Raw genomic sequence first — 144179 nt, 5'->3', positions numbered from 1 at the left:
CGACGTCGGCATTCAATTGCCGTCCACTGTCACTGATGGCAACACGGAGAGCGCCGTGACGGAGTATGACGTGATGCAACAAAAACGAAGAGACATCTATTGCAGAGGCAGATGGAAGTGCCGCCGTTTCCATGTAGCGAGTAAGGTAATCTACGCATACTCTAATCCAGCGGTAGCCAAATGTCATCTTTGAGAGCGGGCCAAGCAAGTAGGTGCCGACTTTTTCAAAGAGTAACGTCAGTGGCCTAACTGGTTGCAAATAGCCTGCTGGAGCCGTCGTCGTTTGCTTGTGGCGCTGGCAAACAGTACAGCTGGCGACATACTGTTTTGTTGTTTTTCAGAGGTTGTGCCGCAAAAATCTGTCGATTGCAAGGTGTCCGGACGTGATATCGTCGTGCATGGAAGGAAGGACAGCAGGGCTCAGGTTTTCGGGCACAACTAGAAGCAATGGAGCACCAGCAGCCAAGTAATTTTTTTTTTTTTGCACAGCAAATCATTACGAAAAGTAAACGGTGTTCTTCATGCTGGCTGACTCGTAGCCCGTAGGGGCTTCAAGGTAGGGTCGCAATGTTGCTCGCTCTCGAAGGTACTCGGGTCTGGAAAGTCGGAAGAGATGGAAACTAGGTAGCCATCGCAGTCATGCGGCAGTCATAGTGTGCGGCAAAGGAAGACGGGATAGGCAGTCAGCATCCGTGTGACAGCGTCCACTCTTGTAGTTACCGGAAAAGCTGTACTCTTGAAGGAGGAAAGCCCAGTGGGCCAACCCGCCTGATGGTTGACGCAGCCCAACGAGCCAAAAGAGTGAATGATGATCAGTGACTATCGAGAATGCGCGGCCATGTAGATATGGACGGAACTTCTTAGTGGTGAAGACGACTGCTAGACACTCGAGTTCAGTAACGGTGTAGTTTATCTCTGCTTTTGAAAGTGCACGAATAACGTAGGCAATGAAATGCTCACGGCCACCGCGGAGCTGAACAAGCACAGCGCCAACACCCACACCGCTGGCGTCAGTATGCAGCTCATTTGACAGCTCTGGATCAAAATGCCGTAGAACCAGTCCAGAAGTCAGCAAACATTTCAGCTGTTGAAACGCCGACTCGCAGTCAGCAGTTCACAAGTATGAGGTGTCTTTGCGAATGAGTGACGTGAGGGGAGAGGGAAGTTGTGCGAAATTCTTGATCAAGCGCCGGAAATATGAGAAAAGGCCCAGAAAGATTCGCAGATCTTTCACCGCGTGTGGCTGTTGGAAGTCGCGAACCGCTACTATCTTTTCAGGGTCTGGTCGTATGCCGTCTTTGTCGACCACAAAGCCTAGTACGAGGGCTTGACGCTCACCGAAATGACATTTCTTCGAGTTTCATATACGGCCAGCTTGCTGGATACAGTCAAGAGCGACCGACAGGCGCTGATTGTGCTCGTGAAATTTCCGGCCGTAGATAATTACGTCATCTAAATAGCACATGCAAATTTCCCATTTCGGTCCGCGGAGCACGGTATCCATGAATCACTCGAATGTCGCTGGAGGGTTGCATAAGCCAATGGGCATTACCTTGAACCCAAAGACACCGTCAGGTGTCACGAAGGGTGTCTTCTTGTCTGAGGGGTGCATGGGAATTTGCCAATATCTCGTCCGTAAATCAGCAGAAGAGAAATACGACGCGGAGTGGAGGCAGTCCATGACGTCGTCTATTCGCGGTAGAGGGTACACGTCTTTCTTTGTGACGGTGTTTAGGCGGCGATAGTCCACACAGAATCTCCATGAGCTATTTTTACTAGGGTCACAGGAGCAGCCCAAGGGCTACATGATTCCTGAATCACTCCTTTCTGTAACATTTCTTCGACCTGATCGGCAATGACTTTTCTCTCTGAAGGTGAAACGCGGTAGGGCTTGTTACGAATTGGCGTTGCTTGCCCTGTATGGATTCGGTGTTGCATACGAGACGCCGGTGGTGTATGGGACGCTCGTTGGCCTTGAGCAAAATCAATGTGGCGGAGCGAGAGAGCATTCCTTCAAGCAGACACTGCTCACTAGAAGACAGCGACTTGTTATTCATGCGCTCAAAGTCAGTAGAGTTATCGTGGTTGGAATCGGGGTTGGATTTCTTTTCGGCAGTTTACATTTCGACCGTTCCGACGCTGGCAGTGGCTTGTTCGTCAATACTTCCCAGTTCCCAGTCCTAGCGGCAATGTTATGGCTTGGGTTAGAACGTTCACTGTCAACAAACGAATACAACCATCAGTGGTGACAGCGAGGGCACGAGGGACTATCACATTTTTCTTGAGCGCAATGTTATAATCGGGCTCGGCTAAACCACAACAAGAACCTGTACGAGGGCCAGAATTACTGACAGGTGCTAACATTTCCGTCTCAGGGGGCAAACAGTCATCTTGCGACACGGCGAGAACGTCGGCAGCATCACTATATATCTGTCATACAAGTTAGCACGTCGCGGCGAAGAGAAATGGCGCCACTTCCACAAACCCAAGTTTCACCCCCCCCCCATTCACGCAAGAAATGAATTCATAAGATATATATATATATATATAGGTATATATATATACATATATGTAAATATATATATACATCGCCACTTTAATTGAAAAATAGGCAGCACTTCTTTTTATCATGGTCATAAACAGCCGCAGCTACGCTGAATCTAAGTCGTCCTGGAAAACGCCCACTTCTATGTGGAAACAAATGTATAAGTGTTTAAGTCTGTATTTCAGGTTGTTTCTGCAGCTCGCACTATCCAACACAAGTTTCACAAGCGGGAATACTCACGCAGGTAAATCGTAGCAAGTGCCTGAGGCTCCCTCGCCGCCTTCACGGCTTGTATACGGGGTTGCTTCGTCCAAGAAGGCAAACGCGGGAGGCGTGTGTCCACCGTTACCTTGTTCAGTCATGCCTGATGCTGACGCTCCGGAGCACTAGCGTCTTTCTGAGACAGAACGTAGCTGAATGAACACGCATGCGCTGTCTGTGCCAAGGATGATAGAACCAGTAAAACGTCGGGCATTTGGGCAACTAGAATGAAATCGAAAAACCCATCTGGAAAAAAGAGAAGATAGAGTGCGCCACTATGTCGACATTAAATTGCTAATACTCGAACACGAAAAGAGGCGCCCCAGTGACCCGTGCTGGATTGTCACAGAATCATAAAAGCAAGTTTAGGTAAATTCCTAGCCCAGCCGGAAACTGTGAGCAATAACATGTGTTTAACAGTTTCCTTGTTTCAGGAGAAGTGCTAAGGCTTCCCCGGGAGATATTGGCGGTCGTGGCGCAAGTAGTGAATACATAGAATGAGCCAAAGCCAACACGACGTTTTTTAGGAGGGTGAATCAGAAAGTCTTTTCCCCTATATTTTAGGCCAAATTACGCCGGTGAACGCGAAGACAACATGTGTGAAGTCAACATTGGCTTTATTACTGGGCGTGTAGCTATTCGAGCGGCAATTGATTTCAAGGCACGTATAAGTGACGCCAGTGCTCTCTGCTAGCACAAGATTGCTCCTGCTCGCTTCAGTGTCTTTTGGATTGTGCATAGAGCCTTCACCTAATTCTACAGGACGGTTTCTTGCAAAAATGCCTCATCCCTAAAATCTTTTCCACCCAACCATGTTCGAGGAACATAAGCGTAAGCGCCCCGAGGCCGCTTGCAGTCATGCGGCTCAGTCACCACAGACCCTTCTGGCCACCCTGGAATGAAAATAATTTACCGAACGTAAATGATAGGTGCTCGGAACCGACAACGACGGTGCTCCAATATAATAAAAGATTGCATTTACAGCAACCACCATGTAGTTGCTGCTGCACATGTGACCAGCTGGCACCACGTTACAGCGGTCACCGTTTTCGCTCCAGAAAGCAATATGGCTTGTGGCTGCCGGAATTTCCTTCTTCTAGTACAACAGGCCCTGCCGTCAAGTTGCATCATCATCCACGAGGCGCTGCTGCGTGAATTGCAAAAGCCCTGCGCAAGGAATGGACGTTTCTCATGTGTTTGCGTCACCACATTATTCCACTAGGCAATCATAATCTCTCCTGAACGGAATCGCAAAATCTAGATGTCTGAACTGCGTAGACAGGACCACATTTCTCAACGATATCGTGTGGTACATGTTTAATGCTTGACATGCTCAGCTACCGTAGGAAGGTAAACTTCAAAGTACGTGCATGCCTATCGCGGACAAGAGAAGAAATTTCTTGCGGCAACCAGAGCTGATGGAGCATCGAAGTTCACTACACGCGGGAATTCTGTACGTCAGCCTCAAGAAGTGAATCTACAGGAATATTTAGTGAGCGATATTCTATGAGGCCAATTTGCGGTAAGAACCAAACGATTGCCTCAGTAAATGCCCTCTCTGTTGAGACAGCTTTCAGATTTCCCTCAAAAGACGACCTTGCTCGGGTCGTATAGCAAGGTGCTCTATATTCACGTTCATTGATCGTAAAAAAGCAAAAGCAACGAAATACATCAGTAATAAACATTGTACTTCCAGTAAACTTTGTTGTTACTGGCTCATTGCCGCCTTTCACCTGCTTGTCCAATGATGGGCCTTTCCATGAAGAGCTTAGCTTTCGGACAAAGCATGCGTTCTCTCGAGTATCTAAACGCAAGTTAGGTTTTCCTTTCTTTTGCAACTTCGTGTGCCTCAATAGGGTCGCTTTATTTAGATTCATGTTTTTCCGCTAAATTTACTATATTGAAAATTTAAGCAAGATTCCTCCGCAAAGCTGCAACTTTGAACTTGAAAGTATTTGGAGCCGTGCACGTGCGTACGCGGCGATGCACGTAAAAGTTATCTTCGCTAACGATTTGTTTTTTCCGTGGTAGCAAATCTTGATCGGAAGCAGACCACAATGCTGTGCCTGCTTACGTTTAAAGGTAAGTAAAAGAAAAGGAAATTACGCCCATCCAGTACACATGCTGGCGTTGTGTGCGGACAGATGTGTGCAGGATGAAGTCTAAGACTCAAATTACAGGTGTAAGGCAGCCTTCTTTTTTTCATGGTTTATTCTTGTGCTTGTCGCCTAATGGAAACTGCACAGCGCATGCGTGCGAAGCGACGTGAAGCACGCACCTATTGGGTAACACATCTGCAGCCACAATCAATAACAAAGTCCGGGGTAGTTCGCCTAAAAAGCTTCAGTCTAATAACAAAAAGACCACAATTTGATGGGCTCACCTTGAACTGTCTTTCGATGTGGTTTAGGCTTCATGAAGGCCTACTCGGCTTGTGCTTAATGTTTTGCCCTGGACATAAGAGACGCCTTAGTGATGCTTCTGTGTTTATCCGTGTCCCACGCTACGAATCAATAACACGTGCCGCGCCGTGGACACTGAAGCTTGCTATCCTAGGAAGTGATAACGCCATAGCCGTAAATTATCTTTCATACTCAGCACCAGTGAAGTGAGCTCATACACAAAATGATGAAATAAGTAAACAAGTTTTGACATACTTCTTGGCGAATGCCCAAAGTCTCACATCTGGCTGGTTCGGCTGACCGAGGACGCTGCGAAGACTCAAGGTCCGACCGCCAGCTAAGGAAGGGAGGCTCCGATGGGGTTAGCATCCCGGCCACCGGTGTCCCTTGGCCGAAGCCAAGACTTTTAATAAAGATTTCTCTCTCTCTCTCTCTATCACCATGATTCAATTCCAGGGTGTACGATCGATTGCTTAAAAGACTTAGTTGATTTTTGCACAAGTAAGCCAGTTGAAAACGCTGCAAATTGAGTGTGCTGGAGGCAAGAGAAGTGTTCTTCGAAGATTAGAGAAGCTGTAATAGATCTTAAGGAAAAGATCAATGTCATTGAATGTTTACCATATAGCTACACTCATGCTCGAAGTGTTTACCAAGAGTATATGCGTGATCTTCTAGGCCCCTGCCTCAGTCATTCATCAGGTTCTACGGATGAGTTTCCTGCCATTGTAAACTTGTTAGCCCATACTAGGCTTGCATCTATTCTGTGCAGGACCTTATGCTTGAGAGAAACTGCCCTAGATTTTTCTATAGCTTGTCCTTCCGTCGATCTATCCTTTGACTTACCTTCTTGAATTCGACACAGTTTTGCGTGTTTGGGTATCGATGAAGTGTGCCCCATGCTTTGAGTTGCTTTTCTCACCTATCTTCTCTGTCCTCATTTCCTGACGCTTGCACGTATTCTATGCCGTCAGTAATAAAAGTACTAAAGTATGGTATTGCGTCGTCTATGCTAAGTTTGCTGAACTAATGACGAATAAGGCATGCTGATTTTTTTAAATACAACTAATTATCCGAAGCAAGCTTCAACATAGGAATATGCCGAGGACAGGCGTTTTGCTGCAATTAAGTAGACGTTAGTGTGAAGTGGTCGTTGCTTAAAAAAATTTATAAAATTTCTTTTCATGTAGGGAAGAAGCCCAGACGTGCCAAACGCCCAATCAACAGAACAATAATAATTATGTGATGCATTACAATAGATGGCCTCCTATTTATTAACCACTCACCGTAGATTACAAGGACTTGTTCCATGCACTTACTTTTGGCATCGCACCGAGAGTCTCGCTACAAATCGTTGAGCATTCACCACCAGCATTTACTCACCAGCCATAAAAAGATTATTGCTAACACACATTTATATTGAAGGTAAATAGAAGGAATTGTAACCAATATATCATTTCGAATTACTTGTACTGACGCTGATTAGAAGGGCTTTTAAGTTTTGGATTATAAGTAACAGACTTGTCTGCACAAGTATTGCCATACCAGCCAATGAGGCAATGCCGTCGTCATGGTATCTTCAGATAGCCGATCACCGGAAGTTTCTTTGGTCAGAGTTTCAATGCCTCTCCTGGACTCAAGAATACCTTAAGGTTGTATTCAAATAACAGTTTAATAAGATCATGAAAGTTTTAGTTAGCGCTCACGTTTTGCAATACATTACCCGCTGCGCTATAATAGTTCAAAAAAAGAAAAGTGTTCCACGTGTCACAGTAGAATTCAAGTTTGTGTTTTCTACCCTTTCTCTTCACCGATAATTATTTGTTTTTTGTTTTTAGGCGATCAAGTGAACGATACCGGTTACTCGGCACCAACGACTCAAAAGTTGTGTGCCCGCTTAGTGCCCGCGCTCGCAGGCTGTTCGTGGGTGTTTCTGGATTCACCTGGAGATGGGAGGTGATGTAGCCCGACGGTCCCGGAGTCGCCCAGCTTTCTAATAGAATGGACGAAGATTATTTAAGCAGTGCCGCAGATGGCTAGCTATGCAGTGGCCGGGCAATTGACGTTGGTCTTTGTCCTCACCAGGGGATTATGCTCGCCTTATATTGCGATATTTTCTCTTGTGCTTTGTTCCTCTTTAATTTCAAAGGGAGAAAACAAAAACTAAAGAGAAAAGATACGAAAATATCGCGCTATAGGGCAAGCACCGTTGCATAGTGCAGTAAAACTGGATGTGCGAGCGTGTCAGTGGTGATAATTATCCGATGGCAACTTCAGTTATGCTTCGGTCACGGGATCCACTCCTCGTGTTTCGTTTGATACAGATAGTACATCGGCATGTAAACTAATGCGAGCTTACACAGGTAAAATCCACCTGGATAAGAGGTTTTTGCATTGGAGCTGTTACCGCCTCGCTGGTTTAATCTTGACGTTCGCAGCTTCGTCGAGCTGGGGGAGAGATTGCTGAGAGAGAGTGAAAGCAGATGATAACAGATAGTTTCGCGCAGCATAGCGATGAGGCGAGGGTGGGTGGAGTGTACCGAGGGAGAAGCAGCTGCGCCACGGGGACTCAGCTGGCACGACGTCATTGCTCTCAGATTTAATGAAAACAAAAGAAAAAAAAACATGCGCTTGTTTGGTTCGACGCTTCGCCGTGCTCTCTTATGGGTTGCAGAATGAAGTGTTTTTCCTTTCTTTACATCACTATTGTCATCGCTTCGGCGGATTTCAAAAAGCTACCATGCACACGACGTCGGAGCTAGCATGCATCAGAGATGAGGGACGGCGGTGCAGCGTCAGGCATACGACACCCACGCATATGGCGTCTCAACAAATCGCTTTTGTGGCGGCAGGTACCTGAAACGGCCCGCCATCCGAACCGAAACCTCCCAGAGAGGAAACGGCATCAATTTTTCTGTAGCCTTAGCTTCCCTCAGCTTCGCAGGTCTGTGATGTTTGTGATAGCAGTCACGCACAATTTTCTTTTACTGTAGAAGAAAGTTCCACTAAGTTCCACTAAGTCGCAGTTTATTCGTCGAGATTTCCACGTTGAAGTGACGGTGAAAAAACACAGTAGCATGAACCACGAGTCCCGAAACCAATTCTTTATTGAACGAAACTATGGCTACAAAACAAGTTACACTCGGGAATAATGATATCACCGAGCACACGCCTCAACCATTGGAAAATTGATTTGCGGCTCAGGCGAGCCGGTTATTTACAAATGTTTAGTCAAAGATTCCAGACTAGTCGCAAAGGCTCAAGCGCCTTACAATATGTAAAACACTATGCTTGTCACGCATGCAATCTGATTACACAAGGTTCCACTATAACATAGACAGCAGACAAAATCAGTGAGGATGACCCAAAAGGTTCTGATACAATCAAGCGAGTCGTGCGCGGAGCGATAAGTTAACACTTGTGGGCGGTGAACCGCGCTCACCTCAAGAAGATAAAAGGAGAACGAAGACCGAAAGAACACGTAGTAAAGAAAATTAAAGCAACGAAATCACAGTGGGTACGTTAGCTACGGCAAAACCGCTTACTGGCGCGGAAGTTCGACTGCTTACGGGCATGTTACGAGCTTACGGACCATGCGCACATTCGCTGATTTTCGTGTAGAGTGCGGAATTACGTAGCTATTCCCTCAATCCACCTTGGATTGTAAGGGTGCAAATCCAATCACGGTAACCATCCCGGTATTGGACGAAGAGTCGTCGAAGATTGTAGTGTTGTCTGACCGTCCTTGGCTGGTGCTTCATGGGTAGGTGGGCAAGCTGTCGTGATGCTGCGAAAGAAGGATGATTCTGCGACGCAAGGCTGTCTAGCACCTCTTGTGTTCAACGTACGGGCTTATTCCAATCGTCCATGTTAGGTTACCTCCAGCTGCTCGGATTTGGGGTCCTTGCCATGTAGTCATAACAGTCATCGACTATGCTGTTAAGTATTGATTCATGGCGGAGTAGTCGAGTCCTCTGTCCACTAAAGCGGCTACTGCGTGGCGACAGCATCGGTGTTGTTGGTTCATAGTCTGTTAGTTCATTTTGAGGTGTATGATCATGGCTCCATGGCGCTGACCCACTGTTCCGTGGCTTCGTCAGGCATCCTTTCGGCGGCGTCGTTCTTCTTCGGAGCTTCATCGAAATTGCAGCACGTCGTTTCTTCGTAGTGGAGTGTGATCTTCCGTTGGCGGCGGAGGACCTTCGGTCCTTCAATGAACAGAAACCGCACCTCCGTAGGTTGCTGTGTATAGTTTAGCAGATACGGGCTCACATATCGGCCACGTATTGCCCCAGTGTACCCTCGGCGCTGCACTGCGAGGCCGTGCCTTGATAACGGCGGTCGAGAAAGTAGTCGGGGTCTCCGTTCAGTTGCACCCAAACTTTCAGCAATTTCATGGAGCCGTTCGTCTTTCTGTGCACGCAAAGTCTGTAAAAACATTTTGTAGGATCTCGGGTATAAGCAACTGCCGTGTCTCGCTTCTTCACTATTTACGCAGAGCGAGAAGTCACCAAGTGCGGGCGCGAAGAGAGACGCAGACGCCGGAAGACGTTGACGTAGGCCATCACTGCAGACTTGAGCTGCTGCAGTTAAGTAAAGGTGAATGGCTGCTGGAACACCTCTCAGACGACGCCAACAATTAAGGCTACTTGATGCCGCGTCGAAGAGAACATCTTAAGTACTTCTTCGCGTTCAACTCTTCTGGTGGTTTTTCGGAGTTCTTCGAAGCCTAGCGCCTGAATTTTTCACCTAGGTGACAACGCTAGGCAACAATGTCGCCGAGTGCGCTTTTCCAATGTCATTTCCATGGCCGTTGCTTCCGTTAGGAATTTCATAATGGTCTTGGCCGGTTTACGTATGCATCCGGCGTAAGCCACTTTCTTCAAAACCACAGATGAGGAAAAACGCTTTAATCTCTCGCATGTGCTAGTGGACGTGCCTCAATTAAGAGCTGATTTCTGCCCTGAAGATCACAGTGTTCTCATTGAATTTCAGGCCGCTGCTTAAGCATGACGCTCGTGAATGTCTGTGGATCTGTTGTAATGTTCTAATAATGAAATGGCGTAAAAAATGTAAGCTGCCAAACCGCAGCTTTTCACAGTTTCAATTGATAAATATACCAGTTCTTGAGTAGACCTCCGGCCAGCTTTTAAGATCTCCAAACAGTGACCCGCGAATGATCGGTGGCTTCCTATGTTTTTGCAGGAAACGTCGCTGAAGGTGACACGGACACTCACTGTGGCAGTTGTCTCGGCCACGATCTTCCTAGTCTTCTGGGGCATATGTCCGTGCTCGGGCGGTAGCCATATATGTCCGTGCTCGGGCGGTAGCTTGCCCGTCCATGACGACGTCAATGATTTTTTCATTGCTGGTGGGGTTTACTCGGTCTCCACGAAGCACCTCTACGATATGTCATGCTGTTGAGACGGTGAACACCGAAGAACCGTGGGTCATGTAATACTATTGGGCGAACCGGAACCAACAAAGCAAGATACATTTCGGCACAAAGATAGTGCCGGTAACTGAGTTCGATAGACGAAGAAATGATTTGCGATTAAGGAGCGTCGGCTATTCTCACATTATTTGTAGAAGATTCCATCGTAATCGCTGGTGCTCGCGTGTCTTCCAGAATACACAACTGTATCAGCGTTGTGTGTGTAATTTTATTAGAAAAGGCTCGACTACAAGATAGGAAAAAGATAGAATCGACGAGAATATTGCAGAATGTTCTGGTACATGCTGGTGCCTCATTCCCTGAGCTGTAACTTAACATTTGTTATTCTGTGAAACGCGTTCACAGGAAAAAGATATAGAAGGACGCGGGTCAATAAATAACTAAGAACTGTATTTCAATAGTCCTGTCATTGCTCGAATGGATTTGTTTGTCACGTCAGGCTAAGAAATTTCACTTCTTTAACTAGAGTGGAGCGCAAGTCAAAAGAAGCGCTTTAAAACTGACACAGGTTCCATCACAATACAACAATTATTAACATATTAGTAGTTCAACGTATATACTTAAGCTCCAAATGATTTGAGTTATTACAGTATCACTGTTGTCATCAGCATGATTACGAACGAAAATCTTCGGTATATGAATACAAGAGCCAAAGAGAACTGAAACATTACGTCCATTGAACAGTTTGTAAGGGAAATACATTTTGTCATGCCTGTGTCTATACATTGTAAGAGCTGTCTCTAAGAGGCAGCAAGGCCTGACCTCAGTTATTAGCGGACACTAGCATTTAGTTGACAACACAGTGCCTCCTTTTTAAATGGTTCCTCATGTGAGGTCATTCAAGTCAAATCATTAAAATAATGGTTAGAAAAACCTTGTTTACTAGTACACTCGCAAAACGCTTGAACGAAACTAAACGAAGTGTCAAGAATCTTGCGCGAGCATTCAACCTTCTAGTTACACCAAACATGAACTTGCAGCCCTTTAGCGTTTGTCTGGAAATGAGTTCGATAAAGCTACGTTAGTGAACAACATAGTTTCGCAAACAGTGAGCTCTAGCCAGGACCTGCAGTATACTTAATCATTGAAGCACCCCAAATTCTGCTGGAGGCGACATATTGTCATGCAATTTCGACAAAACGACCGGCATCGTTTCCGTTTTGCTTTTCACTCAGCAGTTTTAAACGCCAAAGAAGCCCGTCTCTCAACACGATGCGTTGTGTTAATTTCTCACCCCTGTTGGAGAATGTCAGCGGTATCTGACTGCACGCCTCCATAGTCGCGTTCCTATGCAAAACCCGTGGACGATTTACTTCACTTGCGCACTGGTCACGCTATTACGACTGCCTACTCGTATGCGTAACGAGATGCGCAATCAGTTGAGATGCATCTCTAAACAACCCTCCACACAATTTGCACCTAATATTCTGACAGAGATGTGCGCCGAGGTTTTCTCTCTTTGTGGAACGAAATCCACACTGCTTGCACTCGCACGCCATTTTACCTTCGTGAATTCTTCTGTGGTGTCTGCTGAGATTTGAGCTGCTCTTAAAGAAGAGATTACACATTTCGCAAACAAAAGGTCTGTCGTTACTATGTGATTTGAGATGGCTTAAGATCCGCTTTGTTTTTGAATGGTTTAGTATATATTTGGCAGATATGGGGTTTCACACCTGAGTGAATCCTTTGATGCTTACAGAAAGTGGAACTATCCGCGAATGATTTCTCACATATTTCACATTTGTATGGTTTCTCGCCGGTATGCGTGCGGTAATGTGCAGATAGATTGCCAGCCCTTCTGAAAAATTTACAAGTTTCCCATTTGTGTTTTGACTTTTGACAGACGATTGATAACTTGCTCCGACACCGCAGAAGTCTTGCTGTTCCATTCCGCCAGTTCCTGTAGCATTCCTGCAAGGATACGGGCAAATTAGCTGAAAATAACTGAGTCTTGTTACGGGACGACAAAACCACATTTTGACCAATTCAGTGTTTGGCAAAAAAAAATCGCACGTTAATGGTAAGGCGACTCGCTCAATGTTAGCACTAAGTTGCTGCATTGATATTTAGCGCTCGATTTGGGCACTAGATTGGCAGAAATAGAACAGTGGTGCTTTCGGTGACCTGTGATGCTAAACTTGAAATTAGGAACTTTCCTCGTTTGAGTGGCAACCATAACAGAAGCCTTGCATTATCTAATACATCTTGTATATTCTACATGAAACAGGTGCAGGAGGTTAGAAATATCTCTCAGTGATGGTAAGTTAAAAACTATCCGGTCTGAGTATTGAAAATACAACTCCGTCTTCAATACGCTCACAAGGAGTATTCAGGCAAAAGTCGATAAGCGTGCTTTCGGTAGTGTGACATTTGGCATTGAGAAAGACTGTGTTGCGTCGGCTAAAATACGTCTCCGTTTTATTGCGCTGCTCTTATTGACCCATTCTTGCGGCGAGCGTCGGTGGCGTAGCAGAGCGAACGATCACAGCAGCGAAAGCTGAAAGAGTGAACGCGGAGTGGCAGAAGAGGCGAGCCTTGAATGGTCGAGATGATGATGATGATATGTGGTGTTTAATGGCGCAAGGGCCAGGTTTGGCCAAAGAGCGCCATGACAAGTGGTGATGTTGACGATGTATTTTGGAGATGTGACTTGGCTGTAAAGTGGCCTAAAAATTGTCGCTGTAAAGTGCGTAAAATCTACGTGCTATAAAATTATGGCGATGACTAATGACGAATACTATGAACACTAGAATGTATTGGGAAAAATGATGCAATGTACAAAATATGTGAGATCCTAAAATTTTCTAAGGGCACTACTGCCTCGCCAAAACCCTTGAACCCAAGGGACGAGAGGCATGTGCTATACGAAACAACTATCACAGCGCAATCCTCTATAGAGAGGAGGCGCTATGAACGCATGGCCTAGTGACATGTAATACAACATCTGTCAGAAAACTTAGGACAGTGCTGGTGTCAAAGAGCGGTTCTGCACCGAGTAACATAACAGGATGAAGGGGGATGTGCTGCCGGTATGCTAGGGGAAAATGCTTCTTTCTTTCATATTCGGCTTCCCGACACTCCAGCAGGACGTGGAGGACGGTCAGCCTTTCCCCGCATCTACCACAGGTTGGAGGCTCGTTTCCAGTAAGTAAAAAGTTGTGCGTGCCAAATGTGTGTCCTATTCTTAGACGACAGAATAGGACATCTGTCCGGCGTGATTTTGTTACAGGAGGCCAGAAACCTAATTTTGGCTTTATTACATGCAACTTATTATTTGTTTCCAGGTCCCACAATCGTTGCCAGTAGTTTCGCAGTTTCCTTCTTAAGAAGGGTTTCAGGTCTGTGACAGGGACCGCAGCGGTAGAATTAACAGTGTGTGATGCAATTGATGTGGCCATCTGGTCCGCTAGAACATTACCCTGGATGCCCCTATGGCCAGGCACCCAGCATATAATCACATGCTGGTTTGATACATATGCTTTACATAAGACGGAATAGAGTTCAATTATTATAGGATTGTTGTGCTTACAGAACGACAACAAAGACTTCACAACACTAAGGGAGTCCGTATATATAACTGATTTTTCGAGTTTTGATTTCCTTATATGCTTCACGGTCGACAATATTGCGTAGGCCTCAGCCGTGAAGATACTAGTTTCCGGATGCAGTAAATCGGATTCCGAGAAGGATGGACCGACGGCTGCATATGACACCCCCTCGCGTGACTTCGATGCGTCTGTGTAGAACTCAGTGCAGGAGTATTTGTACTGGAGTTCGCGGAAATGCATTTGGATTTCAATCTCTGGAGCATGCTTTGTGACTTCCACGAAAGATATATCACATTGTATGAGCTGCCACTCCCAAGGAGGTAGCAGCTTGGTTGGATGCATTAGGGGAAGCTCGAGGAGTGGAACGTGCATTTCTTCACTAAGCTCCCTCACACGCAGTGAGAAAGGCTGTCTTACGGAGGGACGATTGCGAAAGAGTGTAGCATATGTCACGTCATTAACGGTATTAAAACAGGGATGTTCAGGATTTGAGTGGACTTTCAGTAAATATGTTTGGCTGATGTACGTTCTCAAGATATGAAGCGACCCCTCATTCGATTCTGCATATAAACTTTGTACGGGACTCGTTCTGAAAGCTCCTGTGGCTAAACGGATACGTAGATGGTGGACCGGATCTAGCATCTTTAGCGCGCTCGGACTGCAGAATGGTAGATCACGGCACCATAATCTAATCGTGAACGGATCAGGCTCTTATAGAGATTAATTAAGCACTTCCTGTCACTACCCCGCGATGTATGGGATAGAAGTTTCATTAAGTTCATTGTTTTCAGACATTTTTCTTTAATATTGCTACGGCACAATATGTGCGATCACGAAAGGCCAGCAGTGTGAAGACGACGACGACGATTAGATGCTAGCGCGGGCTGTTGCCTCTTGGCCTAGCGCAGCGTATTTTCCTTGTAAATATATTTGTACATAGCTTTTCTTCTGCGTCATCCTACGTAACATATCTGGTGGAGGTGGACGTTCCCTGTACCTCGTCACGGAGCTTCGCAGTGGACGGTACGTCGAGCCTAGCTTCATGGCTCCCGGCGATGACAATTCGACTCAGCCGCCTCCGACCCCTCCTGCCACTTCGACGACCTACATCTCTCTCCCTGCTCCTCGTGATCCTGGCGTATTCTCGGGCAAAGATGGGGACGACGTCGACGACTGGATCAGCCTGTACGAACACGTCAGCCGCAATAACCGGCGGGACCCTACTATCATGCTCGCCAACGTAGTCTTTTACTTCGGTGGCACACCTCGAGTTTGGTTTCGGACGCACGAAGAGGAGCTCACCAGTTGGGATTCGTTCAAGCAAAAGCTCCGAGACTTGTTCGGCAACCCCTACGGTCACAAACTTGTCACGCAGAAGGCGCTTTCCGGCCGTGTGCAGACGTCAACAGAGCCCTATGTCACGTACATTCAGGACGTCCTGGCTCTGTGCCGCAAAGTTGATGCACACATGCCTGAGTCAGACAAGGTATCCCACATCCTCAAAGGCATTGCCGATGACGCCTTCAACTTGCTCGTGTTCAACAACGTCGCGACGGTGGATGCTGTTATCAAAGAGTGCCGCCGCCTGGAACTCGCTAAAAGCAGACGTATCGATCAGCAGTTTGCCCGTTTGCCCAACACCCCAGCGACTTCTTCCTGTGCCGACGCTCCTCGTCCCAACAACACCGGCGATATTACCAAGATCGTTCGGCGTGAGATTGAGGCTGCCTATCCGGCTGCCTTCGACTCCAGCCCCACCAACGCACCGGCAGTCACGGTTTCCCTGATCCAGGCAGTTGTCCGCCAGGAGTTCGAAAACATGGGCCTTCACACCATCTGCTCGGCCCATCACCCTGATACCCATCCGGCTTCTTCGATTCCGCCCCGTCCCGCATCGTCTTACCCACCACGTTTCCGCAACCCAGCTGAATGGCACACTGCTGACGACAAGCCCATTTGTTTTCACTGCCGTCGCATCGGGCACATTTCTCGGCACTGTCGAAGTCGCTGGACTTCCCCGACCCGGTCTGCTTATACTGCCTATTCTCGCCCCTCGGGTGGCCCTTCTCGTCCTTATGCCGCACGCTCCGATAATGCCGCCACTGACTCTCCTGCGCCGAACCGCCCCTATTCTCGTTCACCTTCGCCCCAACGACGACAATCTCGCTCTCCCCAGCCCCGTCGCTCCTATTCGCCGACTCCCTTCGGGCGCCGCTCCCAGCCGGAAAACTAGACGATGCAGCGCCTCGAGGTGACGCTGCATTGCTCCCTACGCCGCCAAATCCTCTTCTGACTTTGCCCACTCATCTGAACCTTCTTGACGTGCACGTCGACGGTGTTTCCGTGTCTGCTCTCATAGACACTGGGGCGCATTTGTCCGTAATGAGCGCTGACCTTCGTAACCGGCTCAAGAAAATTATCACGCCCGCCACGACGCCTGTTGTCCGTGTCGCCGATGGCGGAACAGCCCCCGTAATTGGCATGTGTGCCGCCCGCGTCTCCTTCGCCGATCGCTCAACAGTCGTGCTATTCACGGTCATCGCCCACTGTCCCCACGACATCATCCTCGGCTTAGACTTCCTCTCCGCACATTCTGCTCTCATCGATTGTTCCGCCAGTACTCTCCGCCTTGACCTGCCTGTTCTGGATCCCGCTGAACCACACTCCAGTCGCCTCAGTTCCGCCGACTTCGTTCGCTTGCCACCTTCGGCACTGACCTACGTTGACCTAGTGTCATCCCCACCAGTCCCCGACGGTCACTACATCGCGGCTCCTATGCCAGACGTCCTCCTTACACACGGGATCACGGTACCCCATACAGTTTTATCTATTACGGCGAATTGCGTCTGCCTGCCAGTGGTCAACTTTGGCTTGACGACACAAGTGCTGCCACGTGGGATGTCCTTGGCCCAGCTTTGTTCGTTCGAGGATCACTCAGTAGCATCCATTGCAGTAGACGACACTTCATCCGATACTCCTCTACCATCGCAGTCGCCAAATTGTCCCATCGCTGACTTACGGAAAATGATTGCCCCCGACTTGCCCTCCGAGCACGCTCGTGAACTCTACCGCGTTCTGTTTTCCTACCACGATATTTTTGACTTTAACGATCGTCCTTTAGCCCAAACTACAGCTGTCAAACATCGCATTAATACCGGCGATGCCCCTCCTGTTCATCGCCGCCCGTATCGAGTGTCACCAGCTGAGCGTCAAGTTATTCACGCAGAAGTTCGCAAAATGCTTCCCAAGAACATTATTGAACCGTCATGTAGTCCTTGGGCGTCACCGGTTGTGCTGGTAAAAAAGAAGGATGGCTCATGGCGCTTTTGCGTGGATTATCGGCACCTTAACAGGGTTACCAAAAAGGACGTGTACCCCGCACCTCCACCAGATATGTTACGTAGGATGACGCAGACGAAAAGCTATGTACAAATATATTTACAAGGAAAATACGCTGCGCTAGGCCAAGAGGCAACAGCCCGCGCTAGCATCTAATCGTCGTCGTCGTCTTCACACTGCTGGCCTTTCGTGATCGCACATATTGTGCGATCACGAAACTTCATACCACTGACTCTTCTGATCACTGACTACTTCATACCATCCTCAAACCAATGGCCTGACAGAGCGGTTAAACCGTACTCTTACCGATATGCTGGCCAAGTACGTTTCCAAGGACCACCACGACTGGGACATTGCCCTTCCTTACGTAACATTTGCGTACAATTCTTCCCGGCACGACACCGCCGGATTTTCTCCCTTTTATCTCCTGTACGGTCGCGAACCTACCTTGCCCCTAGACACGACACTTCCTCCTGCTGCGGTCTCAACAAGCGAGTATGCGCGCGACGCCATCGCCCTCGCCGACCATGCACGCCAGCTTGCCCGTGCTCGACTTACGGCCTCACAGACCACTCAGCAGTGTCACTACAACGCCCGCCATCGTGACGTACAGTTTTCACCTGGTGCGCTCGTGCTCCTGTGGTCGCCCTCTCGTCACGTCGGACTTTCAGAGAAACTTCTTTCGCGATACACAGGGCCCTACCGCGTGCTGCGCCAGGTGACGCCTGTGACTTACGAAATTGCTCCTGTGGGCTCAACCTCGTCCTCTCCTGTGGCATCGAGTGATGTCGTACACGTCAGTAGGCTCAAGGCCTACTACACTGCTTCCGAGTCCGATCTTTAGTCGCTCCGGGACGGCGCTTTTGCAGCCGGGGGTAGTGCTACGGCACAATATGTGCGATCACGAAAGGCCAGCAGTGTGAAGACGACGACGACGATTAGATGCTAGCGCGGGCTGTTGCCTCTTGGCCTAGCGCAGCGTATTTTCCTTGTAAATATATTTGTACATAGCTTTTCGTCTGCGTCATCCTACGTAACAATATGTTTAATGTGGGGGACGAAAGTGAGTCTGTAATCTAGTATAACACCTAGAAACTTGTGCTCTTTGTTTACGGGTATTTGTTGTCCACAAAGTTCTAAGCAAGGATCTGGGATCATTCCTCTCTTTCTTGTAAAAAGAACGCAAGAGCTTTTGTTAGGATTGATCTTAAATCCATTATTGTCTGCCCACATTGAGACTTTGTTCAGACCATGCTGTACCTGCCTCTCGCAGACTGCGAGGTTACAAGATTTGAAAGCTTTTTGTATATCGTCCACGTAGACAGAATAAAAGATTGCCGGTGGTAATGAAGCGCGAAGCGTGTTCATCTTCACGATGAAAAGTGTGCAGCTGAGCACGCCTCCTTGGGGTACACCCGTTTCTTGTATAAAAGGTCGTGATAGTACATTGCCGACTTTTACCCGGAAGGTACGACTGGACAGATAGCTTTCTATTAGGTTAAGCATATTTCCATGGATACCCATTTCTAACAAGTCTCTTAGGATTCCGTAACGCCACGTCGTATCGTACGCCTTCTCCATATCGAGGAATATGGATAAGCAGAATTGTTTGTGTACAAAGGCGTCCCGGATATTTGCTTCTACACGTATAAGATGGTCAGTTGTGGAGCGCCCTTCTCGGAAGCCGCACTGATAGGGATCAAGGATTTTGCTCTGTTCAAGGAAATGAATGAGTCGCCGGTTAATCATTTTTTCAAACACCTTACAAATGCAACTTAATTGTGAGGGCTCTCGGGCGGTCACTTGCTACTGAGGAAGGGTCCTTGCCTTGTTTCAAAACAGGGACCACAATGGCTTCCTTCCATGCGGTTGGAAGGTACCCTGCATCCCAAATGGTGTTGAAAAGTGTGAGTAGTGTAACCTGCGTGTCATTGTGTAAGTTTTTGAGCATTTCATACATGATTCTATCAGATCCTGGTGCGGAGCTGTTGCATGCGCTCAAGGCAGCTCTCAATTCGGCAATACAAAATGGACGGTTGTAAGGTTCATTCTTTCGACCTTTTCTTATTAGTGGCTTACGTTCTTCTGTTTGTTTGTATTTGAGAAAGGATTGTGTATAATTTGTTGGACTTGACACGCTCTCAAAATATTCCCCAAGTGAGTCTGCCTGGTCTTGCAGTGTATCGCCCTGTGTGTTTACCAGGGGGACTGAGTATGTTTGCCTCCCTCTAATCCTATTAACTGTGTTCCAGGCTTTGGCCTCATCCCTAAACGAGTTAATACTCGATATATACTTTTGCCAGCTTTCTCTTCTGGCCTGTCGGCGGGTTCTCCTGCCTTGAGACTTAACTTTCTTGAAGTTAACAAGATTCTCTGCAGTGGGCGAAGCGCGTAGCAACCCCCACGCCTTGTTTTGATTCCTACGTGCGACTCTACATTCATCGTTCCACCATGGGACATGCCGTTTGCATGCCGAGCCGCTTACTTCACGTATGCATTTACATGCGGCATCCATTATGAAGGCTGTGAAGTATTCCACAGCAGCATCGATTTCTAAAGAACACATGTCATCCCATGGTATACTAGTTAAATTTCGGAATTCCTCCCAGTCTGCTGTATCAATCTTCCACCTAGGAGCCTGTGGTAGATATTCATTTTCTTTAAGTGTTCTTAATAGTATGGGGAAGTGGTCGCTTCCGTAGGGATTATTTGTAACTTCCCATTCGAGTTCGGGCAGTATAGACGGGGAAGCTATGCTCAGATCAATTGAAGAAAAGTTATTGTTTGCAAGACAGTAATAAGTGGGTTTCTTCTTATTCAGCAAGCACGCACCTGAAGAAAAAAGGAACTGCTCAACAAGACGTCCTCGCGCATCTGTACGAGAGTCGCCCCACAGGGAGCTGTGCGCATTGAAATCACCAAGAAGAACATAAGGTTCTGGCAATTGATCTATAAAGAATTGGAATTCGTGTTTCGTTAACTTGTAGTGTGGGGGCACGTAAAGAGAGCTAATGGTGATGAGTTTGTTAAGGAAAACAGCTCGAACCGCCACTGCCTCAAGGGGCGTTTGTAGCTGTAAACGCTGACAGGAAATACTTTTATGAATACAAATGGCAACACCGCCTGATGATACGACAGCATCATCGCGATCTTTGCGGAACTTGACATACTGTCGGAGAAAGTTTGTGTGTTGTGGGTTTAAATGTGTTTCCTGTAGACACAGCACTTTTGGATTGTGTTTTTGTATAAGCTCTTGCAAGTCATCAAGGTTCCTAAAAAGACCTCTGACTTTCCATTGAATAATTTGTGTCGCCATTTTGAAGGTAAATAAGTGCTGTGTGTATGGAAACGTTGGTGATGCCTTAAGTTACAGAGCTCTTTCGAGGTCCTGTAACGGGCGTTCTACTCTTTCTGGAGCGTTCGAGGGAGCCTCGCCGCTCCTTAGGCGCTGGTTGCGCCTTGAGGATATGTGTAGTGTCCATTGCCTCTTGTGAGGCGCCGGACACGTGCTCTTGCGAGCGAGAATTTACCAGCGAGGGCCCTGCCTTGGAGGGCAAGACCCCTGCACCCACCAGCCCGGAGGTCGATGGGGCTCCGTGGGGAATTTGGCTGCGCCGGCTGTTGCCAGCGCTGGAAGGGGCCGGGGTGGTTGGAGCAGGTTCGGCTGCGCCCAACTTCGAGGTAGAAGGTCCCTTCTGCTCGGTTGGCGGAGCAGCGCTAGCTGCAACCACCGTGGGGGCTGACGGCGTAACTGCCGACTCACTGTTTGTGGGTCGCACAGCCGCCGGAGGCCATTGTGACGCTGCCCCCTGACGCGCCACTTCGGCAAAGCTTTTCTTTGGCAGGTATGCAACCCGCCTGCGTGCCTCCTTGAATGATATCTTTTCTTTCACTTTGATTGTTACTATTTCTTTTTCTTTCTTCCAGGATGGGCACGACCGCGAGTACGCGGCGTGCTCCCCATCACAGTTTACACAGTGGAGAGCGTTCTCACAAGTTTCAGTGGTGTGTTCTGTGGCACTGCATTTAGCACAAGTTTGGCGGCCGCGGCAGCTCTGCGAGCTGTGGCCGAAGCGCTGACATTTGAAACATCGGAGTGGATTGGGCACGTAAGGCCTAACACGGAGCTTGATGTACCCAGCTTCGATTGACTCGGGCAAGATACTTGATCCAAAAGTAATTATTAGGTGCCTCGTCTGAATCTCTTTACCATCCCGCCTCATCTTTATCCTTCTGACGTTGATCACATTTTGTTCACTGAAGCCCTCCAGGAGTTGCGCTTTAGTCAGCTCAAGTCAATCATCATCTGACACAACACCGCGGGTGGTGTTCATTGTACGGTGTGGGGTTACTGTTATGGGGGTCTCGCCAAATGACACTAGTTGCGGTAGTTTCTCGTATTGTTTTACATCGCGGAGCTCCAAGAGGAGGTCGCCGCTTGCCATCCTCGACACCTTGTAACCTGGACCAAAAGCATCAGTCAGGGATTTTGAAACAAGGAATGGTGAAATGTTTCGGACTACTTTTTTTGGCTTTTCAGAATGAATAGCGTGAAAGCGGGGAAAATTCTGGGTTTGACGTCCAAAAAACTTGAAGACATCTTCGGTGCGCCCTCGTTTCTGAGGGCGATCAGCAAGGGAGGGGAAAGAAGTTTCCATGAAAAATTGTAAATATTCGGCAACAGCGCCGACCGCCCACCACGGAGCCCAACGAGGGGACGCGGCAGAGCTTGCATACAAGTCTGCACGACGCCAGTCGTACGCCGTCACTATAACCGAATATGGTGTACCCAAGGTTGGATAGCCACACAGGGTTAACCCTTGCCGCCAGGAGAAAGGAAGTAAAAAGAAGAGAGAAGGAGACAGGAAAGGTCAAAAAGTGAGAGATAAAGACGAAGATTTGAGGAGGGAGAGACAGGAAAAGGCGACTGCCGATGTCCTCCAGGTGGGTCAGTCTGGAGGTGCCGTCTATGTGAAGCAGTGGCCAAAGAGGTGTGTTGCCTCCGCCGGGGGGCCTTAAAGGTCCAAACACCCAGCATCGGTTCAACCCCCAGGATCCCCTTTTCCCCAGACACGGCTAAGCCGCGCACGGCTACACGCGGGAGGGTCCAACCCTCGTGTGCTCGGGTCCAGTGGTGTCGCCACACACCAAACGCCTGCTTGCGCAGACGCCCCTGCGGGGTTGAATGGTCGAGAGGCCGAGACCAATATCGACGATGATAGCTGCCCCTTTCGTGACGTGAGCGCGGAGGACTGGTTTCATGCAGAGTCACCCTACAGCTAGTTTCGTACTAGCATCAGATCTCAGCCAGAGTGCTCATTTCGTGCTATGATCAGCTCGTGTCGGATCAGCTCGTTGCTTGATTCGAGTGTATTTGTCTGCAATTGTTTTTTAATCTGATTTTATGCGCGCATTTTATGCAAGCCACACAGCACCAGCTATTTCACTAGATCCTTCGATCAGTCATTTGCAAAAGCCGTCGCGCTTGAACTCTGCTATCTGTATCTCGCAAAATATTTGCCTGAATATACCCCGTAATAAAAACACGTACAAAGCTGCTCTCAAGTTTTGCATAATGGGCTATCCTAATGATTGGTGAATATTTCAGGACAGATAGTATGCTAGGAAGAGTAGAAAGGTCAAGTAGCATGTTGCTCTCTACTAACATCTGAAGAGGAAAGCCTGCTGCCCACATGCTAATGCCTAAAGTTGTTCTGATCTGATAGATCAGACAGTGAGCAGCAGCATGAAGTAAACGTTTGGCACTGTAGGTTGGCTTCCTCAACGTCACATGCGGGACCATAATGCATACCTAAAGGTAATATTGTTCTTGTTTTCACTGGCTCTCATTCTTTCCGTCGCTCGTTCGTTCGCTCGTTTCTTTCCTTGGTTCATATTCAGCCATTACTTGCTTGCTTATGGAGGTGTGAGCCATTCCTGATAATATTTTGCTCACACTAGAGTCGATTTTTTGCGGGTATAAGCCATTGCAACTATCCACTTGAGGATCTCGATTTAAGAAATGAAAATGGCGCAAAGAGCAAACTATTCGCGTTATTTCTGACATGTGTAGGTGGAATGACTCCCGCCGGACATCGTACGCCTTAACTGAGACAGGATTATCTAATTAACAAATTAGAACAAATATATAATCTAATTTCGTTTGATTATCCATCATAACTTTTTTCAGGCTTGCAAGTGGGAAAAATTATCTACTCACTAAGCTTAAAACAATAGAAGCTTAGAATTTACAAAGTTGATTATGATGATGATGATGATGATTGAAGTTTATTGGCGCAAGGGCACCCAAGGCCAAAGAGCGCCAGGAAATGTGGTTTTGTTAAATTAAATTATGAGTTTAGGACTATATCTTAAAAGAAAAGCTGTATAGAGCCCTATCCGTAAGATATGGCTATCAATACTTGTGCATCAATTCTAAAATAGTTATTAAGACAAGCATAAGAATTCAAATGCATTGGTTACAGGCACCCATGGTAAATTGTGGATTGTCAAAGTCCATAGTTGTACAATTTTTGCTTACGCAAGAAGAGCGAGAGCACAGACATACTTTTGTTCATCAGAGCATATCTCACCTGTGAGGCACAATCTGAAAGTTAGGATGATATGAGATCATGTCTAGAAAGTTAACTTGTGCGAGATGATTAGGCACTCTCAAAGTTTAAAAGTGCATCCTCTGGTAGGATCATTCAGGGATGGGGGGGGGGGGTATATGGCGTCAGCGATGTTCCCTTAAAATGAGCCAATCGCTCTCGGTGAAGGTGAGTACATTGAATGAGGACATGTAGGATGGTCAAGTTCTCACCGCAGCGTGTGCACGTCGGTGGGTCATTGCAGTCAAGAGGTATTTCTGTGTTCCATAAGTGTGTCCTATTCTGAGTCGTGCCAGCCTGACTTCGGTGAGTCGATCAAGCTTCAGCAGGAAACATTTCGTTAACTGCGGTTTAAAAAGGCGCAGCTTATTTTCAACTTCTTTGTCCCATTCAGCTTGCCAATGATTATGTAGGGTCTTTCGTACCGCAGGTTTCATGTCTACGCCAGGTACCCAGCTTGCATCAATTGCATCCCGATGAGCCGCTTCTCCAGCATCTTTATCAGCCATTTCATTGCCTGCGATCCCAGAGTGGCCTGGCACGTACCATACAACAACAGCAACGTGTTGTTTATGCGCTACTTGAATTAGCGGAAGAAGCTTGTTTAATACAGGGTTTGCGCTTGCTTTGTCACAGGACAGGGCTGTAACAACGCTTAAAGGATATGTGTATATTATAGACTTTAGTATCTTGTGCTGTACTATATACTCAACAGTGATCAGAATACCGTACGCTTCCGCTGTAAAGATGCTGCTATAGTTATGGAAAGCTTTAGAGTTGGAGAAGTTTGGGCCATGGGCTGTACTTGATACCGAATTTGCACACTTTGAAGCATCAATGAAAAATGCAATAGATCTGTACTTGTCTTCAAGAACCATGAAATGTTGCTGCATGAGGGCACTTGGACAACTCTTTTTGTTAAGCTCTGCAAAGGACAAGTCAAAGGCGGCTGGACATTGCTCCCAAGGTGGGATGGGTTCAGCATAGTCACTTTCCTGCAGATCTGTGAAAACTATTGCAAGTTTTTCCGCAACAGACTATACTGCTAATGGGAATGGCGGGGCGTGAGACGGCCGGTTGAAATAGAACTGGTTTGTGGACTGATCATTTATGAGAGTATTGCATGGATGCTGTTTTAGCGACATCGTTCTTATTGCATTGGTGACTCCAACATATGTGTGCTGATAATCCAGTGGCCCCTGATCCGACTCTGCATAGAGACTTTGGACAGGGCTCGTACGACAAGCAACAAGTGCTAGGCGGATACCTAAGTGATAGATAGGATCGAGTAGCTTAAGTGCTACTTTGAAGCTGACTGGTAAGCAATACATCCATAGTCTATGCGTGACAACAAAAGGCTTTTAAATAGATATAGGAGACAATACCTATATGTTCCCTACGACTGGTGGGATAAAATCTTTAAAAGGTTCAAATTTTTAGGACATTTCAGCTTGAACTGTTTTACATGCTGCATGAAGGTTAGCTTACAATTGAAAATTACGCCCAGAAATGTTTCTTCTTTTTTATTTACCGGGCTTCTCCCATTTATCGTAATGCATGGGTCAGGACATACCCCTCTTCGTCTGGGAAACAGCACACAGGTAGACTTCTCTGCACTGAATTTAAACCCGTTTTTGTCTGCCCATCTCTCGAGCCGATTAACACTAAACTTTATCTGGCATTCACATATGGATATATTGCAAAATTTTAAACTCACTGGGATGTCGTCCACATAGACAAAATAAGACACCATGGATGGTATAGCAGAGCGGACAGAGTTCATTTTAATTAGGAAAAGTGTCCAACTTAGCACTCCTTTCTGTGGTACGCCGTTTTTTTGAACAAAAGTGCGCGATAGTGCATTGCCAATTCTTACGCCGAACTTCCTTTCAAAAAGGTAATTTTGCAAGATGTTCAGCATAGAATCACAAATTCCATGGGATGACAGGTCTTGCAGAATACCGTATCGCCAGGCAGTATCATATGCCTTCTCAAGATCACAGAATACAGATAGATGGTATTGACTTTGTACAAATGCATTAACGTATATATGACTCAAGGAGAACAAGATTATCCATTGTAGATCTTGCTCTTCGGAAACAAATTGGTGAGGGATCAAGGTACTATTATGTTGCAAAAAGAACACAAAGCGGCCGTTAATCATTTCTTCAAATACTTTAAGTAAACAGCTCGTGGGTGCAATTGGTCTGTAATTGTTAACTAAGGAAGGGTCTTTGCCATGTTTCAGTATTGGCAGGACTATTGCCTCTTTCCGAGATGAAGGTATGTGACCAATTGCAAAAATCCCATTGTTTAGACCTAAGATCCAGTTTAGGGTATCATAAGGTAGACTGTTGATTATTTCATGTTACTGTGTCAGACCCTGGATCCGAGCTGCCACCAGGGCCTAGGGCAAGCTTGAGTTCATGGACGGTTAGTGGTTTGTGCTTCTGATGACAACTTGTTGGGACGCATAGGAATATCTTCAGGTATTCTTTTATGGTGTAAGAACTTTTCGGTGTAATTGCCGGAGTTTGATACCCCCGAATGTGCTCGCCAAGATTGTTTGCTTAATCTTCTGTTGTATCGCTAGAGCCAGGGATGAGAGGAAACGGATTTGGACGTTGTCCTTTTAGTTTACGTACCATATTATATACTTTGCTAGTATGGGTTTATGAGTTTATGGAGGACACGTAGCGTGTACAGCTTTCTCTTTTGGATACTCGGCAGAAACGACGGTCATTTACTTTGCACCGCTTAAATTCTAATAGATTTTCTGTTGATGGGTAGTGTGGAAATCTAATCCATGCTTTGTTATTGCTTTTCTTTGCTGTTTCACAGTCTGTTCCACCACGGTTTTGAATTGACTATCTGTGCAGGACTGAGGTATGCAGAGTTTAGCGGAACAGAGGATTTCTTCACTGATGTAGATGGTCAGTTCCTCTACACCTAGGCGGTCCACATCTTTCAGGAACAATATACATAGGTTTCTAAATTTCGATCAGTCTGCGCTATGAAGTTTCCACTTTTTGGGGTAAGCTCGTCCATCGCGTCACTTTGTTGTTTCTGCGAGTGTTGGGAAGTGATCTCTGCCATATGGATTACTAATAACTCCATTCCAGGTATGGAATAAGCGATGCTGACCCTATGGCTACGTCTATACACGAATACGTGCTGTGTGTAGGAATGTACAAAGTTGGCTCTGTCTTGTTAACTAGATAGGCTACAGATGAAAGAAGGAACTTTTCAATTGCCCATCCTCTCGCATCACATGTTGAGTCACCCCAGAATGTGCTGTGAGAATGACGTCTCCGATGACTGTATAGGGATCGGGAAGCTAGTCAATCAGCTTTTCAAATTTATGTATGTCAAAGCGTTCATCAGGCGATACCTATATAGAGCAAATAGTTATACGTTGCTTGAACAATATAACCCGAACAGCCACTGCTACAAATGAACTCAGGAGTGGTACATGCTGGCGTGCTACTGACTTTTGGGCTATGATTGCCACACCACCTGAAGAAGAGTTAAAATTATTTCTATATTTACGGAAAATTGTGTACTCTCTTAAGAAGTTTTTGTATGTCGACTTTAAAAGCATTTCTTTAACACAGAAGTGTCGTGGCTCATATGCCTCTAGTAGATCTTTGACATCATCTAGATTCTTAAATAGGCCCCTGGCATTCCACTGAATTATTTGTGTAGCCATATCAAGGAAGACTTGTTTTCTGTGTTCAAGAGCACGTGTTATAGATAGATAGATATGTATACAAGGGCTGTGAACGTTCAGGTTACCCGCCCCCTTTTCAGAGCAGGTACTGGAATTTTATCCCTCCTAGCGCGCTCTTGAGAACGCTGATCTTTCGGCGTCGATGGCGCCGGGGTTCTTTGATCGACCTCTATGACTTTCTCTAAGGTGCTGGAAGATCGTGAACTAGGCGCTAAGACTTGCGTCCCAGGCGTGTAGTTTGGTTCAGCTTTGCAACCTGCGGAACCGAAGCCTGCAGGCCCACCTTCGATGATGATGGAGCAGCACCTGCTACTGCCACCAGGGGGGCAGGCTCAGTTATTACCGGACCACTATCAGTCACCGCAGTAGACTCCCAAGGCTTTTGCGACGCTGCCCCTTGTCACGCCACCTCGGAAAAACTTGTGTAATCTAAGTACGGAAGACGTTTCCTTGCTTCCTGATATGTTATATTTTCTTTTACTTTTCGTGCAATGATTTCTTTTTCTTTCTTCCATTTAGGGCATGTCCTGGATTAGGCTAGGTGGCTTCCATCACAGTTCACGCAATGTGGAGATAAGTCACAAGTGTCTGATGGATGATCGTTCGAGGTGCATTTCGCGCAAGTCTGCCTTCTTCGGCATGTCTGAGATCTATGCCCATACCTCTGGCACTTAAAGCACCGTCGAGGATTTGGGATGTACCGCCTAACACATACTTTGATATAGCTTGCATCCAATGTTCTAGGCAGCACACTAATACCATAGGTTAGTACAATGTGCTTTGTTGGAAGTTGTTTATTGTTCCTGCGCATTAGGATTCTTGCTACCTTGATCACATTTTGGTCCTGGAAAGCTTCAAGCAGCTCTTCGTTACTAAGGTCCAAGAAGTCGTCGTCACAGATTACTCCATTGTTCGGGTCTCATGGTTCGATGTGCCGACACAGTGACTGCTACATCGCCAATGGATTTCAAGTCATTATTTTTGTCATGTTGAGCTTTACCTTTAACAAAAGGAACAGTTTTCCACTGGACATCTGTGGCTTTATAGCCAGGTCCTATAGTGTTTGCGAGGCATTTCGCCACCAAGAAAGGGAAGAATTTACGTACGCTCGTGTTGCCGTCACTGTGGATTACTTGGTACTTATTGAAGTGTTCTTGATTGTTTTTCAAAAAGAATTGAAACGTTGCATCGGTGCGCCCTCTTTTTAGAGTGCGATCAAGGGAAAGTGGTTTACTAGAAGTCATATAGGGGTCTTGAGTTCGGCAGCAGCGCCAACCGCCCACCACCAAGCCCAACATGGGGACGGAGCAAGTCTTACGAGTAAGACAAGCCCTCGTCAGTTGTACGGTGCTACTATAACCGAATCTGGAGTACCCAAGGTTGGCCACCCGGACAAGGTTAAGCCTCACTGCCAGGAAAGTCGGAAGTAAATAGAAGAGAGGAGAAGACAGGAAAGATTGCAAGGAAGAGAGAAAGACGAAGAATAGAGAGGCGGACAGGAAAGGGCAACTACCGACTTCCCCCGGGTGGGTCAGTCCTGGGGTGCCGTCTACGTGAAGCCGAGGCCAAAGTGGTGTGTTGCCTTCACTGAGGGGCCGTAAATGCCTAAACACCCGAGCTCGGCTCAAGCGCCAGGATCCCCTTTTCCCCGGACATGTCAAAGCCGCGCACGGTTAGACACGGGAGAGTCCTACCCCCATGTCCTTGGGTACGTGGTGTCGCAACACACCAAGCGCCTGCAGACGAAGACGCCCTTTCGGGGTAGAATTTACAAAGTAAACTACACGAAAAAAAATATATCGCAGTTACATTAGCTACATCTCTTGAGCACCCCAAGCCGACAACTTCCTTTATATTTTTTTGTAATTTCCTTGAAATCTACACATTGTGTCCGAATAGTGGCAAATCATCTACCCATAAAACAGCAAATTTCATAGCGCTGTGTAATCTGAATTTTGAGCGCTTTCAAAGTGTTATTTGGTGCAGTTGATTGAATCGTGGGGGAGTTATCATTGCTGAGTTTCAAAGATGCAATTTTGTTATTTGAGTTTCTCAACGTTTTCTCAACTATTTGAGGAATCTAACATGCAACTGCTTCAGTTATGATATAACATTTCTTTAAATGCCACGAGCTTCAATAATCGTGCAGTGTGTTGCCAAGCACAGTCATTTCTCGTTTCCAATGTCGACACAATATTGTTTGAACAGCAGCTGATATTTGTCATTTAACTTCTCGCAACAATTATCTCTCGTGCAAGGGCGTCAGAGCCAGCGTAATTTTTACAGGAATTCTACAGGAAAACAGGAAAACCCTGTTTCATTTCGGGAGGCTCAGCTCCGATGAACGCGACTCCTTCAAAACATTTACGTATTCCGTAACGGGGAGTGAGTAAGCAGGCTACAAACCTTCACGTTTACCGCCCATTGCGGCGTGTTAAAAGTATGGAAAATTGGGCGATCTTGTGTAGCTTCGCGGTTGCAGAATGGGGCGTGCACAGTGCCGGGTGATCTCCGGTCCCGCTTTTGGAACCATGAAGTTTGTCAAGGCCTGCCGCGCCGGCCAAATGCTCAAGACTGCCGACGCAGAGCTGTTTCAGCCATCAGAACTGGCCCTCCCAAGGAGAAATTACCAAGTAGGGGCATGATTGTTACACTGGTAGTACAGTGAAAGCTCGTTAATTCGAACTTCAATAATTCGAATTTATGGATAATTCGAACTGTACGATTTGGTCCGGCCAAGCTCCATAGAAGTCTATGTATAAAAAAGTCCGTTAATTCGAACGCGAGAAGGTTCCCTCACGGGTAATTCGAACTACGCTCGCCTGGCACACGGCCAGAGAAGCGCGCCTACTGCCTACACACAAGGCTGTATTGCCTCCAAAACGGAGAGAACGGTGAGAGAAGGCAAAATCGGACAAAAATCTAACCGACGCGGGGTCAGCCGGAAGGCAGCGGCAGCTGCCGCCTCTCCGTTCTACATAACCTCGGAAACTTCTTGCCCGTTGCGAATCTCGGAGGCTTTGCAAATCTTGTACAGCTGCTAATGTTGTGCGGAGATGGCACGGCAAGCTCCAAAACACAGCGAATCAAGTACGTCGCAGCTGCGCTTGCAATCAAGAACCAACGAATCAGGGCCTTCGCCACCTTCACATGTTCAGCGTCTTTGTCTCGGCAGTCTTCATCGGTTGTGCACCTCTGTTTTCAGCTTAGGAGGTATCGGCCGTCGCGATTCATTGGAATGGTGTTAAGCCTCGGCTAACGTTCGTTTCGCTGGACATCGGTGGTGTGGCACAGTCGGACCCAGAGCTTCGACTTGAAGATGGCGTGTGCCCGCGGCACAGGCCATTACTTTCTGACACGCCAAATTTCTGACGTGCCCTACTGCTTCCAAATCGCACTGTACTGTTGCCCTCCTTCACTTTCGTTAGTTCGAACTTTCGTTAATTCGAACTGAAGCGGCTTCCCCTTGCGGTTCGAATTAACGAGCTTTTACTGTAATCCCTGTCGTCTCTGAGTTGCCTTTTAATGGAACGTTTCTTAATGTGAACGTGGCGCTGTCTTCAAAACTGGCTGATGCTTCCTCCATTCCAGCGCGGCTTGTACTGGGCCTTACGTTATCAATGTTCGTGATGGACCCCAGTGGCTGGCAACTTGTGCTGCCATTGTCAGTGCCACCTGTATGGAATAAAAGTATAGTAAAGGTGCTGATGTGCCGTAGTGCAAGAGCCATTCATGGGAAATGGATATTTCGTGCTCATGGTGCACGGCAAGAAGCTTTTACTGGTAGGGGAACGTTACCGCTGTGCTTCCATACTTGGTGCTTTTTCTTTCTGCAACTATGTCTTGAATGCATGCACGAGCTTCTTGGTAATAGGGAAGCCGAGCACGATCAAGATTGTGCAGTGTTCCATTCCTCTGAAGCATATCACGTTTTATCTCAAACCTCGGGCAGAACACGACAGTGCTCGAATGAAAAAAAAAGACATGTCGTTTTCTTGGGCGTAAAACCCTTGACCCACTATATTCTGTATTGCCAGGTAATAAACACATTAGATGCCTCAAGTTCTTGCTCATTGTTCATCCATTACGAGCAGCAGACATAGCCCGATGGAGAGGACGACATACTGAAAGGACGCATTTCTACTGAGGTATTTGAGATTGTCAACGTATGCCCTTAATTCATTGTCGTTTTATAACCGATGGGTGCGCCATCCAACGATTACTCGCCTTACAGAAACTGAAAACCCGACGCCCATTTGGTTTCTCCTGTAGCTGAATTTCTTAAGCAACGGCTGTAAGCACTGCATGTTTAGCATCTATTTACGAACGCTAAAACGGCTGTCCTCGCCCATGTCCTCGCCAACTTTCAGAAAGATTTGCTGAATGCGCATAAGAGTCGTGTTGCAGACAGTACATTAGCCTAGAACGAAATGCGGGAGTATGACTTTACCATCTGGTCAAGGAATTGGCGCCATACTGCCGCAGCGCGACCACGAATTTTGCGAAAAGGTTGTTTCATATGCAAGCTGCGTTCGGACTTCCGCGGGAAAGTACTCGATAGGTGAACAAGAGTGTTTGGCTGTCGTCTGGTCCATTCAGAAATTTCGTCCATACTTCCACGGTCGACATTTGACGCTTGTGACTGACCACCATGCGTTATTTTGGTTGTCAAAAATTTTTTAAAAATTGCCTGGATGCCTTGGCCGCTGGATACTCTGATTACAAGCATATAATTTCGATGCCATACACAAGTCCGGAAGGACGAAACAAAAGGCCGACGGTCTTTTACGAAGCCCATTACCACCCTCATTCGACCACATTACATCACCTTGACAAATTGGCCGCACGGAGGACGCATCGTCTATACACCGACATCCTCCTTGATTCCATTATATGGCTCTTCAGAGTTTTCCCCTCACCAGTGCGCAGATTCGTATTGCGATGGTACCATCAATCGCCTTAGTGGTGTTTCATCTCCACCTAATGCCAGGCTACGGAAACAGCTCAAACTGTTCAAGTTCGAAGACGACGTGCTCTACCTTTGCATTTTTCACCCAGAGCGCCATCGATGGTTTCCCGTTATACCGCGCTCTCTTCGCGCGTCAGTTCTGCAAGCCTCACATGATGACCCTATGTCAGACAACTTGGGTTACTGCAAAACACACGAGCGCATACGCAGCCGCTTCTTTTGGCCAGGTCTTTCCACAAGTATAGCTAGATATGCTGCCTCGTGCACGCTTTGCCAACACCGTAAACGACCTACTACTGAGGTTTTTTAGCGCACGAAAAGGGACTAGAGACAATGGCAAGACGCGGACACTGTCTCTAGTTCCTTTTCGTGCGCTAAAGGACCTCAGTTATGGAATACCAACACGCCCTAACCAACGCTATTTCGACCTACTACTGCGCCGATCGGGACTCTACAACCACTTCCTTGTCTAGCAGAACCCTTCTCTGTCGTCGGCATTTATCTTTCGGGCCATTCCCAAGTACTCCAGACGGCAACAGATGGATCGTCACTGCTGTTGACCACTTGACCCAGTATGCTGAAACAGCCTCAGCACGTTCAGGAGCTGCCTCACAAGTAGCGGCCTCCTTCTTGCAGGCTGGCTACTTGCGTCGCGGGGTGACCCACGTTCAGCGACTGAGGCAAGGCATTTCTTTCAAGCACTCTTAATCAAGTTCTTCAAGCGTCCAACAGCGTGCACAAGAGAACGTCTTGCTACCACCATCAATCCAATGGCCTAACAGAGGATTTCATCGCACGCTGTGCGACATGCTATCCATCAATATTCAACCTGACCATTGTAACAGGGATGCGATTCTCCCATTTGTAACATTTGCATACAATACGTCTGTTCAACTGACGACTGGATACTCTCCATATTTCTTAGTATACGGCCGCCTCTCAACCTCATCACTCGACGTTTCTTATCTGGCCCCGTCGATGCATCACCATTCAGGTGCGACCAGTTTGTGTCTCGTTTTGCCCAATGTCGCTGTCACACCCATATGAACATTGAAACAAGCCAAGAAGATCGCAAACATCTGTACGATGTCTCTCACCGCGTCGTTTCCTACCACCCCGTTGACGAGGCGCCCCTATAGAAACCTGCACGAACACCCGGTTTATGCGAGAAGCTCGAGTCTCGATATATGGACCCCTACAAGGTCATAGAGCAGACCTCGCCGATGAACTATCGCGTTACACCTGTTGAGGCCCCAACCGACCGACGCTGCCGCGGAACCGAGATCGTGCACGTTTCCCACATGAAGACCTTTCATCTCCGTTCCACTGTCTAACGTGCGACCAGGCTGGCCGCTTCCGTCCACGGGAGAAATTAGTGTAAGCATTTATGCAGACTTCATCTTCATCTGTACAAAGTCATCATCAAAATGGGCTCATGTTAATTTTTGCGTAGGCGCCATCTTTAATTCTAGGAAAAAAGCGTCGTCTCGACCGTGGTGTTTCAATATATATGTTCTACATAATTTATCTATCTTAGATGAAGCATTGTTTCACAAATGAGGTAAAAGCAATGATTTCGCCTTAAAAGTTATCACGAAAGAAAGCCTATGGGAGTTCATTATTCGGTTAATGGCGAGAATTCGCATCCGCTGCGTGGTAAACGGTTTGCACAGAATAACACTCGTTTAAGACGTAATCTTGAGGTCGCTTGTCGCCGAAAAAGAGAACGCATATTTAGGTAAATGAAATGCCTAATATCTAACTGAAGAAAAGTGAATTAACGCGCCTTTTTCGGCTTTCTTTCCACCGATAGCACTAATCAACTCTGCATGGCAATATAAGTCTCAGTTACTGTTGCAGCAGAAGAAAAAAATGGATACGAAGGGATAGAAACGTTTGTATTTATTACTGAATGCTACATCGGAAGTCGATAAGTGCCTGTATTATCTGCCGAAGTTCTAAAAGGTCCTGGTGAAAGACATGTGAACGACCGCGTGGCCTGCAAGAAAAAAAGAAATTAACACGGAGATCTTTTTTGGTGATGACTATGTCTGTTATTAGGTACAAATACGAATGGGAGTTTTCAGTTGTCACAAATAAATCCTACGCATCAGTATTGCATAAACAAGCGTCTTCTAGTACCTTTCAGTGTGAAACAAGCCCATTTTTTACACCGGAACGCATTGGGGACACTGGCGCTCGCTGAGATTCACTGGAACGCCATTGAGAACACTGGATAAGAGCTGTGTCACACTGGACCAGACGTTTGTTCCACTGCCATACCAGTGGGGCGCATTGCTTTCTGCTGGACACGCGGTTATTTTCACTGCAGCTCACTGGCTCGCAATGGAAATTGCGCCGGTAGCGTTGGTGCCCCACTGGTTCCAGTAGGCAAGAAGGATCGGGCGAGAACCGGCATTTTCAGCAAGGTGTGGCGGCAGGCACGCTAAGGGGATAATATAATATATGGGGTTTTACGTGCCAAAACCACTTTCTGGTTATGAGGCACGCCGTAGTGGCAGACTCCGGAAATTTTTTGACCAGCTGGGGTTCTTTAACGTGCACCTAAATCTAAGTACACGGGTGTTTTCGCATTTCGCCCCCATCGAAATGCGGCCGCCGTGGCCGGGATTTGATCCCGCGACCTCGTGCTCAGCAGCCGCTAAGGGGATAGGCGCTGGTGAATATTAAATGCTTTGTACAATTTCATACCTTGATACTAGTCTTTTGTCTTAAATAACGCTATATCTTTGTGTCATAAACATCTATTTCGTATCGCAGCTTCGAATGAAGGTGCGTGATCTGTCCTGTGTATGCATGCATGTTTTACACCGAAGAAGAATTTTGTTTCACATTTTCGCTTTTAATTGGGCTTATAACTGCATTGTTGAACAAAACCATGCAAACGCAGAGGAGGGCTCGTTTTGAATGCTTGCAGGTAACCTATGACTGCGAGTTGTCGCCGTTGTCGCAGTGTTGTTAAATTGACGTGAAACTCACAAGTCGTTCAAACGCATTGGGACGCACCCCGAGTTCGATGCCTATCACTGAATTATATTACCGCACCGACAACAAAGCTGAGGCCCCTTGTGCGCTTCTAATTTCCCTAGCGTACAAAACTACAATAGATAAAAGGCCTTGAAGCTCAAACACACGCACTTTAGCATTCGTGAAGTACCTGCGCCGAGATGGGCCCCTCCAACCAAAGCTTAGGCCTAGCGTGAGTGAGTGAAATAACTATTTCGGTGGAGAGAAGACGCAGGGAAGACTCCGCGCCAGTCGGCTAGTCCCACGTAGGGACCGCAAAGCCGAGCTTGACAGCCCGATCGGGGGCACACTGGATGGCCAGAGTTTGGTCGTTGAGTTCAGCGCTGCCAAAGAGCGCAGCCCACTTATCCTCGCTAAAGCAGGAGCCGATGGCTTCACACTCCCACAACACATGATCCAATGTTGCCCTTAGTCCACTGGCAGGGCAGTCTGCATTGGGATACATTTCAGAGTATATGGCATGAACAATCGCAAGGTTAGAATAAGCACGGGCTTGTAAAAGTGGAAGGTTCACCGCCCGCACCCTGCATAAGGCGGGGTGTGGGAGGCAGAATACCCGCCTTGACAGATACTAGTGTTTGGTAACCTCATTGAACGTGAGCAAGGGTTCCCCGCGGTGCAGGGAGACTGCTGAGGCGGCACGGTCAGTGAGTCCTCACGCGGCCTCGTGCGCGCACTCAATAGGGTTTGAGGGAGAGCCCTCAGTCGACCCCAAGTAAGCGGGAAACCAAGTGAGAGAATGCAGAGAGATACTTTTGGCACTTTGGAGAATGCGCAGGGCCTGAGGGGAGACCATCCCAGTTTGGTAGGCCTTAACGGCTGCCTTGGAATCGCTATATATTGCCTCTCTGAGACCATCGAGCGCAGCAAGGGCGATTACAACCTGTTGAGCTACCACGAACCTCGAGGGACGTGCCGTAGCGCAGCAAGTGAGCCTGGAATTGGAGTCGACGATAGAGACGCCGAATGCCTCTTGTTTCACATAGACCGCGGCCCCCGCGAAGCTTGCCTAAATGTGGTTATTGCGGACATGCTGTAGAGCTGTATCCCTGGCCCGACGTCTGCCGACGTTGTTTGCGGTGTGCATATTGCGGGGAAGGGGCGCCATGTGCAGCTCAGACTTGATATCGCTGGAAGTCCGCACGGCGTCGGAGCACTTATCAACAGGATTGAGGCACATCTTGTCGAGTATCTTACGACCCGCCGAGGTGCCGGATAGCCTGAGCAGCTGTGAGTGCTCTTGTGCCTCGATAATTTCTTCGAGCGTGTTACGTACTCTGAGCTTGAGCAGGTTTTCGGTGTGGGTGCTTACAGGTAAGCCGAGGGCAAGCTTAAAGACCTTTCTGGTGAGGGAATCGATCTTGTTCCTCTCTGCAACATGCCAATTATGCATGGCCGTCAATTGTAATGTGGCAGAGAACAAAAGCATGTATAATGTGGATGCGATTGTCTTCCTTGATTCCCAGGTGCCTGTTGGCGATCCTCCGAATGAGGTCGAGAGCACTCTCCGTCTTGGCGGTAATCTTTCTCAGCGTGGTTCCATTGGCACCGTTAGACTCGATATACATCCCCAATATTCGAAACGAGTCCACACGGGGCACCGGGGACCCGTCACCTCTGAAAAGGCGTCACCTGTGACGCCAGTTTCCAATCTCGATGGGCGCCGCCTCTGAGTGAGTTATCTTTCTAAGAATTGTTGATTCTTCAGCACAGACGGGCCGATAGCGTGTAGACGAACTCGGCGGATACGCAAGGCCTAGTCGGCCAAGAAGTTGATGCTCTCCTTGGCCGACGAGGCCTTGCGTATCCGCCGAGTTCGTCTACACGCTATCAGCCCGTCTGTGCTCAAGAATCAAAAACTAAGAAGGATAACTCGCTCTAAATTTCAGCTTTCGCATCGTTGTTCTTAAGTAAACAATCTTTTCGCGTCTACAGTGTCAGCACAAAAAGCGATACGCGCCGATATTACGTGCTATTAACATACGTACATGTGCTGCCGCCGGAGGCTGCCAGCACTTTCCTACGCTTCTCTGACGAACATACTTGACTAGACAGACCGGTACATTAAAACGCGCCCTTAAACTAAGAAAACCTTGCATGCCCCTTGCATGAAGAACAAGAAACGGCTATACAAATCGGCCGTAACAGCGCATACAGCGTCTCGGGTTGATGGTTCATTTAGCACATTTTAGAAGTTAAAATACCAATCACAAAATAAAATAGTTATTGTGGCGCTTCCAAGCATACTACTTAATATGGACAGCAATGTGTTTTCTTTCTTATTGAGCCGTAAGTATTAGTTGCCGGCGTTAGTGCATATACAATGTCTGTTCGAGACGTGTCTCTGTGAAACTGAAGCTGCACCTGAATCTACATGGTAAATTATCGAGATTTGTGTGTGTTTGCTTGGCCTAGTGGTTAGATTCGGGGCGTGGTATCTATAGGTCAGACGATCGAATCATGGTCGAAGCGTTTGTGCGTTTGTTTCTTTAATCGCACAAACACGCTTTGTCTTTATTTCTGTATTACAATGAATACAAGTGATTTTGTGCTCTAGAGCTGCTTTTCGCACTACTACCCCACGTCTGCTCAGCAGCCCAGCATCAGACGCGTGACAATGGCGCATCAGTCTACATGGCATGCTCAGGAAGCTCGTTAAAGTAGCCCCAGGGATACCCAGTAACGCTGCAACTGACAAACTCATGAGTCTAGGGGTTCACAACACAATGGAAGAAATCGCGGAGGCCCAACAGCTAGCGCAACACGAAAGATTGACAAAGTCACAAGCTGGCAGGAACATATTACAGGCAATAGGTTCAGAACTGAATACATCAAGGAACCCAATAGAGGCTGAAGTAGAATGAAGGACTGAAGTTAGGAACAAGATCAGAACCAACCCTCTCCCCAGAAACATGCATCCAGAATATGATGTCGAAAGGAGAAAGGCAAGAGCTAAAGAACTCTTGCAGGAAATAGAGCAGCAGAACCAACTGGCAGATATAGTGGATGCTGCCTGGGTGAAAGGTAAAGAAGCATATACGGCCATTGTATCAAATTATCAATCAAGGGAAGGTACAAGACGCTCTCACTATTTTTACCAAGTACCCCACGGTGGCGGAACAAGCGGCAATTGCTCTAGCCATCAGGAGTAATAAGTGGGCCTGCATTTACAGTGATTCGAAATCCGCTGTAAAGTGTTTTCATACAGGCTACGTAGTTGGAGTTGCAGCTAAACTTTTTGAAAACATTGGGATTGTGACAACTGAAATCCGATGGTTTCCTGCGCATATGGGGAAAGTGGACGAGACTCGGGTAAACCTCAATGAGGTTGCTCATGACTTGGCACGAGGACTTGCTAACCGTGACAGTCACAACCGAGCCGTTCACCATCAAGTCTGGGAATCTAGAGATCATTTAATAACATACAATGACGTTACCAAACATTACTATTTAGGACGCAGACAGTTCCCATTGCCACATTCAATATTGAAATGGGTTCAGGCAGTTTCCCTGAGCTTATTGCCAACGGGTACACATCCCACACCGTACACCATTAATAAAATATATCCAGAGAGGGAGATTAAGATGGACTGCGATTGTAATGGCATCATTGGAATCAGACATATGCTGGCGGGGTGTCCCGCGACTCTCTCCAACCTCGTTTAAGAATGGACACAGTGGGAGAAAAGCATTCAAAGCCCATTGTTTCAGGACCAACTAAGGGCAGTCCAGAGGGCCCATGATGTCGCTGAAAGGCTTGGCCTTACAATGCCAACGAGGGAGCGGCCCGCCTTGTCTTGAGAAGTCGAGCCTCCGGACGTCATTACAATAAAAGTGTTCACACACACACTGGATATTGGCTTTTGCAAGAGGGATAATAGGCATTTTTTTCACGCTTTTGGTGGAGTTAACGGGTATACTTGAGTACGATCCTGATGTTTTTACTGTTCCTAATCGGAACAGAAATTCTAAGACAAAAGCTTGATCGCTTTATTTTTCATTTTCAAAAAATTCCTTTCGTAATTGTTTTGTGCACTATTACGTGGCCCATTTGAGTAACTTTGAAAAGAGGCTGCAAGAAGGCACACATCGGTACAGAAAAAAGTGAAATGGAGTATGACATGTTCGCTCCTACGAAGTGCGTTATAAGAAAAAGCTGTAAAACAAAAGCTATGTATAGGCTTTTTCTTTAAGGCCCGTAGAGTGGACGAAAAACTGAGAGACTACACTTGAAACCCCTACAGCTTTGCGTTACAGGACGTCGCATACTGAAGAATAGCAAGCTTCTGCGCTCGAATTTCTTTCAACGCTAGAGCACAATACTCGGATAAAATGACTTTGGCAACTGTATCGCGATTGCATACACCGCGATTTGATCCGTTGGTAGGATGACTACGGTGCGCGCACACCCGCTCAGCCCGGCGTGGGTGCGCACCGAAGGTCAGAAACGTCAACACGAGAGGAGAATCTAATATGAGATGATGACGGCTTAGTGACATCTTCCAGCGTCACTAAGTTTCACAAAAAGTGAGTTTAGGGCCTCTCCTTACTTTTGCTTTCCTCCATGACACGATGGCACAAAAAGGGCTACGAACCCCCGACGTTTGGTGGGAGTCGAACCCATGACCTTCGCTGTTAATTAAGGCGAATGTAATTAGAGCACAGTTAAATAGGATAGTGGAAATGAGGCACTTGACTTTTAGCGTTAACTTAGGCGAAGTTAAGTCGGGCACTCAAGCCCGCGACTTTGGCGGGAGTGGAACCCAACACCTTGCGTTATTGCATAACGTCTAGGCTTCGCGCGGAGATCGCAATGCTTTCGAATTCATCCACGCAAGGATAAGTAAGGGCGCTTGAATGTTTTGTTAGGAATATTTATTCGCAATGGGACCTCTGGGACTGATGGCCCCTGCACACGCATTTCGGAAGCTGAAGCCGCAAATGGTACAACGGACAAATACGACACAGTAAATACCGCGAAGGAGCGTGTGTTGATGATATACGAACAACACAACTCGTTACCATGAAGATGGCTGTTTTCGCTGTGATAACATTGGGCTGTCAATGTAAACGAGTGCTGAGAAGGAGAGTTTGGCAAACTCTCCAGCTTCCTCTTTCTTAACGCGACAGTAACTGTGTCACAGAAGACCCGGCGTCGGCGTCCCGCCCCCGACGTCCAGCGTTGTACGTCGCGTCGGCAAAAATAATTTCGAACCACGCATGCCTAATCACGCAGAGCCTCCATGTGGCGCAAGCAAATTGCTGAACAAATTGAATTTCTCAAGGTATAATACGTAGAAAAATCGTAAAGTACGGCTTACACACAACCTCCAGATGATGACAGCGTCGGATTGTAGTTTGACTATACGAGAAAACAATTCTTTTACGCAAAAACTACAAGCAAAACCACAAGCCTCCTTACCACCGTTTCTATCATTCATAGAGCGGCTATGTCTTCCCAGATTTGCGCAGGCAAATCTCGAAGGCCATAGCGGCGCGCCCGCTTCCTTGCAACATTTTCAGATGGTGCTCGACTCCGCCGCATTGTCGTCCGTCCATTGCTCGCCTTCACGCATAACGTTCACCGCCAGCATTTCCCGGTAAAAGTGACGCTTACATAATGTGGAGTTGACGTGAAGCGCGAGAATCACTGGGATTTTTGAATACTGCCATGCTCCTCGCCTAAAGGCGAAGCTTAAGCGTCCTTTAAATCCTTTATTTAAATATTGATTGATTTATGTAGGGAATTTAAGGGACCAAAGCTACACTGAAACCAAGCGAGAAGCCTGTAGTGAAGCATAAGGCTTTTCTTTGACCGCGTTGTGCCAGGGAATGAAATGTGTATTTAGAAATGGCACGAAAATATAACACGGACGGGACAAACATGACAGGCGCCACGTTGTCTTATATTTTTGGGGCATGCTTCCTGTTTTATTTTTCGTTTTTTTTGTGCATGTTCTCTAACAAGTGAAACAATACTAAGGCGTAGACCAACTGTTGGACGCTTTCAGAATTAAGAATACTCCCAGTTTCGCCCGAAAGGCGAAGCATCGGTTGCGATAGCAAATTTGTGGACACCTATATTAAGTTTGGATAGTACTTTTATCGGCCATGCAAAGTTGTAGACATAGTCATAGTAGCGAAATTAGCAACCATGGTGTTACGCGTGTCGAAGAAAACATATGCACATCTCACTCGATGTCCGCGAAAACTCGCTAGGAACACGCTGGAATGAGGAAACACGGCAACAGCAGCGAGCGAATGGACGTTGGTGCTGCAGGTTGGATCTTGAAGTTGAAGTTGAAGTTTATTTTCACCACTGCGCTAACTAAGCGAAAAAACAGCGGGCGGCGGAGTCTGTACACGTCGCAGATGGTTATCAACCATGGCAAACGCGGAAATGCGCTTGGAGTGTCATACTATTTGCTATCAGAAAATAAAAAGAAATAAATAAAGTAAGTACTTAAGTTGCAATCATGCACCAAGTAGCCTAGCAGCACGCTTTAGTCATTGGCAGCCGTGATATCGACCTCAACAATACGTAACTGCTGTGGCCGAGGGTCAAACCCACGCTCACCAGCAGATGTATAAAGCAACTTAGCCAGTCCGGCAGGTGTGACGTCAAAAAGGCCAAAACACTGACACCTCGACAGGTGAGAATATATTCAGTGACAGGCATTGAACTTATATTCCTACAGTAAATTCTACAAATTCTACAAAAGCACCAGTGCTCCAAACTCGTGCTCACCGAGCCCATATACTACAGCAGCAGGGACGTGTGCGCAGCCTATAAACAGGAGCGTGATCGGGTGCAGTAAGAAAATCAAAATCCTCAATAGCCAGTCCAGTTTGCCACAGTGAATACCAACATACAAAATTGTGTAAGAAAGCTCTGATGCATAAGACGGGACAGAAACCCAGACGCAAATATAAAATGGGCTTCATGAACGCAGACGTGAGAACAATAAAGGCACAGCTTCATCTGCATTAATAACTGTCCCAGTTCGAGTTCAACCGATAGGGAGGTTTCCGGCAGATATAAAAGAATTCTCGAAGGCCAAAAGGAAGATGAATAGTGTTTAAAAAAAAGAAAGATACATTTCTGCCAACACCAACGTTAGAGCTCACTCAACCGCCCAGCTTCGCGTATTCTCAGTTGGGCTTCCTTGTCGTCGATGAGCCCCATCTTCTGCACGGCCGGTAGAAGTTGCGGGTGCCACGCCACGAACTTGAAGGCGGCTTCTGCGCGTTGCGTCGAGCATCCAAGGACGTAGCTGGCGGCGCACTGCACGAGTCCGAAGTTTCGCCTAGTCTGCAGAATCAGAAGTCATAGCACTTAGTGTTCCAGTGAGTTCCATCCGTTTCGTTATTTTATTTTTCATTTATTCACCCTGAAGGAGCTTTTTCAGCATATCGCACACGGGGAAATGAAAAATCGTTTCAACGAACGAAATGACCTACTAGTGCAACATATGATATTACATAATACATACTAGCTATTATATTCGTATATTATGATGCACAATTCTATACAGCATGAAAGGAACACGCAGGCAAACGAAAAAAAATACAACAATATGAACATGAACTAAGGAACGACACTAATGCCCATGCAGCTTTTGGAGTGTGAAGCACGCGAAAAAAAAAAGAAGGAAAATAGTAACAGAGTACACATGGCAACGTAAATAACAAAACGTCCTATTGTTCTTTATTTTTTTACACAACGTTTCATGCCAGAATCTTGGTGCAACTGTGTAGGTATCATCGTTAGCAATTATCGCTGTATGCCGTATAAGACAAATCCATTAGGTTGCTGCTAACTGGAGAAATTAGAACTGCTTACTGCGGAAACACGATTGCGGGTTGTAGATTTTGCAAAAGAAGCTTCATTCTGGCACACTCTTTCTTAGCGTGAGCAAATAAAGCAGCAAAATACTAAGTTGGTGTTGCTTTACTTGTGTCGGAATATCTGACCAACAAGCTGCACGTTTCCTGTAATATTGTCAGCCACTCATCACATTCCGGTCAACAAGAGCTTTTACTCTGCGGCTGCCGTATCAACCCCACTGAAAGGGTATTCTTTAATTCGAGTATTTATATGCTCATAAAAGAACTGCTACAAGATTCCGAACAACGTGTTTTTCATTTGATGAGTGCTATAATGTCAATAGTCCTAGGTATTCAGCATGCTACATGTCCATGAAAGCTGTTATGAAAGGTTGAGGCAAAAATCTCGAGCCTAATTTCTTACGACGTCGCACCGCATAGTACGCCGATCAAGCTTCAGACAACTCTCAAATAGCTGGCTTTGCTTACTGAATTCGTGAAGCTTACTGTGATTAGAAAATATTTGATTAGTCGCATAAGGTAGTTATATTTAATTGTTTTACAGGGGACGTGGGACATCTCTCTTGGTAGCAGCTATAGCGCTAGGTTTAGAGCGCCATAGCATTCCGCGGTGTATTACCGAAATACAAGCATGTCGAAGTTATGAGTTCACATTCGTAACACTTCACATACCTTGGCACGGGCTCCTGAAATATGTTTGGCGTATCCGTTTACACAGATATAGATACGCTATCGTTAGGAATTAATTTAGTGTAAAGGACATGGCACTTGAAACAAACATTTCCCCTAGTGATATATATATATATATATATATATATATATATATATATATATATATATATATATATATATATATATTTATTTATATATATATATCTATAGTCATGTCATACGAGGCCAACAAACGCTGACACCAAGGACAACATAGGGGAAATTACTGTGCTTCATAAATTAAATAAAGGGACGATAAATTGATGGACATTGAAGTGGATGACCAAACAACTTGCCGCAGGTGGGAACCGAACCCACAACCTTCGCATTTCGCATGCGATGCTCTACCAATTGAGCTACCGTGGCGCTGCTTCCCCAACCACTTTCTTGGGTATTTATGTATACTAGTAGAACCCTGGGAGTGTTAGCCAGCGCCACCACTCAGAGACCTTGGAGGCGGACGTGGACCTCTTTGTTGCCACAGGCGCCACGAGAACGTGATCTTTTTGGGTGAAGGCAACTGGTCAATAAACCCGCACATGCTACCTGAAGGCATCAATGTTGCCGGATTCGAGACCCTCAGTGTTTGTTGGCTTCTTGTGATAAGACTAATAAAAATTGGGACCCTCGGTTAACCCCCTTCCTTCTCGTGTGTGTGTGTATATATATATATTATCGCACGATCGGGAATGGGTGTTTCAATTCAAGTGCCATGTCATTTAAGCTAGATACAACTGACACCAAGGACAACATAGGGGAAATTACTTGTGCTTATTAAATGAAATAAAGAAACGATAATATAATGGAAATCAAAGTGCATGAAAAAACAACTTGCCCCAGGGGGGGGGGGGGGGAACGATCCCACGTCTTCGCATTACACGTGCGATGCTCTAGCGAATTGAGCCACCGCTGCGCCATTTCCCCATTAACATTCCGGGGTATTTCTTTTGCTGCTAGAACTAACCCTGGGAGTGTTAGCCAGCACGACCGCGCACAAACCTTGGCTTCGCACGCGTAAGCGAAGTCGTGGGATCATTCACCATATCCAGAAAGTTTCTTCACCCACTTCCAATTCTAATAATTTATAATATCTCCATTTCAATTAGTAAGTACATGTATTCCCCTGTGTTGTCCTTGGTGTCCTTGTTTGTTGGCTTATGATATATATATGTGTATATCTAAGAAAGGGGGTTAACCGAGGGGCCCGATTTTCATTAGTCATATCATAAGAAGCCAACAAACACTGACACCAAGGACAACATAGGGGAAATTACTTGTGCTTAATAAGTGAAGTAAAGAAACGATAAATAATGGAAATGTGGATGAAAGAACAACTTGCCGCAGGTGGGAACCGAACCCACAACCTTCGCATTTCCCGTGCGATGCTCTACCAATTGAGCTACCGCGGTGCTGTTTTCCCATCCACTTTCTTGGGTATTTATGTGTCCTAGTAGAACCCTGGGAGTGTTGTGGGTTCGGTCCCCAACTGCGGCAAGTTGTTTTTTCATCCACTTAAATTTCCATTATTTATCGTTTCGTTACTTCACTTATTCAGCACAAGTAATTTCCCCTATGTTGTCGTTGGTGGCAGTGTTTGTTGGCTTCTTATGATATGACTAATAAAAATCGGGCTCCTCGGTTAACCCCCTTTCTTCTCGTTTATTACATAACGAGGGTCCCGAATCCAGCAACATTGATGCCTTTAGGTAGCATATGTGGGTTTATTGACCAGTTGCCTTCATCGAAAAAAGATCACGTTCTCGTGACGCCTGTGGCATGAAGGACGTGCCACGTCCGCCGCCAAGGTCTGTGAGTGGCGGCGCTGGCTAACACTCCCAGGGTTCTACTAGGACACATAAATACCCAAGAAAGTGGATGGGAAAACAGCGCCGCGGTAGCTCAATTGGTAGAGCACTGCACGCGAAATGCGAAGGTTGTGGGTTCGGTTCCCACCTGCGGCAAGTTGTTTTTTCATCCACTTTAATTTCCAATATTTATCGTTTCGTTACTTCACTTATTAAGCACAAGTAATTTCCCCTATGTTGTCCTTGGTGTCAGTGTTTGTTGGCTTCTTATGATATGGCTATATATATATATATATATATATATATATATATATATATATATATAGCCTACTGCAACACTGCCACTTCATGTAGGTTTCAGTCACTCAATAAAGTTTCACAAATTACCGCGTCTCACTCGTAGATTTCTCTCACTCAATATCGCTAAACCGGTACCTAATTCAAGATATCTTGCCTGACAGTCTGCGGCAAAATACAACAATGAATTATTTGTTTCAGAACGGAGTGCGCCAAGAACATCAGTACGACCTTAACTAGAATTAGAATTCATGTTGATCATATTTAAGGGATTTATGTGGGCCTAATATCACTGCATGCTTGGAATATCTGGAAAGCTAGCCTCATAGGAGAAGGGGCGTTATAGCGTAAAACTATTCCAAACTTTTCTATTCCAATTCTCCTATCAGCCCTTCACGATTGGTCAAAAACTTTTTTCGACCACCCCCCACTTCACCTGTCTGTAACTCGACGTGACGAAAACCGCTATACCTCCCCATCTGATATGTTTTGTACACAGTGATTATGCATGATTTGACAGAAAAAATAAAAACGGTTATTTCCTCTTTGACCCCTTTTCGCCATTAGCCTTCGTCTATTGGTAAAAAGTTTTCGGGCTGCACCCACTTCACCTGCCTGTCATGCGACGTAACAAAACCGCACAAACTCACCGCGTCGAAGTGACGTGTACGCGATACAGATGCATTAATATGCCGAACAAAAGTGAGTTTACCCGCCGTGGTTGCTCAGTGGCTATGGTGTTAGGCTGCTGAGCACGAGGTCGCGGGATCGAATCCCGGCCACGGCGGCCGCATTTCGATGGGGGCGAAATGCCAAAACACCCGTGTACTTAGATTTAGGGGCACGTTAAAGAACCCCAGGTGGTCAAAATTTCCGGAGTCCCCCACTACGGCGTGCCTCATAATCAGAAAGTGGTTTTGGCACGTAAAACCCCATATATTATTATTATTAAAAGTGAGTTTTTTTTTTCGGAATAGCCGCAGGCTGCCCCGTTCCGAAAGGAACAAAATTTGGCTGCCGCCGATTTCTAAGACGCTGCCTACTCGCACCTGCCGGAGAGCATGGGTGTATTTGCGTGTAATAAATCTTCTTGCATGGCAGTGTGACGTTTTCAAGCACTTTCGTTACGATTACTACCTCATTTTGCCCACTCTTCTGTGCTGAGGGTCAGTTTTAGCGTCATTTTTAAGCTTCCGTTGCATGCCGCCGCGATTTTCGACCAACCACAACAAGCTAAGTCAGGGTAAGCCGACCAATCGCAGACGCCGGCACCACCATCTTCATCCGGTTATAGATTTTCAGTGCACAGGCTCTGCCCCAGTGAATCCCTCTCCACTTGGGCGTTCTCCTCGCCTCTTGTCAGCCAATTAGATACGACAAGCCGTTAAGTGTAGGCAATGTTACTCGTTTTTCCAGCAAACGAAAGTTACCTCCTGTGAACGAGAAGAGCATTTGATTGGTCTGTTCAGACAACCCTGCCCGTGACCGCCCCGTGCTTGCGTCGGTGGTTACGCAAATTTGACGTCAGGAAATTGGAATAGAAACATATCGGAAAAGTTTTACTTCATAGGGCCCATGTACACGGCTTCAATTTTCCTAAATATAACGCGTCTTAGGTTAAATACATCAAAAGTCAATTCTCGAATCTTTTTAACTAGCTGCTTGAAGATCAGAATTTGTCTGCATACAATGTTCAGATGATCCTTCATGACATGTGGGTTAACTATATCACCTCCTTGCGGTTAAAAATTGTTTTAAGAAAAGAAAATGCCTTTTAAACGTTTCACTTGTGTGACGTATTCTTTCGCGACGAAACGAAAGCGATTCCCTGTTATGTGTTTATTTACCAGTATTTTTAGCTGAGCTTGTCGGTTGTTCATTGTGTTAGCAGAATACAATGAAGTGATGAAGAAGGTACAAACAGTGTTTTGTCGGTGACATTTTATTGGGTGTATATAAATTCGTGATTATCGTTTCCGCATCGTGATTATGACCACCATCATTAGTCGTCATACTACAAATTATACGATGTTGGCTACGAAGCCGGCCAAAGAGCGTGAGGCACATATCGTGCAAATGGCAACTAGCTCTTTCCGATAATTGTTGCGTGACAGTTATGATACTGATTTCCATACTATGACACATAGGCATAATAGCAGAATGACAACAAGCAGCCGCACATATAAAATAACTCGCACGGTGTCACAACGTGTAGCATCGGCAAGCGGGGGCAGGTGATTGCCTCACTTTCCTTTACGCCCCGAGACTGCAGAAATGCATTGCCCACATTTAGAGCACTTCATTGCCTGCTTAATAGAAGCTTCGTTTGATTGTCTCTACTTTCACATTTACGTTTTATCCACACAAGTTGGTTTTCTGACGTCCCTACTTTTCTTTATTTCGTTGTCTGGAACTGTTTTTCATGCTACACACGCCGACAGTAGCATTGCCTCACTTCAGCCCGCTAAAATTACTACTATCTGCATGGGATGCGACAGAAATTGCACAGTGCAAGTTCCTTCGAGTAGGATCATTAACAGCCAAAATATATGTCATACTAACCAAAATTTTTAGCTTTCATTCGATACAGGCGTTTAAACACATCAATGGCAGGCTGGCAAGGCGGTTTCACTGCACAAGCTTCGTACAAAAAAATGCACATGTACATGCACGTTTCGCTTACAAGCACATTGTTTTTATTTAGCACATACCGCAGACGCTTCGGTCCATCAAAGGAACACTAAAGGTTAATATTAGGTCAACATGGACTGTTGAAATAAGATTCCAGAAACCTCGAAACGCTTCTTTCGTGCGAAGAAGAGACTTATTTTAGGAGAAAATGCGTTCTGAAGCGTCCGCGTACCTCTAGCGCAGTTCAAATCACCCGCACTCCGATCGAGGAGTATTGACGTCATGGTCTCATAGTGACGTTGCACCGTCGGTGAGTACAACGGCACCTGCAGACGGCGTTAGGGCTTTTATGCACAAAACGCAAACGCGCGGCCAGGAACAGAGCCGACAGCAGCGTGAAAGCGGAGCTATGGTTGCTACCGGAAGGCAAAGCGCACCACGAGAAGCTGGTTCTTTATTTTATGATGCCAACTTCGACGCTCATTGCAATGAATGACCCTGACAACGACACATTAGCTCGCGATGCTGAGCTCGAGTTCAGCGATTTAAGCACTGATGAACGCGACCTACTGTTGAGGACTCGCGCTGCCGGTGTCGTTGCGTACTACTACGACGACGGCCTGCTTTGAAAGGCACTCCACGCGACTTCAGTAAGTCGGCGTTGAACTCGTAATGCTCTGGACGAAAGTGCAGCGAGCACACTACGAGATTTTTCGGCGCTTTGCTAGGGCGCTGTGGCAGAGGTACGGCACTTAACTACTACGAACGGACAGGTTCACTCGTTGGCACACAGTGATAAGTAACGTTGGATTCGCCGCTGCGAGTGCCCTTGGCCAAGCTCCGCGGACCGTTTGCGCACCCCACGACATCACATGGACGTGGCATTCTCGCTGCTTGTTCCAAATGCAAGTTTCGCAAGCCAGCATGACCACCGCAGCATGAGGCAATAAAGAAACAACTGAAACTCCGAAGCGCGTGCGGCGCAAAGTCGAACACGCAGAGTCGAGCGAAAACGAAACCTTTAGATCGCCCATACTACTCAAGGGTAACGTCAAAATGTTTTTTTTTTCTGAGAATCGAATGGAAGTCGACAAGTAGCATTTTCTTCCGTCATATAATATAATGAAATGATCTTTTTAATATGAGTTGTTGAGTACTAGTGGCATAAATTAGGATGAGGAATGCTTTCATCATAGGGCAAGTACCGGAATGTCGCTGGAGGGTCTCAAATCGTGTCATGCATTCACCTCAATTTCTAGGTTCCTAAAGCTCTGTTCACGATTATATTCACGCCTTAGACGCTTTAGAACATTGCTTTATCACTTTTACTTGACTTTATGGTAACCTTTCATGCCCCTTTATAGTGCCAATAGAATGCATACAAACAATACCGAAGAAATCAAAAACAAGCAAGCACACTTTTCTACAATATTTATTTACGCTGTATGTCTGAACGGTCGTTTCAGTCTGTTGTTCGGGGGAAAAACAAAAGAAAATCTCAATGCATCAATTCCAGTGTATTCAGGTGTAAGTGAGTCAGGATGATGACTGTGTTTCGCAACCTGTTTACACTGTATTCGCAAGGCTTGTCGATTTTCTTCGATAAATGATTAGTCTCGCTTGCGCAAGATGGCTTCAGAAACTCATAGTTATGCGAAACTCGTCTTCTATCTTTGACTGAAGACTTGCATCTGTCTGGGACCAAGTTAACATTACCTGTTTACGACATTATAGCTAGTTGAATTACTCGTTTTATTCTCTCAAATTATAACACAAGTTCCAGCGTAATATCTATGAAACGCACTTCTCCATTCCTTCTAGCTCGACGTAAGGCTTGCTATTTAACTTCATTTCAGAAACTATTTCCTCAAGCAGCATTGCATGGAGCACTTCTTTAGGAAAAGGAAAAAATTTGCAACCACCTTAATTGTAACACGAACCTACAAAGCAAAGTGATACGGATTTGTCAGAAAGAAAACTTCGCAGTTGAAAGAAAAAAAATCGTGGTGGTCCGGGATAGAAACCCGGCACCAACGCATCTTAAGGGCGGTCGCTCCACCATTTGAGCGAACCAGGAGGCCAGCAGTTCCCAAAGCCAATTAGTCAGGAACACGAGGTACTGGGACACTGAATATGTCAAATCAATTATACGGAAGCCTGCAAGGGGTAGGAAAGCACACGAAGGGGAAAAAATTGGCGTGCACCCGAATTGAAGCACGAAGCTACAATGGAGACCCATGAGAGTTTCTTACAAAGAAAGGCTCGTGGTTGAAAGAAACGTCATCCTGGACCGGGACTCGAACCTGGGACCAGCGCTTTTTCGGGGCGTTCTTTCTGCCATCTCAGCTAACCAGCAGGATAGTCAATGGCAGATTGATGGTGGATTAGTCGACAACTCGAAGCACTGGGGCTCTGAATATCGGAAATTAGTTCTGCGCAGGCCCGCAAGGTGGAGGAAAAAACATGAAAGGGGAAAAATTCAGAGACCTTGCATTGCGTGAAGATGGAAGGCCGGTGAAGCTGCATTCCTCAATATCTATGTTAAGTTCTATTGACTGTTTTCGAGGAGTATTTTGTTCCAGAACCGGCCGCAGTTGCTTAGTGGCTATGGTGTTGAGCTGCTAAGCAGAAGGACGCGGTATCGTCCCGGCCACGGCGGCCGCACTTCGATAGGGATGAAATGCCAAAACATGCGTGTACTTCGATTTAGGAGCACATTAAAGAACATCAGGTGGTCCATATTTTCGGATTCCCCTACTACGGTGTGCCACATAATCAGATGGTGGTTTCGGCCCGTGAAACCCTGTAATTCTTTTTCAATTTTGTTCTAGAGAAATGAGATTGCCCTTTCGTCGGTGTCCCACACCTCGCCTCAGCGATGTCCCCCCCCCCAAAACTTGCGAATACGACACTATTACCATTTCCACTTTGCTGTTGTGCAACAATTTGTCGGAAATGCAACCGAGTTTTCGCTAACGCACTGTGCTTTAAATTATGTTGGATATAACCGTGTGAGTTAAACGCATGCGCAAAAGTTGCATGAAAAAATCCTGACTGACATGTTGAGGAATGGAATGAATCTGCAAAGCCAAGTTCGTGTGCTCTTGTGGTCACTGTGCGTGCGTTGCTACCGGCACTTCGAGTTCTACAGCTTCCTTCAAGGAGACAGAATCACGCTTATCTGCCAGCATTCCATCGCTAACTTTCAAAGAAAGTATTTCAGCCCCAGAACGTCGGTAAGGGTGAGTACCGCTTGTTGAAGTTTGACAAAGGAAGTAGCACCACTACCTGTCATAGTACGTTTTGAGCACAGTATCTACACACAGCTACATGAACTTACACCCACTCTATCGCCAACGTGTCAACGAATGAATTGGCGCACACTTGAATATATGCGCACCATATACGCACAATAAATGGAGCTTACACAGATACCGCACGAGTGGTCGAAGATGAATGTTTAGTGATGGTCCACAAGAGTAAGCAAGTTACTATCGATAATAAATATTTGCTACGAGGTATTACAATAGACACAACGGCCACGTTTCAAGCCTTGCGCACATAAAGAATAAATCCATCGCAACTAAGCATACCCGCGAGCGATTAGGCACATATAATCAGATAGTTACCATACCAAGGAAATTCACTGAATCAGAAAATTGCGAAGCCGCTGCACCAAAATATTTCCAAAATAAGGAACGAAGAGCAAAACATCCTAATCCTGATCAAATTTATGAGCAGAAAGTTTGGATAGCTTGGAATACATATTTAGCCTCTCTTTTAAAAGAACACTATAGACTAGTCGAGCAGTATGAACGTACCTTAATCGGCTTCTCAAGTGATTTTGCATGTTCTCTGAAGCTGTGTCCAAAGTTTTGTGTCGTCCACCCAGTCACCCTTTTGGATATCTCACGAAACCGATGCTTCGTAAGCCGCACCGGCGTCATATGCGGTGGCAACGGAGGCAGTTGAAGCAAGGACAGGGCGCGTCACTACTTGATCAAACATGGTGGTGCCCACGGGAGCTTCACAAAAAGGGTCCAAATGGTGCTTATGCAATATTTGTTATATAAAGGCACAAACCCACAACATTGCTGTTCATACCTTCGTAAACGTGGCCTCCCCATTACGAGCACAAAAGAGAAATTTCACGCAATAATGATGAGTGGCGCTTGAGCCAGCTGTGGAACACGACGACGCTCGAACCGTTGCTGCCGACGATAGTATATTGCGCAAGGAACCAGCAGTAGCACACGACGACGAAGAAGAAGTGCAGCTAGAGCATTTGCGAAGCTGGAACCGAGACTTTTTTAACAGTTTTTTTTGAAAAAGTTGTACTGAAAATTTTTACAAACACTCCTGCTCTTATCCTTGTGCCTAGGAACTGTTTAGGTGCCACGTGTGACATGGGTAGTTCAAGGGCGCGTTACAGGTCCCTACTCTCATAGGAGTATTTTTCATTGAGCTTGTATTCTTACTTCACAACCACCGGGACTGGTCGATGCCATAATTTTTGTCTAGAAACATCTCGGGCACATTTCTTCCAGGTGCTAGGCATAGACAGCTTCACTTTAAAATTGATGTGCATCCGCATTGCAGCACGGCGCTGGAAAGGAAATTGACAAAAGATCGGCTAGCCTCATCGTTAGTCCAGGTGGTAGAGCGAGTGGCATGGAATGGTGGCAGTATTAAGCTCTACTCCCGGAGCAGGATGAATTTTTCTTCAACTATGAGCCTTTCTGAGAAACGTGCATAGGCTTCGTCTGTACCTTCGTGCTAAATTCATGGAAATTCCCCTTGCACCGAATCAGCCTTACGGAAAACTGATCGATTAGCCATATTCACTGTTCCCGTGCACCGAGTTGTCGACTCAATGGGGCTCACGGCTTCATCACACGATATGTCGACCGGCATGGAAAGGTGTCGGCCACAAGCTCGATTCCCAATCCAGGACCAATTTTTCTTCAACTACCAGCCTTTCTGAGCAACGCGCATAGGCTTCCTCTGTACCTTCGTTCTAAATTCTGGTGGATGCCAATTTCTCCCTTTCATGTAAATTGCCCTCGCACCTAAGCTGCCTTCCGGAAAACTAATTTGCCATATTCAATGTTCCAGTGCACCGAGTTGTCGACTAATTTGCCCTCGTTCTGTGAACGGCTAGCCTCATTGTGATGACAGATGGTAGCTCGACTTGCCTGGAAAAGTAATTGGCCCCTGCTTGGAATCCCGGACTAGGACTAACTTTTATTTAACTGCGAGATTTAATTCTGAAAAAGATGCATATGGGTTACCCCTGGAGCTTCGTGATACAATTCCAGTGAGTGCCAATTTTTGTATTTCGTATACTTTCCGCCACCTTCTCTGGCTTCCGGAGAAATTATGTGCCACATCCGTTGTCCCAGTGCACGTAGCTGACGATCAATTCGCCCTCACCGTTAGGTCAGATATTAGATCGACCGGCGTGGAAAGGCGTCAGCATCAAGCTCCGAGTCCCGGACCAGAACGAATTTTCCTTCAACTGCGAGGCTTTCTCAAAACCCGCATAGCTTTCCTCGATAGCTGCGTGCTATAATCCGGGTGGGTACCAAGTTTTCTCTTTCGTGTACTTTCCCCCACTTTATCGGGCTTCCGGAGAACTGATTTGCCATATTCAGTGTTCCAGTGCACCGAGCTATCGACTAATTCGCCCTCGTTCTGTGAACGGCTAGCCTCATTGTTAATACAGATGGTAGCTCGACCAGCCTGGAAATACGTTGACCCCTGGTTCGAGTCCCGAAGCAAGACCAGTTTTTCTTGATGTCCAAGACATAATTCTGAAAAATGCGTGTCTGTTTCCTTTGTAGATTTCAGCTACAATTCCGGTGGATGCCAATTTTACCCTTTCGTGTACTTTCCCCACCCTATCGGGCTTCCGGAGAATTGATTTGCCAAATTCATGGTCCCAATGGACCGAGCTGTCGAGTAATCCGCCCTCGTTCTGCGAAAGGCTAGCCTGATTGTTAGGTCAGATGCTAGATCTAGTGGCCTGGAAATGCGTTTGTCCCTGGTTCTAGTCGCGTAGCAGGACTAATTTTGCTTCAACTGCGAACCTTGCTCTGAAACCCGCATGACTTTCATCGGCAGCCTATTGCTAAAATTCTGGTGGCTACCAATTTTTCCCTTTCGTGTACTCCCCCTGCACCCCCCCCCCTTATCGGGCTTCCGTAAAGCTGATTTGACGTATTCAGCTTCCCACTGCACCTAGTTGTCGAGCAATTCTCCATCGTTCTGCCAACCGCTAGTCTGAATCTTAGGTCAAATGGTAGATCAACCGGCCGGCAACTGCATTGGCCCCTCGTTCGTCACGAGCCAGGATCAATGTTTCCTCGACTGCGAACATTCCTCAGAAACCCGCATAAGTTTCATCGACAGCTTCATGCTACTATTCGGGTGGCTACCAGTTTTTCTCTTTCGTGTACTTTCCTCCACCTTATTGAGCTTCCAGAGAACTGATTTGCCATATGCAGTGTCGCAGCGCGCCACGCTGTCGACTCATTCGACCTCGCTGCGTGAACGGCTAGCCTTATTGTTAGGTTTCATGGTCGCTCGACCTGCCTGAACCTGCGTTGGTCCCTGGTTGGAGTCACCTGACGGGACTAATTTTTCTTTAACTGCGAGATTTCTTTCTGAAAAATGCGAGTTTCCTTTGTAGCTTCGCAAAACATTTCTGGTGGGTGCCAATTTCTCTTTTTTAGACACTTTCCTCCACGTTCCGTGCTTCTACAAAACTGATTTGCTGTGATTATTTATACTTACCACTACGAATTTCCTGGCATCAATCACCCTTATAATGTTCACGCCACTTCTGTCAGCAGAATACTTGTTCTCAGTCATTCGTTCCGCCAACGTTACTAGAATGGAACCGCATTCCCAGAGGCATTCTTTCCATCAGTTTTTTTTTGCTGCTTTCGTGATGGCCTAGCCATTGTTACTTACTATTTGCGGCTTCATACACTCGGATATGCAATGGTTCTGCGATAATTTGAATTTTTGTTACTCACTGTATTCCTATCAGGTTGTTCGCTATGTCAACTTGAACGGTCTGTTCATTGTTTCTTTCGTTCTTTTCGCCTAATATTTGTGATATCCTCTGTAATCTACTCCAGACTGTACCGCGTTGAAATGTCTTCAGTGTACTATCAATAAATAATTTATTAATTGTGACGCAGGCATGCGTATGATGACATTTTCTAAAGACAAATCTTGCCTGAATTTTACTGAAACTGAATTGCGCCCACCTGGGACGCAAGCATCCACATCATGAAACGTTCACTTACTATATTCTTGACGAGCAACTCATGAGCGCTCTCCAAGGGTTGGCAGCCCATGGAAAGGGATGTGAGCGTGTGGTTGTACTCCATACATCCCGCAAGTGTCTGGAGGAACAATCCCTTTGTGATGGGATCGAAGAACACCTGGACACTGTGCACTCTTTGGCTCCTCGATATCCATGCACAAAGCAAGGGCAGGTCCTCTTCATGCGCCGAGAAATCTGCGCAGAAGAATCATCGCTTTCGTTAGTGCTTTAGTACGTCTGGTGGGCAAAAGTGACATTACTTTTCTTACTTTCATTTCTTGCAAGAACGACTTTTCTGCGCAAAGAACTTCCGTGTCACTCTGAGCTTCAAGGCGGCCCTCGTAACAGAAATCTCCTTCCTAAATATGGAAATCTTCGTACCGTAATATCGCGCACTTTGAGCATTGTTGCCAGTCGGCCACCTTTTGTCTAGACCACCATATTATGAGTAAAGAAAGCTATCACAAAGACGATCCGTCGCCATTTCGCCAATACTTGGTCTCCTCTCGAATTCGCACTGTCGTTTTTTACCTTCCCAACTGTCTACCCTAAGATTCGCTGAGGCATGTAACAGGGTCGACACAACCACGAATTTACTACACAAGTACACACTACGCTAGTGCTAATCCTTCGCCGCAATTCGTGATGTCAACTTTCACTTCAGACTCTCTTCCATGTGCTGTGATGAGGAATAAACAGTAATAATGCTGATATGAGTACCAAGAGTACAAAATAAATAAAAGGTAGCGCAATCTTAGCGAAAAATCTGGTGGCGCTCCATAAATGTAAAGGATCACAAAGTAGAAGTTAGCCAAATACACGATAAGAAGAAAAACCCGGCGCGAACGCAAAATAGAAAGAAAGAAAAGCCCGCCACTAAGCACGACAATTGATTCCTGTTTTTTTAAAGTTTTAGCCGGAGTTTTCTTTGTTGCGAGTAATTCACTGCAACTAGCCCGATGTCAACAATAAGCTCGAGTGTCGAACACTTATTGTAAGTACGAGACGGAAAGGAAAAGGGGAGTGAAAGTCGATTTTGTACGGTGGGGTAACCTATTGGCTACACTGTAATCGAATATAAAACGGAGATAACTAGTACAACATACCATCTAAAACACTTGACTGAAATAGGTTATAGCCTGCTAATAAGTGTCGGTGTAGACGGGTGTGGGAAAAAAAGGAAAGACAGTAAGAGAACTTCACTACTCTATAAAGTGAAATGGCATCAATAAAATATTTCAGTGAATGTACCGGAAACACTTTTACAGTCGTACATTCAGCTTGTTGTGTCAAAAAATACATGTGAACAACTTTTAAGGCACAACACAAAAACTGTCGTAGCCATGCACTTACAAGAAGGCGTTGGGAGAATGCCCGGTCGCCGATACTTCGAAAGATCCCTCCATTGAATGACTTTCTCGTAAGTGTAGCCGCAATACAAAAAGCCCATGATCTATTGTCTCTCGTACGATGCCGTTCTCATAGTTCGAGCTTGCCGCTCACTCAATGTGGCGGTTTTAGTATTGTGAATAGACCGCGTTAAATCTCAATATGAGTGGAAGTAGTGCATGGCTTTCTTAGGGTGTGCGGTACCTTGAATAGAAATTTGCGATGAAGAAAATGAAGGGTGGCGATAACGGCTGTTTTGATGAGACAAGTAATTTGCTTAAGCCTCGTGCACATAGCGTTGGCATCGGTCATTGTGAATCAGAATGAAAAATAGATTGAAATACCGAGAGGAAACTTCACGTCTGCGTCTTCAAAATCATTTGCAACAAATTCAATTGGAATATGTGGGCCTATTTCGCAATGTTTCCGGGTACAGGGTGGCAATTTCACGAGAAACTGTAAAGTCCTAGTCGAAATCCAGAGCGAATAGTGTCAAGTGCTCATTTAGCGTCACGAAAGCGAGTCACTTTTTGAAGCAGTTCCTGCGAGATATTACGCACTGCTTCACAAGTGATAGCAATCTACGCAGTCGTCAATGTTGTCTTGTGATCTAGCTTGAAGTTTCAAGGAATGAACAAGGCTGGAACAGAAGCCACCGAGGCATTTGTGGAGGTCAATTTATCAAAGTTAATATGTACTGTAGATAGATGCACTAAAAGAAAAGGGATGACGTGATATACTTCAGTGCATATGATATTCCTGATTTCACACTGGAGCCAGATATTTCATGAACAGTCAGTAGTCATGCGAGGCATCCTGGCGTGATTAAAAGTGCAGCAGGACAAAAGATCGTAGAAATCACCTATTCGTTGTGATATATAGACCTAGAATCGGCACATATCGAAGAGAGCCATCAAAACACGATATTCTCAACTGCTTATCGAGCAAAAGTAAACAAGGAGAGATTCACATGATAACACAGATGGTTGCTCCCGAAATTTTACCAAATTTAACTGAGGTGGAGCGTAGCATGCCAAGGTAGCCACGCAGGGCTTGTTCTTGCAGATTTTTCAAAGTACACCGTTGAGAAAAAGCATGCCTACCAGAGGCTCACCAGAAAAAGCAGAATTTATTATTATTTCCGGCGCAAAATAGTTAATATTAATATCTGAGACGCAAATAGCGCTGAAAAGCTTATAATGTCAAATTTGGATGGTTATGCCCAATTTCTATTTACATTCCTTGACGGTGAAGAAACCAGAATTCTGCACAGAGTCCATGTTTCATGTTTTTTTGTTCAAGCACGTATGTAGGCAGCAAGTAAATTGCTGCCTACATTGCAAGGTACCTGCGCGGTATAGCACAAGTACCTTGCAAATAGCGCCTGGTACATCCGTGGTAAGGATCATCCAAACGCGCGCCACTTCATTTGTGCTGCGCGTGTTAGAAGTGGGCACGTTTTTCTTAAGCATCGTCAGGTACTTAGACCGAGTAAGGTCGTTCTTCATCACCACACCAAACTATATAGTGTTGCCACCAACACTACCACTAAGCATTACAGTGTTACAGTACCGTCTATGATAACCTGACTCCTGCTCAGTGCGTTGTTAATGAGAGTGTGTGCACCACATTTCGCAATAGCCACTTACAAAGCGCGAAGGTGTAGGTACTTAGAGTTAGCAGAAATTGCTCCTTGTACTATCGCGCACCCTTATGGTGCGAGACTGCAGAAGCCCCAACATAGCTGCAATATACATAGAAACAGATTTTTGGTCTGCACGAATACCTCTGGAAGCTCAATTACGTTTGTATTGAAGATCGTGGGGCTGAATACGCCAACATCAAGGAACGGCTCGGCCCATTTGGCGACTAACGATTTCTATATCAGCCAGTTTAACGAAACACGTGCCATAACTAAGATAGCTAATTATTTAAGCGCACATGAGCCCCCAATGCCTATTTCATCGAAAGCATGCAGGATTGCCTCGTGTACAATTTTATTGTGGGCGAATGTTATTTTAAAAATAATGTGCCTAAGAGGCGGTGGTGTTTCATCTCCTGTTTATGAAAGACATCACATCGTTGAAGCTTATACATAGGCTCTGCCTCTTCGAAATTTTACATCCACATGGAGAGCACACTTTTCTATAAGGCTCTGTCAACCCATTGAGTCGATTGTCTCCATAATTTTAGTGAAGCATCTTGTCAAGCCAAGTGACCTCTAATATTAATTTCGGTGACAGTTTGTCTGTCTTAGATGAGCCACTAAAAACTGCACTTCTCAAGTTTTCGTGCACAATTCAAAGCCCATTAGGCATTGAATGTATCAATGCCTTCGTGTGCAAGAAGCATGAAGTTCATGCCCACAGAGTCATCTATTGCTGGCGCTGTGGGACGGAGGTGACGGAGCAGTGACGTAAAAGATGAGGTGACAATCATCTTAAGTGACCTCATCGTCATTCCTGTATTGTAAACGGGCCACATTGCGACAAGAACCTTTTTTGTTGTGGAAAACGTTCCTGTGTACAACACATTAATATTATTCGCAGAGGCTAGTGCGAGTCCAGAACAGCGCAGCATTACCTGCTTGACACTTAACGTGTCTAGACGGCAGCAATTATGGCACCGAACATCGCGACTCATGCCTAGATCTGACGACTATTATATTTTTCTTCGTGTCTGGCGATAAACTGCATGAAGATCTCTATAATGGCTATCAACAAGGATCATAATAGTCCATGTTCAGACAGATTTCCTTGTCTCCTGAACAGTTGAGGTAACAGGCATTTCTACCTTAGATGGATTGTAGAAGGTCTCTACAGTGCTTGCTAGAATTTTTTTGAATTCGATGCAATGGGTTGAGCGAAAGTGAAGTAGCAAGAAAGGGAGTAAGCACTTTAGTTGCATAAAAGTCGGGATGAGGCGCTTTTGTGAATTTTTATATCAGCACATCCGCCCAAGGTTGGTAGCAAGGAACTTAGTACTAACACATGATTCAAGTAGCTCTGGTAGGACGTGCCTCTGATAAAAATGTTAGGACCTTCGTTGATGGTGGAAAGACGAAAGTTATCTGTTCTAGTCTATTCATTGCTGAGGTACCACCAAGTTGGTGGTGGGCATCGGTTTCGTCCAGAAGTATAAGCAATTCAAGGCATGTACCGATGGGAAAACTAAGGCATTCAAAGGCAATGTGCTCTTTCGGTGGTAAATAGGCACCGACATTGTAAAACACTTGACGCTGATGGTTCACAGCAACAATGTATTCTTCAAAAGCGTGTTCACAATGTCCATGCCGGGCGTGTCCAATTCACACAGTTGCCCAATGAAACCTTGGTTTTACTTTTTTCCGAGAATGCAGTAGTGCATAACCAGACAGGCCCTCTTTGTAAAATAATCGCTGGCTTTCGTCGCAAAGTACGCATTTTGTCTTGTCGTAAGTAGCCGTCCTTACATGTAGTCTCATGAGGACCAGCACCATCCGGACATTTAGGTAGCATGCTGCTACACAGATAATGATTGCGACTGCAACTCTCGAAGGCCGCGCTGTTCCTATGCACTGCGTTCACATGTCGGGCCTTAACCAATGAGGGCAATATTGCAGAGTAAAAGGCCAATTTGATGTACCGCAAGTATGTCAACCAGTAAATGCCCAGGATGCGTACTGATGATGTCGAGAGTCCTCCCATATTTTAGTTTTGCGCGCGGAAGGGCGGCGGCCGCGTGCAACCACTCTCCCCTTTCATGGACGAAATGACCTTGACAGGAAGGAACCCGAAAAAAAAGTGTAGAAGAAAGGGCCTTCAGGTAAAACCACGGGAATATCGTGCATACTTATTTTTCTCCTCGTGCTTGGCTTAGGGAGAAAAGATTAGGAATAAAGTTAAAGGAATCAAACGAGAACAACATGCTGAACACAAACGGAATTTAACCCAAGAGAGCATTGAATATTTGTTTCTCTGTGAGCATGCCACAAGGAATTGCAGTAATGCACTCAAGGCTTTGGCTGAGGATGACCTACACCACTCCCCAAAATTTCTCCTCCATCGAAAGGAGATTGTGTTGTATATATATTGCAGGCAATACTTATAGTTTGGCAACAAGCAGTATGCGAGAACACTTAAGCCTCCTTCATAGACGGAATCACGCACGATGAAACAAGTGTTTAAGGTTGCCACAATATTTGGCTGGCCACTATTTTAATTCTCAATTCCTCAGCCTCGTCTTCCCAATACTACCACGCTCCTTTTGTCTTCAAATATCCCTGTCATTTCCCCAAACCACCTTCCCCAGCGTGGAGTAACATTATGCATGTATTTCACTCTGGCCGACCTCTCCACCTTTCTGCCAATAAGAATGATCTATCTTCTGAGGGGTGCAATACATTGTTACCTCCTTTGTTACTTGTGGACTGGGGCCAACGGTGGCATGTTAATAGACAAATTGATTTCATTTTATGTTCTAATAAGCCAAGACATCGTGCCTACGCCTCTAATAGGTATTCTGCCATTTCTTTAGCACACCCCATTTATTTCTTTACAATTACCTGTTTCACGAAACAATGAAAGAAAAACATTCTGGGGCATGGTTTTGCGTGCTTGGCAGCACCATCTCCTCTCGCGCAAGCGAAGCGTGTTGCGCCATGCTACTGCTGCACATGTAATGTGTGACCTTCGCAGTGACCAGTAATATTTGTTACTTGGTTCCACTACAAGGTGAACGTGTAGCATGCAGAGCCCCCCCCCCCCTCACTTATGCTAACTATATTGTTTCTTCCAATATTTAAAATTAAATTATGGGGTTTTACGTGCCAAAACCACTTTCTGATTATGAGGCACGCCGTAGTGCAGGACTCCGGAAATTTCGACCACCTGAGGTTCTTTAACGTGCACCTAAATCTAAGTACACGGGTGTTTTCGCATTTCGCCCCCATCGAAATGTGGCCGCCGTGGCCGGGATTCGATCCCGTGACCTCGTGCTCAGTAGCCTAACACCATAGCCACTGAGCAACCACGGCGGGTTTCTTCCAATATTTCTCGTATACATATGATTGCTTGGATGTCACCAACTATTGTGGCCAACGAGACCCTTAAAGAATCGGTATTTTGATCACTATCTTGATTTTTGCATCTAGCAGATTTAGCGGAAAGCGTCGCCCAGCATGTTTGGCCCACGCACGCATGTACTCTTGCAAACGCTTACACCAGCACTAAAAGTGATTCCTATGAAGTCTCCATCTGGTAACTCAAAGAAAGTGCCTGAATAATCAGCTCGCAGTACATATTCTTGCAGCCTGGGCTGTTGACAATACAGATCCAAAATAAGGATTAGCAACCTGTCAGCACAAGCCCAGCCACATGTGTAACAGAAAGAGCGAATTCATGGACTGAAAGCACTGGGATCAGTGATGTTTCGGAAAGGGGGAATTGATGATTTGTTTTGTTAGTGAATCTACAATCAGCAGCAATTCGTACGCTCGGTAACGAAGAACGCTGTTGATAATAACAAAACTTAGAGTTATAGAGCTGGATGTGGAACTTTGATAATCCACATTCCCTTATTCGTCATATTTGTCCCTACTAGGGAGTAATATAACGTCACCAAGATACAACGATAAATGAACCGCATTCGCTAGCTTACATGAGTTAGGTAACCAAAAAAAAGTAAGCGCTGATTATACAAGTTACTATATCTGAAATGAAATTACCTTATAGGGAAACATTTGTTTCGATTCGCCATCTGATTTGTTCATTACAGTGTAATCCTTGATGAATTTTTTTCAGCCGCTCGCAGTACGCCTAAGATCAGAAATAAAGTGTACAGCTCTTAGAAGAAATGGTGGCTTCTTGTTAAGAGCTCCGCTATATAATTTGGCAAGTACTGCGCTGACACACATGAAACTAGCTTGCACCTTTGATAAAGAAATCTTTTCAATGGTTGGCGCTTCGGCACAGCTACTGCTCTAAACATGCAAAGCACGTACCTTTCATGAACAGCTCTTCAATGCTTTCGTTCAAGGCAAGCCCTTGTATGATGAATTTCCCCGAATCCTGAAACGTTGCAACTGAGATGGTGAGCGTCTTGAGGCTTCGCGTCAGAGGCAGATAGGCTCCCAGGCACCGGGCAATGTCGGGGTGCAGCCGTGTCCGTTCACTGCAGTCCATCACCATTAGGTTGGTCAGGTGGCCTCCACAATTGCCACCGACGAGCCAAGGTGAGTCGCCCCTCGGCCCAAAGAGCAGGTCAGGCCCTTTAAGCCTCTGAGGACCTGAGAAAGCATTTTGGAGGAGGGTAACCGCCCTCGAAGCCTCTGTATCCGCTGCGACGACGATTCTGCAAGTTGCGGTTGTAGGGATATCAATTGAAGCGTCAAAAATATTTACACATTTGACGCTTTTGACTCACCCCCAACGACCTAAAGCACTATACGAAACACGTTAGAAAACTCCGCTCAGCGTTCGAAACATGTCACGACCACTTCACCCTAACATCCCTAGATAATACAAAATTACAATACAACGTGCTCATGGGACACTTACATCATTTTGAAACCACCATGGGACAGAAAGAATGTGGGCAGCTTCGCCAGAAATTAAAAAAAATATGGGGTTTTACGTGCGAAAACCACTTTCTGATTATGAGGCACGCCGTAGTGGAGGACTCCCGAAATTTTGACCACCTGGGGTTCTTTAACATGGACCTAAATCGAAGTACATGGGTGGTTTTCGCATTTCGCCCCCACCGAAATGTGGCCGCCATGGCCGGGATTTGATCCCGCGACCTCGTGCTCAGCAGCCCAACACCATAGCCACTCAGCAACCACGATGGGTAGCTTCGCCGGAAGGCAGAAGCATTGACAACGATTGCAATGTTCGACTTTGCAGTCAAGCTCTTTAGATGGTTTCGTAACAATAAGCGAGTGCTATATGTTGGCGCGACGCAGCAGCGAAAGCAACTCGTGCCGCGCAAAAGTGACAGTGCAGTTGCAACTTTCAATTGTCTCACAACATCGTAGTGACGAGCACCACCGCAGGAGTAGCACTTTGATGGTGCGCGACATGAGAGTGTCGAGAAACCGCCGGCGTTAGTGAGCGCCAAGTAAAATATTCGGTAATGTTAGCTTGAAGTTTCGTGCTCAGACAACAGCACCACGCTGCATCCCAGCTGAAATGTGGGTGCACTGAAAGTGTATTCGCGTTTAAGCCTCATCTCAGCAGCGGAAAGCAGAACGCTGTTCTTGCTACGCCACTCTCGTGATTGAGCATGACACTGCAGATGCGTTCATTTGGCTTTGACGCTATCGAGACCACAGGCAATGTACGTCTCTGGAGACTACCTATGCTTCCGCATGCGAGCCGTCCTGCGTTTTCACAGCAATGAAAGCCCTGCAGGTTTGCAACATACGCGTACGGGCACTTTCAGCCCCTCCACCGGGACGTCGAAGAATTAATTTGGGACTGCCGTCTCAAATTTAGTTCTTGACCAGAGGCGTTTGCTTTGTTCTAGATTGAACGGCTACTAACTTCTATCAAGGCCTGGTCGCAACCAAGGCGCAGCGTCGCTGCGGCCGCCAGGGAGGTAATGTGGTCGCTACGAATATATTTAAAAATAGAGATTGTTACGATTGGACTCCAAGTCGGGGTGGTCCATTATCTAACTGACATTACCAGGAACAAAGAAGCTGACCAGGTCGTGTAACGCGAAGGGCCATTAGCTGGTGTTCCTCTAGCGTCGCAGTATGCGTCGAGGGCAAGAAATCAAAAACAAGGGCGGCCGAGAATTGGGTGGGGTGATGAAATTTGGAAATGTTGAGGGACAACTTGGAATCAGCACAGGAGGGGTACAATTAAATGTTACTGGAACTTAGTCCTCCCAGGGAGCATGAAAATAGGTTGCTCCTCATAATGAAAATGATAACGGGAATTCATGAATAAACTTGAAGCTTAAGCTACTAGCACCAGCCTTCTTCATGTCACAGTGCGTCTGAATAGCCCACTCTATAGTCGCCTTCGCTGCATGTACGGCGAATACTCTCATCTTGTATCAGTGCAGCGAGTCATAATGGTACTCTTTCATTACCAGCTCAGTGTGTTAAAACGTCCACCAAAGATACGCTTGCTATGCAAACTTTCTTGATTCAGGCTGTATCATGGCGCCTTATACAGGTAAATTAACCGTAACTCAGTTAATCGATGAGTCTGTTATTCACCGTTTTCTGCGTATTTGCATCATAAGACCCATTTCATGTCGACAGAATTCTTGAGCACTTGCGGTTCCCCAAGGCTCACGATGCCTTGAATTAGCTACCGCTTCCGGACTAGTATATCTACGAGCATCGCCAGTACGGCTATTCTTATGAGCATTGTCAGCCGCGCAAACGCTTAGCCACTGGTCCAGCGGAGCCGCTATAGAATATACTGTGATCATCCACTCCATTTGAGGCCGTTGGCACAAACTTGTGTAATTACCAAACCACAATTACCGCCCACTGACAGTCAGTAGATCAGTAATCAGTAACCAATCAGTAAACATGCTAGCTTGAGACTACTTCTGTACTATTAGGCAGTGTATCTGAAGTCACTGAGTTCTCAATTTCTGTAGTTTCGAGGCACGGTGCTGCTCATGTGTTGTTGAACGATCGTGTAAAGGCATTCTTCTTCCACCATTGTCGATGAACTGCTTTCCGCACCGAGCACCATACGCAATATGACGTCTTCCTATGGCCCTTAGGCCAATGGTCTGACTGAATGGTTTCACCTTATTTGATCTCAAGAAATTGCTATAAATATATATCCAACCACACTTAGTGCGATATACTTTGACCCTGTTTTTACGTTTGTCGAACTCCGTCGTTAAAAGCACGACTGAATACAGCCCGTTTTTCACGTCCGTGGGATGCAGCCTTCTTTCGCCAACGACACGGCATTTTCTGGCCCTGTCTAGCATGGCGTGTATTCCGAGCGAGTCTGTTTGACGAGTTAAATACTGCCACGCGCCCACCACGCGCCCACCGTGCTGTGCGAAAGCTTCGACGTGACGAGAAACCTCTCTCGGAATGGTTCCACAGATGTAACGCTGCTGTATCACAAACCGCAATTCGAGCACGTGGCCACTCTGAGAATCTTCTGCATCGCTATAGTGTCCCGTACGCTGTCGTAATGGTGGAGGGGGATGTTGTAAGCTTTAGGCGGATCTAGCTTTGCAAGACAGGCCATCAATTGCTACGCCTGAGCGCCCCCTTTTGGGAATGTTCGTCACTGTTCAGAAGCACAGCATGAGACGGGTGAACAAGACGTCTCAGAAAAAATGACCGCAAGTGCATTACCCAGGCGAATTCTCTGGGCGATCACCGTTGCCGCAGCACATTGCCTACATGTCGCGCTTCAAGCCATCTGCTTGTTGCTCACATAACGTGTGATTTTCGGTCACGTTAGCCGCATCACAGATGGGTGAAACTTGGTGAGTGGTTCCGACATAATTATTTTCATCTGTATATAATCAAACATCCAATTTTCGCAGGTGCTCTCTGTGAAATGAGCAAATAAAATTGTTGTATTTGTTAAACCATCCTTTTCATATGCATATATGTTATCACGAGCTCTATTCAGCAGGTGTACCATCTAGCGTAAGCAGTCAAGCAACACCGCCAAGAACAGCTGATAAAGGGCCCGAGCCATCTACAGTCACTCAAAACATTGGGGATCCTGCTGGCTCAGTGACTGCATTGACCGCATAGGCAATTTGGCAAAACGTGTGCGCGATCTTCGTCATTACAAATACCTCCGGCGCTAAAGTGGAGCCACCTTGACAACTTACAGCGTGGACAGCAGCGGGACTAAGTATTGTTTCAGGCGGTGGACATGAACAACATGCCGTCCATTGTGGCACATGTCACGTGTAAATACAGTAATCTTTATCACATAGTTGGCTGATAAAGCGCGTTCGACGACGCAGCATGGTCCTTCCTACGTTACTTCTGTCGAAACATCAGGACATTGGTGCGACGACTGATTACCTAATTGGGAACATGTTCGAATACGGCCGTCTTGCAGTTACGCCCATGAGGTTTCCGCTAGTCAACAAAGTGCAAATTATGTTTCTAAGGTATATTTGTTGCAGCTTTGTTTGTTGTACTTGTTTTGATGTCTTACGCTTGTGGTATTCATTAAGCCCTCGTATTTGACCTGCAAAATTAGGAATAACGTTCTAGCATAATACGTTGTTTCAGTCGATTAGATGCGCTTTAGATTGGGGATGATGAACCTTTGTAGCCGAAAGTGAAGTTAAACTAGCAGGCATAAAAGTTGTTTTCAGGCGAAGCATCTTTGACAAGTCCAAGGCGCTTTTGTGTCAAGTGTACCTGGCCTCTATCGCGAACCAAAAAAAAAAAAAAAAAACGTTCGAAGCGTGCGGCTGAAGATGCGACATAAGCGCGCTTACACAGTAGTTTTCCGCAAAGGACCATACACATGAATGAAATTACTCGGGCGACTCAAATAACAGTAATAATTTCAGCGAATGCACTATTTCATACACGTCGAAAAAATAAAGGCGAACTTAGAATAGTGCGGCCTCGCTCTGCCCATTTTCTCCCAGAGCGCTCTATACTCCATTCTCGGACCGTGGCCACACCCGTCACTGGCTCGAAAAGTGATTCGTGCACTAGTGCGGTACTTGAAGTGCATGGGCTTAACAGACCGTTTATAGCGTCCTTGTGTATGGTGTCCCTCCCACACGTACTCAGTGCTTACTCTCTCCCTTTCTTCCTCTTCCTATTCCCCTTTCCCCCACCCCCAGTGCAAAGTAGCAAACCGGATGCTGTTCTGGTTGACCTCCCTGCCTTTCATACCCTTGTTTTCTTTCTCTCATACATAGCAGAGAACGTTACGTAAGATAAAGACTTGTCGCATTCGCGACGAGGAACTGATGCGTTGCGTTTGAGGCTACTTGCTTATGCGTCCTACAATCTGACGCAATATTGGTTTCTAGTGCTACATGGCGAAATACAGCGCATTTACAACACACAAAGGGTCGCAGTTGTTCACACATCTCCGCCCAACATATCTTCATCCAACTAGCAAATTTGCACGTTTCGGCAATAATCGATCACGGCACATCACTTCCGCTCGTGACCAAAACAATTTGCGGCGCATGGGGGCATCACGGCGCTCCTTACACTCCCACGTCCTACTTGCGGCATCATCGCAATCAGCACATTTTATATCCAGTGCACGATGAAGGCCTCTCCCTGCAATTTTCAATTACCCCTGTTTTGCGCCAACCGAATGCATAATTTCATCACCCCACCCAGTCTTGTGCTGTGCTCGAACATGCTTCCCTATTCTTGGGGCCCGTTCTATAACCATAATGGTCCACTGGTTATCTAGCCTACGCATGACACCGCCTGCCCAGCACGTGTGCGTACGTAGAGTACTTAAAGAATAGAGTACAGAATACTTAAAGAAAAGGTAGGTCAAGAGAACATTGCTGATCCAACCACGCACAAGCGTATTCATCACTCAGAAAGGCGTCACATTCATTCATGTACTGGTCGTTTCGTAATATCACCCTTTGATGGAGGAAGTGACGGCATGGCGCCTGCTATGAGAGCGAAGAGCTGGCATAACTTTATGGATGCAGCCGGTAATGATGATGTATGGTGTTTATTTATCTATTTATTTATTTATTTATTTATTGTACCCTCAAGGCATACAAGCATTATAGAGGGGAGGAGTCAATCATTCAACATAAATACAGTTATTTGCACATACACAATTCAATAATTTCAAAAAATGGGAACGAATGTAATTTCTAATAACGAAAATTCACACTGTCATGCAAGGCTAGTACAATGATTACGGCAAGAACACACCATTGCAACCGATTGAGACAGTAAAAGATGAAGTTTCCAACCAACATAGAGAAGAAAAAACAATGTTGGAATGCCTTAAATTCCGCTGGAAAGAGCTTCACGAAAATGGTCACAGTTGGTAATGTTAACTAATGAGGGGGGAAGATTGTTCCAGTCGAGGCTGGTTTTGGGCAGGAAAGAGTGCGAGTATGTTGCAGTGTTTTGGTGAGGGACATGGACTTTATGGTTGTGATCAAGTCGAGATGAAACAAACTTAGGCGGTTTAATCAGACGGGTCCTAAGAACATGATTATGATGATAGATCTTATGAAACAATGCAAGTCGAGATAGTTTCCGTCTATTTGCAAGCAGTGCAGATTAAGTGTCGATTTCATGTTAGTTACGCTGGAAGTTCGATGGTAGTTACTTAGGATAAAACGTGCTGAGCGATTCTGCATTGCCTCCAAGTTATTGGTAAGAGTTGCAAGGCCAGGGTCCCAGATTGACGATGCATATTCGAGATTAGATCGGACATAAGTGATATATAACTGTCGCTTGAGTGATTAAGGTGCGAGAGAGAAGTTTCTTTTCAGGTAACCAGGTATGCGATTGGCCTGGAAAAGAAAACGCCTGGAATGAACCACAAACCGGTGAGGTGGCTGTCATACGGACGCGAGTAGGCAATGACATTGGACAGAAGTGGAATGATTAGGAATGCAGACGTGGACGGTGCACTTCCCAAGAACTGCAGGAGTCCTTCGATCAGTGACGCGTAGCATGCGGGAGGCGACAAGCGAGGACAGTTTATGAAAGCGACGGCGTATATCTGCGCTTATTACAGAGGTGTGCGCCCGAGTATTGATGAGCGCAGATATAGGGAAGCCATTAATATCAACGTCTAACAAATTTTCTATGTTCGGCAGCGTTAGAATAGGATTGGTCGTGGAAGTCGTCAATGCAGCGTGACTTCTCAGCATGGCGCTGTTTAGTTTTCCTGATGGGCGCCTGCAGGGACGACCTGCGGCGAGCCTGCAGTCAGCAATACGATGGGTGACGGCATGGACGCAAGCGTGATTAGTGGTCACTTGGTGACAAGGAGCGCCTTTTTGTCTTGGTCGGAGCATCGCCGCTGGGGAAAGATGACTAGGCTTCAAGTGGGAAGCGGTTGCAGTGCGGGCACCCTTAAGGGGTGGACGACGTTGGAGGTGACGAGGACCAGTGGTTGGCGCAGTAACGGATGACGTGGCTGATACGATGACAAGGCATATCAGCTTGTCTTCAGGCGTTCTCCACGCAGTAGGAGTGGGATATCGTGTAGGGAGTCCCTGCTCCCGATAGGATGAGATCGGACGGCATGAAGTTGGTGCTCGGCTGGTTATGGTGCCCACAGAGTAAATCCCATGTTGGCAAGCTCTTGACACACAACACCTTGGACAGTTGGAGCCGTAATCGAGCGCGTGTCACCAGCGTGACCTGGGGTATAATTATAGACATGAACTTCGTGGAGTACCAGTCAGCTGACCTGGTGGAACTACCCACTGGGCTTGCATGTGATCTTCGCAAGAGGATGTTGCCGCAGTGTTGACAGCCCGGGCAAACGCCTGACTAATGCGCCAACTTTTAGCCTGCTAAAAGGCTTTTAGAATTGGTATTAAAAAGTCGCAGCTTTGCCCGAAAGGCGAAGCACCTATTCCTATAGCAAACTGGCAGATAGCTGTAGGAAGCAAGGATTCTGGTTTTATCGTTCGTAAAAAATTGTAAACACTCGCTTACTAACTATATTACCAACGGTAGAATGTGTAGGCATGACTTCACGGCGACATGGAAAGAAACACCCAGAGACAGCGATATCTCTGCGTGTGTTTCTTTCTTCGTACTCTTTCAGCCGCGCTTACACACTCTATCACGCATTCAAACCAACTACCTCGCCAGCGTGTTTTAACTAAATTAACCAGCACAGTGGCATGCACGCACAGGCAAATTTGATCATACCTCGGTGGATACGCGCGGGAACTTGTTGTCAAAAAGCTGGAGTCTGGAATCAGCGACCTTCGTGCATTTCTCTCTTCAACAAGAACGAAACGCCGAAATCCCAGCGCATACGAAGCTGCAGGCACTACGCACACTGCAAACATCACAAGTCCCTTAGAAGATGTAGCTCTGGCGGGCGCACATTTTGGCCACATCGCAGATCGCTTTCAAGATAAGGCGTCTGCGCCGTAGAGGGAAGCTGAGGGAGGAGAAAGTCCCCCCTCCTCCCTCGCCTCATCCCCTTACCTGGTGGTGGCAGGAGAGGAGGCACTTCTGGCCCGCCTTGCTCGCTCGCGCACGCCAGATTGTGGCCTTTGTGCCGCATTCGCTGGCTCACTGTCGCAGGCTTTCCTTCGCACATACAGCCTACGGTGCGCGGCGACGATTTTTATTGCCCCAGGACTCGATACGGAACTTCACAGTGACGGCGGCGGCAGAAATGCGCCTGGAGTGCCGATTTAGTTGTTATCACAATTAAAAATATTGTTTCGCATGTTCAAAAACTTTTCGTCTTAGCAGTGAGGAGCGAGGACCAAAATCAGGTCGGTCATTTGCAGTGTGTCGCACTTCGTATAGTCTAAAGCGGACTTCCTCTGCGGCAAAAAAAAAAAAATGAACGTATAAGCGACCTCTTGAAACGCAGACACAAATGAGCGGAAATAAAATGAAGGCCAATTAGAGTATGAAGCTTCTTGACAGGCAGAAATGGCTTAAAAGGCTTCAACAGCTGCTTTCTTGCGTGTCGGGCCTGAGGCATTTTCCGGCTAGATACATGTACCAACGCCTGTCATTGAACAATGTTACAATTGTTACGATGCAATGCTCGACTTAAATAGATGCACTTCAAGAGAACTTCCCCGAACGAGTTGTGCTTTTCAAAAGCGCTTACAAAAATCTGAGCGTCTATTAACGATAAGAAACGGGGTTAACCGAGGGGCCCGATTTGTACTAACACACGCAGATGTCCCACTTTAGGCCCTATAGAAGGGCATCCATAAACATATTAAATGTCGCGGGTGTTATCCACAAACCACACATTATCAGTTTGAATTCCTAAAGTTACACCAGCGTTGTGATTGCGGCCCTAATACTACAGTATTCCTTAGCAACTTCACCCAGTTTGCAGTGTGCACGCATGTATATACGTATGTATGTGTCACGATGTAGTTCTTCATACTGTTGTCGGTTCTACAAATTCTACGTAGTCTAGGAAGTCGGTTCTAGGAAAAAAGTACGTAAAGTATGCTCTCTGTAGCACACAATTAAACGATGCGTTATATCATTCCAACAACATATAACAGGTAACAAACACTAATATGGGCCACTGCTAAGTACGGAGTCTATCTAGTTGACAAACTACAGAATTAAGTCAGCAAAGCTAACACATCGACACGTGATTCGTTTTAGGGTGTTGAAGTAGGTTAGGGCCACAATGGTGTAGACGACCAGTGGGCTGCTGGTGAGGTACTCTAGCTGAAGCTGGGAGGTGAGCCGACGTGGCACGACGGGAAAGAACGAAAGCCTAAAGAGAAGGCCGGGAGCTAGAAACTGTGGTCGGTGCTCCGCTGGATGACCCGCAGGGGAAAACCAGCTTGAGACGTTCAGCTGTAGGCTCACAACAACCACACACAGGCAGAATCCCGGACCCAGGATCAAACAGGCTGCTCCTTCCGCCGCTGCTGCCCTTTGTGCACTTGCTGCTACACAATGGCGCCAAACCAACATTCCACGCTGGCGCCACAAGGCTCACCGGGGATTCTTTTACAGTGAAGCTATATGTGGTTTGCCGATTCCTCTGTCAGTCCGTCTGTCTCATGTACGCCGAAGACTTCTCCGGCGCAACGCCATGCGCAGAAGCGAAAAACAAAGAAAAAATGAGGTGCGTGATTGGATGCGCCAGTAGTGACGCCGTTGCTCTTCGACGCAGCCGAGCGTGCGCACAGCAGTTCATCTAGGGCTACGAAATGAGTGTGCCACGCATCATACGTTCACCTGAAGAGCAGGTAACTTTTGATCAGCAACGCCGCGAGCAGAACTGAGAATGAACTTGCCTACGCCATTACGATACTGCAGCCAGGACACAAGAAAGAGCACGTTCAACCGAGTGCAAGCAGCAACTAAGTACCAAGAAGTACCTAGTACTAAGTACCTACTAAGTACTAAGTACCTAGTACGAAGTACTAAGTACCTAGAAAGGTGTCGTTTAATGAGCCGTCTGGATTAACCCAGTGATAAATACCGAGGTCGCAAGTTTTAGCTGCGCTGGTTAAGCATCTGTACAGAGTGCTTTGGCGGTGATATTCATTCACCTTTTTCGGTTGCCATTGCACGATGGCGCTCCCGTCTTCATTGCCGACGTTGTCGTTTTTGCCATTTATAACACGCATGTGCACCTCATGAGAGGTATGTATGTATGCATGAATGCATGTATGCATGTATGCATGTATGCATGTATGCATGAATGCATGTATGCATGTATGCATGTATGCATGAATGCATGAATGCATGTACGTATGCATGTACGTATGCATGTACGTATGCATGTACGTATGTACGTATGTACGTATGTATGTATGTATGTATGTATGCATGTATGCATGTATGCATGTATGCATGTATGCATGTATGCATGTATGCATGTATGCATGTATGCATGTATGCATGTATGCATGTATGTATGTATGTATGCATGCATGCATGCATGCATGCATGCATGCATGCATGCATGCATGCATGCATGCATGCATGCATGCATGTATGCATGTATGTATGTATGTATGTATGTATGTATGTATGTATGTATGTATGTATGTATGTATGCATGTATGTATGCATGTATGTATGCATGTATGTATGCATGTATGTATGCATGTATGTATGCATGTATGTATGCATGTATGCATGTATGTATGCATGTATGTATGCATGTATGTATGCATGTATGTATGTATGCATGTATGTATGTATGCATGTATGTATGCATGTATGTATGTATGTATGTATGTATGTATGTATGTATGTATGTATGTATGTATGTATGTATGTATGTATGTATGTATGTATGTATGTATGTATGTGTGTGTGTGTTTGTGTGTGTGTTTGTGTGTGTATGCTGCATGTATGTATGCTGCATGTATGTATGTATGTATGTATGTATGTATGTATGCATGTATGTATGCATGTATGCATGTATGCATGTATGCATGTATGCATGTATGCATGTATGCATGTATGCATGTATGTATGCATGTATGCATGTATGCATGTATGCATGTATGTATGCATGTATGTATGTATGCATGTATGTATGTATGCATGTATGTATGTATGTATGTATGTATGTATGTGTGTGTATGCTGCATGTATGCATGTATGTATGTATGTATGTATGTATGTATGTATGCATGTATGCATGCATGTATGCATGCATGTATGCATGCATGTATGCATGTATGTATGCATGCATGTATGCATGCATGTATGCATGTATGTATGCATGCATGTATGCATGCATGTATGCATGCATGTATGCATGCATGTATGCATGCATGCATGTATGCATGTATGCATGCATGTATGCATGCATGCATGCATGCATGTATTTATGTATGTATGTGTGTATGTATGTATGTATTTGTGTATGTATGGATTTATGTGTACGTAAGTCGGCGCCTAACTATGGCCAACTCGAGTTACTGGGTAGTGCATGTTCAAATGGCCAGAACATCTCGCTGCTGTGCTGAGCAAGCCGGGTTCAATGCCAACCGTCAGCACATATTGGGTTCCTGGTATTCCGCAGTTCCAATGTGCTGCTCTGCAATGTACCACTATGCCGCAAGCTTGAGTAACTGCATGTTCTACTGTACGTGTGCCGCTCCTCAGCGGACCCCTTTTCTCGCAAATTTGGGTGACTTATATGCCATTGGGTGTCTGCTGCTCTTAAATGAACCTATTTGACGCCAGCTTCGGTCACTATCAATGTGTCACTGGGTCTGTGCTACTTTCCATAATATAAAACGTATCGACAGCAATTGCGTACCAGTCAAAGGATCGATTGCTACTCACATGAGAGCCGACAATAATCCTGAAGACTGACGCACCACCAATTTTTTTACGTGTCCATGGGCAGCAACGGAAAACTCACCGCGATAGCGTTAAGGGCCCTGTGTCGGAGAAAATCTAGCTTCGGCGTCGGCATTCATTTCGGCAAAAATTATCCCAAACCATGCATATCCAACCACGCATACCCCACACCGTAGGTCCTCCGTCTAGCGCTAAGAAGTTACTGAACAAATTGAATTTATCAAAGCAAAATAGGTCACAAAACTCGTAACATATGACCTACACATAACCTATAGAAATGATACCGTCGGACTGTAATTTGAATGTACGAGAAAACATCATTCTGTTACGCGGTAACTCAATCAAAACCCTTTTTCCAGTGTTTATGCCGGAGCGACACGCCAGCTTCATTGCAACACCTTCAGATCGTGCTCGCCCTCCCCGCATCGTGGCCCACGGAAGAGGCTGCATTTCCACCCAAAAAGGTTGCCTTCGTGCTTAGAGTTCGGCGCCAGCGCTTCCTGGTAAACATTACCAAACAAGCTGCAGTTGTCTGGAAACGTGAGAATCAGGAGCGTCTACGTGCTATCCCATTCTATTCCTCAAGGCGAACTTTGAGCCTCCTCCATATTTTCTGTTATGCCAAACGCACGTCAAGGAAAGAGAAGTAGGCCGCTGAATAAATACATTTTGGAACATTCTCTATGTGACGAAGAAGGTAAAGGTCTTTTTTTGACGAAATACAAGCGAGGGGCAGGGTGGCGTGGGCGTGCGCATGAGATCTTCTACTGTTGTCATTCTTTTTGATCAGTTATACTAGACGAGCTCAATGACTGGCCTATTTATTGATAATCCCCATCTTAATATGGTTCTAAAGCACCCCTAAGGCTGTAAGCATATCGCGAACTCAGTCATCAATTTGGTCTCACGCTCTAACGGCCACTTTCGGTAGGACTTCTGCCAAATAGGAAGCGCCGACCCTCGCATAAATTGTGGGGGTGAATCGACATGCAAGAGCAACGGGAACCCTATCAATATGAAAAACTGCCTCTGGTTTAGCTCTGGTTAACCCTAGTTGAATTGAGAAAGCAAGAGCTGCATGGCTACGCTTGTAGTCTTGAGTCTTCTTGCACCTTCTTCCTCCGTAACCTCGGCACGTTGTCTACGCAGCGTCTCATTCTGGCGTCTCTTGAGCGCGTTGATTCTTCCTCACTTCGTTCTGACGTTGTTGCGTCTCTTTCGCGCTACCCATAACGACTAAATACATTGAGGCGAAACCCATGTAGGTTTGTGTGTGTGTGTGTACATATATATATATATATATATATATATATATATATATATATATATATATATATAAACCCTCCGCGAGGCCACACCTCTCCCTCTACCCCAGCGGAACATATCTGCTGGAGCCAGCGGTGCGATGGCAGAGCCGTCGACGGCGGCGCCATCTGTTGGAGCGCGGCTGCGGCATTGCTAGGCAACGGCGGCTCAAGGTCGTTCGTCAGCCATGGCATATGGCCTAAGGCCCGATTTACGCTCGAGCCGCCCATCGCCGCAAGCCGCACCGCACGCGTGCGGTCACGCGAAATATTGCACGTATCAAACACTTGTGCACAAATTTCGGTTTACAATGTGTACGGCATACACTGTGTACACAGTGTAAACGGAAATTTGTGCACAAGTGGTCGATATGTGCAATTTTTCGCGCGACCGCACGCGTGCGGTGCGGCTTGCGGCCATGGGCGGCTCGAGCGTAAACAGCCCCTAAGGCTGCCTGCATAAGGCACACGGCGCGACGAGCCGAAATGGCTCGCTGGCTGGCGTAGTAAAGCCTTCGCTTCAAAAAAAAAAAATGTATCGAGTACAATGGAGTGCTTTAATACATCTTCCCGTGTAGGGTGCTCCTTTGAGCTTGAACTGACTTCTGGTCTCCACTGGCTTTTTAGGATCCGTCGACAGCATGTTACGACCGGTACCATCGGAATATCGCCTAGTCTTCTGGGGACTTCGTCTGTGTTCAATGTCTTACTTGGAAACATGGGCTAAGCCAAAATCATCTGGTGCATTGTACAGGTCCATGCATACTCACACGCCTTGCTAACAGAGGCTGAAACTCCGCTAATACCGACGTGGCACACGTGGCTCTTTTAAAGCGTTTCACTCGAATAAAACCATGACTTATGCTCGGAGCTTCGTCTGCGAGGGGGAATTGTTACAGGATTAATTTTCGTGCTAGCAGAACATAAGAAATCACGCAATGGAAACGTGAAAGAAAAGGACGTTCTCGGGGCAGCTAAGTGCATGCAGTTAGGCCTACAGAATGAACACATATTTTCAGTACCACAGCAACATGGCCATGGAGCAGTTCTTGACGTTGTCATGCTGTGACACAAAGCAATTAAGAGCACAAACTGAATTCAGTAACGCTCTAGTTCTCTCAGTAGCACTCTGGTTACTTCAGTATATCAGGTGCCGAATGTTCGAAAACGTTGAAATTGTAAAAGGAACTGCTGGTACTGCGAATGTTGGCAGTGACACTTAGCATGAAAGCATGAATGCAGAATTGTCATGGCGACCGACGCCAGGAAGATGAAGAAAGATCTAGGCATTCACTGACTGAACTTGAGGTTAGAAGGGACAGAGTTCCTATTTTATTCTATACTGTGGCAGAAATGGTTCCGAACAGCGCATTTCACTATTAATTTTGAGCTTAATGCGATTAGCACTGCAGCAATGTAATGATGGAACGCAGTCTTGAGGCCGAAATGCACCATGTTCGAGGCGTGTATACCGCCACACTCCTCAATGATCAGTACATGCCCATCGCATTATATTACATGACCTAATTTGGCGGGACAACTTTTAGAGACGCCAACAGATAGGAACCTAAAATCGTGTACAGTTATTCAATGAACGCTAATTGCAATAATATTGATGCCACTGAGTCATTTTCTTTTTGTTTCCACCAACATCTGGCAGGACGAGCTTTCGTCAGTTGTGCCTGCTATCACATGTTTATGCACCTAGGCCTTGTAATACTTAGGAAGGGATGCTGAGTTCATTGTCCTCTGAACTGAGTCAGAGGACAATGAACGGAACCTCTTGTCAACTTAGAACTGTGAATCGCTATTCTTCTGTGATTGGCACATCCTCGTATTTTCCATTTTCTTGCTCTATAGCGTGTCGGTTCTATCCTGCTACAGCGTGTAGTTTACCGTGTCTGTAAACTCCTAACCACCATTGTAATGCTCTAATTGCGCTGTAGGTAAGACAGTATATAACAAGAGTGAATATATAGCAAGTTATAGCTGAGCAGGCACCACAAGTGAGTAATGTTATAAAAATGCTCTGCCATTGGCTTCTTTTCTCCGTCAATTGAGGATCTAGTGGGACCTGAGTTACCTGTTTTCCAAATTGGTCTGTCCTATTACCCTTGCACTGAGGTTATAGTTTACTGTTAAAATATACCTAACACATCATTAAGGTTGATCTTTTCCGGTTCGACAACATTATGTCATGAACTTCTCAATTTTTCTATAAATTTTAGGGACAAAAGCATCACTCAAATTCAGAATGACGCCATAATGTAGTCCTTTGTAATAATTTCGACCAACTGGTTGGCATTCTTTACACTGCACCTAAACACATGAGTGTTCTTCCATTTAGCTCGCATTGAAAAGCGCCGCAACGGTAGAGAATCTGATCTGTGACCCCTGTGCGCAGTAGCAGAATGATAAAGATTATGAACTATTGTGGCAGGTCCCTGCGATATTATTGGAACGCGAAAAAATTGTTGCCAAGAGATACTCACTTGCCGACTCTGAGCTTCTCCACGAGGGGTGAAAAATTCAACGCGTCGAATAAGACCTCCACGCCATGGGCAAGAAGAACAGGAAAGTGCAGCTCCTCCAGTGATTTGCACCCTTGAGCGGCTTCCAGTATGGAGCGCAGCTCGGTGAAGTCAAAGTAGAACGGCACAGCGAGTCGTCGCAAATGCGCCGCACTCGCAAGGAGTCGAACCAGAGCCGTGGCGTGCCACCTTTCTCGACTCTGTGTCAGCATGTTCCCAGATGCGTAGAAAAGAAGATAATAGAATTAAACACTATAAAAAACTATCATTCGTTGCTTACAAAGGAGTGGTGGTAACAGAAGCGAAGCTGCGCACAAGGGATTTGTGAAGCAAGCTGACTCGAGCCGCATCTTTTCTTGTGACTTCATTTTTATTCCCGATTAGTGTCAGTGCTTAGTGACCTTGTAAGGGAGAAAATTATTGAGAAATTCTGACATCATGATGAAACAAGAAACAGGGAACGGTGGTTAGATAAAGGCATGGAAGGTAACCAGGCTGATCCCAGTGGAAAACTCTGCACTGGAAAGTGAAAAATGGGTCAGAATGGTGAAAATAAGATTATTTGACACCGCGCATGTGTAAAGCGCACTGAAGTGCTCATTTCTAGGTTTGTTCGAAGCAGTCTCAAGAGTACTTGTCTCTGAAGAACCGCAAGAGCACTTAGTGTCATAGTTCAACTGAAACACTCAGAAAGGTGAGCGCGTTCATAAACAGGTCACAAGTGCTGTTCATATTCATCAGTTCATTGGTCAGTTCCCACGAAATTCTTCAGGTCTGCATTAGCCATGGAAGAGGACGCAAATTGCGAAGGAGAAAAAAAAAAGAGACCTGGTACTTGTCTGACACTTTAGGACCACAGTTTGATTTCAACGGAAGCTGTCTTTCGAGTAGTTTCAGTAAATATTTCAGTCACCTGTTTTTAGTTAAACCAGTTTGAATGATTGCCTCTACTTGACTGGTCAGTTTCTATCGTTTCCAGCATACCGGGTGATCATTTTTAGGTGTTACCTAATTTTTGAAAATCATCTCTGGCAGGAAACAAATTTTGTACTTGAGCTGAATTATTTAAAGGGGGCATCACTAGCGTGAGAAATCGAAAGACATTATCAACTATGACGTAATAGTTCTGTGGAAACCCGCAACGTGGAGAGAAGCAATTCAGAGGAAATGAGAAAACCAAGCTATTATAGCAAATGCTACAAAGGAAGCCCAAACTGGTTCCGCGAAGGAACAGCCTCGCAGATGAAGAAAAATTCGTCCTGGGCGGGCAGTCAAACAGGGGACCACCCCAAGCAAACCAGGGGTAGCTGCACTACCATCTGAGCTAAGCATGCAGCTAGCAGATGGCAGGGTGATGCTGAATTTGTCTGCAACTCGAAGCAAAGGCAAGTGTTTGACTAGTAGTTCTGTGGAAATCCGCAAGGTGGAGAGAAGTAAATAATTTAAATAAATATTGTATTAACTGCTAATTTAATGAACTACTTCTCTTCACCTCCATCATCCCTGTACAATTGTTCATTCCGATACCTCTTATAGTATATAAAAAAGAAATTATACAACATTAATCCATGCACAACTTACTTTGCGAGAAGATTGGCCATGATCCTCCTTTTATTTTCACCAATTGCAAATTAGTTGGTGCTTACAGCCTCCACTGCTTAAAATATGCGCTGTTCCTGAGCCACAGGTATAGCGCTAATGATAGATTGCATAAGAAATTCACGGTTAAGGCCTGAATTTGTCCACACAATTTGACCTTTGCTTACACAATACTTATAGCTTGTCTCTAACTTTAAACACATAAAATGTGACATTCCACTTCGTTGAAAACACCATGGAAGCTTAGTGCGAATCTCCTATGAAAAAAAAGTAACAAAAACATGGAGTGATGTAATTATTTGCAGGGCTTGTAATCAGGCCAGGAAAAACACTTTTCAAGCACAGTGCGCTTAACATCACTCGGTTTACAGCAAAATCAGTTTGAAACAGAGTCGTCTAGTGCCCTTTGGAAGCTAGTTTTATGCCAGTTGTATGTAGCATGCTAATGTTCACAGGGTTTTAATAGTTTTTAATACCAAGTGTCTATTCACTGCAAGGGTGCCAGAAAAGTTGAAGAATGCAGACATTGAGTAATACTTGTTGGGGGGCTAGTTGGTGCATGTTTCCAGAAGAGGGTTAAAGCGCCGAAAAAACACAACACACAGCAAGCGAGACGGGACAGGCGCAACTTCCAACTGTTTATTCACCGCGTATGCGAATGAATATAAGGACAAAGATGGGCAGCAAGAACCACACATGCGCACGAGGTTTTTACATAATGCGGATAAAGATAGGTTAAGTACACACGTATCTCACGCCCGTGTATCTAAAAAAGCAGTTTCATTCTTATAAATGGAGATAGATGGGGCGCTAACACAATCGCTACAGTTTCTTTTAATATAGTAGGCCTCCAACAGTTCACGGGCAGTCTGGTCCTTACTTCTGTTTAAAACCTTTGCTTCTTTCAGCCTTGCCACACACTTGATCTTCCTTTCTTCTCCGCAGGCTTTACAATGATGCGGCAGATGGGAACCAGTGCCATTTTTTAAATCGCGATTATGTTCCGCTAATCGGTCATTAATACAACGGCCGGTTTGTCCGATGTACTTCTTTCCACATGTGAGAGGTATCTGATATACAACACCCACGGCACACTTAACAAACGGGGCTGCATGTCTCTTTTTACAGTCAGTTTTGTTTACATTGTCGGGGTCAGTTTTGACGCACAAACCAGCCAGTTTCTTTGGGGCGGAAAAAACCACAGGAACCTTATATTTTGCCGCTACATGCTTCAAATTGTGCGCTACCTTATGGGTGTACGGGATGACAACCGGTCTACTTTTGCTTTTGGGGACGACATCTTGGTCGCCCTTCTTTGTACTTTCTTTTTTCATTTTTCGCAGCAAGGCTTCCGCTACTCCGCTACTAAAAAGCAAAAGTAGACCGGTTGTCATCCCGTACACCCATAAGGTAGCGCACAATTTGAAGCATGTAGCGGCAAAATATAAGGTTCCTGTGGTTTTTTCCGCCCCAAAGAAACTGGCTGGTTTGTGCGTCAAAACTGACCCCGACAATGTAAACAAAACTGACTGTAAAAAGAGACATGCAGCCCCGTTTGTTAAGTGTGCCGTGGGTGTTGTATATCAGATACCTCTCACATGTGGAAAGAAGTACATCGGACAAACCGGCCGTTGTATTAATGACCGATTAGCGGAACATAATCGCGATTTAAAAAATGGCACTGGTTCCCATCTGCCGCATCATTGTAAAGCCTGCGGAGAAGAAAGGAAGATCAAGTGTGTGGCACGGCTGAAAGAAGCAAAGGTTTTAAACAGAAGTAAGGACCAGACTGCCCGTGAACTGTTGGAGGCCTACTATATTAAAAGAAACTGTAGCGATTGTGTTAGCGCCCCATCTATCTCCATTTATAAGAATGAAACTGCTTTTTTAGATACACGGGCGTGAGATACGTGTGTACTTAACCTATCTTTATCCGCATTATGTAAAAACCTCGTGCGCATGTGTGGTTCTTGCTGCCCATCTTTGTCCTTATATTCATTCGCATACGCGGTGAATAAACAGTTGGAAGTTGCGCCTGTCCCGTCTCGCTTGCTGTGTGTTGTGTTTTTTCGGCGCTTTAACCCTCTTCTGGAAACATGCACCAACTAGCCCCCCAACAAGTATTACTCAGTTACCTTTCTTCTACAGTGGGCCCCTTTCTTTGTGTTCCTTCTGCAAGACCACCGCCTCTTTCAGTGTTAGTCAGCCATATCGCCCTCATCTCCTGCCGCGCTAGGAAGATGGGATTCTGCATAAGAAAAGGCCTGGTCCCACACGAGATCTCCTGCCTGTTTGGTTCTACCAGACCTTCACTTGGCCACGTCAAGAGGATATGCCGAATTTTACGCGCGGAACTGTGGCGTCAGGTACGTCTTCTGTACGATTGGCTGCAATGGATATGTTTTTCCCAGAATTCTGCGAACATTGCAGGCGTGAAACTTCTGTCCTTCAGGCGGCTGGCCGCCCAAACTAGTGAATTCTTGTGGAAAAAGACATTGCCGGTACTATCAAAATGTGGTGAAAGAAGAAACCAAGACAGCAGCATGGCGCTCAGGGTTCTGGGGGGTACTAGTATTCCGGATGATGTAGTTGCCATCCTTAGGAAGGGCCCGAAGTACAGCATCGAGCCTAGGATTCAAGGGCATGAGCTACTTTCCTTGAACCGAAGGATTGCCGGTAAAGCTGACCCAGAGGACCAGGAAAGGTGCTTGCTAGATGGCGTGGACAGCCTCAACAGGACAGCGCCCATCAACAGAGCTAGACATGAGTCGACCACCAAAAGAGTCGTCGAGTTCTTCGCCGACCAGAAGCTGCGACTCACCCAAGCGGACAAGCAGGGCGGATTCGTCATCATTCCGTCTGGTATGTTCAACGAGAAGGCTCATGAAGCTGTGCACAAGAATTTCCGGAAGACCGTGGTTAATCTGGGAAAGCTGAAATCTAATGCGGTTTCACTGTGTGAAAGTATTGGCTTGGACAGAATTGCTAAAGGTATTCGGCTTTGTAAAGGAAACAGCTTACATGTGTTTTTCACTGCAAAAACACATAAGGAACGAATCCCATTCAGATGTATCGTGAGTGAAAGAGGGGCTTGGCAGAGCCATGTTAGTGGTTTCCTGCTAAGGCAACTTAAAGGGTTAGATGTCGAAGATCCATTTTCTTGCAGGAACTCTCTTGATGTTGTCAAATTTTTGAATGACAATAAGTCTTCAGGTTATATGTTTTCCATTGACGTTGTTGACCTTTTCTATTCTATCCCACAGACTGAGTTGTTAGCCGCTGTACAGTCGTGCATTGAAATGAATGGGGCGATTTCCTTCCAGAACTCTGCCGGTGTTTCTGTTGCGAATTTCATGGCATTGTTAGAATATTACTTGTCTTGCACGGTGGTTTTATTTGAAGACCGGCTGTTTGTTCAGAAAAAAGGAATTTGCATTGGTTCCTGCGTCGCTCCAGTGCTATGTAACATCTTTCTCGCGCAGATGGACAAGTCACTGGCGGATACTTTTGACGAAGCCAAAGTGCTGAAAACTTTTAGATACGTTGACGATTTTTTAATTATTTTAAAGAAACAGGTTTCCTCATCTTACCCACAAATAGTGGAAGAAGTTTTACCTGGTTTTAAACTACTTGGAAAAGGTTTGGACTTCACCTACGAGCTTGCCCAAGGCAACAGATTGCAGTTTTTAGACATTGACATTACCCTTAATGACCAAAGCTTTTGCTGGATGTATCACCCTCGCGCACAAAAAGAACTAATGCCATATGATTCCTCCCATTCAAAGACAGTAAAACGCGCCATTGCTCAGATGTGCCTGGAAGCGTCACTGAAGAAATCTTGTTGCCATAAGGCAGAGGAAAGCTTTCACACCCAGATTCGTAAGTTGGAAAAAGCAGGCTTTCCAACCTCGATCTTAACCGGAGTAGCGGAAGCCTTGCTGCGAAAAATGAAAAAAGAAAGTACAAAGAAGGGCGACCAAGATGTCGTCCCCAAAAGCAAAAGTAGACCGGTTGTCATCCCGTACACCCATAAGGTAGCGCACAATTTGAAGCATGTAGCGGCAAAATATAAGGTTCCTGTGGTTTTTTCCGCCCCAAAGAAACTGGCTGGTTTGTGCGTCAAAACTGACCCCGACAATGTAAACAAAACTGACTGTAAAAAGAGACATGCAGCCCCGTTTGTTAAGTGTGCCGTGGGTGTTGTATATCAGATACCTCTCACATGTGGAAAGAAGTACATCGGACAAACCGGCCGTTGTATTAATGACCGATTAGCGGAACATAATCGCGATTTAAAAAATGGCACTGGTTCCCATCTGCCGCATCATTGTAAAGCCTGCGGAGAAGAAAGGAAGATCAAGTGTGTGGCAAGGCTGAAAGAAGCAAAGGTTTTAAACAGAAGTAAGGACCAGACTGCCCGTGAACTGTTGGAGGCCTACTATATTAAAAGAAACTGTAGCGATTGTGTTAGCGCCCCATCTATCTCCATTTATAAGAATGAAACTGCTTTTTTAGATACACGGGCGTGAGATACGTGTGTACTTAACCTATCTTTATCCGCATTATGTAAAAACCTCGTGCGCATGTGTGGTTCTTGCTGCCCATCTTTGTCCTTATATTCATTCGCATACGCGGTGAATAAACAGTTGGAAGTTGCGCCTGTCCCGTCTCGCTTGCTGTGTGTTGTTTTTTCGGCGCTTTAACCCTCTTCTGGAGAAATGCAGACATTATACTAATCAACAAAAAAATAAGGTAAAGAATTGCAAAATTATGGGTCCATTATCTTACTCCCAGTATTATATGTTACATTCATGAAGGTATTTTGCAATAAAACAAAAAAATAAAAATAAATAATGGGGTTTTACGTGCCAAAACTACTTTCTGATTATGAGGCATGCCATAGTGGAGGACTCCGGAAATATCGGCCAACTGGGGATTTTTAACGTGCACCTAAATCTAAGTACACGGGGGCAGTAAAACAAGGGCAACACTGCGCTGTGGCAAACTAAGGGACAGGCTGGTTTTAGGAAGGCATACTCTGCAATAGATCCCATCAATGTCAATAATCAGGTAATCCAGAAATCCGCAGGGTACAATCAGGCTATCCATATGGATTTCATAGATTGCGGAAAAGCATTTGATTCAGTATAGATATCCGCAGTCATAGAGGCATTACGTAATCAAGGAGCACATACCGCTTACGTAAATATCCTGAAAATATCTACAATGATCTCACAGCTACCCTAATTCTACACAACAAAGCAGGAAGACACCTATAAAGAACGGGGTCAGACAAGGAGACACAATCTCTCCAATGCCATTCACTGCGTGCTTGGAAGAAGCATTCAAGCTATTAAACTGAGAAGGCTTAGGAGTACAGATCGACGGCGAATATATCAGCAAGCTTCGGTTTACAGATTACGTTGTTCTATTCAGCAATACTGCACACAAGTTAAAATAAATTATTGAAGACCTTAACAGAGAGTGCATGAGTGAGCTTGAAGATTAATATGCAGAAGGCAAAGATAATGATGAATAGCCGGACAAGATAGCAGTCAACCTTTAGAGTCTGTGAAGAAGTACGTTTACCTAGGTCAATTATTCCCAGGGAACACTAACCAGGAAAAGAAAATTCATAGAACAACAAAAATGGGTTGGATTGTACTGTTGGATTGGAGCTCCTGACCGGAAGCTTACCATTATTATTGAAAAGGAAGGTGTACAATCAGTGCATTTTACCGCTACCGACATATGGGGCAGAGCCTTGGCGACTGACGCGGAAGCTTCAGAATTTAAGGACCGCGCAAACAACAATGGAACGAAGAATGGTAGGCACAACGTTAAGAAACGGAAAGAGAGCGGTTTGGATGAGAGAGCAAACAGCTACAGCCGATATTATAATTGACATTAAGAAAAAAAATGAGCTAGGCGGGTCATGTAATGTGCAGGTTACGTAACTGTTGGAATATTAGGCTTACAGAATGGGTGCCAAGGGCAAGGAAGCGCTGTCGAAGACTGCAGAAGGCTAGGTGGGGACATGAAATTATGAAAATCGCGGGCGCTAGTTGGAATCGGTTGGCGCAGGACAGGGGTAATTGCAGATTGCAGGAAGGGGCCTTCGTCCTGCACTGTAGGTAAAATAGGCTGATGATGATGATCAATATATTTTGTGAAGTATAGAAGACACGATTTTTTAGTTTTCATCAAAGTAGGAAGCATGTCGAAAGTGAGAAAGTATATGCATTTTCTTAATTGCAATCCTCCTCGAAAGTTACCTATTCAAGCGGTACAGAATGTCGCAATGCCATTATTCGATATATTTCCTTGTGTCCTAATGAAACTGCATTAGATAAACTTCAGATTCAAGGAAAAAAGTACAAATTTGTTAAGTGTGAAGTGTCACGAACACATTGTCTTCTTGGAAGCAGTGCCCAAGGGATTACCAAACCCTGTATTTTTCCTGATTTTCACGTGTGATGCAATGTTTGAAACTGGTTTATTCAATGTTCTGGGTGAACAAGGCCAAGTAGAGTCATTGCATTGCCTGCAAAAATACCGCGCAAGTTTTGGCTAACCTGGTGGGTAAGTTATTTATGGGCTATTAATCTGGCTCATATATGATGGAACACGGGGGTTATTATGCGGAAAAGAAATATGTGGGTTAATTTTGGTATTGGAAATTAGATAGGTATTCAAACGCCCGGAGAATTTCGAGTGTGACGGGTTGTGCAAATTTTAGCCGGTTGACATAATATATCTAAATATGCGACCGAAATGAAAGTTAGAGAGAATGAGCAAACCTTTATATGAAATTGCGTGCGTTTTTAAACGCGTATCCATTAAATACACAATTTGCAGGAAAAAATTTTAAACGAGTTTGTTGCATGATAGGTTGCATAAGCGCGACTGAACGAGGAAGTAGAAGGAAACAGATACACAGAGATAGTGCTTCTCGAGAGACCACGGTGGACATACCGATGTACTTGAAATTAACGTGGTTAAAACACGTTGGCGGGCTAGTTGGTTGGAATCTATGATAGAGTGTATAAGCCCAACTGAACGAGGGCGTAGCAAGAAAGAGATACACAGTGTCACGCTGTCGCTATCAGCTACATTTCCGAAGGTCGCGAGAAAGCTTTGCGTTTCACAAACTTTGTTTTGTATGAATGGCACGAATGTTTAGCGCAATTCATTGCGTTATTTTAGCTGTTGATTGTTAGGACATTTACAAACAGTTCTGGAACGCTCCTTTTTTTTTTCACCATTTCGAGATGTTACGCAACGTTCCGCCAGTGCTTAATGGACTACGTAAGGCACCTTGCACGAGTTTTCTGTAAGGGCAACGTATGTGGTAATGCGAAATGCATTACTGCATACCTTTATATTTAAGCGTGAGGCGCCTATAAATGAGGCGCGGATGACGTTTCAAGCACCAGGTGACCGAAAATGAGCGTGACATTTCTTCAAGTAAGCGTGAGGGTATGACAGCCTGCCATGGTTCTGTCATGTGCGAGCGTGAGGAGGCGGCGTACGCATGAGAAACGCAAATAGCACGATTCACACCCCCACGACGTGTTCGCTCGGGAACTCTCCATCACGCTTATGAAAATGCAAATAGGGGGTCCGTGACGTATCACGTGATATGCGTGGCGCGTGGGCGAGGCATAACAATGTCCTGTGTCTTCCCACTGCCCTGCGGGAATGCGAAACTTTCTTGTCGAGGCTGAAGGAGACTGCGGTGTTTTGAAGGTTGCGCTCGGCAATTTTTGGTGTGTACTTTCCGGCGGACTGCAACGAGCGACGTTCGTTCATTGCAGCACAGAACTTCTGGTCTAATTGTCACAGTTGGTGTGTGCCGCCATGTTCACATCTGAAGACATTTTGGCGTAGAATGCGGGTGGCGTATGCATACAATAATAATAATATTTGGGGTTTCACGTGCCAAAACCACTCTCTGATTATGAGGCACGCCGTAGTGGAGGACTCCGGAAATTTGGACCATCCGGGGTTCTTTAACGTGCACCTAAATCTAAGTACACGGGTGTTTTCGCATTTCGCCCCCATCGAAATGCGGCCGCCGTGGCCGGGATTCGATCCCGCGACCTCGTGCTCAGCAGCCCAACACCATAGCCACTGAGCAACCAGGGCGGGTCGTATGCATACAATATGCACTGTGCCGAATTTACCCTGCTCTGCGGCCCCAGCGCAGCATTTCGATATGGGTAATGGATATGTTGCGGCCCCTAACCTGCTATTCATGGACGGCTTAAATATACAGGTAAGAACATTAGTTTTGGTTCGCTTTAAGTAAACAGTGGGTAACTGCCAACTTGACATAAATTCCGGTATGTGGTTGTACGATGATTGGTGCAAAATTTGCCTTAAAAGTACATTTATTGGAAAGCGAGTACATTTTACGAGAGCAGTAGCGTTGATCGAAATAGAGAGCAGTCAGCCTCGTGGTTTTTTGACAAGTTTTACCACCGGGCTGTCGAATTCCTCTGAATTGTTCAGCTTATGGTGCTAAAGTATCAAATTCCCACGATTTCTGTTGTTTTTACTTTATATTCGCCACCTCTCCGATCTCTCGGTGCCCACTGTCTTTTCGCCTCGGGCAAGGGTGGCTAGCTGGGAGTTGCCACTCTGCGTTTTGCCCCGTGTTTTTTTTTATGATTTAGAACTCTGTTAGTGGCGCATGAACGTGGTATGCATTGTATGCCGTGTAGTTGCCGTGTATGCCGCTCGTAGTATACCACGCCCTATAAAATGGAAATTCATAATTTTGTGACCAATTTGTCGACTGACAGTAACCTGCCCATCCCAAGCGCGGCATGCGAGGTTGAATGAATGAATGTGTGTTGTGGAGTGCCAAGACAGTGTTAGTGATTTCATGGTGGAATGATGAGTTCTGTGAAGATGTGACTTGTCTGTAAAGGGACCTAAAATATAGTCGCTGTAAAGTGCTTCAAATCTACGTGCTATAAGATTATGGCGATGTCTAATGACGAGAATGATATGATATACAGAACATGTAAGATGCAAAAATTAGCTACAGCCACGGAGCAAGAAACATTTAGGAGAGGAAACTCCGCTATTTGCGGCGACCAGAAAAGGTCACAAGCCCACGGAGCTGTTATCGTGCTGGCGGGGCCTGGCAGCCTGGAAAGAAATTACCGCCGTTGAGAGCGCGCCGGAGCCGCCTGCCCGGGCACTGCATTTTAACGCGATAGCGTTAAGGAGCTCGTGTCGCAGAAAAGCCGGTGTCGTCGGCGTCGGGTGTCGGCGTCGGCGTTTTGCGGCGTTGACCGTGAGCGATAAATCACGGCAGGCACTCCATAAATAAAAAGCAACTTCCAAGATGGGCTGGGTGGGAATCGAACCAGGGTCTCCGGAGTGTGAGACGGAGACGCTACCACTCAGCCACGATTTCGATGCTTCCAAAAGGTACAAACGCGCCTCTAGTGAATGCGGTGTTGCCTTCGAAACGAGCCGTGGAAAGTTATACTGTGGTGTATATCGGTAATTATGACCATGTAACTTACAGAAGTCGCAATTACACGAGTAGCGAAGTGCGTTTCGCTGCATTTCTTCTGCGCTTTCCGCACACGGAGAGCCATCTTGCGGCAAACACAGAAGACCCCCTCCTCTCCATGTACGGCGCTGCCCCGACAGATGGCGCGCCACGCGCGCATTGGAGCTGTCGCGGCTCGGACTCTCTCCCCTGACAACGCTTCGCCTTGCTCCCTCTGTAGAATCAAGCGTCCTTCCTTTCTTTAGATCACTATCTCTCTATCTCTCTGCCCGTGCCGATCACGGCGTTTGGCTGGCGTGCATCATTTCCCCCTCCGGGATACCGAGTTCTTTGGTTCGCTCCGCTTGCTCAGGCGCACGTTTCGTTGCTGCGCTGAACACCGCGTTGCTCGACCATATGGCTCGACGTTCACCGCGTCTGATGCGGGGCGCCTCGTAAGTGATGGCTGCCCTGTAGCCCATTGTCTTACACCCATTGGCGGGTCGACGGGAACGCTATCGCGTTCCACTCTTGAAGGCGAAGCTTAAGCGTCCTCCAATTTTTTTCTTTTCGCTGCGTCTTCTACGACGCGCCGCATGGCACCACCACTGTATATGGCCCCATCGACGCATACAACAAGTGTGACCTTATCTGGTCGCCCGCGCTGCCTCGCGCTGACGGGAGTTTCATTTCCTAAATGGCTTACTCCGTGGCTACAGCAGAACTGCCTCACCCGAGCCTTTGAAACACAAGGGCCTGGAGACATGTGCTACACAGCATGACTATCACAGCGGCATCCTCTCAACAGAGGAAGCGCTACGAATGTATGGGACTAATAACGTGTACGACAACATCACTGAGGAAACCTAGCACTGTGTTTATATTAAAAACCGTTCTGGGCCGAGAAATATTACAGGATGACGAGGAATACGATGCCGGTACGCTAAGGAAAATGACTCCTCTCAGATTCGGCTCCCCAACACTCTAGGAGGACGTGGAGCACGGTCAGCCTCTCCACGCATCTACCACAGGTTGGAGGGTCATTTCCGGTGAGTAAAAGTTGTTTGTGCCAAATGCGTGTCCTATTCTGAGACGGCAGAATAGGACATCTGTTCCGCATGATTCTGTTGCAGAGGGCCAGAACCCTAACTGTGGCTTTATCACGTGGAGCTTATTTGTTCCCGCGTCCCACGTGCACTGCCAGCGGTTTCGCAGTTTCTTTCGTAAGAAAGGCCTCAGATCTGTGACAGGCACATCAGCGGTAGGGTTAACAGATTTTTATGTGGTTGACGTGGCCATCTCAACTGCCAGAACGTTACCCTTGATGCTCATATGCTCAGGCACTCAGCATATAACGATATGCTGGTTAGATGAGTACGCTTTACACAAGACCGAATAGAGTTCATTAAATACGGAATTTTTGTTTGTTAAGAGTGGCATCAAGGCCTTCACGACGCTTAGAGAGTTTGTATAGATTGCTGCTTTTGGAAGTTTTGATTTTAATATGTGCATCACAGCAGAGAGTAATGCATGGGCTTCAGTCATAAAGATACTTGTTTCCGGATGCACTACATCGGATTCCGAGAAGGATGGGCCGACGGCTGCATAGGAAACCCCGGCATTTGGCTGCAGGAGTGCAAGAGTGCTTGTACTGAAGTTCAAGGAAATGCATTCGCGTGCTTTGGAACCTTTAGAAAGGATACGTCAAATTCTATCACCTGCCACTACCAAGGAGGTAACAGCTTGGTTAGGTGCATTAAGCGATGCTCGAGGAGTGGGACATGCATTTCATCGCTAAGCTCCTTCACACGCAGCGAGAAAGGCTCTCTTATAGAGGGACGATTGCGGAAATGTGTAGCGGGAACGCTACTAAAAGACTGATGTTTAAGATTAGAGCGCACTTTATGGAACTATGTAAAGCTGATGTATGATCTCTGCAAGTGGAGTGACCACACATTCGATTCGGCATATAAGCTTTCAAGCGGGCTTGTTCTGAAAGCGCCCGTGGCTAAGCAGATACCTAGATGGCGAACAGGATCTAGCATCTTTAGCGCGCTCGGGGTGGCAAGTTATATACTACAGCACAATCATCCAACGCGACCGAATTAATCTCTTGCAGAGATTCATTGAACACTTCCTGTCACTACCTCATGTATGAGGGATAAAAGTTGCGTCAAGTTCATTGTTTTTAGACATTCTTCTTTAAGATATTTAACATGTGCAATGAAAGTGAATCGATAGTCAAGTATAATAGCAAGAAATTTGTGCTCTTTGTTAGAGGTATTTGTTGTCCACGCAGTTCTAAGCAAGGATCCGGGACCAGGCCTCTCTTTCTTGTAAAAAAAAAACACGAGAACTATTGTTATGATTGAATTTAAATCCATTTTCCTCTGCCTACTTTGACACTTTGTTCAAGGCAAGTTCTACCTGTCGGACACACTGCGAGGTTACAGGATTTGAAACCTATTTGAGTGTCATCCACGCAGACGGAATAAAAAATAGCCAGTGGTAATGAAACACGATGTGTCGTCGTCTTAACAATAAAGTATGCAGCTGAGTACGCCTCCCTGGGGTACACCAGTTTCATGTGTAAAAGGACGTGACAGTAAGTAGCCGACTTTTACCCGGAAGGTACGATTGCACAAATACCTTTGTATTAGGTTTACCATATTACCATGAATGCCCATTTCTGACAAGTCTCTCGAGATTCCGTAGCACTCGTTGTGTCGTACGCCTTCTCCTTATCGAGGAATATGGATACGAAAAACTGTACAAATGTGTCATGGATGTTTCCTTAAATACGTACAACGTGATCAGTTGTGAAGCGCCCTTCTTTGAAGCCACACAGATCCGGATCAAGCATTTTACTCAGTTGAAGGAAATGAATGAGTCTCTGATTAATGATTTTTTTCATATACCTTACAAAGGCAACTTGTGAGGACTATCGGGCGGTAACTTGACACTGAGGAAGGGTCTTTGCCTTGTTTCAAAACAGGGACCACAATGGCTTTTTTCCATGCGGTTGGATGCTATCGTACAGCCCAGATAATGTTGAAAAGTGTGAGTAGTGTAACAGGCGTATCCTGTAAATTTGATTATTTCATACATGATTCTGTCAGATCCCGTTGCAGAGCTCTTGCATGCGCTCAAGGCAGCTCTAGACTAAGCAATACTAAAAGGACGGTTGTAAGTTTCATTCTGTCGACATTTTATTGTGAATCGCTTACATTCTTCTATTTGTTTAAGTTTCAGGAAGGATTTTGAATAATGGGTTGAACTTGGCACACTCTAAGTGCTCCCCAAGTGAGTCTGGCTGATCAAGCAGCGTATCGCCTTGTGTGTTTACCAAAGGGAGTGAATATGTTTGTCACCCTTTTATCCTATTAACCTTGTTCCAGACAGTGGCCTCAGCTGTATACGAGTTGATGCCCAATAAGAACTTCTGCCAACTGTCTCTTCTGGCCTTTCGGCGCGTTCTCCTGCCTTTAAACTTTACTTTCTTGAAGCTAAAAAGATTCTCTATAGTGGGAGAAGCGCGTAGCGACACCCACGCTTTGTTCTGTTTCCTACGAGCGACACTACATTCGTGGTTCTACCACGGTACACGTCGTTTGCATGCCAACTTAGTTACTTCGTAGATGCATTTAGATGCGGCATCTATTATGAATGCTGTAAAATATGCCACAGCAGCATCAATTCCTAAAGAAGGCATGTCAGTCCATGAAATACAAGTGGGAGTTCGAAATTTCTCCCAATCGGCTGTATCAATCTTCCACATAGGAGCCTGTGAACAATATTCAGTTTCTTTAGATGTTCTTAGCAGTATGGGGAAGTGGTCGCTCCGGTAAGGATAATTGGTAACTTCCCATTCAACCTCAGGCAGTATATACGGGGAAACTATGCTAAGGTCGACTGAAGAGGAGGTTCTGTTTGCAAGACAGTAATACGTGGGTTCCTTCTTATTCAGAAGGCACGCACCAGAAGAAAAAAGGAACTGTTCAACAAGACGACCTCGCGCATCTATACGAGAGTCACCCCATAGGCAGCTCTACGCATTGAAATCGCCAAGAACAACTAAAGGTTCTGGAAATTGATCTATAAAGGACTCAAATTCATGTTTGTTTAATTTGTAATGTGGGGGCATGTAGAGTGAGCAAATGCTAATGAGTTCGCTCAGGAGGACCGCTCGACTCGCCACTACTTCAAGGGACGTTTGTGGGTTTAATTGTTGGCACGCTATACTTTTATGAATAACAATGGCAACACCACCAGATAATGTGACAGCATCATCGTGATCATTGAGAAACTTAACATACTTTTGGAGAATATTTTTGCGTTTTGATTTTAAGTGTGTTTCCTGTAAACACAGCACTTTTGGATTGTATTTCTGGATAAGGTTTTGCACATCAAAATGGTTTCTAAGACTTCTGACGTTCCATTTAACTTGTGTATCCATATTGGAAGTAAATTAGCGCTGTGTGTGCAGAAACCAAAGTAGTGATTACAGAAATTAGATTACTGAGCTCTTTCGAGGCCCTGTAATGAGGGTTTCGTCCTTTCTGGAGCGTTCGAGGGAGCCTCGCCGCCCCTTAGGTGCTTGGTGCGCCGTGAGGATAGGTGTAGTGTCCCATGCCTCTTGTGATGCGCCAGACACGTGCTCTTGCGAGCGAGTTTTCCGAAAGAGTCCCGCCTCGTAAGGCAAGACCCCTGCGCCCACCAGCCCGGAGTTCGATGGGGCTCCCAGTGGGATGGAGCTGCGCTGGCTGTTGCCAGGGCTAGAAGGGGCAGGGGAGGATGAGGCGGCCTTGGCTGCGCCTACCTTCGGGGTCGATGGACCCTTCTGCTGGGTTGGCGGAGCAGAGCTAGCTGCAACCGCCACGGGGGTAGATGGCGTAACTGCCGACTCACTGCTTGTGAGTCAGACAGCCGCCGGAAGCCCTTGTGGCGCTGCCCCCTGACGCGTCACATCGGCAAAGATTTTCTTTGGCAGGTATGAAACCCGCCTGCGTGCCCCCTTGAATGATATATTCTCTTTTACTGAGATCGTTACAATTTCTTTTTCTTTTTTCCAGGATGGGCAGGACCGCGAGTACGCGGCGCCCTCTCCATCACAGTTTACACAGTGGAGAGCGTTCTGCCAAGCTTCAGTGGTGTGTTCATTGGCAATGCATTTCACACAAGTTTGGCGTCCTTGGCACTTCTGCACTGTGGCTGAAGCGTTGGCATTTGAAACATGGGAGCGGATTTGGCACGTAGGGCGTAACACCGAGCTTGATGAACCCAGCCTCGATTGACTCGGGAAACATACTTGAACCAAAGATGATTCGTTTGAATTTCTTTGCCATCCCACCTCATCCTAATTCTTCTGACATTGATCACATTTTGCTCACTAAAGCCCTCCAGGAGTTCCGCTTGAGTCAGCTCAAGCAAATCATCATCCGACACAACACCGCGAGTGGTGTTCGTTGTACGGTGCGGGGTTACTGTTATCTGGGTCTCCCCAAATGACATTAGCTTCGGTAGTTTCTCATATTGTTTCTCACCGCGGACCTACAAGAGCAAGTCACCGCTTGCCATCCTCGACGCCTTGTAACCTGGTCTAAAAACATCAGCCAAGGACTTTGAAACAAGGATCAGTGAAATGGTTTGCACTGGTTTGTCTGACTTTTCAAAGTGAATAACACGGAAGCGGGGGAAATTCTGAATTAGGCATCCAAAAAAACGAAGACATCTTCGGTGTGCCCACGTTTCTGAGGGCGATGAGGAAGGCGAGGGAAAGAAGTTTCGATAAAAATACATAAACATTCGGCAACAGCGCCGACCGCCCACCACGGAGCCCAACGACGGGACGCGGCAGAGCATGCATACAAGTCTGCACGACGCCAGTCATAAGCCATCTCTATAACCGAAAATGGCGAACCCAAGGTTGGATACCCACACAGGGTTAACCCTTGCCGCTGAGGAGAAAGGAAGTAAATGAAAGAGAGAAGACAGGAAAGGTCAAAAATTGAGATAAAGAAGACGGTTTGAGGAGAGAAAGCCAGGAAGAGGCGACTGCCGATTTCCCCAAGGTGGGTCATTCCGGATGTGGCGTCTGTGTGAAACAGATCCCAAAGGGACGTGTCGCCTCCACAGGGGGGCCTTAAAGGTCCAAACACTCGGCATCGGCTCAACCCCGAAGTTCTCTGTTCCCCAGACACGGCTAAGCCGCGCACGGCTACACGCGGGAGGCTCCAACCCTAGTGTGCTGGGTACGTGGTGTCGTAACACACCAAACGCCTGCTGGCCCAGACGCCCCTGCGAGGTGGCATGCGAGGTTGTAACCACACGTGCCGCTTAATTTTCAACCTCAGAAATACTCTGAATTACGATATCTGTCTAGTGTAGCTCCGTATATTTTACATTGGGTGCTTTAAAGAAAGGAAGTGTGACTGTTTTCACTGAACATGAATATGCTCTGCCCGTTGCAGCTCTTGATTTCCAGCTGCAAACCCATTGATGCCCCCAGTGAGAGCTCACGTGTGATAAGTTTACGTTGAATGTCATTCTGGTGAAAATTTCCATTTCCATTTGGTTGAAAATTAAGCGTAACTACGTTTTTCTAGCTCATTTTCGATTAGGTATCAAAAGGTTCTATCGAAAGCGTTGCCAGTTGGGATTGAATTTTGGAAGTTTAGTTTTATGAAGAACATGATAAGTAAAATCAGTTCCAGCTATGTGTCTCACGTAGATAGGTTTTTCTCATTGCTCTTTCATTCTTAAGGTCACATTTGAAAGCTAATAAAGGCTTGCATGTGCCCGCCGTGTTTGCTCAGTGGCTATGGTGCTAGGCTGCTGAGTACGAGGTCGTGGGATCGAATCCAGGCCACGGCGGCCGCTTGTCGGTGGGGGCCAAATGCGAAAACACCCTTGTACTTAGATTTAGGCGCACGTTAAAGAACCCCAGGTAGTCGAGATTTCTGCAGTCCCCCACTACGGCGTGCCTCATATTCAGAAAGTGGTTTTGGCACGTAAAACCCCATAATTAACTAAAAGGTTTGCATGGTGGATTCACGAATATGAACAAAAATTGACGAAAATTCCTTGTGATCTTATAAAAAAAAAATGGCTGTGGCTTAGGTAAGGTTAAGCCCAGGATGCGAAGCATACTAGCCTTTATTTTAGTTGTTGAACCACTGTTTAGCCCGGTGAACTGCTGTTGCTTGGCTATATTTGGTTCGGCTAGACGAAGAAACAACTCATGCATTACTTCTTCGCCTTCAAGAGTGGAACGCGACAGCGTTCCCGTCGACCCGCCAAGGGGTGTAAGACAATGGGCTACAGGGCAGCGACTACGCGTCCCGCATTGGACGCGGTGAGCGTCGAGCAAAGCAGCGTTCGGCGCGGCAACGAAATGTGCGCCTGAGCAAGAGACGCACGCCTTAGAAACAGCGCGTTTCTAAGGCAACACCGCATTCACTAGAGGCGCTTTTGTACCGCTTTGAAGCGTTGTACTCGTGGCTCAGTGGTAGCGTCTCCGTCCCACACTCCGGAGACCCTGGTTCGATTCCCACCCAGCCCGTCTTGCAAGAGTTGAGCCAAAGCCACTTCTCCTCTGTCGTGACGTCACGGTGTCACGTGATTTCATGGTCACCGCCGCGCCTGAGGAGCTCGGTTGAGCCCTCGTAATATGCTTCGCATAAAACAAATTTTCTGAGCCTTCCTACGCCGCTTCAGAAACGTGCTTGCGACCCAAGCTTGTAATGCACACTTTCATTACCGTGGTGAATTGACCAGCTTTCCCCTATCGCCTACTTCTAAAGGCCTCCAAACTGCAACGTATTAAGAACAGCCAGTATAGGAAATGTCAGAAGTGAAATCATTGTTAAGGCAGTGAATATGCAAGCGATCTTCGTTACCACGTTTAAACTAAAAGAAACATGTTTTTCCCTCGGAAGTATTATGCTTTGGGTATTAAGACAGTTTTCTTTTTTCGTTCAGATCATGCCAAGTGACCTTATAAGAATATGCATTATGTGGGGGGAGATAAGGCACCTCATCCGCGCTTGTGAGCAGGAAAGCATTGAGATCACTGACGACGCATCCCTAGAAAAGGCACTAGGGATGTACCTGTGCATTTATAGTACCTAATATATAACGTATCCGTTCGCATATGTAGAATTGTTGTAACCAACTCAGAACCAAGAAAAAAAAATGTCATGGGCGCAAACAAGATTAAAGGATTTCTTCACTGCGTTGCGCATTTAAATGATACTCATATGAAAACGTCTGCTTTCTAAGCGATCTGATTTAATCCTGTACGTTTTGAAGCATCAAAGTTTCTATGTGTTATATTTCGTGGGAACGAATGTTATGAATAAAAGATTTACCCCGTGATGAAACATGTGTGTAATACTTTTCTTACTGCCTGGAATATTCGTCTTTCTTTGAGAAATGGGCAAGTGAAAAATAATTAAATCAGGTATTTTGAGCCAACATGCAGAGAAAGAGTGCAAAATCATAATGATTAAGTTTCGAGAAATACGTTCCTACCCTACACAAGATCTTTGAACCCACTGCGCAGCACAGCATGGTTGAGGGAACATTCGTCCTTTTGTGCAAGGAGGTACCGAAGGGCTTCTTTACGTTTTACATTTCTTGGCACCATAGAAATGTGCTAGATCTTTGGAAAGCTCCGCCTTGATGGATTAGTTTCAATGTCACCGGCGGGAGCGTCTTGCGCGATCTCTCTGCAGCATACTCAGCTTCTACGGCACCGGCGTGCTGCCACTGTCACAGCGTCGTGGTTGGTCACAGTCTGCGCCGTCGAAACAGAAATTAAAGAAGACGACTGCGAAGAGCTTCGTGAGCAGAGTTCGCTCGAGAAAAGCGACTGAAGCGCCCAAGCCGACAAGGGGCGGTGCTTCTTCGTTGCTTCCAACGCATGCAGAGAAGGGGCGAGGGGAGATGGGGCATGCTCCTGACTTCATCCCACTTGCCCCCTAGGCAATCCCCTCTAAGCACAGAGATTGGTCACACCATAGAAAGAGTGGCAACAAAGGTCATATCACGTCTGCTAAGCTTAAAAGGGGGTTCCTGATGACTCCTAGTAGGCTTGGTCGGTAAGTGCGGAGAAGTGTCACGCTTAGATTAAGCGTGTGGAGACCCTGCAAACGCACGCTTACATAAGCGTGGATTTTCTTACTGTACCTAAATTGCCACAAAGATTAAGTTTATGAAAGTTGCGGGGGTAACAATGGCAAATTAGTGAGCTAAGTGAAATGCCCGTGCTAAATACATCTATTGTAGAAGGATTAAGCCTATTGTCGGAACGATTATTGGTATGTATTACGACATGGTTCCCAGCATCTCGAGGGAAATGTACGCCACACTAAACTTTCATTTGGTGAAAATAAGGGGCACATTATGGTTCCTGTGCAGGCAAAATTGAAAATATTTTGTGTTTTAAAGTCATTTGCATTGAATTGCGTAATCACAGCCTCCAGAGCCTATATGAATTACTTTTAGGAGTGGCACAAAAGTATGCACGCAGCAGTGGCGTAACTACAAGTGCAGCCAACATCCTACTTATGAAAAATGCAGGGACCACCATGGTAATATTTTCTCCAAAGTGATTGCCTGGGATGAAATGCACCTTTGACATTAACAAAAAGGCTAAGCATTTTGAGCTCTTACGTTGTCGTTATGAGGGAAAACACGGGGAAGGCGGGCGATGGCAATTCAAGACGATGAGCAAAACGAGAACAACTTAAAAAAGGAGCCAATGTTTCGACAAGCACGCATGTCCAGCAAGTCTCCATGTCTGTACGGAATAATCCTAACATGTATCCGAAATGGTGGATAAGTTATGAATTACAAGCCCCGAAATTTTAACGCAACTGGCTTATTTGGGAGCACCACAAAAAATTATTGAACTCGCGTTTTTTTTTTCAGCACAGATACAAGTTTTGCCCGGTGTCCTAAAGGACGCACTTTGTTTGTGGTGTAACGTAATACTCACGCATTTCGCTCGTATTTAATGCCTATTTGCAGCTGAAAATTTTTTTATTCATTGTTTTGAGTTTGCATTTTGCCTTCGGGAAAGATGACGTGGCGACATCCGATCCCGCCAGGTCAGAAGACAAAAGACGAGATGGATAGCTAATAAGATTATGCACAAAAATAAAAACTACCCCAGTATTGAGGCTTGGGGGATCGTTGTTCATAGGCACACAAATTTCTTTCGTATTCTGCAGGTTCGTAGGAGAGTATAGAAAAAATATTGAGAGAACTTGGTGTAAGCACCTTTCAATGTTTTCTGTCGAAATATAGATAATGTAAATTCACATGCCTGCCCATATACCGCTAGAAAAAAATATTTTGATTTATATAATACAGATAACTATGTGCAGCAGCAGGATATTCGCGCCAAATATGTCACTGGGCACATAACCACATGACGCGGTAGTTTTTTTACCTATAATTGTTACTACTGGTACTACCGGAAAGCCCTCACTCTCACCTGTTCAAAATCCCACGTTGACTCTGTGAAGCAGATTTCTTGGATTACGGCGTTGGCAGCCAGCAGATCCGAAGCGAATCTCATATCCATGAAACCTATACTAAATCCCTGGAAGATAACTTTCCTGACAGTGTTGTTTCGCCGTAGATTATATAGCACCACGCTCAACGCATCGCTAACGTCAGAGTTGCACGAAATCACAGTCAGCTGCACTGGTGCGAGAGGGCTGGTGAACATCCGAAGCAGCTTTTCGTTCCATTGCGGAGATGCGAATGTTGCGTCAATTACGAGGCTGAAGAGGTTCCAGTTTCTGGCTAAGGCACTTATAGTGTCTGCCGTGAAGTAAAATGACAACGCTTGCTCCTGCACACACAAAAAAGAAACACAGGGGTGAAGTGTTTCGCAAGTGACAGCGCAAGCATAAGCACGTTTGCAAGAAGCTCATCGTATTTGCGTACACTACTCTTCTTAGAGCATTACTACACCACAGTGCAGTAGGTTAGGCGTGAAATGCTTTGAACATTGTTGTAATTTAGTAATTATTCAAGCGGCATATCGCTCTTCGTGCTCAACCTGACGAATGCGGCTGGAGGAAATTTGCGTTTCATACACACCGCAAAGCTCCATCTACTTATGCCGTTACTGTCACGATATCAGGGGCACTGGTGAGTGGAGTATCATGGTGAGTAGATTGTTCATGCAGTTTTCCCAATTGCCAGACAGGAACTGTGGCGCTAGTGTCTACGGGAACTACTGGCACATAATTTTAGACTGCATGGGAATGACGTGCAAGATTTGCAAAAGTTTTCTTCCCTTCCCACTATAGTTTGCAGCTTCTAAAGCTGCATATTTGCAATATTCGTTAACACCAGGAAAAAATTCCCAATTACGCAGCTGTGGCAAGAAAAATTACCTTAATTGCTGTTTAAAAGTTACTACTGTTTTGGGAATTTAGAAATATATGGTGCGATTGGTAGCATCACAATAACCTTTGAAGCAGTAAGCAATTATTTTGAGGAATGTATTTAAATGAGACTGCTTAACAGACTTGTTGGTGGAGTAAGTAACAATAAATATTTTAAATTTCGACGATTGATTGAAGTTCATCTAAGTTCCTAGCTCCTGCGGTCATGCCAGATCGATATCTGTTATCAGTGTGTCATGTAGCGAAATAATTATAGCTACGTGCAAGTAATTTTGAGACCATACTGACAATCTGACTTATGCAAGCAAAAGGCCTTCACGGCAGATTAAATGGTGAGTTTCATTTTTCGAACGTCTGAGGCAGGGTTGCAGACCTTGCTGAAAAAAGATGTGGTTGATCTCTCTTTCATAGAAACCGGAAGAACATCAAACTTAAACGCGTCTTCACAGGTTCTGTTGCATGTTCGCTTCGCGAAGTTACTGTCCGCTACAGCAAAAGACACATTATTTTAGGGTCGGCGATCGTGTTGCAGGTTTGCTTTCTGCGCGGTTTTTTCTTGGGGAGTGGCGTCCCACTCACTTCGGTGAAGATGTGAATGCTTTGGGCTGGCTCCCTAGTGTTTCGGGCTCCCAGTTGAGTTGCTAAGTGCTTTGGCCCATGAATGCGAGTGGCAGACATCGCAGCGTGCACCGCGAACACGAGAAGTCGTTCTGCTTCACGATTCTGTGCCTTTCGCCGGACCAACTCGAGATTCGCCCGTAGATGTCATCGTTGCCATTCGGAGCTGCTTAGCGGAACAGTTTTGTTAGTTGGTACCATGGCAAGCGAAACAGTAGGCGGCGTGTAAGCACTACTGATGCGTGTTCAAGCTGCACTCTGTAGGCGGCGAGGCATCACATGCTAAGCGGTCGAGAAAGACAATGCACGCTGCGGTGACCAACGTTACTAGATTGCAACTTGTAGTTTGCAAGCTCCGGCAGAGTTAATGTCACCCTTCCCTGTTCCGCCGAGCGAGGGTGTGCTGAACGCCGTTTGGCAAGTCAGACTGCGGTGTCGGCCGCTGCCAACGCAGGCGTGGTCTTGTCTTGTGACGGGAGCTTCTTCGTTGCCTTTAACAAGTCCACTTACGTTACCTTCAGCTGTGTTGCGTAGTCTTCGCTAACGATTTCATTCACATGGAGAGCTAGCTGCGCAGCTCGCGTGGCCTGCGCTCTTTTTGCAACTTATCACAGCAGCGTCCAATGTTTAGCGCACTTGCACCCGATCTGCTAGTCTTGCGGATCATGCGATGCAGCTTGACTGCTTCGTTTCAAGATCAATGCAAGAACAGCTTTTATATGTAATGTCCGACTAGGCTTGATCACCGTCGATCGTCGGAAGTGTGTATATATCATGTCGCCGTGTGGCGACACCCCATTGTGAGAACGCGTGCCTCATAACTTCACGACTGGTTTCCGAAGTGGCCAGGATGCTACAAAACCTGTGGCCGAAAAAAGAAATGTCTTGAAGCCGCCGATTGACCAAGTGCGCTTTCAAAATTGGCGACAGGCTATACCCCGATTGAAAAAGGAGCTGTCGAGTTCTTGCCCCGTTTGGGGCCTCAACTTTCACAAGGAAGGTGTCGCAAAAGACTTCGTGCACAAAATTCACGTTGACATTGTTGTGAACAAGTAGCGTTAGGGAAGATGCTGTGGCGCGCAACTTTTTCCAATAGTCATAAATGCTTGTAGAAGGCAGTGCGAAAGCGACAGGCCCCGACCGCTCGTGCACAGCAAATGGAAAACAACAAAGACGCAGTGACATCCAATGTTTGCGTCCCTAGCGAAAGCAGTGGTGCTATTTACAACAGCGTTGTGCTGGAGTTGCCTTGCATGGCAGCAACAGGCAAACGGATGTAGGGTTGGTCACTTGAATTTGTTCGTACTGCAGTCGTGGTGTACCAGCTGGTAATGAGAGACCACCTACCAGGAATGGACAGAGCTGTGGTAGTATATAAACGCCTGACAGTGTTTGTCAGTGACCAAGGGCAACGCGTCAGGTCAGCAGCGTATTCTACTGGTGCTCATATTGAACTCAAATCATGTTATGACCTAAAGTACCTTCTTTGAAGCATTGAAGGGCTGAATTTTCTGAATGCTGCCCTGCTTAAAATTACCCCCATGTCTTGTCATCAGCTGTAGTCATTAAAACGGTGAAACATAGGGACACGTGAACTCGTTTATTTTTTAAGGGTGAGCGCTTTTACCGTCCACAATATGTTATCACTCAGCGCAGAAGGCGTCTATATGTATCGGAAGTTTCTAGAATGTAACCGATGCTGCTATCCACTGTCTGTCGTCGCCGAACTTTGTGTAATCTCATTGCACACATGCCCGACGCGAATGGCGTAGAACTTTGTGAAAGGCATGCGGGTCCCAGTGATAAGTCTGGAACAATCTACGACTGATCGATAAAAGCTGACGCGCTTGACCCGCTGATCAGATTTTCGACAATCGCAAACTGTGTTCGCCGTTTTCGTTGAGCATTGAGTATAGCCTGTTTTTCTGGGCACAGGTTCGCTCAATAATGTTAATTTTGCCATTCACTGTTTTCTTGCTGTGTCCTCAACCGTCACTACCAAGTGCTTTGCGTTCATGAACCGGACGCCCCCACAAAGCCGTGACCCAAGCCTGAACGCGGAATACGTCACCGATGTCTACAAGAACCAGCGCAGCAGCCCAGGGCACGGACTGCCCCCGGAGCACGCCCTTTTGCCTGACACGAGGAGGAAGATTGCCGCCAAGTCCACCCCAATGGCAGCTTCAGCGTCCCCCATAGTGCTGCAGTAGCCCAGGGAGCTTCCGACGTTCCGCGGTTCAGCGTTCGAGGACCCGGAAAGCTGGCTTGAGACGTATGAGAGAGTCGCTACATTTAACAGCTGGAACAGCGACTACAAACTGCGACATGTCTTCTGCGCATTGGAATATGCTGCTAGGACGTGCTTCGTGAACCGAGAAAACACCTTAACGACCTAGGACCTGTTCCGAAGCGGCTTCCTGCAGGCATTCGCAAGCGTAGTAGGCTGAGAATGAGCCAAAGCGATATAAGAAACCTGGGTGCAGCTACCTAATGAGACAACCGCGATCTTTACGGAGGAAATAAGCCGTCTATTCCGCCACGCCTACTCTGAAATGCCCGAGGAGAAGAAAGTCCGCCTACTGATGCGTGGTGTAAAGGAGGAACTTTTCGCCGGAATGGTACGAAGCCCACCGAAAAGCGTCGACGAGTTTCTTCGTGAGGCCACCAGCATCGAGAAGACACTCAAGATGCGAAACCGGCAGTTCTACTGCCGCACGAACTCTACAAACGACGCCGTAGTTCAATGACTTGCCACCGACGATCTAGGCGCGACTATGCAAGCGGCCGTACGGGAGGATCTGCAGAAGTTCTACCCAAGGTCGCAGTGACCGGACTAACCCTGCCACCTTCGTTATCCTCCAAGAGTGTTCACGAGACGTCATTCTCGGTATGCACTTCGTGACAAAGACGGTGCAGTCATCGACCTGTTGCAAGATCGAGCGATACCACCGGAGTGCCCTCGTAGTCACCACGCCTTGAGTGTGCTCGAAGATCAAGTGAGCATCCCGCCTCGCTCGAGCATTGTTATTTCGGTCGGCACCGAAACACCCGCTGATGTAGAAGGCGTCATCGAAGGCGACCAACATCCAAATTGCGTCGACCAAATTTGCGTCGCAAGAGGGATCGCTCGACTGCATGGAGGAAACACGTGAGTGGTGCTAACAAACTTCAGCCAGGAGTTCAAACACATCAACAAGGGCACGACGATCCCATACATCGAGGAAATTCTGGAAACGAGCAATGGATTTGTCTTCTCGGATTCTGCCGCATCTACCCTGATCACCGTAGTTCCCGAACCAGGCTTCGACATAAATCCAAGTCTCGCCATGATTAAGCAACAACAGCTCCGCAGTCTACTTCGACGATACAAAGAGTGCTTTCCGACGTCATCAAGGATTCGACAAACACCAGTCGCAAAGCATCGCATAATAACCGAAGAGTGCGCTCGACCACTCCGCCAGGGTCCTTACCGACTTTCGACGCGAGAACGCGAAGCTTTAAGTCGATGAAATGCTGCGTGACGACATAATCCAGGCGTCAAAAAGCTCGTGGGCATCTCCTGTAGTCTTGGTGAAGAAGAAGGACGGCACCCTACGCTTCTGCGTCGATTATCACGGTCTGAACAAGACCACGAAGAAGGATGTACGCCCCCTCCCACGGATAGACGACGCATTGGATCGGTTTTGCAACGCTAACTACTTCTCGTCGATGGACCTCAAGTCTGGCTATTGGAAAACAGAAGTCGACGATAGAGATCGCGAAAAGACCACCTCATCACCCCAGACGCCCTCCACGAATTCAAGGTTATGCCATTTGGACTGTGCTCGGCGCCTGCAACGTACCAGTGCGTGATGGAGATGGTTTTAGCAGGATTCAAGTGGTAGACCTGTCTCCTTTACTTGGATGCCGTCGTTGTCTTCGCCGGAAATTTCGACGATCACCTTAGGCGGCTTGCAACAGTACTACAGGCCATCCCGTCATCAGGGCTTACTCTAAAGCCCGAAAAGTGCCGCTTCGCTTAAGACGAGCTTCTGTTTCTAGGCCACGTCATCAGCAAAGCTGGACTCCACCCCGACCCGCAGAAGACAGCTGACATCGCAATGTTCCCGCAGCCCATCGATAAGTAGGCAGGGCGCATATTCCTTGGCATGTGTACCTACTATAGGCGCTTTCTCAAGTACTTTTCATGCATCGCAGAGCCGCTAACACATCTAACCAAATGTGATGACGAGTTCAAGTGGGAAACGCCGCAGGCCGATGCATTTCAAGAACTAAACGACGCATGCAGTAACTGCCGGTACTTGCACACTTCGACGAGGACGCTGATACGAGGACGCCGATTTGGGCTGCAGCAAAATTCCACCCTTGCTTATATGGGAGTCCATTCAAAGTGGTCAGTGACCATCACGCGTTGTGCTGGCTAGCTAACTTAAAGGACCCTTCAGTACGGCTGGCACGGTGGAGCCTCAGACTACAAGAATACGACATCACTGTAACCGACGAGTCCGGACGAAAACACTCAGACGCCGATTGCCTATCACGCGCCCCCATTGACCTGCCCCCGTAAGATGACGAGGGTGACGACGCCTTGCTTAAAATAATAAGCGCGGAAGACTTCGCTGAACAGCAACGAGCAGGCCCGGAGCTAAAAGGCCTCGTCGAGTGTTTGGAAGACCACACCGAAGTTGTCCCTAGGGCATTTAGGCGCGGATTGTCTTCGTTCACGCTTCAAAGCAACATACTCGTGAAGAACTTCGCACCAGTCCGCGCCAACTGCCTTCTTCTGTCAGCGCTGCGTCCAGATTTACTGCACGCCCTACTTGACGATCCGACCGCTGGGCACCTGGGTTTCTCCCGGACGCTATCGAGGATACAAGGAAGGTATTACTGGCGGCACCTAACCGCCGATGTCGCCCGTTACGCCAAGGCATGCCGAGACCGTTAGTGACGCAAGACACCACCGACAAGGCCAACGGGATTACTACATCCCATCAAGCCTCCTTACCAACCTTTTCAGCAGATCGGGATGGACTTGTTGAGACCGTTTTCGACATCAGCTTCCCGAAATATGCGGATCATCGTGGCGACGCACTATCCACCCGCTTCGCTGAAACTAAAGCTCTACCGAAAAGCAGTGCAGCCGAAGTGGCGAAGTTTCTCATCGAGCACCTCCTGCTGCGACATGATGCTCCAGAAGTCGTCATCTCCGACAGAGGAACGGCTTTTACAGCAGAGCTCACCCAAGCAATCCTGTAATACAGCCAGACAAGCCACAGGAGGACAACTACCTACCCTCCGCAGACGAATTGCCTCACGGAGCGCCTGAACAAGACCATTGCCGACATGCTAGCAATTTACGTCGACGTCGAACACAAGAAGTGGGATGCCGTCCTGCCGTACGTAACCTTCTCTTACAACACGGCGGCGCAAGAAACAACACAGATCACGGCGTTCAAGCTGGTTTACGGCAGAAACCCCACGACGACGCTCGACGCCACGCTGCCACCCTTCACTGACGAAGAGAATCTTGACGTCGCTACTTATCTCCAGCGCGCAGAAGAAGCCAGACAGCTCACCCGCCTACGGATCACGAACCAGCAGCGTACCGACAGCCGACACTACAACCTCCGACGACGCTACGTCCAGTACCAGCCCGGCGACCGTGTTTGGGTTTGGACCCCAATACGTCGACGAGGACTCAGTGAGAAACTATTGCGACGCTATTTTTGACCCTACAAGGTTATCTAACGTATTAGCGCACTGGACTATGAGGTCGTGCCAGACGGCATTTCGTATTCACACCAGCGCCGCTCACGGCCTGAAGTAGTTCATGTTGTGCGTCTTAAGCCGTTTCCCCAGCCCTAATGAACTTTCGGGACGTCGCATAGCGGAACTTTCAATTTTTTCTGCACTGTCACCTTGGATTTGTTTCTTTGTTGTTACTTTGTATAACAAGTGTCCTTTTGTGTTTTACTCTCCTGTTATGATTGCAGCGTCGGGAGCATCGGGCCGATGACATTTTAGAAGGGGCAATTGACACTGAACTCGTTTATGTTTTACGGGTAAGCGCTTTTACCGTCCACGATGTGTTATCGCTCAGCCCAGGACACACCTATATGTATCGGAAGTTTCTAGAATGTTATCGATGTTTTATCTCCTGTCTAACATTGCCGAACCTAGTGTAATCTGATTGCGTGCATGAGCGATGGAAATGGCGTAGAACTTTGTGGAATGCATGCGGGTCCCAGCGTTTGCCGTTTTCGTTGAGCATTGAGTGTAGCCTGTTTTTCTGGGCACAGGTTCACCCAACGAAGTTAGTTTCGCCATTCGCAGTTTTCCTGCTGTGTCCTAAACTGTCCCTAACACGTGAAAATAGCATCGCAACTCATGCACAGCTATGTGTCTGACTGCAACGTGCCAGGAATGCATGAGTCGGCACAACAACTTTTAGCGACTTCGCAAGGCAAGCAACAGGTTGAATTTGGGAACATTGAACCGAAATCCGTGCGTCGAAGGACAATACGAGGAACTGCGAAGTGAGGAATGATGAAGACATAAGTAGCCACAATGAAGAAACTTGAGAATATCACAGAGGACAGTGTGCAACAGGCGTTTGCTAAACAGCAGCTTGCGTTCGGGAGTGCTTTTCAGGTAACAAAGGCAAAATCGAAAAATGGTAGTCGATACATAGAAGAGTGGTTAATCACATCTTAAGCAGCAAATTTCAATGCCGAGAGCTTAGAAGCTGTTATCAGACATTCAGCTTTCCTTCCAGCTTCCTACATGAGTACGCTTCTGTCAGATCTTTAGTGACATTCCCTGCAGGTACTGATTCAATGAGCTATCTTCAGTGCTTGCTGTTGTGAGGGATTGATCTGTTAAAAGCCGCTCATTCTGAACGAACCTGGGAATATCGGGAGACATGATGTCGCCATGCAGGTGCATCGGGCCGGCCTGGGAGCCTTCGCAAATCTTTACCTGTGATGTTCCGTGCATAGTCAAGTGCATCAGAAATGAATTGAAAACGTACACCTATGGAATGGAAAGGTGAAATATGTGTATTTGTTTGCAACGGAGCTGAAAAACAGCTTTCGCAATTTCAGGCAGGGAACCATCAGATCATGTTCAAAGACGTATTGGAAATTTTGAATGACTATGAAAAGAACTCGATGGAGAAAGCTATCAAGCTCTTCGCATCGCAACTAACCATAATATCTTTGCATGTACTTTGCCATGGACGTTTGGCATCACCGACTTCTTAGTGAATCAGGGCGCTGTCTATGTTTTGCAAGCAATGCTGGACCTGGGCCCCATTTAGGTGAGAATGTGATTGCGGCTGATTTACGAACGTTGAACAATGAGTGATAATGTTCCTTGTAGCATAATAAAGAATGCACGTTTTCGAAGGCCACTTCGTACTTGTCCGTTCATTCGGAGGGGATGTATCTCACCCTACGCTAGGTAATTTGCTCCATATATTCTGCCTTCTCAATTCGTACACTCCTGGAAAGACTGCGCTGCGTGAATGTGTGCAATGTACTATGGAATGTGATCGTCAGCGTACATAACACACTGAGGTGGACAAAAGAGTTTTACCGCACGAAACGTGCTTCCTTACGTGAATGTATAAAAAAACGACTGGAAATGACGTCGGAATAGCCATCGAGACATCTGGACAGCAGAACGACGATCAACCCTCCTTCAAAGGGGACATTGATGTTGTTTTCTACTATTTGAGTGGTTATGTGGTAGAAAAATTTGAAAAGCACACAGCATGCCTTTTTTGCGTAATGTCCAGTGCACGTTGTTGGCTGTGATGCATATCTAACGACTTATAGAAGTTTTAAGAAAGGTTGCATGGAGTAATCAACACCTAAGATTCCGTGGGTCAAGAACTTTGTAAATGATGTAGTTTGTGTCACATTACATGAGGCTAGTGTCTGGTAAAACATGTTCTGGAGGGAAGAGCTCGATAAGTGCAGGCTCGTTCTCTTGGGATGTGCAGATCACATGTCACCATTCCACTTGGCAGATATTGAATTTTGTCATTTTGACTAGAATGCACTTTTTCTCACGACCTTTTATCCAGGGATTAGAAAGCAAGGAAAAGGTGGTGTAGCAAAAGAAAAAAAAAAGCGTGTCTCTTGCAACTCTGGCTTTTGAAAACTGGTGCCCAGTTAGTTTATGTTTCTTGAATTTCTTATTAAATTGTTAGGAATCTGTTGCTCTCTTGGTTCGTCGTGTTTTATACCCTTAAAGATGGCGAGCTTTCACTGAATTAGTGCCGTTTATTGGTTTTAAAAAGGGCGTGTCCAGGCATTAATGTTCTGGAACAAACGAGTGGTTCTAGGCTTTAGGTTTTAATACTTTCGGTGGCATCAAATAGCTATGTTGCGTGGCTCACCGTAAAAACGTAATTTTATATAGAAGTGAATTAAAAACAGCACCCGATTATTCTTCACAGCTAAACCTATATGGGTCCCGCATAGCAGTAGGTAGATTCAGGTATCTCTGCCGTGTGTAATCTGTGTAGTGGCTGAAGCGATATTCTATTTGCTCGCTCGAATAACGTTTGCTCATTATATAGGAAATAACTTCTCGTACACAGAATTAAACACGCGCATTCGGTTTGACCCAGCACGCAATTTCAGTGATGATAGTTCTACCGGCACAATCCTGTATGAAGCGCCACCGACTTTTGCCACCGCATCATGGCGGTTGCAAAAAAAGTAATCTAGTCGCCTTGGCGAATACTGCGTTGTCACCACATCAGAAGTCCTACACCATGCTACACCGTGTTATACTTCCGCTGCGCTAACACTATGAAATCGCTCACCGTCAGGGCTTCTTAATATAATACAGTACTTTGCTTCACCGCTCCTAGATGGCGCCACAATCCCTTTTCGAGAAAATATTTTACGTGTTCGCGCCGACGTCACATCCGTTACAGGAAGGTGATGGCGGACCCCGGAATAAAATACTTTTGTATTGAAATGCGCAACGTCTTTATGCAACTTATCGCACAAAATGTTTATAGCATCGTAGCGAGACTATCAGCTGCAACGCTACCAGCGTCGCGGATTTACCACTGTGGAATGGGAATGACTCCAGAATCATTCCACATTTTCGCGCCCCCGGAACAGAGTGGGATTGGAATGGCGACAACGCTTGGAGGAAAATAGGAATGTGATTTAGTGCCTTTTGTCAGGAAAGATTGGGAATAGAACTAGGTCTTTTTGCGAAAACAGAGCGCTTTTTCGTCTATGCATTTTTTTACCCAAAATATGCAGAACTATCTATCCCAAGTTCAAATACCTTTAATCAGAACCTCGAACTAATCAATGAAGCAGTATTTTTAAAATGACTTGGAATGGTACAAGCGCGGTACATTTCTAGGCAACGCGCCTACTAGAATTCTGTCCTTATTGCCGGAGTTGCTCCGAAGTTTGTTTCGATTCTTCGCGTAACCGTGGTTCTCCGCCGTTGATATCTGTCGTGCGGAAATACGGCAGCAGCATAATCAGGAACTCCAAGAAATGTCCGCCATTTCCTTGTATTTCTCTTGGTTCCGAAAAGGAGCTTCGACGGCTACGTCACATTCCTCGCCAGAAACGGATGCAAGTTAGCCAGTTAATGTAGAAAGCTGCGCAAGTTGATCTTAATAGCTTTGCATATTTGCAGTGCCGATACAACAGCAACATACAACACTAAGTGGAGAGGGTGGGTATTCAGTGAGCGCTGTATTAGCGCCCAATCTGTGTAATGTTTTACCTTCAATTTCGCAGCGCTGCAAATACTGATATGATGTGCAACAAGGCCGCGGTTCGAGTGGCAGCCACTCCCGGCATGACACCCCCTTAGGTACACGACAATCCTGTCCTTTTACTCCAGATGGCCTTGACGGGTAATCGGGAACAGCACGCTACATGCGTACTGCACGCTTCGCGTCCCGTCCAGTATGCTGTTTTAGCCTTCGACGGGTGTGGCCTCATATCATAATACATCGCACTGGAAATGCAATATTACGGAAAAATGTAAAATGGTTTGATTCACTTTTGCTGGACATGATAAAGTCAAGGAGCGGGTTATTGCGATGCCTGGCAATTCCCACATTGAAGGGAAAATTCTGAGACGATATGTATGAGCTGTTCTCACAAGGCAAATCACTGTGATAGATTTTGCGGAAAAGTCATAAGCGAGAATATTTATGCCGTGGTGAGAGGACAGGCAAGTAGAGTAGTCATCATTGAAAAAAAAAAGTCGCAGCTTCGCCTGAAAAGCATAGCATCGATTGCCATAGCGAATTAGTTGACAGCTATAATAAGTAAAGACCGTAGTCTTATAAACCATATAAATTTGTAAACTTAGACATACGAAATAAATTAAAGAGCATGGGGGGACGCGTGCACGTGAAAACATTAACACGTCTCACTCGATGTCTGCTGAAGCTCTGTCAAAACACTGGAGTGAGGATGGGCGGCAGTGGTAGCACGCGAATTGACCTTCGTGCTGGCCTCGAAGCATCAACGCGAACGAAGTCGCGAAAACACAGCGTAAGGCGGACTATGTCCCCGTCGTAGATGAGTTTCAAGATACAGCGGGCTGGTCGGGTGCACTCCCACAAGGGCCGGCCCGTGTAGAACGCGCCCCCCCCCCCCCCTCCGGGGCCTTTCGCGCGATCGAAGAGGGCGCGCTTCCTCGCAGCTTTTCCGACTTTTGTCCACGACGTTGAGCCCCTATAACCGACTCTCCCTTGAACGCTTGCACTTGCACACGCAGCATAGGGCACGTGGCTATGATTTTGTTACCCACAGAATTTCTACGGAACCTTACAATCACCCCATCGACGAAGGTAGAAAGGCGCTCGGAGTGTATATATAACTGCTATCGCAATAAAAGATTGCTATTAAGGCACACTAATTGAGACTTCAATCAGAAATACTTACTAAAACCATGATGGTACACGAAAACAGAAATGTACTCAAAAAATGACACTTAAGCTGAACATGTTTGCAAGGTATACTGGTATGCAATATAGGTCGGAAACAAAAGGGGCGATGAGCGCTACCAGGTTCGTGCAAGACAAACCAACCCTACTTGAAAGTCTAAGGGGATAAGAAAACGCTACAAACACAACGGCAAACCTTCAGCCATAACTGCAGCTGGATTATCCACACTACATTTCATAAATTTCGTATTAATGTCTTCCAATGCCATCGACAGCTGCGCAGGGCGGATCTAAGATTACTAAGCGTGGAACTGTGCGTATACACATATGCATTAGACTGAAGGGACATTCCGGTTTGCTGTATGGTGCTTTTAACCGAAAAAGCAAAAAAACATTCTTCTGGTTTGGAGCACTTCTTTTTTGGAAAGGCGTGCGCACATTGGCATCACACAACAGAACAGAGTAGCGCGTGTTCCCCCCATAATTTGGCATATTCTACACAAGACATCATTTAAGAGAAAGGAGAGTTGCTGACGCAAATTAATGCCAGGCAGCATATAGATATTCGGACGGGTGTTTAAAGACAGGGCTGCTTTCGCGCGGCGAAACAGTCACTTCATTTGTTTTGAGAAGACACATGAGATGTGCTGAAAGCCACACTACGAAAAATGTATAGGAAATGCACTTTTGAGCATGTCCTTCCTCATGACTTGAAATACGGTCTTTGCAAAGACAGCATGTTTTCATGAACAAAGCTAAAATATCATGGCGGCATGCGGAAACAGAAAGCTTGTCGGAATTCAATATTGCATACCTCGACATGAATATTAGAATATCTAAAAAGAAACTCAGTGCCCTTCCTCTCTGCGAAGAACGATGATCAGCGATGCTGTGTATGTGGGCCCCTTAAAGGCACACTAAAGTTTGCTATGAAGTCAAGTTAAAGTGATAAACAATGTTCCAGAACGTCTAAGGCGTCAATATAATCCCGAACAGAGCTTTTGTAACCGAGAAATTGAGGTAGATGCATGACACTATCTGAGAACCGCCGCGACATGTCGGTACTATCCCGATGATGAAGGCACTCCCCATCGTAATTTATGTCACTAGTGCTCAACTACTCGTAATAAAAAGATCAGTTCGTTAGGTTATTAGACGGATGAAAATGCTACTTGTCTACTTCTGTCCGATTCTAAGAAAAACTAAACATTTTTATGTTACGCTTCAGTAGCATGGGTGGTCGAAAGGTTTCGTTTTCGCACGATTCTGCGCGCGGGATTCGGCGCCACGCGCGCTCTGGAGTTTCAGTTGTTTCATTATCGCGTCGTACTGCGCTGGTTCTGCTGGCTCGAAAAACTTTCATTTTGAAGAAGCAGCGAGAATGCCACGTCGACGTGATGTCGTGGGATGCGCGAACGGTCCGCGGAACCTGGCCAAGGGCAGTTGCAGCGGCGAATCCAACGTTACTTATCACTGTGTGCCAACGAGTGAACCTTTCCGTTCGAAGTGGTTAGTGCCGTACTTCTGACACGGCGCGTTGGTAAAGAGCCGAAAAATTGTGTAGTGTGCTCGCTGCACTTTCATCCAGAGGATTACGAGTTCAACGCCGACTTACTGAAGTCATGTGGAGTGCCTTTCAAAGCAATGCTTTCCCGTAGCGATGTTCCGTCGGTCTTGCCTACATTGCGCAAGAACAACTGCAGTTCGAGGGCGGCATTTTGTTTTGACGAAGAAAAAGCTACAAATGTGCGAATATGTACAGCCATGACGCACAGTTGCCATCGTAGTAGAGCGCAGCGAGGGCGTCAGCACGAGCCTTCAGCAGCAAGTCACGTTCATCAGTGCTTAAATCGCTGAAGTCGTGCCCCGCATCGCGAGCCAATGTGTCGTTGTCAGGGTCGTCCATTGCAACGAGCGTCATAGTTGGCATCATAAAATCAAGATCCACCTTATCGTCGCGCCCTTTCCCCTCCGCTAACCACCATACTTCCGCTTTCGTGCTGCTTTCGGCTCTGTCTTGGCTCTGTTTCTGGCCGCGCGTTTGCGTTTTGCGCAGAAAAGCCGTAGCACAGTCTGCGGGCATCGTTTTACTCATCGACGGCACAATGTCACTATGAGACAATGACGTTAACACTCTTCGGTTCGAGGGCGGGCAATTCGAACTGCGCTAGAGCTACGGGGACGCTTCAGAGCGCATTTTCTCTTAAAATATGTTTCTTCTTTGCATGAAACAAGCGTGTCGAGGTTTCTGGGCTGGTATTTCAACACTCCACCTTGACCTAATATTAATCTTTTATGTCCCTTTAATGGAAAACTGCACCTCCGGCGCGACATCGAACTATTTTCGGGATCGGTCGAAGTATGCGGAGTGCCTAAAGTCTGCTTCACCTCCGCCGAAGGATCGGCCCGGCATTGCACTTTCTTCGGGATCGCCCCACATACGGGCAGTGCTTAACGCCTTGTTCACTTCCACCACGAGTCGGCCCAGCATTGCACTATCTTCGGGATCGGCCCACGTATGCGGTATGCTTAAGGCCTCCTTCACCTCCGCCGTGGGTCGGGCTGGTATTGCACTATCTCCGGGATGGGCCCACGTATTAGATGTTCTTGCTTACTCCGCGAACGACACGAAAATTTCCTTGCGCCGTAGAGGTATACAGCTTCGCTGTAAAAAATAAATTATTTATTTTCTGGCACCACAAGCACGATATGATTACGAGGCACACGGTACACGAGCATTTTCGTACTCCGGTCCCATCGAAAAGGGGCCGTGATAGCAGAGATCGAGCCTGCGACTTAGTGTTGAGCAGCGTGACGCCGCAGACACTAAGCTACCACGGCTAATTTAGCAATAATCCGCAATTATTCTTTGATCGACATCGAAGTTTTGATGCAGGGAATAAATATACGGTAGTCAGTTAGGCAAGGCTGATAAGGTAATGAGCAGACAAGACCAGCAGAGGGGGTAATAATTACGTCACTGATAGAAATACGGGTTGAAGAATGAAGGTATCCTAGAGTTCACGTCGCCGCTAAGGCGCCTGAAAGAAGAACTGGCGCAGGCAGGACTCGACGTGGATAACCCACTTTGTTCCTGGGGCCATGGCGATGTCGTGCCGCGTAGAAATCGCTCCGCAAAGTGCCATTGTAGCCTTGCTTAAAGCTTTCGCAACGCGTCTTCACATAACGTGGCTTTTTTTTCTTTCCTTATCTTTTGAGCGATTATAAACGTTATGCACATCAGGATTTTTGAAGATAACAGAAAACAGATCCCAAGCAAATTTTTTTTAGTTAGAGGTCCTAGATGCGCATGTGATACATTAGAGCCTTCACAGAAAGGCTTTAGCATACGTGTGTAAACACTAAATATAATTAGCGCATGCGAAACGTCAACTCAAACATACCTATTTCAACGCCAACCATGAAGCTCAACGCCAAGAATATCCCAACAATGCCGCGGAACGCTAAAGCGGCCGGCATTAGAGGCGTACGCACACTTTTGAAAAAATAATTACCTGAGGGCTCACGAATGTAACGTTAACGATCACGAGCACCTTGAGAGTTTTTGTGGTGGACAGGCTCGTCAGGAATCCTTGAAAGCACGCATTGACACTTCCGTTAAGTACGAGCGATTCTAGAGAAAGCTCGAATAGCTGGTTCTTGAGCAGATGAGAGATGGCACGGAAGAATTGGGATGTACACTTAGCATCGAAGGTAGAGCGTTGCAGATGAAGGCAGGTCACTGACGTATTCTGGCTCAAGGCATGGCAGAGTAGGAGATTAACACCATGGTATCCCGGCGTGGATAACATGAACTGCAAAAGAAATGCAGCGTCAATATGTTTCATGCTTACAGCCTAAGAAGAGAAAATAACACATGAGAGCTGCGGGGCTCGAATTTAAAAGACGAGCGATGCATGCAATATGAAATATGCGAGTAGCGCGACACGAGCTAAAAGCTAAATAAGCTGGTGGTCTCCTAGTGACTGACACATTGACCTAATTACCGAGAACACGAAACATGACACTCTGGTTCTTCGATATTTTTGCAGACATTACAGTGGCCTTGAAAACAGCACTCTGCAGCAGACAGCGCCACGCCACTCAAGAAGCAAACGAGACGACACCCAAAGCACAACGCTCTGAGCTCATGAAGCCTTCATTCTATGCACTTCTCTCGCCTCAGAACAACAATAAGGAAGCAGTTTGCTTGCTAGAGCTCATTGTTTTGTTCGTGCCTGGAATTCTGCTGCCCGAGAATGTGGCACGTTCACTCCTTACTCTACCTTTGACGGCAAACAGATGCAGATCGAAGACAATCCGGTTGAGCTCTTTTCTCAAAAACGCTAAGCTCTGTTTGTATCGTGAAATCACTGAGCAAACTTTAGTTTATTGCAGTGCTTAGAAATATTTGTCCTCAGATGGATGCTAAGCTGATCCCTTTCACAAAAATAGTGTCCGTTGAAAGACACCTTTGAATTACAGCTCAGATCAACGTCAGAATTTTAGTGCAATATGTAACCCCGGGCAGACCATACACAGAATGCTCGACCTACAATGCACTGCGGATACCGAACGATGAAATTGTTAGTCACTTCTTACAAGTCGTATGGCTAATGTATAGGAAAAAAAATCACCGTTGGTTGTTCACGTGGTTAACTATAAACAAGCACAGAGCGAAGTCAGTGGGAGTCATACGTTCCTCTTTCTGTGAGGGCAATGATGAGCCAATGAGAAATCAATAAATTCAAGTACATAAGAGGCGCGGCAAATAGTGCAGCTATAAATATTGATAACGTTCTCTGTATATTAGCTATGCTTTGGCACAGAATACGAAAATATCTTAAGAACTCGTGTTCCGTTCACTCAAAGCACATCAAGTAGTACCTTGATTTCGCTGACCCATACTGATTTCAAAACCCTGTAATACCCAGAATTAGTTTCGAGCGACTATACCACGAGATATGGCGGCTAGCAATTAAAAAAAATTCCAAGAACGCCAGTAAAGTAAATAAGAAGCTTCATTGGTAAAGCTTTGTAAATTAATAAATTCTGCATTTGACAAAACGTGAGAGTAAGCTCGGCACTTGGAGGTCTTCAGCTCAGAGAATAAATACGTCTTATATAACGTCAGCAGTAAAATAATTGTATAGTGCAAAAAGAAGGAATCTGGAATTGTGCTCCTGCACATTCCGTAACAATCACTGGCACTAGAACAAATTTGATGCTCTACAAGTGTGTTCATGCATGTAGTGGTTTTAGTATGTATACGTGGCATGTTTATTAATTGTAGAAAAATTTCAAGAGAGAACAAAGATGTCTTCGACGAAGCTATATCAACGTAAAAACTACATTTTTTGGATTCACAAGGCACACCCACTAAGAAACTAGGTTCCTTTGCCTTCTGGTAGAGCATTCTTCTTGTTTGTCGGAAGCGGAAACGAACTGCTGCCGGGTACCTACCAGTAAAATATGTACGAATGAGCAAGTAGCCATGTGATCGGCCATTAAAGAACCTCAATGCTTGGGAAAGATACCCGCCTCGTAGAAAGTTGTCAGAATTGGACTACCAGACGTCATTGAGGGTTGTTTATTGTTTTGTTTTGCATGGCTCATGGCGCAGTAAGCATAGCACTCTGTGCAGACCTGTTCCCAGGCATTCAACCCCTGAAAACCGGATACCGAGGCTGGAACTGATTGTACCTCTCTTATGAAGCAGCGGGTGTCAGGCCTTGGGGATTGAACCACACATCTCCCGCAGCCCAACCGGGACCATACCCACTTATCCAGCGCTGTGAAAATATGAAACTAAATCCATAATTTTCAAGATACATTGGTGCTTTCAACACCATTGAAAGGAGCAGCTACTGATCAGCCACGCTACAAAACTTCCGCGCCAATAATAGCGACAATTTTGTGAAACCGTAGCTGAGGAAAATAACGAATGCACGGATGTCAGTTTTATCTTCTCCGCTTTCAGAAGACCACAACGAGAAAATTTACACTCTACTGTGCTGCTACTCGCTACAAAAGAATTCAAGCTATGCATCAGCATCGCGTAAGAATAAGGTTTGCTTTTAAAAAAATTATCACTGATTTGTCTACCAGATGCAGATATTTCTATCTATATATAACAGAAACGAACAATCAGACCGTCTTCTCTATCTTATGGTCTTCGAGCTCTATCAAGCTCAGCCGCATTCATTGTGTTCTGAATAATTGTGACACATTTTTCCTCCCAACAAGTTTCAGTCGTTTGTTCCTGAAATGAACTTGCTCGAAGAAACACGTTACTTCATCCCCAGCTCCTATAGCAACCTCCGGATTGAACGAAAAATATTTTTGTATTTATGTGGGTATCTTTCAAATCGAAGTTGCTAAAGTAAGCGTTTAAGGATGTCATAACAAATCTGTTTGCCCAAAATAAGCATTATGAATCTTGAGGAGCACAGAGAAAAAGCCCTATCCGTGCGCCCTTTGTCATACCTGAAGACTGTCCACACAATGATGTCGAGCCAGAATGCAGTGTAGATATATAGCCACTAATTCCATGATTCGAAACTTGCGAACTGCTTCTGCACCGTCGTATAGGCGTAGTGAAATTTTCCCGTAGACGCCCTCAACTACTTCAGCTCCCACCAAGCAGAGAAGATCGTTCAGTTCTGTTAGTTGATCCAACAGTTTGCAAATGCACTGTGATGTCGCAGTGCAGTCGAGAGGAAGCTTCAGGGCCATTTGGCCGTGTGCTGTTTGTAGTTCCATTAGTTCTGCAGCAAGAGTAGGTGGGTCCGGGAAGTCTGCGTGCAGGCTCTTCATTAGAGTGGCATAGCTGAAATCATCTAGCCGGTACCTCAGCGTCGTCATGTCGTCCTGCGAAAATCCAGATCACCGACATTTGTAAATGGCATACAATACTGCCAAAAATACATTACAATGAATTGCAACACTGGACAGAAGAAAAACTATTTTGGCGCGCCTTGTTCTCTGCCGTGAGTGTTCAGGCGGTATGGTTTTTTAATATTTGCTATTGCTTATTTTACAAATTCCTATAAAATGCATAACCGAATGTTTACGTGCGGGTGTGGTGCTAGTTTAAATGTAAAAATGATAGGGCAAACGAAACTCAAAGGGCTTGAACCAACTTGCTGATAATGGCAGCGGAACTGATATGATCCGCATTACACATGCGATGCTGCAGTGATTGTGCTACGGCGGTGGCTATACTTATGTCAATATAGTTGGGCATTTCTGTAGCTATACCTGATCTGCTACTTGTAGCTTTGGTTTGTGCCATTGGTAGCCATGCAAATTGCTACAAGACAATGTAATATGTAGCGCTTGAACTTAGGATCATGCAGCCTGTAAAATAACCCTCGCTTATGACGCGAAGAAAGGGGGTTAACTGAGGGGCCCGATTTTTATTATTCGTAACATAAGAGGCCAACTCGCTTAGAAAATCGCTTATAACCTGGTGTTCTGAGACAGCATAGGACTATTTGATTGGGGAATCGACTTTCTCGTTACAGAAGTGTAGGTTTATTCTGCTGTAGGATGAATGTCAACTGCAAAATGAAGATGCGGCACTGGCGCCATGCGCCATACGCCTGACCTCACTAACACTGGCATCCACTTTGGCCACGTAAACGGAATTCCCACAGCCTCCCATAAACTACACAGTGCAAATATGATCATGTTGTACGCCTAATAACGTAAGTGTTTTTTTATGTAGGTGAAACTGTTTGTACGGCGTAAATATGACGCACGGAATCGTCGTATCTCTTAATACATAAATATTGATCTCTTAAGAGGCTTCCTTCTTCGAACTGTAGACGCTGCAGTTGAAGAGGCTGCATGAAACTGTAAGGACATGTTGATAGGTTGAGACCATATACCAGGTTTTTCTGCTAAAACTGCCAGCAACATTTAAATATAGTCATTTTGAAAACGAAGGACGGTTTCTTCAGAGATAGGCTGTCAGTGTTTCTGACTCCTCCACTGGTTGTGACCGCTGTTCTAGCAAGGAGTTAAAGAAACACCTTCATTAGGAGGTCGTGCATCATGCGTGTTTGCGCAGTCATTGAGCACTCGTGACATGTCTCATGACCGGATAACGGCCGAAATCATACCAATATACACGCCTGGGAACTAGGAGACGTACTGAAATACCACCCCATATAACTAACAAGGGTACCGTTCAAGCTACTTGAACACGTTATTTGTTACAACCGAACGACTTACTCCTTGAGTCAAATAACTTTGTCTGCCAGCACCAGCATGGATTCCGAAAACAATATCTTGTGAGAATCAGCTGACCGAGTTCGAACACGGCATCTTGGAGTCAGTGGAGGATGTCACAAAATTTTACGCAGTATTCCTCGCCTTTTTAAAGGCATTGGGCCACGTACAAAATCATAATTTGCTTGTAAAACCTTTAATCTTGGCTAGACCAATAATTATTCTCTTCGCTTAAACACTTTTAAATCAAAGCAAATCATCAAGAGAAAGAAAGAATGAATGAATGAATAAATAAATGAATGAATAAATGAATGAATGAATGGTGCTTATTGGCTCAAGGAACAGGTATGGCCAAAGAGCGCCAGGTCCCTGGTGATGAGTTCGCAGTGCAGTTACGAGTTCTATGAAGTTGATGTGACGTGGCTGTAAAGGGGCCTTAAAAGAGTTGCTCTAGAGTGCGTGAAATCTATCTGGAATAAGATTATGTCGATGACAAATGAGGCGTTCTCATCATCATCATCAGCCTGGTTACGCCCACTGCAGGGCAAAGGCCTCTCCCATGCTTCAACAACCCCGGTCATGTAATAATTGTGGCAATGTCGTCCATGCAAACTTCTTAATCTCATCCGCCTACCTAACTTTCTGCCGCCCCCTGATACGCTTCCCTTCCATTGGAATCCAGTCCGTAATCCTTAATGACCATCAGTTATCTTCCTTCCTCATTACATGTCCTGCCCATGCCCATTTCTTTTTCTTGATTTCAACTAAGATGTCATTAACTCGTGTTTGTTCCCTCACCCAATCTGCTCTTTTCTTATCCCTTAACGTTACACCCATCATTCTTCTTTCCATAGCTCTTTGCGTCGTCCTGACATGTTCTATGAGCATTGAAATCCATGGCGAAAGAATGATGCATTACAGAAAATATGTGAGATGGTAAAATTACCTGGAGCACTACTGGCTCACCAGCGGCCTTGAAACACAAGGGCCTAGAAGCAACGTGCTATAGCAAACAGCTATCACAGCGGCATCCTCTGAGGAGAGGAGGCGCTACGAATGTGTGGAGCTAATGACATGTAACACATCTTTCAGGAAACCTTGGACTGCGTTGGGGTGAAAGAGTGGTTCTGGGCTGAGTAACATTACATGAATGGGAATGTGTTTCCGGTATGCTAAGGGAAAAATGCTTCTCTCAGATTCGGCTTTCCGACACTATAGGAGGACGTGGAGGACGTTCAGCCTCTGCCCGCATCTACCACAGACTGGAGGATTAGTTCTAGTGAGTAAAAAAGTTACGCGTGCCACGTGTGTATCCTATTCTGAGACGACATAATTGGACATCTGTTCGCCATGATTTTGTTTCGGAGGGCCAAGAACCTAACTGTGGCTTTATCACATGCTGTTATTTATTTTTGCGTCCCACATGCATTGCCAATGGTTTCGTAGTTTCCTTTGTAAGAAGGAATTCGGGTCTGTGACAGTGACTGCAGCGGTAGGATTAACAGCATGCTATGAAATTTATGTGGCCATCAGGTCCCCTAGAACGTTACCCTCGATGCCGCTATGGCCACGCACCCAGCATATAATCACATGCTGGTTAGATATATATATGCTTTACACAGGACGAAATAGAGTTCAATTATTACTATATTTTTGTGCTTACAGAATGACATCAAGGGCTCAACACCCAGGTAGTCCTTGTAAATAACTGATATTTGGAGTTTTGATTTCCTTATATGCTGCACTGCCGACAATAGCGCGCAGGCCTCAGCCGTAGTATGGATGTAGTACATCGAATTCCGAGAAGGATGGACCGACGGCTGCATACGACACCCCGGTATGTGACTTGGAAGCGTCTGTCTAGAACTTTGCGCAAGTGTGCTTGTACTGATGTTCTGGGAAATACATTCGGATTTCGACCTCTGGAGCGTGATTTCTAACTTTTAGAAAGGACACGTCACATTCTATCACCTTCCACTCGCAAGGAGGTGATAGCTTGGTTAGGTGCATTAGGCGATGCTCGAGGAGTGGGACATGCATTTCATCGCAAAGCTCCTTCACACGCAGCGAGAAAGGCTTCTTATAGAGGGACAATTGCAGAAACCTGAAGCACACGTCATATGGGTAACGTTATTAAAACATGGATGTACAATATTAGAGTGCACTTCAAGGAAATATGCAAAGCTGATGTATGATCTCTGCAGGTGGAGTGACTACTCATTCGATTCGGTATAAGTTTTCAATTGGGAATGTTCTGAAAGCGCCAGTGGCTAAACGGGTACCTAGATGGTGAACAGAATCTGGCATCCTTAGCACGCTCGGGGCGGCAGAGTTATATACTACAGCAGCATAATCCAATCGAGACCGAATTAAGCTCTTGTAGAGATTCATTAAACATTTCCGGTAACTGCCCCATGTAGTGAGGATAGAAGTTTCATCAAATTCATTGTTTTTAGACATTTTTCTTTGAGGTATTTAACATGTGAAATGAAAGTGAGTCTATAGTCAAGTATAATACCAAGAAATTTGTGCGATTTGTTGAGAGGTATTCGTTGTCCACACAGTTACAACCAAGGATCCGGTACCAGGCATCTCTTGTAAAAAAAAAATACAAGTACTTTTGTGATGATTGATTTTAAATCTATTTTTTTCTGCCCACTTTCATACTTTGTTCAAGCCATGTTATACCTGTTTTTCGCACACTGCGAGGTTATAGGACATCTCAAGCACAAGACTGCGTTTGGTATACGTGCATTAATCAAAGCTCGCCCTTTTTTTTCTCGTGAGGCTCTGCTAGCGTTGTATTATGCGTTCATTCATAGTCACATTAATTACGGCATTGTTTCATGGGGCAGCACGTACGCTTGTCACTTATCATCAACTCAACATATCCAAAATCAGTCAATACGCATTATCACTTCTAGCTCCATGCAATCTAATGCCTCTTTGTTACTTCGAACGTATAATATCTTGCCTATTATTAATTTGTTTCAGTTTAACATACTCGTCTTACTCCACAGGTTGCTTCATAATAACTTTACGTTTCCGTTCATTGCAACTGACCTTTTGCAGAATAAAAATATGACCAGATTTGCGGCTAACAACAATTTATTATTACCCATGGTTTATACCAATTACGGCAAAAAAACATCTTCCTTCACTGCAATTTCTCTTTGGAATGAATTACCATCAACCATAAAATCCTGCACTTCTCTTACAATTTTTAAAAATCACCTTAAGCATCATTTCCTGCGATAACTTAACTACGATCTGGCGGTGTACCGTTGACTTTTATCTCACATGTCATTTCTTGTATTTCACCCATGCTTTTTTCCGACTTTCTGTTATAACGTGCTTTTCCTGTTTGATTGTAAATGACATGTCTAATGATGGATTTGATGTGTAGATGTTGTTTTATAATACGCTAATTTGCTGTCTATTGATATCACCATCAATTTTGTTATTATTAATCGAGGGTCCCACTACAGTTCTTTGACTTTGGGACCCTCGTCTGTATATTCGTCATGTAATTATTTTTGTTTTGGAACCAATAAATCTGAATCTGAATCTGAATCTGAAACCTATTTGAATGTCATCCACGTAGACGGAATAAAAATTGCCGGTGGTAATGAAACACGACGTGCTGTCGTCTTAACAATAAAGTGTGCAGCTGAGCACGCCCCCCTTGGGTACACCAGTTTCTTGTATAAAAGGACGTGACAGTACATTGCCGACTTTTACCCGGAAGGTACGATTGGACAAATACCTTTCTATTAGGTTTAGCACATTACCATGAACGCCAATTTCCGACATGTCTCTCAAGATTCCGTAGCGCCACGTTGTGTCGTACGCCTTCTCCATATCGAGGAATATAAATACGAAAAACTGTTTGTCTACAAATGCATTACGGATGTTTCGTTCAATACGTACAAGATGATCAGTTTTGGAGCTGGTTACTCTGAAGCCACACTGACAGGGATCAAACATTTTGCTCAGCTCAAGGAAATGAATGAGCCGCAGATTAGTCATTTTTTCAAGTACCTTACAAAGAAAACATATGAGGGCTATCGGGCGGTAACTTCCCACTGAGGAAGGGTCTTTGCCTTGTTTCAAAACGGGGACCACAATTTCTTCTTTCCATGCAGTTGGAAGGTATCCTACAGCCCAAATGGTGTTGCAAAGTGCGAGTAGTGTAACTTGCGTGTCATTGTGTAAGTTTTTGATCATTTCATACATGATTCTTTAAGATCCAGGTGCAGAGCTCTTGCATGCGCTCAAGGCAGCTCTCAACTCACCAACACTAAAAGGATGGTTGTACGGTTCGTTCTATCGACATTTTCTTATGAATGGCTTACATTCTTCTATTTATATATATTTCAGAAAGGATTGGGAATAATTTGTTGAACTTGACACTCTCTCAAAATGCTCCTCAAGTGCGCCTGCCTGATGAAGCAGGCAATCGCCATGTGTGTTTACCAAAGGGATTGAATATCTTTGTCACTCTCTTATCCTATTAACCCTCTTCCAGACTTTGGCCTCATCTGTATACGAGTTAATGCCCAATAAGAACGTCTGCCAAATTTCTCTTCTGGCCTGTCGGCGCGTTCTCCTGCCTTCAGACTTTACTTTCTTGAAGTTAATAAGAATCTCTGCAGTGGGAAAAGCGCGTAACGACCCACATGCTTTGCTCTGCTTCCTAGGGGTGATCCTACATTCCTGGTTCCACCACGTTACACGTCGTTTGCATGCCGACCCACTTACTTCGGATATGCATTTAGATGCGGCATCTATAATCAATGCTATAAAATACTGCACAGCAGCATCGATCCCTAAAGAAAACATGTCATCCCCTGACATAATAGTGAGAGTCCGCAATTTCTCCCAGTCGGTGATCAATCTTCCACCTAGGTGTCTGTGGTGGATATTCGTTTTCTGTAGATGTTCTTAGCAGTATGGGGAAGTAGTCGCTCCCGTAAGGATAGTAACTTACCAATCAAGTTCAGGCAGTATAGACGAGGAAACTATGCTAAGGTCAATTGAAGAAAAAGGTTCTGTTTGTAAAAGACAAAAATATGTGGGTTCATTCTTATTAAGCAGGCACGCACCGAAAGAAAAAAGCACCTGTTCAACAAGACGGCCTCGCGCAACCATACGAGAGTCGCCCCAGAGGCAGCTGTGTGCATTGAAATCGCCATGAAGAACATAAGGTTCTGGCAATTCATCTATAAAGGACTAAAATTCATGTTTGAATAATTTGTAAGATGTGTGTGTGTAAAGCGAGCAAATGACAATGAGTTTCTTCAAGAGGACCTCTCGAACCGCCACTGCTTCAAGGGGCGTTTGTAGGTTTATACGTTGATACACAATACTTTTATCAATAACAATGGAAACACTGCCCGCTGATGCGACAACATCATCGCGATCTTTGCGAAACGTAACATGCTTTCGAATAAAATTTGTGTTTTGATTTTAAGTGTGTTTTCTGTTAACACAGCACTTTTGGATTGTATTTGTGGATAAGTTCGTGCACATCATGAAGCAATGAGTTGCACATCATCAAGGCAATGAGGGGGACCGGAAAAGGCGACTGCCGGTTTCCGCCCGGTGTGTCAGTCCGGGGGTGTCGTCTACGTGGACTCGAGGCCAAAGAGGTGTGTTGCCTCTGCCGAGGGGCCGTAAAGGTACAAACACATGGTATCGGCTCAACCCCCAGGATCCCCTTTTTCCCAGACACGGCTAAGCCACACACGGTTAAACGCGGGAGAGTCCAATCCTCATGTGCTCGGGTACGTGGTGTAGGAACACATCAAACGCCTGCTTACGCAGACGCCCCTGCGGGAAGATCATCAACAAAGAATTTTATTACACAATGACATGAAAAGTGCTTACAAAGATATTTGGACTCATAGCCTAAAATGACTAGTGCTGGGTCAATACAATACATACATATATATATATATATATATATATAGTAGGCAAAGAGGGATTCTTCAGGCTACCTTTCAAACGTAAAGAACTTGAGTGGTGCTACAAGGTAAACAGAACAAGTATTTAATTTCGACAGTTTCGATCGGTGGACCGATCTTCGTCAGGGTTTACAAAAAAATGGCAGTTCGGCCGTGGTAGGGAAGACACCAGACCGGGTACCCGGTCGTTCTTACATACATCAAACCGAGAGGAACAGTTGTGACAGTGATTGATTTTCGGTTCCTTGGCAGATTTACAGCGGCCTTTGGCAGCTATGCAGGGCAAGAGGAAGGCGGAGTCACATGTATGTAGAGCAAGGAGGTAAGTGAGGGGGAAAAAAAGGAAAAAGGAAGACAGAAAGAAAACGAAAAGAAAAAGAAAAAAGCACACAGGAGGAGGGAGACGTAAGACGGAGAGGGAGGGGGGTGGGAAGTAGCGGCAGCTAGGTTCCCGTGCACCCGAGGCAAGGAGGGAGAAAGCGGTCGCTCCGCAGCTCCAGTGCGTGGGCTGCCGATGTAGCGGGAGCGGGTGACGGGGGGCACAATAGAGAAGGGGCCCAGAAGGAAGACAGAAGAGCGGCAACTTGTGGAAAGAAACACAGTGTCACTGTACAAATATACAAGGCACGGCCCGTTCCGGCAGCTTTGTGGTCCAGCTATGGTGCGAAAAAAAGAAAATATAGTTCCAAAGAAGAATATATGCATGGGATTCGCAAAGCAAGTGCGCCCATGGGCTTAGATTTAGGGAGTCGAGTTAAATAGCCTCCTTGTGGTCCAGTTTTTGAACGTTTAACAGACAACCGACATCAAGTCAGCACGTGCGTATTTCAGGAAGGGCAATGGGTCACTCAGAATGACCACTTCAGTGGCAGGGTCCAGGAAACTGAATTTATTGGTTTTCCGCTCGCCTCCTTGAGGCGCATGCGGAGGGGTGAGCAAGCAGTGAATAGCCAGCGTCTTAATTTTAGAGTACATAGCATGTATTCGCGTTTCCCATGCACTTTCACGGCATATCCCGGAGGCACGTCATCCGCCCCGGACTCTCATTAATTCCTTTAGTGTACGTTCCAAATTTATGGATGAAAAAAGATTCTCTCTGCTCGCGTGCACGGGTGTGTTGGAAACCAGATTGCAAGAGCACAACGCTCACACGTTCAAAGGAGTGATCTGGCAGCCGAACGTGCCTGGAGAAGGGTAAATTGGGGAGACTTTTGACATGCGCGCGGTGATTGTTAAATCGCAGGCGGAAAGGGGTCTCTGTTTGGCCGATATATTCCTGCTTACACACCTCGCATCGAATTTTGTACACGACGTTACTGGAATCACAGTCAAGGTTTTCGGTAATTTTATATACGAAGGTCGAGTTCGATGCTTCAGCCGTGTCTGCTGTTGTCATGTGACGGCATACCTTGCAACGAGGTTTCCCACACGGTCGACAGCCCTTGGGCGTGTTTGACTTCTGTGTCCTCGCCCTGACTAACAAATCCCTTAAATTTTTGTTTCTTCTATACACAACTCGAGGCGGCTGCTTGAAGATAGTAGCGAGTCGGATGCTCTGTTTCATGATATTAAAATGGCGGGTGAGAATGGCATTGACTCGCGGAGCACCGGTGGTGTATGTGAGGACCAAGTTTGGATCTGATTGTGTATTGTTATTGCTAACCTTTTCTCCCATTATCTGTGCTCGATCTAAGCTGCGTGCGCGTTCAATGGCATCGTCTACTATTTTTGGAGGATATTTTTGGCGTATGAGAGCAGATTTCAGTTCCTCCGCGTGTCGCTCAAATTGCGCAGATTCGGAACAGACTCTTCTGTATCTGTGGGCCTGGGAGTAGGGAATGCCTGTTTTGCAGTGAAGGGGGTGGCTACTATAAAAATGCAGATATTGCTGACGATCTGTCGGCTTTTTGTATAGGGACGTGGAAATGCGACCGCCACTCAGTGACAGAGTGACGTCGAGGAAGTGAATACTATTTTGGGAGAAATTGTGCGTAAAGCAGATTGACGGGTGCAGAGAATTGAAATCGGAAATGAAGTCTAAGAGACTTTGTTCATTGTCAGCCCACACAAAGAAAATGTCATCCAGGAATCGCTTATAAAATATTGGTTTTACGGCCGAGTTTGCGAGGAAGGGTATTTCTAAAGATGCCATAAAGATATTTGCATAATTTGGCGCCATCTTCGTTCCCATGGCGGCTCCACTGATTTGCAAATAATGCTTGTCCTCGAACTCAAAGTGATTATATTTCAGTACTAGATTTAAAAGAGTCTCAACTGTGTCTTTATCTAATTGCCTAGGTTGGCTGGAGCCAGCGTAAGCTGAAACTGCGGAAGCTATGCCCTCGGCGTGAGGTATGTTGGTGTACAAAGATGCGACATCCATATATATATATATATATATATATATATATATGTGTGTGTGTGTGTGTGTGTGTGTTGCAATAATTAGCAGTCTTATACGAACAAAATCGCGAAAGTATCATACATAGGCGGTAAATACTGAGCATAATGATAGACCTGCGCTAAAAACGAACAGAACAAAGAAGTGGAAATTGTCATGCACATGATTTTTGGTAAGATAAGAAATGACATTCTTGGTAAGATAAGAAATGACATTTGCATGTAATGTCAAAATTTCCTGCGAGTTTTATTTCAAGAGCAAATTATTCCACATCTTAACACAAAAGAATTGAATTATTCTTTTGCTGTACACATTCGCACATAAAGGAGAATAAGATGAGCGTTGCGTGCATGCCGTGTGTTTACCGACGGAAACTTGGAAATTGTACGCGGCAGAGGTGCGTTTGTGTTTATTATTCGATTTACTAAGCAGGAAATGCTTATTCCCGTAGGTCAATAAACAGTAGTATACACAGCGTCTGAAATGGAGGATTAGAGGGATGATTCACAGAGGAGAAAGTAATCGGAAGAACAGATCGTTTTTGTAATCGCAATAACGGAATAAGGTTTCTTATGTACGTTTGGCCCCACGATTTACAAGAATAGCTAAGGTTGCAGTGAAACAGGCTAAAATATTATGTCCGTAGCAACGTCAAATCAAAGTATTGACGTGCTCGTAGGAGAGTAACCAATGAATGAGAATTTTTTGAAAACGGTATTGACTTGGTCTCTCCAGTTAAGGTTATTGTCAAGTATAATGCCTATATATTTAATAGTCGGAAAACCATCAATGGTTCGATTGTTTAATGTTATGCTAGTTGAAACGTTCAGTTATCATTCGTGAATGGAAAACAACGTATTTTCTTTTATCGGCATTTAGTAAAAGTTGATTTTCACAAAACCTCATTGAAACAGCTAGTAGTTCATTGAATATAGTATATTGTAAGGTTTCTAGTGAACTACCTGTGAATAAAATTAAAGTATCGTTCGCATACAATAATGCTTCAGACGATTGTAGAATTCGCGGAAAATCATTAACGTATGGAGCGAACAAAATGGTACCCAATACGGATCGTTGCGGTACACCACATGTGACATTCCTAGATTCGGATAGAAAACCATCAATTACTACTTTGTGCTTTCGCGATGTGAGATAACTGGAAAAAAAGTCATCAGTGCCATCGATAATGCCATAGCACCTTAGTTGTTTTCAGTAGTGCCGAGTGACAAATGGTATCAAACGCCTTTTTTATGTCGATAAATATTCCTATAAAAATCAATTGTTGGTTGAGGGCAGAGTTGAGTATTTGAGACAAAGTAGGCACAGCTGTTGATTTGAATACTACTGGGACGAAACCATGGTGTTCCGCGCAAATTAAGTTATTCTTGCTAAGGAAGTCCTTCAGCTGTTGAGCGAATAATTTTTGAAAGATATTGTTAACTATACTCAATACGGATATCGGTTTGAAGCTGCCCGGAATATTATTGTTGCCCGTTTTGTATGCTGGTACAACTTTTGTACTGCTGGTATACATCTGGGTAGGAGTTCGCATTTATTGAATGGTTAAATGAATGACAAAGTGGAGCACTCAAAATATCTGAATTGTTTTGCTGTGCCTTAATTCGTTTACCATCAATCCCTGTGGCTTAGTTCAACTGCAGATTTTTATAGCAGACGTCACCAGCTCTTCTGTGATGACCTGAAAGCTAAATGTGCTTTCACTTTTTTCAGCATAAGTGGTGGGCCGTGCACACTAAATTCTTTCGTAATGTTTTCGCCAAACTCGGCAAAGTAATCATTAAAATAATTTGTAAGGCTAGTTGTGACTGTCAGGGAGAATTGCCTTTTGTTATCGAGAACCGCCACTTCTCTGACTATTTGCCATGTTTGTTTTGTTTCGCAACGTCCTACGAGACGTGCATAGTATGCCCTTTTAGTTTTGCGCATCAGCCCTACTGACTGATTTCTAAAGTACTTCAATTGAGCCTTGTAATAGTTATTGTTTTGTTTAACTTCAGCTTATTGTAACGGTAGTCTTTTTTCTTCAGTAGTGCTGCAATGTGCTGCGTTATCCAAGGACGTAAGGCGTGATCTACATTGTGTATACGTAACGATGACTGCCTTATTGCATTCGTGATACTGCAAATAATGTTATCACATTCTACTTGCACGCCGTCGGTATACAGAATTTCGAACATACTGTGTCGCAAGAGGGCGCCTACTTGCGAATAATTGCTGCGTGTGTGACATATCGGGAGCAACTTTTCTGTTTTACGAACATGATTCAAGTACGATTGTGGAATGAAAAGAGAAGTCGGGTGGTTATCAGCAATTGCTAAGTCATAAACACCAGCTTCTACGTTAGTATCAAGACTAAACAGAATGTGATCAATAAGTGTGGCAGAATTTTTAGAGAAACGTGTTTGTTCGGCTATAACACATATAAGGTTAAATGATTATAGGAGAAACAACTAGTCATGACACTGATCCTTTAGCAGATCTATATTGAAGTCACCAGAAATTATTATCTGGGAATGCGATGTCACACATTCAATCAGCATACTTTCCCTGACGGATATAAAGTCGACTACGCTTGAGCATGGGGGGGGGGGGGGGAGGCGATATACTGCACTAGCTATGACACCACATTCAATCGTCGCAATTAGCGTCTCTGCAGATTGTTAAAGCTAGAGATATCATTTAGACGCTGGAAAGAGAGCTCGTTCCTGATAAACATGGCTACTCCACCGCCACGTGTCGCATACGCTCTCGGCTGTCACATAATGACATATTCAGGTATATTTACGTACTGATCTGCCTTTAGCCATGTTTCTGCTATTGCTATTAAATCGTATTGAAATGAATGTTTTGTCAAATAGTTTAGTAACTGGTGGAAAGTTTTCTTTCTGCTGTGAATATTGCAACGGAACGCCATTTCATCCTCTGCGTTAATAGAAATCGTGATCAGTTATTGTTCTCTGTCGAGGACCCCTGGGCATGTCACGTGCAGAACCCTCGAAGTTCCAGTTTTGCACAATGACAATTTCCCGTCTTACACCTAGGCGAATTTCCAAATTCCCTTCGCGTTTTGCATTCAGTGCTTTTGTTACAGATATCTTATTTGCTGGACAAAGGTGTTAATTCAGGAATGCTGGCCAACTATCCTTGAACCCCAGAGAGGACGTGTTCATCCTCTGCTTTTTTGCCGCTCTCAGAACCCGGTCCCTCACTTTGCGAGAGTAGAATATTACTATGATGCTGGGTTTCTCTTTGCCTTTCAGCGGGACTCGATGAATTACTTCGATGGCAGACTCGACGATCTTAAGAGGTTGCGTTCTGTTCACGTGCGATTTCCCTCTGACAACTGTTTCATATGGTGCTGCGGAAAGCACAGGCCTATTGTCGCCGCTATTTTCAGCCAAAATAAATAGATTACACAGACAAAATAAATAGATTACACAGACGATTGTGCCGCGTACAGCCCCAAGAACCCTGGTGTGGACCAAAGTTTGCTACAGAATGATGTCAATAAATTACAAAATGGTGCGATGGATGGTGCATAAAACGAAACTTTACAAAATGCAAGGTCCCGACATTCATGAAGCAAACATCGGACTGTGAATCTACATATCACGTTAGTTCAGCTCCTTTCTTGCGGATATCATAAGGAGTTCATTTCACGTGATTCTCATCGTAGGCAACACATTGAAACGATTTGCTCAGAAGCATCAAGCAATCTCGTTCATCGGCAACGGAACTTATGGCTTGCTGCACCAGAAATAAGATAGCTTGCGTACCTCGCGTACAGTCACGAGCAAAAGCTTGGGGCCAAAAGTGCTAATATTTTTTTTTCGCTGACCCGGCATTCTGGCTGAAATTAAGAGCGGACGCCTACGTGGTCGTGTTTGACCAATACAAAGTATTAAACCCATTCGAGACAACGATGTGCTTGAATATACTTTGCTTTTCTTTATGGCACTCATATATACGCCTGCTATCTGGCATTCCTCTTAATCAGTGACCTCAGTGTCCATTAACATCTATTTTCTGTTGTATTCATTTCCTGCTGCCCACATGGTTACTAACTTTTTATCGTTATCAACTTTACGCCCCTCAAATTTTGTATTTATGTTTTCACTCAATATTTTATGTATTCTTGAACAATTAAGATATGTCATAAGCCTTCATGTACTGCTGTGACTACTCCTATGTTGCGCTGCAATCACTGAACCTTTTTGTCCCCAATGCTGATCCATTTTGTTTGTTTACTAATAATTATTAATTATATTACTAATAAAAGTGTAACGGCGTGGCTGCAGCAAACCAGAGTGGCCCCCTTCAAAGTGACGTTTTTTTCGCATCACCGAACACTGAGCAACCAGCGCGTGGCGTCAGCAGGGAGCCAGGATCTACAGCGCCAAGTCATTCTTGCACAATTGTCATCGTACATTTGTCGTAATGCCCATTGTCCTGATGCGAGTGTCTTACCATCGCCTTCAATGCAATGTAATAATAAAGTTTCCGGCATTCACTCGTTGTTATATCATCGGCTTACTGCCATCGCGGTCATTCTGCCGTCATCACTTAAACCTCGAAATCCGGTTCTCTTCACAAGGTTGTCGACATACCGCAGTCGTGAAGCCATCGCTTTCACGTTGTCGTTTGACCATCGCCATTACTTCAATATAGTCACCTTGTTCTGACGCCGCCGTAGTCTTATCACTTTCCTCGATTCGTTGACGTTATTCGTGCTCGTCATTCGGTCACAATCACGCTGACGTGGTTTAGTCATGATTAGGCCTCATGTCATGTCATGTCATGGAAGTCATTGCGTCTTTCTCAAACAGACGTCATCATGCATCCGATTTCGTACCGTCTTCACGATTTATTCCATCGTCGTCATTCTACCGATCCGGTTGTCGTCATGCTGTCGTGGCCACGTAATCGTCTTCGTACAGTCGTAGTCACCTCATTGTCCTCATGTCGTCGCTGCCAGTTCGTCGTCGTTATCAACATCAACAGCAACAGCCTGTTTTCGTCTCCACTGCCGGACGAAGGAACCTCCCAGCGATCTCCAGTGACCCCTGTCCTGCGCTAGTTTATTGCAACTTGCGACTGGAACTTTCCTAATTTCGTCTAGCCACCCTATATCTTAGGGTCCTCGACTGCGCTTTCACTACCTTGGCACCATTCCGTTTCTCATTGACCACACCTTATCTGCCCTTGCCATTACATGGCCTGCTCAGCTCAATTTTCTGCGAATGTCAACTGCAACTGCCGTCATTATACCATCGTCTTAATACAAGAATCTACGTCGTCCATTCCAGTTGTCATTCAAGCGAGCTAATTCTTTCGGCGTCATTCCACCTTCGCCACGTCGTTGGTGTCATGCGGTCGTCGCCACGCTTGCAGATCCATCACATACATCAAGTCGAGGAATACGGTTTTCATCTGCATCAAAGAATGTTCATTCGCGATCTCGGCACACGAGTCCCATTGGAATGTCAAACAGTTTTGGTGTATGTGGCTTCTAGCTGAAGCAACAGAAATACCCAGGATTACCACGGCATATGTAAGCATACCTTAGTTCAAGAATGTGTTCTATCGCAACATTGCTTGAGTACTATTCGCCTTTCCCTCGACAGTCATCGTAAGATGTGTTCTGCCGTAATGTTTTTCTTTCAGATAATGGAGTAGAAAAACAAAACAGATAATTGGCCGAAGTATTTTGGTACGTTCTGTAGCCTGATGTCCTGCTGCAGGATGTCTCTATTCTCACGACTTGCATTCTTTGAACACCAATTTATCAAAAAGTTGCCAGAGAGCCGTTTATTGCAGCGGGCTCAGAGAGGACTTTACGATATGAATTTGCTAGCGTAAAAAGTCAACAGAAAACTTCGTTATATCCAATTTGAGCATTTCAAGTTATAACCTAACGTGGTTAGGTTATAACCTAACCTAACCTAACCTAACGTGGTCAACAGTAAAAATCTGTCCACGCTCTTATTTACATTTGTAAGTTTAAAGTTAAGCTTTAACTTCGAAAGTTTAACAGGCACCAGTCTAGAAGAAGAAAAGAGTTGTTACAATCGATAAGACCTCCATGAAGGGCTGGAACACAGGTTTTGCTTGAAGTTATCTATTTGAGTTTTATAGTTCAGAAATAGACAACGGCTACTAGGGACGCTAGAATGGTTGTGACGGCTAATTAGGTAGCTGAATATAGCGTCTTTCACTTTGGAAGACGTGTTTAATTACTGCGTCCAGTGCGAAATACCTCCACATACTTCACGGAAAAAGTTTTCATTTACAAATAAATCATAGAGTTTTACGTGCAGAAACCACCATAAAATAATGAGGCGCATCGCAGCGGAATGCCGCGGTTTAACTTACACCCCCATGCAGGGTTCCTCAACTTCCACTACAACGCAAGTACATGGGCGTATTTGCACTTTGCTGCACTGGAATTCGCCCGCCAAGGTGGGGATTGGAACCCGCGATCTCATTCTCAGTAAAGGCGTATATAGACGACGGGCCATGGACCACCAAGGATCGGGCCGCGGACCGGCCGTGTGTGGTCGGCCATGCTTGGCCCTGTCCGCAAGAGCATGCACACCGCGGGCCCGAAGAGCAGACGAGAGCGCAGCGCGTGAGGGATAATATCGACCCCGCATCTCCGCGAACTAGTTGTAATGAAATACTTCAGAGATTAACATGACGGATGCTGCGATGACATATCCTTGCATGCTCAACCACAGAAGTTGTTTTTTTCGGACACCTGAAGAAGTCATCCCGGCTGCTCTCCCACGAAGTAGGAAATTGTTGGTCCAAGGCCAAAAAGTAAAATGTAGCGTCATCTGACCACAACACCATGATCGCACCAAGACGTAAAAATCGAGCTTTACCCCGTGCTGCGGCTCGTACGTATGATGGTGTTGCCGATTCGGTTACCGAAAACGACGAGCGTTGTACTGTTGCGAGAAATGGTGACTGCAAATTCTCTAAAAAATTTGTGCCCCGTTACAAGAAAAAAAATGCGCTAGCACTTCTTGCCTGTGCCAGCCCGTGGGCCAGGCGCGGGCCTCACAGACTCGAAGTAAGCCTAACGTGCCGCGGGATCCGCGGGACAAAACAGGTCCGTGGTGTGCGGTCTGGATACACCATAAGAGAGTGGCTCAGCCGACTGAGCAACCGCGGTGGGTAACCATCTAGCATTCTTGGCGCGGCGGACATGCGGTGCGGCGGACGTTTATTACAGCGGAGCTATTTTCAACTATCATCATAAATATCATCAACTGCTGATACGTCTGTAAGCAAGAGAAATATACAATGGTCCATAGCCCCGTAATGCTGAGTCTACAAGCACTCAGCAAAGTGTGGTGAACAGTGCTTCTATTCTTTAGAACAACGCATCCAATATACAGAACAGCATGTCGATTCCTGATACCTCCGTAAGCCATGGCTCATATCCTCGTAAGCAAACGAAAAATGCAATGGCTCATAGCCCCGTAAGGTTCATGGCTGCTCACTGTGCGTGGGTTATTGCGATAACACTACTCCTGTAGTCGTCGGTGATTTCATTGTGACCGAATGCGAATAATTTCAATGTGACAATGTCAACGATTTCAATGGGGCCGAAGAGGGTGTCATTTACAAGTTTCGTGTTGTGGAGATTTCGCATGCGATGCCAAACCGATCCGGCCGAACAGACCTCGCAGCGGCGTACGTGCATCGTTTTGAAATTTTCAAAGAATGTGACTGCGGTTGCGATTATGCCACTCAGTGCTTATTATGAGGAGTACAAAACCACTGTGACGGTCATTGCTAAGAGATCACGATTGATGCAATAAAGCCTTTACCACAAGTTTTCTTACGACGACGTCTACAGGTGCGCTGGTCATACGCCTTCGCATGGCGGAATCGCCTGCAGTTCTTTCCCTTGCACATTGAGTCGCACGAAAGCGGCTACGAAATCATAGCTCTCTCGACATCACGCTGACGTTGAAAATCGGCAGTGAATCTCGCACAGCACCTATCGCAATAAAGATTGGTTACGTGAAATAATAATCGTAATCCTCGGTGCACTGCGCCGACAAAAGGGTGTAACGTCACTGACTGCCGCGTTCACTAATTCACAAACAGACAACGTCGAACACCATCAACGTCATACTGACTGTTCACGCGGGTGCTGTAAGGGGAAAAGAACCGCGTGAATTAACTGCAATATACGGTGTGCTTGATTTGTTAATGCTTGATCATGCGTCACCTTCATCGCACGCGCAAAACCTTGTAGCTCCATAACAGAGAATCACAGAATTATTGTATGAAATAAGCAAATATTACATTTTTGCTGTGTGCTTTTCATGCCAGCTCCCCCATTCTCTTCCAGAACATTTCGCATGTCCAATTACTACAATGGTCGCAAAAACTAATAATGTACAGCTTTCCAACAGAATAATTATGTCCAGGGTGCATGAAACTGTCTGTGCCCAGTTGAGGAGCGCAGCCACATAAAGAGCGAGGGCAGGCGCACATGTGCGAAATATACTCTTGGTTGCTAAAAACATACTCAGCTGGTTGTTACGGAGCTACAAGGTTGATCACAGCACGTTAGGCTGTCCGAAAAGCCTTTTGTGCTTGTACGCTTCCAATGCAATTTTCTTTTTATCTGCGCAGGTGCTACTGCGCACAAAATACTAACGAGGACGCGGTAGATGCGCTGATAAACAGCCAGCCCTGTACCCGATTCATTGGGCTAGCGTAGCCAATGTGCCTCGGACAGAAAAATCCTATCTACGCATACGCCTAGCCTCTGCACGTGTGCACGTGCTCACCGTGACACGGCGCCCCCGAGACGGCCTTTGCGGGACAACACGCACACCACACAGGGACGAGCGGAATAAAGGTGAAGACGCAAGTGCGTATTCTGTTTACAGTATTCAGTATCCGTATTCCGTTTACAGTGCTGGGACGTCACTTTTGCCTCGTTACACACGTCGTCGCATAAAAAACCTACGAAAGAGCAACAATTACAAAGTACATCAAGTCGAGGGATACGGTTTTCATCTGCATCATAGTATACGTAAGTACGCAGAATATACCATCCTATGCGTTAAGCTTACGCTATGTGCACTAACTTCGAGGCTAAGACAACAAAGCCGTATTTTGTACCATGATGCTAGACGGTTGTCGAAATGGTGGTCAAGCGGGAGTGGGTAAAACCAATGTTACTGCTGACATTGTACCTTGCAACACTAAGTATAAGCTCGACAATCTCTTCAGTTCAAAACTAAACTGGCGTCTTGAGACGATGATTGAGCGTGTCCCCGTTGCTCGTACACGTGTTCCGTAGTGTTCGTTTTCATGTGGAAAAAGTAGTCCACAAGATGTTAAATAAAGACATAAGTGAAAGCATAGTCTGCATATTAGCATTTGCTACAATGGCCGGGCTCTTAGTTGCGTACGAAAGGCGCCAACGTTGACTGAACTGCTGTGATGGTACACTGGGCAAAATCCGTGAAATTTTTGCTGCGGCAATTTATGTAAATATATTCAACCATACCTGCATTTTCGGTGACGCGAAAAAATCAGCGGCTCCAAATGACACCAGAAGAAGGCCAGAATCACTCCACGCGGGTGGCACAAAGAAAAAGAAGACTGGAATTGCTCCGTAGTCGCTCGGCGAAATGAATGTGATGAATCGGCTGGCTGTTCTACAAAGGGCTCACACAAGCCGCACCTGCTAGCAGGCGGCACCTGGTGGCTATTGGCGAAACTTCTTAGCGATAGTCTGTTAACGGTGGCCACATGTATGTGTTCTCATGCATATTAGCACGCCGATATTTTTCGCTAATAAATCAGTCGTGACGTCAATATAATTAAATCATTCGCGTTTCCTTTTCCTTGGTCCTTAAGTTCTGGATCATTTGGGCTACTACTAAAGCGAGAGTTACCCCGCTGTCATCCTCTCGACTTTTGTACAGTTGCATTGAATGCGGCACACTATTGGGTACTTCCTTCTCGCGAATTTACACAATTTCATGGACGCTTTGTTTCTCTCGTGATGGTTGGAACTTGAGAAAGTTAAAACATGCTTGAAAAGATGAATTATTTCTAGAATTTTAGAGACATATCTGTTTGTGCCATGATATCGGATTCAGACAAAAAAACTCGGATTTTGCATCCCAGGACCACGATAATGACACGTGTATTTCTTAATCGGCTGACAGCTCATTTCATCGCCTAATGTCGTTCAGCATAGGACGCGCCTGCATGAATCGAAAGTCTCTCGAATGTTTTCGAAGGTTGTACCCGCTTTCAATTGTCACCGATCCGTGGAATCTGAGTGCATGTATGCGCCACGCAGGCTGTGTAGTAATTTCTGGAATACATGCAGGCAGCAGCGATTATTGTAGAATTTTCGATTACTCATGTATGAAAGCTGATGTGCTTTATTCCCTCATCAGATTTTCGGCGATTGTTGACGGTATTCACAGCTATCGCTGTTTTCAGAGCAGCCTATTCCTCAGGGCACAGGTACGCCCAATTAACACGCTGACTTGCTCATTCAGTTTTGTTGCTTTCTTCACCCTCACTACAGCGTGACATCTGATGCAGGTGTGCTGACTGCGTTCAAGCACCGAACACCCACGAAGCACTGTGATCCAATCCTGAATCCCGAAGAAATCACCAACGTCACTCCGGTCCTATCGAGCCAACCGCAAACTACAAAACTTGCCCCAGAGCACGAGCAGAGCGGAAGGGTCAGCAGGAAGTCAGCAGCGTCGCCTTCAATGGTAGTACTTCAGCAATCAAGGGAGACACCTACCTTCAGTGGAGCTTCACCGGAAGAACCGAAGACCTGATTGGAAAAACTGGAGAGGGTGTCAGACTACGAGTGGAAACCGGAAAACAAGTTGAGTCTCGTCTATTTTTCATTGGAATACCCTACCAGCACTTCGTTCGAAAATTGAGAGTCCTCGTTAAACCCATTGCACCTATTCTGCAGCCAGTTCATGAAGTCTTTCGCAAGCGCCGCAAGAACAGAAAGGACCGAAGTTCTACTGTAAGACTGAGCACTGCTCCTAACGAGAACATCACGCCATTCACGTACGAGATGACTCGTCTTTTGAGTCACGACGACTCGCAAATGTCTGATGAGAAGAAAGTACGTCTTCTAGTGTGCCGTATATAGCAAGAGCTCTTCGCCGGACTGATGCGCAACCCACCCAGGACCGCAACAGAATTTATCGCAGGAGCATTGACGTGTGAGAAGACGTTGGAATTGCGCACCAAGCAATTGAATTGCTGCTCACTGCCACACTCTACAGAAGTTCAAGCCCTTTGCTGCGACGAGTGGCGAAAGACAAGCAGATGTCTGCGTGAAGAACTTCGGAAGCAGTTCCCAGGGTTGCTGTCTCAAGGTTATTCGAATGGTGTCGTAGTTCGGCATCAACTGCAGCGGTCATTGGGAGTTCTGAAAGCGCAGCTGGAATTGCCTCAGCCTTAAGCGACAACCTAGGGAGCCATCGTTCCGTTCACGTCGGCGCCCCTGTCAGAGCCCGGTAACACCACACTTCCGTCGTCCACCGCTGTCGCCGATAGCACGCCAACCCATCGCCCCGCGCGGCATGCCAAAGAAGGCTGACCTTTGGCATGGTCCCAACCACCGTCCGCTCTGATATCACTGCGGAGAAGCGGGCCACGTCTGCCGCCGGTGCCCATGCCGTGAAATGGGACTACGAGGATTCGCTGTCAGCGGTTCGAGCCTGCAGCAAGTTGAGCGCCCTCGTTATATTGTCGACTACTTCGCTACCATTCAGTGGAGGCTTAAGCAGAGCTTCGCCTTCACTAGGCTGCTACCTGTTCACGCCCAACCGGCCATACAATGGCTCAACACTACGCCGGCTCGTCAGACCATATCCGGAAAACTAATAGGTGGAACCGATGGAGACGCCTGGAATAGACGACTGGACTCAATGCCCCGTTATTTTGTATTTGGAGGCCATCACGCAACAAGCCGCTTGAAACTCTCGCTTTAGTAAAGCACTGAGAAGTATACGCTCGAAATTTCCTCGGCACGAGAGCGTGAGCGCTCTGAAACTCATAGTAAGGTTCGTTAGAGCGCAACGCAAGACGAAGACAAAAGAAGGTATAAAACGTGGACACGGCGTTGATTCTCAACTGATATTTTATTGAAGATATGTCTAACATATATATATATAGGTGCCAGTTTATAACCATGACATGCACGAGACACAGAAATACATCGAGGCAACTATGACCAACAGATGCATAATCAAAATTGATATAGGTTACGCAGTTGCTTTTCCTGAAGAGCGATAGATGGTTCGCTGGTAGATGCCTTATACCTGGCTTTTATATTGTAAACCTCAGCGATTTTTCTTGGCAATTGGCTGGCGTGTTTAAAAATGTCAATAGTTTTCTTTTTTTGAAAACGGAGTGACAACCATGCGAGTTGCAGCGCTCCGGGAGATGTAGTGGCGCAACCCCTTGAAGAGATTGCTGGTGCTCCCTAAATCAAACAGTCAAATAACGCTTGGCTTGTCCCACGTACTCTCTACCGCAAGATAATGGAATGGGATACACAACCTGCTTAGCACAAGTGATGTACCTGTTCATATGTTGAGAGTGCAATTTCGTTGTACGAACTTATTCTGCAGCAAATTATGAACTAATGGGCATATGAGACTTATCTTATGTGTTGCGGAAAAACGAACATTAATTCGGCACCTTGAACCAACGTTCTAGAGCCCGTGTGCCAACTTGTGTACATACTATACTACTGCGTTTTTTTTTCTTTTTACTTGTAATTTAGTGTTGATAGCTTGGTCATTCCTGCTCATGGCGCCGTGAACCATACTTTCACTGACAGATGAAATAATCACTTCAGGGTCACAAGCGTCCAGTAACCGATTTACCTGATCAGAAAAAGCAGCCTTCCACATCGACTATCGGTCAGCACAAGAAGCGCGCCTGCATGACTTGAAGCTTACTCGAATGTTACCGTTCATTCTGTTTGGTGTGTATATTTCCGCTGAACTTTGTGTAATAAATTGTATGCGTGGCAGGAATTTTTTGGTACTTTTGTAAGCCAAGCGGCCACCTGCGATTGCGCTGGATGGTTCCACGATTTACATGTAAAAGCCAGCGCTTTTTTATGTTCACCGCTATTGTTGTGCTTCGAGTGTCACGTCGATTTGTGGCCTTGAGTTCGCCCAATAAAAAGTTAGTTTCGCCATTGACAGTTTCGCTACTGTGTTCTTGACTGTCACGTCAACGTGACATCTGGTGTAGGGGATTTGCGTTCATGTACCGGACATCCCCCGAAAACCCTGGTCCAACCCGTGGTAAAGGTCCCCATGGACCATCGTCCAAGACGCAGGTTGTTTCGGTTGTTACCCGGGTAAGAACTTCTTCCAGAGGGAAACACTTCAACTGAGGTCAAGTCGACAATCACAATGGAAACTCCCGCTTCCTCTGCCGCACTGCAACAGCCCAGGGAGCCACTATGTTTGATGGATTTAAGACCCGCGAAACTGACTGGAAACCTACGAAAGGGCCGTACATTCAAGATGGAACTCCGACAAGCTGTGGCCTTTGTCTTCTCCTTGGAAGGCAGCGCCAGAAAGGGGTTCAAGAATCATGAGTGCGTGAGTTCGGCGACGTTAAATCATTAAGGTTTATGTACATGAAACAGGAATTAAAAAAAGCAAAATGTTTGTGACAAGCTACT

The 144179-nt window shown here is 45.9% G+C and overlaps 2 protein-coding genes and 1 non-coding gene across 7 annotated transcripts in view; all 3 read right to left on the bottom strand.

Moving 5' to 3' along the window:
• LOC135905310 (zinc finger protein 454-like) overlaps positions 1–3044 on the bottom strand; it is an 89908-nt gene extending 86864 nt beyond the window's left edge. For 2 of the 3 annotated variants that reach the window (XM_065436329.2, XM_065436331.2), the window contains exon 1: positions 2786–3044. In XM_065436329.2, coding sequence (XP_065292401.1) covers positions 2786–2907 — 122 coding nt within the window. In that variant the 5' untranslated portion in view covers positions 2908–3044. The remainder of the gene's footprint in view (positions 1–2785) is intronic. The other variant, XM_065436328.2, reaches the window with a different exon arrangement.
• Positions 3045–34744: 31700 nt separating this feature from the next.
• LOC135905311 (uncharacterized) lies at positions 34745–140259 on the bottom strand. Of its 3 annotated transcripts, none has more exons than XM_065436333.2 (9): positions 139986–140259; positions 120308–120691; positions 117376–117636; positions 101331–101693; positions 79681–79919; positions 63903–64252; positions 56514–56728; positions 43039–43217; positions 34745–34856 (listed from the first exon to the last, which is right to left on the bottom strand). In XM_065436333.2, exons 1-9 carry the CDS (start codon positions 139989–139991, stop codon positions 34763–34765), a joined length of 2091 nt encoding a protein of 696 aa, XP_065292405.1. In that variant the 5' UTR covers positions 139992–140259; the 3' UTR covers positions 34745–34762. The 3 variants fall into 3 exon arrangements, with proteins under 3 accessions (XP_065292405.1, XP_065292404.1, XP_065292406.1); XM_065436332.2 differs by having other exon boundaries at positions 117337–117636; positions 139986–140248; XM_065436334.2 differs by having other exon boundaries at positions 43034–43217; positions 117337–117636; positions 139986–140239.
• TRNAS-GGA (transfer RNA serine (anticodon GGA)) lies at positions 45801–45873 on the bottom strand. The gene has a single exon. It is a non-coding gene; the product is annotated as a tRNA-Ser (tRNA).
• Positions 140260–144179: the final 3920 nt, after the last annotated feature.

This window comes from Dermacentor albipictus, chromosome 3 (genome assembly GCF_038994185.2).
Source record: "Dermacentor albipictus isolate Rhodes 1998 colony chromosome 3, USDA_Dalb.pri_finalv2, whole genome shotgun sequence".
NCBI lineage: Eukaryota > Metazoa > Arthropoda > Arachnida > Ixodida > Ixodidae > Dermacentor > Dermacentor albipictus.
This window is presented reverse-complemented; position numbering and strand designations above follow the sequence as displayed.

Coding starts and splice junctions, on each gene's coding strand:
- LOC135905311 (XM_065436332.2), bottom strand. Junction 79,920..101,330: donor CAACGTGGGATTTTGAACAG/GTGAGAGTGAGG, acceptor ATGCTGACACAG/AGTCGAGAAAGGTGGCACGC. Junction 64,253..79,680: donor GAGAAGCTCAGAGTCGGCAA/GTGAGTATCTCT, acceptor CGCAACTTGCAG/AATCGTCGTCGCAGCGGATA.